At 37.4% G+C, this 109615-nt stretch overlaps 12 protein-coding genes, 1 long non-coding RNA gene and 3 pseudogenes across 19 annotated transcripts; 7 read left to right on the forward strand and 9 right to left on the reverse strand.

Annotated features, from left to right (window-relative positions):
- The first annotated feature begins 872 nt into the window (after positions 1 to 872).
- LOC137728094 (auxin-induced protein 15A-like) lies at positions 873 to 1494 on the forward strand. Its single transcript, XM_088677149.1, has one exon. It carries the CDS (start codon positions 996 to 998, stop codon positions 1299 to 1301), a length of 306 nt encoding a protein of 101 aa, XP_088533275.1. The 5' UTR covers positions 873 to 995; the 3' UTR covers positions 1302 to 1494.
- Positions 1495 to 2926: 1432 nt separating this feature from the next.
- LOC148693410 (uncharacterized) lies at positions 2927 to 4768 on the reverse strand. The gene is made up of 3 exons (XR_015951874.1): positions 4467 to 4768; positions 3822 to 3883; positions 2927 to 3132 (listed from the first exon to the last, which is right to left on the reverse strand). It is a non-coding gene; the product is annotated as an uncharacterized LOC148693410 (long non-coding RNA).
- A 667-nt stretch (positions 4769 to 5435) lies between these two features.
- Positions 5436 to 6083, reverse strand: LOC137728095 (auxin-responsive protein SAUR21). Its single transcript, XM_088677148.1, has one exon. The coding sequence runs from the start codon at positions 5953 to 5955 to the stop codon at positions 5650 to 5652; it is 306 nt and encodes a 101-aa protein (XP_088533274.1). The 5' UTR covers positions 5956 to 6083; the 3' UTR covers positions 5436 to 5649.
- A 1191-nt stretch (positions 6084 to 7274) lies between these two features.
- Positions 7275 to 7999, forward strand: LOC137727932 (auxin-induced protein 15A-like). Its single transcript, XM_088677150.1, has one exon. It carries the CDS (start codon positions 7391 to 7393, stop codon positions 7664 to 7666), a length of 276 nt encoding a protein of 91 aa, XP_088533276.1. The 5' UTR covers positions 7275 to 7390; the 3' UTR covers positions 7667 to 7999.
- Positions 8000 to 9146: 1147 nt separating this feature from the next.
- LOC137729793 (auxin-responsive protein SAUR21-like) lies at positions 9147 to 9759 on the reverse strand. The gene has a single exon (XM_068468814.2). It carries the CDS (start codon positions 9638 to 9640, stop codon positions 9335 to 9337), a length of 306 nt encoding a protein of 101 aa, XP_068324915.2. The 5' UTR covers positions 9641 to 9759; the 3' UTR covers positions 9147 to 9334.
- A 5221-nt stretch (positions 9760 to 14980) lies between these two features.
- On the reverse strand, positions 14981 to 15726 carry LOC137729062 (auxin-induced protein 15A-like). The gene has a single exon (XM_068467883.2). It carries the CDS (start codon positions 15575 to 15577, stop codon positions 15173 to 15175), a length of 405 nt encoding a protein of 134 aa, XP_068323984.2. The 5' UTR covers positions 15578 to 15726; the 3' UTR covers positions 14981 to 15172.
- A 913-nt stretch (positions 15727 to 16639) lies between these two features.
- Positions 16640 to 17332, forward strand: LOC137729064 (auxin-induced protein 15A-like). Its single transcript, XM_068467885.2, has one exon. The coding sequence runs from the start codon at positions 16757 to 16759 to the stop codon at positions 17030 to 17032; it is 276 nt and encodes a 91-aa protein (XP_068323986.2). The 5' UTR covers positions 16640 to 16756; the 3' UTR covers positions 17033 to 17332.
- Positions 17333 to 26510: 9178 nt separating this feature from the next.
- LOC137729063 (auxin-induced protein 15A-like) lies at positions 26511 to 27142 on the reverse strand. Its single transcript, XM_068467884.2, has one exon. It carries the CDS (start codon positions 27125 to 27127, stop codon positions 26726 to 26728), a length of 402 nt encoding a protein of 133 aa, XP_068323985.2. The 5' UTR covers positions 27128 to 27142; the 3' UTR covers positions 26511 to 26725.
- Positions 27143 to 36097: 8955 nt separating this feature from the next.
- On the reverse strand, positions 36098 to 38103 carry LOC137729986 (uncharacterized). 5 transcript variants are annotated; one of them, XM_068469047.2, is made up of 6 exons: positions 37812 to 38103; positions 37442 to 37542; positions 37199 to 37337; positions 36986 to 37111; positions 36792 to 36882; positions 36098 to 36534 (listed from the first exon to the last, which is right to left on the reverse strand). In XM_068469047.2, exons 2-6 carry the CDS (start codon positions 37528 to 37530, stop codon positions 36383 to 36385), a joined length of 597 nt encoding a protein of 198 aa, XP_068325148.2. In that variant the 5' UTR covers positions 37531 to 37542; positions 37812 to 38103; the 3' UTR covers positions 36098 to 36382. The 5 variants fall into 5 exon arrangements, with proteins under 5 accessions (XP_068325148.2, XP_088534883.1, XP_088534885.1 ...); XM_088678757.1 differs by having other exon boundaries at positions 37442 to 37709; XM_088678759.1 differs by having other exon boundaries at positions 37442 to 37576; positions 37812 to 38074.
- LOC137728103 (calcineurin-binding protein 1-like) lies at positions 38089 to 48277 on the forward strand (annotated as a pseudogene). The gene is made up of 19 exons (XR_015952761.1): positions 38089 to 38227; positions 38331 to 38405; positions 38775 to 38894; positions 38988 to 39028; positions 39250 to 39461; positions 39595 to 41452; positions 41646 to 41846; positions 41951 to 42613; positions 42925 to 43159; positions 43283 to 43493; positions 43591 to 43746; positions 44079 to 44236; positions 44337 to 44529; positions 45491 to 45870; positions 46065 to 46245; positions 46401 to 46627; positions 46780 to 47439; positions 47716 to 47794; positions 47963 to 48277. The product of XR_015952761.1 is annotated as a calcineurin-binding protein 1-like (transcript).
- LOC137728104 (uncharacterized) lies at positions 47569 to 51329 on the reverse strand (annotated as a pseudogene). The gene is made up of 9 exons (XR_015952760.1): positions 51198 to 51329; positions 50488 to 50616; positions 50287 to 50363; positions 50007 to 50166; positions 49804 to 49896; positions 49462 to 49570; positions 49013 to 49290; positions 48781 to 48908; positions 47569 to 48600 (listed from the first exon to the last, which is right to left on the reverse strand). The product of XR_015952760.1 is annotated as an uncharacterized LOC137728104 (transcript).
- Positions 51330 to 65071: 13742 nt separating this feature from the next.
- LOC148693411 (indole-3-acetic acid-induced protein ARG7-like) lies at positions 65072 to 65925 on the reverse strand. Its single transcript, XM_088678760.1, has one exon. It carries the CDS (start codon positions 65731 to 65733, stop codon positions 65431 to 65433), a length of 303 nt encoding a protein of 100 aa, XP_088534886.1. The 5' UTR covers positions 65734 to 65925; the 3' UTR covers positions 65072 to 65430.
- Positions 65926 to 67440: 1515 nt separating this feature from the next.
- Positions 67441 to 68547, reverse strand: LOC137729988 (indole-3-acetic acid-induced protein ARG7). Its single transcript, XM_068469050.2, has one exon. The coding sequence runs from the start codon at positions 68150 to 68152 to the stop codon at positions 67853 to 67855; it is 300 nt and encodes a 99-aa protein (XP_068325151.2). The 5' UTR covers positions 68153 to 68547; the 3' UTR covers positions 67441 to 67852.
- A 1368-nt stretch (positions 68548 to 69915) lies between these two features.
- LOC137729990 (transcription initiation factor TFIID subunit 14b-like) lies at positions 69916 to 74808 on the forward strand. The gene is made up of 6 exons (XM_068469051.2): positions 69916 to 70195; positions 70525 to 70613; positions 70709 to 70930; positions 71384 to 71571; positions 71655 to 71776; positions 74388 to 74808. The coding sequence occupies exons 1-6, from the start codon at positions 70076 to 70078 to the stop codon at positions 74472 to 74474; spliced, it is 828 nt and encodes a 275-aa protein (XP_068325152.2). The 5' UTR covers positions 69916 to 70075; the 3' UTR covers positions 74475 to 74808.
- Positions 74809 to 84352: 9544 nt separating this feature from the next.
- LOC137729987 (protein SMALL AUXIN UP-REGULATED RNA 12 pseudogene) lies at positions 84353 to 85164 on the forward strand (annotated as a pseudogene).
- A 6396-nt stretch (positions 85165 to 91560) lies between these two features.
- On the forward strand, positions 91561 to 92214 carry LOC148693412 (uncharacterized). The gene has a single exon (XM_088678008.1). It carries the CDS (start codon positions 91561 to 91563, stop codon positions 92212 to 92214), a length of 654 nt encoding a protein of 217 aa, XP_088534134.1.
- The last annotated feature ends 17401 nt before the right edge of the window (positions 92215 to 109615 follow it).

Raw genomic sequence — 109615 nt, forward strand, 5'->3', positions numbered from 1 at the left:
ATTCATATGGTATATGTAGTTGACAAGCCTTGCAGAATATCCTCTATTGAAGAAAATTTATGGCAAAGACAATCCGGATGGGGTATAGAAGGGAACAAGAGCTCATGTGTGATCACATGGTTTTGTCTTCCCGTCAAGCGTTTGGGCAAAATATGTGGATCAAATTAGCTACTTCTATTTCCATCATTTATTTTGAATTGTTAGGTTGATACAAAGTCTCATTCCCAAGCAAGGAATCATGGTGCTGAATCGAAAGACAGTCATGTGAACTTTGTTCAAATGCTAATGTCTCTAACCAATCCCAACTTAATTGCTTCACGACCACTAACACCAACTACTTGAGATATTGTAGGCTTATATTTATTATAGTTTTAATCTGAATGCCTAACTAGTTATATATAGACAAGTCCATGTGATTTTACTTGAGCTGATGTTCCTTCATTGGGTCCATCCTTATGGCTTAAGACCAATCATTTAGATAACTGATGTTCCTTGATTGGGCCCATCCTAGGGAGACCAAAATTTTAAACCAAATTTGCAAAACAAATGATGTGTCACCAATAGGAAATAAGCACGTTAATCACCGTTTAAGTAATAATCCAATCATCAACAACCACATCATTTGGTTTGTAAATTTTGTTTAAAAAATTTAGTCCCCATAGTATTATCCTAAAATAAATGATGGAAAGATAAATACTTCGATCCACATATTTTGCCTAAATTGCTTGTTAGGAAGACAAAACCATGTGATCCCTCATGAGCTCTTGTTCCCTTCTATGCCCCATCCGGATTGTCTTTGTCGTATATTTTCTTCAACGGAGGTTACTCTACAAGACTTTTCAACTATATATACCAAATGAGTGCGTGAGTTAATGACCACCAAATTAAGTCTACAACATCTCAAGTCTGATTTTCCTTGTTTCCCAAGTTCCTTGAGATCTTGTTCAAGTTTTTATAAACTCGATTACTAGTCTTTCCTATCAAGATTTACAACAATGGGGTTCCGTCTTCCAGCTGTAATTCCTGCCAAGAAACTTCTTGGGCGGTCTTTTTCAAATTCAAGTCAAGGAGCTTCATATAAGTTATCAGATGTCCCAAAAGGTTATTTTCCAGTTTATGTTGGAAAGAGTGAGAAGCAGCGGTTCATTGTTCCTCTTTCATTGCTCAACCATCCTGCATTTCAAGACTTGCTAAGTGAGGCTGAAGAAGAATTTGGATTTGATCACCCAATGGGCGGTCTAACAATTCCCTGCAGACAAGATGCCTTCCTTGATCTCATTTCCTGCTTGAGTGCATTGTGAGATTGGATAATGGAGAACAATTACATTTACTGTGTGATTGTTACAATTTTGTACATCGGACAATTTTTCCACATCTTGTACATTTTTTTTGATTGAGAAAGGAGAATTATTTTTCCTTTGGAATCGGATTTGTGTAAATGGAGACTAGCAATTTTCATAGCTTCTTAATTTACAATATTGAAAAACATCCCTATACCACGCGTTATTGTCTTATGCTAGTGAGCATTAAATTGTTTCTTTCTCAGTCTGATGAAAGGACGGATGTAAAGTTTTTATTGCACTATATCATCAACTAAAGTCGAATGATTGAAGTATGTTTCTGCCAAAAAAAAAGAAAAAGATATGTAATTGTTACTAGAAATAAGGTTAGTTTGGATGTTTTGCCCCATTTTGGTATCTCATTTTGTCCTTGCAGGAATGGATCTTGTACAATCCAAAATCTTCGAGGTTTTAACATTCCAAGTTGAAATATTTTGTTCTAGTTCTAGAGGTAGCAAAATCTTGAATAAGTTTCTTCTTCAGATTTTCATGGTTGAGTTTCCATTAGAATCTCTTTTAATAGATATTGTTATGCTAATGTGTATACCACTAGAAATCTCGACTAAACACACCCTTTTTGAAGCAATTGTGACTCCTACTTGTTAATTACTTGATTTATATTATCAAACTGAGAATTTCCTACAACATTCAGAAACGTAAAATAAGTTAAACCTTTCAAAATTATTTAGTAACATTAAGTGCATGAGCACCAAATTTCACTGTTAGTTCTAATGGACACAAGCTTCCACAAAAGCTCATCATTTCCAGCGCAGTCCTGAATCGCTGCTTGAGTAGTGTGCTGCTAAATATGAACCTGGTGCGACCCCCCTGCTGATGTGCAACCCTGAATTGTTTGTTGACTAAATACTGCGGTTTTGAACAAGGAATTTGGTTGTGAAGAAGTGGTACGCCATAAACCATGACATATAACCAACAAGAAGAATAGGGGAAGCTAACCACAAAATGATGAAATGGGAGGGGGAGGGGGAGGTACTAATTACAATATATGTACCTCTTGATTAATCAGAAAATGGTTCAATGAATGTTTTCCCCGCAGTAAACTAACCCCAAGAAGATTTTGATCCTAGGAGTTTCATAGTTATAGCCAAGTCGAGGGGCATATTTCATCTTTCCAATCACATTGGCCTGAGCAGAAATGGTACAGCCATGTCCGCAGCTAGTGAATCACGCAGCATTTGCTTTTAAAAGCTAGAGACTACGGTAAAGTAGTGTACTTTGTTGTTGAAAGCATAATTTCATGCTCCAACGGGGATATGTTGAATCAACACATTCGGTGCTCCCTTATAGAATTGGCTATCTTACAGGTCTTCTGAGAGGTCTAATTAAAGGGTGGCTTTGTTTGCTTGAAAGATTAGTGCTGCATCAACATCACCCGCTGACACCACTAAATGTGGACTTATGGTGCTCACACACTTAATTTAGCATCAGTCTTATTGAAGGTCAAACGTTTCTCGCATTCTTTTTGACACGCCCCGACCCCGATATTCCCCAAATACCAGGATAGGCACGTGCTGGCCGACACCCGAAGGTGACGAAAGCCATTTATTAAGTGTAAATGCTGAAAATAAGGGATAAATAAGGTTTATAAATATAAAAGAATAATTAATATGCAAATAAGGACCGTGTTCAGAGCACACCTCTAAGCTAGAACACTAAAAGAAAATAGTATAAAATTGAATGAAACAAAGGAATGGGTCCTACACCGAAAGGACTCGAAGATGCCGATGCGGAAGTGCCTGGACGTCGGGATTGTATGCCTCGATTCTAAGTCCTGAAGGGGGCGCAAAACAAACATGAGTGGACCAAGTTGATATATATATATATAATAAAACAGTTATCAACATACTAACCCCCAGGTTTTATGAAAACACATATATAATGATAAACATAGGTTTTTCGAAACCTAGCATGTCGTGCAATGTCTCAAATCATCATTCTCATAAACAATAATAATCACTAGTGAATGTCCAATATAACACTTCAGGCCCCATGCCGGCTCCCCATCTCTGAGCACACAGTCAGAGGAAAATGCACTTCAGGCCCCTTGCCGGCTCCCCGTCTCTGAGCAGACAGTCAGAGGAAAACACACTCCAGGCCCTATGCCAACACCAAACCGTCGCCCGGGACGGACCGGATCTATCCCTACGTCCCGTAGCGGAAAGGACCACTAGGTAAGTACAAAACCAATGAACATACATATATTGAAAATCAACTTCATAGTATAAAGTCATTCATCATCTATACTATAAAGAGGTGTTCTAAACATGTTCTAAATATCATATCGTCATCCATCAAATATGCTATAAGAACATGGGTTATAGGAAAAATAGTAATAATTCAAACTAGCCTTAGTAAGCATGTTATCTCGTAAAACGTTCATAAAACATAATCATCAAATCATGCTTTTCATGTATGCATTTCTACTATCAAAACATGCATTTTTAGAAGGGGTCCACTCACAGTACTTCGCCGTCGAAAAGCCACGCCACTAGCGAAGACGGAAACGCCACAATTAAACGCCCCTAAGCACAAAAAGGGTACATTTAGTCAAACTCTACTCAAACGATTGAATTTGGGAAAACGGACATCGGAAACGGGTTCAGGACGTCGAAATTAGCCTAGGAGGGGTCCCGCACGAAAACCCAAAAAATCAACGGTCAAAGTCAACGTTGACCGTTGACCGGTCAAAGTCAAAGTCAACGCTGACCGTTGACCGGGTCAACGGTCAGACCGGATCCGGGTCAACAGGTCAAACGGGTCAGGGTCACGGGTCAACGGGTCAGGGTCAGGGTCACGGGTCACGGGTCACGGGTTTTGGGTTTTGGGTTTTGGGTTAGGGTAATTGGGTTTTGGGTTTTGGGTTAGGGTAATTGGGTTTTGGGTTTTGGGTTAGGGTTTTGGGCTTTGGGTTAAAACAGAAAATGGGTTTGGGCTTGGCAGGAAAGGCCCAAAGGCCTTGGGTTTGGTGGTCGCCGGATTCCAAGGAGGGGGAAGGCCGGATTTCGGCCGGAGAATTCCCAAGCTCCGATGGAGCTCAAAACTCCACCAAAACATGTCATTCAATATACCAAATTGAAGCCCCGAAGGTAAGGAATCGAAATATACCCTTGGTTCCCGTCATCGTGGTCGGAGTTGGCCGGAAAACAGCCTGGAAGCCACGGGTGTCCGCCGGAACTCGCACGCCGGCCAACTCGCCGTGGTTTGGCCGGAAATTGCCTCGAAAGGGGCGGTGCTCGTCGGAAAACTGGGAAATGCCTCCGAGGTGGTTTTCTTCGTGGTTTGACGTCCAAAGCACAACCACGGGGTTAGAAAAGAGTTATAGGTGTGGGCATGGGTGTGTGTGTGTGTGTGTTCTTGTCGGAGGAAGGAGCACCGAGAGGAGGAGAAAGGAGAGAGAGCACGGGAAGAGAGTGAGGGAGAAGAGAGAGACTTTTCAGTAACAAAAAATAAAGGAAAAGGAAAAAGGGAAGAGACCGGGGAACAAAAACAGGGGTGGGCCCCTTGGGCTCACCAATTAAGGCTAGAAAAACAATTTTAAAAGGAAAGGTATCCCCCAAACTTAGTGAAAATACAAAAATACCTATTTTCCTACGTAAATCCCGGGACGGGTTATTACACTTTTATTTTGTATGGTGACTCTTATACATCTCCTACATCGAGTATCAATAAAAAGTTGGAGTCGCAATTGGACATATGGAGGAGAATTATTCTTATACAGAAATTTTCATATTGGAGTTGTTTGAATGAAAAATTCACAATTTAATCTACAGAATGACATACTAGTCATGCAGAGAAAACTTGGATTATTGTCCAAAACTGTCGGGGGAACTACTTCTTAACATATAAGCATTCTCTTAACTGTAAAAAAGGATCCTAATGGGAAACTCATCACAAGAGAATCTGAAGAAATAAATCCAAGATTGTAGGTTACGTCTTTTTTTCATTCTCATTTTTATGAAAGAAAACAAAATTACTCCTTATGGTTAAATCAGGCGTTTCATCACACGACCAAGAAATGTTTTGTTGGTCATTATCGGAAGATGATAACAAGCAGCAGCAACACAGCTGGTCATATAATTTAAAGGGATGCTTTCTATATTGTAATGTAATAAGCTATGAATATTGCTACAGTCTCCATTTAGGCATTTACGAATCTGGTTCAAGGGGAAAAGTATGTGTCTCCCTCCTCGATCGAAAAAAAAATGTACAAAATCTGGAAATTGTTTGGTTTCCAAAATTGTAACAATCGCACAGTTCGTGTAATTGCTTTCCACAATCTGCTACTCTGTCATACTGCACTCAAGCGAGATAATAGATCAAGGAAAGCATCTTGTCTGCAGGGAATTGTTAGACCGCCCATTGGATGATCAAATCCAAATTCTTCTTCAGCTTCACTTAGCAAGTGTTGAAATGCAGGCTGGCAGAGGAATGATATGGGAACCACAAATCGGTGCTTCTCACTCTCACCAACAAAAACTGCAAAATTACCTTTACGGACATCTGCTAAATTATATGAAGCTCCTTGACTTGAATTTGAAAAAGACCGTCGAAAAAGTTTCTTAGCAGGAATTACAGCAGGCAGCCGGAACCCCATTGCTGTAAATCTTTGGAGGAAAGACTAGCAATAAAGTTTATAAGAACTTGAAGAGGATCTCAATGAACTTGCAAGTGCAAAACAAGAAAGCTCTATACTTGAGAACTTGAAGATTTAATTTGGTGGTCATCATCCCATTCATATGGTATATATAGATGAAAAGTATTGTGTAATATCTTCTACTAAAGAAAAAAAATACATGGTAAAGATAATGACAATCTGGATGGTGTATAGAGTGGAATAAGAGCTCATCAAGGATCACATGGTTCTGTCTTCAAATTAATCAAGCATTTAGGCAAAATATGTGGAGCCTCCATCACTACCAAGGCTTGTGATGAATTGGATGACAGAGCCATGTGAACTTTTAAATGCTGATGTCTATAGCCACTCAATTGCCTGGAGAACACCCACACAGCCTTTCACGCCAACTACTAGAGAATTTTTTTTTTTTTCCCGACACATCCATTGTTTCAGTTTGGATATGGAAATTTTTTGTTATGATATAGTACTGCAACAACAAATCAATTTGTATTGGGTCCACATATATAGTATGTTGAACTAGCAACCTGCAAGAAAATGCCTGTTTTCTGCATGTTTCTGATTTTATACTAGTCATGTATCTATTCTTCCAAAATGATTCAATTATGCAAACATTAATCTGATGGCATCGGTGGTTGTAACTTTGAGACAAGTTCATGTGATTTTCCATGAACTAATCTCTCTCATGGTACCATCATGGTCCCTCAATAATCACCACTCGGAGAAAAGTTGATGAATTTGAAGACAAAGGCATGTGAACTGGCAAATGCTACTGTCTTTAGAATTATTATTTTTTTCAATCCCATTCAATTTCCTGCAGACCACTCCCTCAAACTTTCTTATAACATTATGCTGATTGTTAGGATTACGACTGATCTTGCCGGCGTACCTTCGGAACATGAGTAGGACATTGTGTTTTATTTTAGTTTCAATACTTTTTCAGTTTGTGCAGTTATTAAGAGATGTAGCTGTAGGGTATTGTGATTCTTCATTTCTGCTCATATTTTTTTCTTGATTAGTTGGAAAGACAAGTCCATGTGATTTTCCATGAGAAAATGACTATCACTTGGCTCCGCCACGGTCCTTCACCAATCGTATTTTTTTCCGTAAACGACTCGTGAAATATTGATAATTAACTTGTAGACAAGCCCATGTGATTTTCTATGAGAAAACTCTCTCTCTCACTTGGGTCCATCCCAGTGCTTCATCACCAATCATTTCAGGTAACTGATGGCTTGCAGCATACCGCTTTGGCTATATATGCATACATCATCCAAGGTTCAGAAGCAAACCAACACAACTCTTCTACTCCCAAGCATATCTTATCAAAGCTCTTTCTGTCCCGAAATTCATTTGAACTCTTTATTGTTCCTTTTTACAGAGAAATTTTAAAACCATGGGTTTCCGATTGCCTGGTATTTTACATGCCAAGAAAAGTCAAGTTTCTTCAAAGTCATTGGATGTTCCAAAAGGCTATCTTGCCATCTACGTTGGGGAGAGCCAGAAGAAGCGGTTTATTATTCCGGTGTCCTACTTGAACCAACCTTCATTCCAAGATCTGTTAAGCCTATCTGAAGAAGAATTTGGATATGATCATCCAATGGGTGGTATCACAATCCCCTGCAGTGAAGACACCTTCCTTGGTCTCACCTCAGCTTTGGTGTATAAGTAGAGGCTAGCTACATATACGTCGACACGATTTTGACACCAACAGCTGTAAAAGCACTTGGCAATTTTAATCGCTTTCTGGCTCACTTGAAGGAGGTTCAATTGATTGATCATCCAATGAATCACCATGATGGAAGAGGACATCAACGTCAAACCGCTTATGAGCTGAGAGGAAAATGGCCAGCCTAGCGGACATAAACTCGCTGACACAATTTTTGTAGAATAGTTATTGTCAACTGAATGTACATAGTTGTCCTGCAAGGAAAACTGAGATTAGAATATTTCATTACAATACAACGTTTTTACAGTTTCATAATATACCTTTCATTTTATTTGCTATCTTGTTCAATCAAGTTATGAACAGACGATAAATTTATACACAAGGGACTAATTACTGGAATATTGACAGACGAAGTAATGCAAGTAAACATCATAGGCAGATTTAAAAACATGTTATGAATGGACTATTGTATGGATAAAATTTTAAATATAACAAGCATTGGATGTACCCAGAATAGCACTAATCCCTGCTGAAATTACCATGAAAATACCAATGTGTTTATTGAATATGCCCCAAATTAAATAGCACTAGTCCATGCTTAAATTCTCACAAAAATATCAATGCGAACATTTTAATACATTCTATCTCATAGAAATTTTCGTTTGGTTGACATTAAAAGCCTATTCAGGCAAATCCCCAAAGACATGCGCCAAAGCTTTTAACCATCCTAGGCTCTAAGATATCCAAATCTTGATATGATTATATTACTTACTAGCATGGTCAAAAAGTTTCAACTATACAGATATTAGCAAAGTAAAGATATAGTCTCAAGCAGGTTCTTTACTGCAAGAGATCAGCCTAGCTACTTAATTTTTGCCCGTGTCAAGAACTACAACTCTTACCTTCCCCAAAGTTGATCTGATTACTCAAATAAATGGTACCTGTACATACAAATGTCCTAACTTGATTTTGTGTGTTGACAGTGGAATCCGTACGTATTAAAATATTTCCCTTTATGGGAGCTATAGGTCTTTGGCTAGCTAATTCAGTACTCACTTGTGTTAAATCTCTCATGGACAGTGGAATGACAAGATTGGTGATTAAGCCAAAAGAACTAGGGACCGAAGCCGTTTGGAAGCTCCTGAGTCAATGTCCATCTTATTAAAGAAGCACCGTGTCCACTCTCAGCAGTTGTATAGAAGTAACTAAAACTGACTGACAATATATCCCACCTTTAAGATAATCCCCTAGCTAATTAGATCACAAACAGGCTTATTGAAGGTTGAACGTTTCTTTCATTCTTCTGTTTTGTATGATGACTCATATACATCTACATCAAGTATTAATAAAAAGTTGTAGTTATAATTGGATATATGGAGAACAATATAACTCATACAGAAAATTTCACAGTGGAGTTGTTTGAATGAAAAATTCGCATTTTACTCTACCAAATGACATACTAGTCATGCAGAGAAAACTAAGGTTATTGTAATGTAATAAGCTATGAACATTTCTCCATTTAGGCATTTACATAATCTGATTCCAGGGGAACAATATTTCTCCCTCGATCAAAAAATAAAATAAAATGCACAAAATCTGGAAATTGTTTGATTTACAAAATTGTAACAATCACACAGTTCATGTAATTGCTCTCCACAATCCACCACTCTATCAAACTGCACTTAAGCGAGATAGAAGATCAAGGAAAGCATCTTGTCTGCAGGGAATTGTTAGACCGCCCATTGGATGATCAAATCCAAATTCTTCTTCAGCTTTACTTAGCAAGTGTTGAAATGCAGGCTGGCAGAGGAAAGATATGGGAACCACAAATCGGTGCTTCTCACTCTCACCAACATAAACTGAAGAATAACCTTTAGGGACATCCGCTAAATTATATGAAGCTCCTTGACTTGAATTTGAAAAAGACCGTCGAAAAAGTTTCTTAGCAGGAATTACAGCAGGCAGACGGAACCCCATTATAGTAAATCTTTTGGAGGAAAGACTAACAATAGAGTTAATAAAAACTTGAAGATCTCAAGGAACTAGCAACAGAAAAACAAGAAAGCTATATGCTTGAGAATTTGAATTTAATTTGGTGGTCTTGATCCAATTCATATCGTATATATAGATGAAAAGTCATGTTGATTAATATTTTTGGCTAAAGAAAAAATATATGGTAAAGACAATGACAACTCAATGGGTATAGAAGGGAACAAGAGCTCATTAGGGATCACATGCATGGTTCTGTCTTCAAATTAATCATGCATTTAGGGAAAAAATATGCGGAGCCTCAATCACTACCAAGGCTTTTGAAGAATTGGAAGACAGAGCCATGTGAACTTTGAAATGCTAATATCTATTGCCATTCAATTGCCTGGAGAATACCCACACGGCCCCTCACGCCAACTACCACAGATTTTTTCCCGACACATCCATCATTTTATCAGTTTGGGTATGGAAACTTGTTGCTATGATATAGTAGTTCAACCACAAATCAATTTGTATTGGGTCCGCATATATAGTATGTTGAACTAGCAACCTGCCAGAAAATGCCTGTTTTCAGCATGTCCCTGATTTTATAGTTATGTATCTATTCTTCCAAAAGGATTCAATTATGAAAATTTTAATCTGATCTGATGGCGTCGGTGGTTATAACTTGGAGACAAGTTCAAGTGATTTACATTGAGCTAATCTCTCTCATGATACCATTGTGGTGCCTCAATGATTTGTTGTGTCTTGGCTGATTATCTTCACCAACATACAAACCCACATTTGAATAGTTTAAAATACAAGAAATAAAGACACCGAGAAATTTACGAGGTTCGGCAAAAACCTGCCTACGTCCTCGGAGAGATATTGCTCTTCACTATGAGAAAAAACAGTACAAGTTACACATGAGTTATATCGACATAACCCAATCCCATATCCCTTGTACACCCACTCATAGAATTTTTCCAAGAGCCTCACTCTACCCCAAGAGTTCTTTCACAAGAGACCTTTCACTCTAGCTCTCTTGATTTCTCTCTGCAACTCTCTCTACAACCATAAGGCATAACAAATGCCTTAATATAAAATGTTCAACTTTTCCCATGGGAGAGCCGAATGCTCTCCCCTTGGATGCTTCTTTATGCTTTCTCATCATGATGCTTCCTCATCATGATGTTCCTTCATCATTTTCTTATTTCTTGCTTTCGGCTTCTTTAACAAATGCTGCCAATTAAAACAATAGGAAAACCACCCCGTGGCTTTCACATGGACCAAATAATTATGGCTTTGAAAAAGCCACAAAACAAGGAACAAATCAAGCCACAAAATAAGGAACAAATCAAGCCACAAAACAAGGAAACATAATCCTCATCATGATGTTCCCTCATCAATATTGTTTTGTTTCCTAGCCTAATTTGGCCACTATCCAACAATCTCCACCTTGGCCAAATTCGAAAACATCACAGAGACTCGAATCAACACTCACCATAAGCACCCAAAGTACAAACTAAGGACAACGGTAACTAAATCAAATTCCCCAAACTTTCTGGTACTCATAATGATCTCCACCTCGACTCAAACTGTACCAAAGTCCATTGGCCTTACGTACCAGCATGCACACTCTGAATCAACCTCGTTGGTCCTGTTCCGATTCAGTCACTGCCAATGCATGTGCAGCTGCTGCAAGCAAAAAAAAAAAAAAACATTTAGCTTCAGACAGGATCTCGACACATCCTCGTCTCCTCCAGCAGGTTTTCCTCCTCTTCATTGTCTGCAACTTAGAAACTTGTCAGTGCACCCATTTCCAGCAACACCCGTCGAGCCAGACAAACATTCCTCACAGTTCTCATTCTTCAGGACCATCTCATCACCTGTGAATCCCATAGCTCCACCTGCTGCAAAACCCCTGCAACCCTTGAGACTATACATCACCAGGAGATGTGTTGCTTCGAGTACCTAGAGGGCATACTCGAAGTCTTCCGCCACAAAATTGCTGCTACCTGGACCAAGATCATCCTTTCTTTTTCTCAAAGGACAATTTATCTTTTTATGCCCAAATTCTTTGCAGTCATAGCATTGTGGTCCCTTGCCTTTGGAGCTTGATTTGAACCTGCTGTCTCTCTCAAATCCTCCTCCCAATTTTCTTCCATGATTCCAACCTTGAACAGCTAAAGCAGTCTCGTGCCCACCATCAACAATGGTCTTCCTCTTTTGTGTATCATAAGACACCAAAGAAGCCCGCACCTGCTCCAAACTTACTGTATCTTTTCTATGCAATAAGGTTGTCACAAGATTCTCATACGAATCTGGAAGTGAGGTAAGAAGTAAAAGGGCTTTATCTTCTTCCTCAACCTTAACATCAACTTTCCTCAATTGATCCAAGTATCCATTGAACACATTCATGTGGTCCATGAGATTCCCGCCTTCATCCATCTTCAGCTTGTACAGCTTCCTCTTCAGATGTAACTTGTTCGTCAAACTCTTAGCAATATAGAGTTTTTCCAACTTCTCCCACAGTGCAGGCGCAGAATCTTCATCCATAACATTGTTGATAATGTTATCAGCTATGTAGTGTCGAATCGTGCTAACACAACGCGACTCCAGCTCCTCCCACTGGTCATATGTCATTTCTTTAGGCTTCCCATCTTTTCCCTTCAAAGCTCTAACCAAGCCTTGTTGAGTCAAGACATCCTTTACTCTCATCTGCCAGAGAGTAAAACTGCCCTTCCCATTAAACTTCTCAACTGAAAACGACATGTTTGTAGTCATCATGGTGAATAATAAATCTGAACCTTCAATGAACCAAAGCTTCCAACAAAGCTCTGATACCAATTGTTGTGCCTTGGCTGATTATCTTCACTAACATACAAACCCACAGTTAAATAGTTTAAAATACAAGAAATAATGACACCAAGAAATTTACGAGGTTCGGCAAAAACCTGCCTACGTCCTCAGAGAGATATTGCTCTTCACTATGAGAAAAAAACAGTACAAGTTACACATGAGTTAAATCGACATAACTCAATCCCATATCCCTTGTACACCCACTCACAGAATTTTCCCAAGAGCCTCACTCTACCCCAAGATTTCTTTCACAAGAGACCTTTCACTCTAGCTCTCTTGATTTCTCTCTGCAACTCTCTCTACAACCATAAGGCATAACAAATGCCTTAATATAAAATGTTCAACTTTTCCCATGGGAGAGCCGAATGCTCTCCCCTTGGATGCTTCTTTATGCTTTCTCATCATGATGCTTCCTCATCATGATGTTCCTTCATCATTTTCTTATTTCTTGCTTTCGGCTTCTTTAACAAATGCTGCCAATTAAAACAATAGGAAAACCACCCCGTGGCTTTCACATGGACCAAATAATTATGGCTTTGAAAAAGCCACAAAACAAGGAACAAATCAAGCCACAAAATAAGGAACAAATCAAGCCACAAAACAAGGAAACATAATCCTCATCATGATGTTCCCTCATCAATATTGTTTTGTTTCCTAGCCTAATTTGGCCACTATCCAACATGATTGCCAATCAGTCGTTTCAGATAATGGATGGTTTATGGCTTATATCCATTTATCTATATATTTTATGGTAAGGCTCAGAAGAAAATGTCAAAGCCTTCTCTCATTTTTGGAAGTCAACTGAAATTTTGCATTGTTGCTTAATTTTCTGAATAAGAAATTTTAAACTATGGGTTTCTGGTTGCCGGGCACTGTTCATGCTAAGAAATTCCAAGTTTCTTCAAAGGGCTTGGATATTCCTAATGAGAACTATAATGTATTATTATTTTTTATTCTGCTGGTTATCTTATATATCTTATGTTTGGGTTCTATTGAACTCTTGTGTATTTGTTCCTACGTCTTTCTATCACTTGTCAATTCTAGGTGTATATCAGGATCGAGGCGTGGCACCTCAGTCATGATAGATTGAACATAAAAGGAGAGATTTGTTAGCCTACGACTTTATATGCTCCGCTATTGATTCAGTACTTTGTATTCATACAATCTCTGTTGAGTTATAACCTCCATATAGTAAGGCTTAGTTCAGTTGGCTAGCTAAAGCAGTAAGCTCCTAAACTCTTCGGTATAATTACGAATGAAACCGTGCAATTATACATTGTAAATCCCGATGTAAGATTTTCAACAAAAACATGGTACATCACAATTCTAAGTATTGTAAAATTGAGCTGTTATTTTCACAGCAAATAGTATTTCCCTTACAAAAATGTTGTGATCATTTACTAAAAAATTACTGCAACTTTTATGTACATCATTCAACGATACAGTTTTTACTCCTCACAAAAGTTTTGACAATTACTTCCTACAGCCATTGTTACCAAATCATGTACTTCTTCACGGACCAAGGTTGACAAAAGTTTTCACAATTACTTCCTACACCAAATGTTACCAAATCATGTACTTCTTCACGGACCAAGGTTGACAAAAGTTTTCACAATTACTTCCTACACAAAATCATGTACTTCTTCACGGACCAAGGTTGACCTAGGTGGTAGTAGATAAGAGATACTCGTATTGTAAACAAACTATATAGAAACTGAAATCTTTCTCTGTAAGCTTTCTTTTGTATTGAATAACTCATTACATTGTGATAGTATATATAGCCTTTGGCTATTTACATTCACACCTTTAACAACCTTAACTAATCACAACAATTAAAATAACTAATTACATTTAGTTATAACAAACTATTTATCAATAACTGAAATGGATGACTTGCCATTCTCCCCAATCCCCCTCAAGCTAAAATTGGGATCAGAGATGATACCAAGTGGAAGCTTCGATTGCAAGTGAGCAAACCTGCTTTTAGACAGAGACTTGGTGTGTATGTCAACCAATTGATCTTCACTACAAACAAACTGCACTTTAACCAAATTGGCAAGCACTAATTATTTGATATAGAGTAGTCTCTCTCAACGTGTTTTGTTCTTGCATGAAATAAAAGATTGGAAGCTAAAGAGATAGCTGAGATATTGTCACACCACAAGGTAGGAATTTTAGGCAGAGGAAACTGATGATCATGGAAGGTTTTTCAAATCCAAGTGATCTCTACAGCTATGTGAGCTAAGGATCGATACTCAACTTCTGTGGAAGATCGAGCAACTGTGCATTGTTTCTTGGCACTCCAACTTATGATATTTCATCCAAGTAACACACAATATCCACTTGTTGGTCGTCTGTCAAATGTGCAGCTTACCCAATCAATATCTGAGTATGCCACTTTACCCAAGGTAGAGATATTGGGAATGGTGATTGAGGAGGAAGATGCGGTTGCGGAAGCCATGGAAATAAAAAGGACCAAAGCTCGAATACGATGTGAACTTTCCATATTTCATTGATTATAAAACAGGGCCTAGCAACCTTATCTACAATTATAATCTTCAATTATATCATCCTGCATAGAGTACATTTTGCACTCACAAAAGGGAAAAATATTTGTACAGTATGCAGAAAAATTTTGCTTTACAAAAATGTAACGCAACTCATGTATTTACAATGTATTCAAAATTGAGAAATAATATCAATGAAGGTATCTTGTCTGCAGGGAATTGTTAGACCACCCATTGGATGATTAAATCCAAATTCTTGTTCAGCCACACTTAGCAAGTCTTGGAATGAAGGTTGGTTGAGGTATGATACAGGAATGACAAACCGCTGTCTCTCGTTCTCCCCAACATAAACCGCTAAATAACCTTTTGGGACATCTGCTAAACTATATGAACCACCTTGACTTGGATTTGAAAAAGACCTCTGAAGAACTTTTATTGCATGAGTTGCACTTGGACAACGGAAACCCATGGTTTTATGTCTCTCTAGAGAAATGTCTGGCGTAAGTTTATAGGAGCAAGAAGAAGAGAAGAGTTGAGAAGATGCAGAGACTTGAATGGATGGCAATGAAAGTCTCATGAAATAAATATAGTTAAAGTTTTATGTAGGATGTGCTCCGTTGAAAGAAATATGTGGTGACAATTAAGACCATCTTGATAGGGCATAGAAGGGACACTGATAAAATGATGCTGTTTTCCACCTCAACTTCAATATTTTAGGTGAAATATTGCTGGACAGAATGCAGTAGCTAGTTCAACAGACATATAGTCTCAATCACCACCAATGTATTTTGGCGAGATGTGAATTTGAAGACAGAGGCATGTGAAGTTGTAAATGCTTCTGTCTTTAGAAATTTGTTTTTTTTTTCAATCCCATTCAATTTCCTGCAGAGTGCAGACCACTCACTCAAACTTTCTTATAGCATTATGTTGATTGTTAGGATTACCAGTGATCTTGTCGGAGTATCTTCCAAACATGAGTAGGACATTATGTTTTATTTTAGTTTCAATACGTATTCAGTTTTTGCAGTTATTAAGAGATGTAGCTGTAGGGTATTGTGATTCTTCATTTCTGCTACATTTTTCTTGATTAGCTGGAAAGACAAGTCTATGTGATTTTCCATGAGAAAATGACTCAAACATGGCTCCACCACGGTCCTTCACCAATTGTACATTTTTTCTGGAACCGAAGTCCTTGAAAAATTGGAAGACGTAACCATGTGAACATAATTGCTTGAGCAGCTGGATCTCTGGCCCGTCCGCATTCAATTGCCTCCAGACCACTCACTCCAACTTGTACACAAACGTATCAATTTCCTAACCTATATCCGAACCAAAAAGATTATGTCTTCACATTTTTTATGCTAAAATTGTTGAACTAGCACCATGGGAAAAAAATTCTTGTCTCAAGCATGTCTCTGATTTTTTATAGGCCTTCATATAATAGAGCTGGACACCGGGTTGCTTTCGTTTGGTCATCGACTTGTGAAGTGTTTTTGATAACTTTTAGACAAGTCCATGTGATTTTTCATGAGCAAACTCTCTCTCACTTGGGTCCATCTCAGTGCTTCATCACCAACCATTTTAGGTAACTGACGGCTTGCAGCATACCGCTTTAGCTATATATGCACACATCATCCAAGGTTCAGGAGCAAACCAACACAAGTCTTCTACTCCCAAGCATATCTTATCAAAGCACTTTCTGTCCTGAAATTCATTTCAACTCTTTATTGTTCCTTTTTACAGAAATTTTAAAACCATGGGTTTCCGATTTCCTGGTATTTTACATGCCAAGAAAAATCAAGTTTCTTCAAAGTCATTGGATGTTCCAAAAGGCTATCTTGCCATCTACGTTGGGGAGGGCCAGAAGAAGCGGTTTATTATTCCTGTGTCCTACTTGAACCAACCTTCATTCCAAGATTTGTTAAGCCTAGCTGAAGATGAATTTGGATACGATCATCCAATGGGTGGTATCACAATCCCCTGCAGTGAAGACACCTTCCTTGGTCTCACCTCAGCTTTGCGGTATATGTAGAGGCTACATATACGTCGAAATGATTTAACACCAACGGCAGTAGGAACACTTGGCAATTTTAATCGCTTTCTGGCTCACTTGAAGGAGGTTAAATTGATTGATCGTCCAATGAATCATCGTGATGGAAGACAACATCAACGTCAAACTGCTTCTGAGCTGAGAGGAAAATGGCCAGCCTAGCGGACGTAAACTCACTGACAATTTTTCAAGAATAGTTATTGTCAATTGAATGTACATAGTTGTCCTGCAAGGAAAACAGAGATTAGAATATTTCATTACAATACAACGTTTTTACAGTTTCACGATTTACTTTTCATTTTAGTTGCCATCTTCTTTCAATCAAGTTATGAACAGACAATAAATTTACACACAAGGGACTAATTACTGGAATATTGACAGACGAAGTAATGCAAGTAAACATGGCAGATTTAAAAACATGTTAAGAATGGACTATTGTACGGATAAAATTTTAAATATAACAAGCATTGGATGCACCCAGAATAGCACTAATCCCTGCTGAAAGTACCATTAAAATACCAATATGTGCATTGAATATGCCCCAAATTAAATAGCACTAGTCTATGCTTAAATTCTCACAAAAATATCAATGCAAACATTTTTATACATTATTCTGTTTCATAGAAGTTTTCTTTTGGTTGACATTAAAAACCTATTCGGGCAAATCCCTAAAGACATGCACCAAACGTATTAATTAACCATGCTAGGTTCTCAAGATTTGCAAATCTTTATATGATTATATTACTTACTAGCCTGGTCAAAAAGTTTCAACTATACAGATATTATCAAAGCAAAGATATAGTCTCAAGTAGGTTCTTTACTGCAAGAGATCAACCTAGGTACTTTATTTTTGCCAGTGTCAACAACTACGACTCTTACCTTCCCAGAAATTGATCTGATTACTCGAATACATACGAATGCTCTTACTTGATTTAATGTGCTGACAGTGGAATCTGTACGTATTAAGAAATTCCCCTTTATGGGAGCTACAGGTCTTTGGCTAGCTCATTCAGCACTGACTTGTGTTAAATCTCTCATGGATTAGATCACATGATTGGTGATTAAGCCAAAAGAACTGGGGACCGAAGCCGTTTGGAAGCTCCTGAGTCAATGTCCGTCATATTAAAGAATGTCCACTCTCAGCAGCTGCATAAATGTAACTAAAACTGACAATATATCCATCGTTTTATCAGTTTGAGTATGGAAACTTGTTGCTATGATATAGTAGTTCAACCACAAATCAATTTGTATTGGGTCTGCTTATATAGTATGTTGAACCACTACTAGAAATTTGGCTAAAAGCCACCCTTTTCATTGGTATCCTTTGTCAAGTGTGGATACTCACAATGGTGGCAAACCTCAATTGCCACCAAGCACCCACCAAATTAGAGAACATGTCCTATGTAGAGGACTCTATTGTTACAAACACCACAAATATTGCATTGGTGTGTATGTGAATAGTACAACATTTTTATATTTTATAATTATTTCTAAAATTCAAAATATCTCATTGTCCCTCTTATTAGTGGCTAGATTTGAGTCTAACATTGGTGCCATTCATACTCATACACACACCAATCCTATTTGTCTATTTTAGGATCAGTGGCTTTGAAGATATAGGCACCAAAGTTGGTGTGAATATACAACATTCCAAATGGCTAGTAGGTTTGAATTGTATTACATGCATCCTGGGAAAAGCTCTATACTATATTAAAACTCAGCTTCTTAATATAAAATTCACATGAAATTTAAATTTGCAAAAGGATTCACATTTCCAACCAACCACACTTTATGTCCAATAGATTTATCAATAACAAGGTTTGTGCTACATAAGAAAGCATATTACATTCAACGATATCGTCCAACACAACCAAGTACCCAAGGGTGATGACGTTACATTTTATAACAACTATGTACCTATGCACATCCACCAACAGTAAAATGATAACTAACAAAATCTACCCAATTAGTTCTATGCCTTCCCTATGGCATTTGTACCATATACATCAAGTAAAATTCACAAAAAGGATCATAGTTAACTTTTCACTTACTGATGCCAGTGACATTCACCATGCATGGACGATACCCAATCTTATCATCTGTGCCAATATTCTACACCACAACAAAACCTTCATCTTCAACTTCTCCACTTGCTTGGATCTCCAAACTGGTCGCTGGTTCAATTCTATTGACATAAACTTGAGTCACATCAACTCCATTTGGTTCCACCATGCCTCCATCAGCAGTCATCTTCAGTGCGGACATAATTTCAACCCTCATTTCACGCTTCATGTTATTCAATTCCAAGTCCACCCATATGTTGTGTGCCACCATTGAATCGGTATGGTCTTTCCTCAATTGTGCAACCACATTTGCTGACTCAATCCTTTGCCTTTCCTCTCTTTCACTTGCCTCCATCCTAAGTCTCTCAATTTCAATATTAGCAACTTTTCTTTGCTCTTTATATGATGCTCTAATTGCTTCAACCTCTCTACAAATTCCCATTTTCTCTGTTATAATACCTAGCACATCAAACCACACAACCCCTGTCCCAAACCCTCTGACACAGTTATTTCTCTCAGGCCCTAATACATTAGCGTACATCAGTTATGATCTCATTCCTATCCTTGTACAATTTGAGCTTTGTATTGAAATCATCCTGCAAGTACTTCACAAGATTAATTACTAATGTATATGCACTCTATATACATTTGAAAGCCTTCTAAATCAAAGATATTCTAACCATGTTTCTCAATAATATTAGTACTATGAGTGATTGGTCTGTTCTTCAAGCTATAGTGCATACCAATAAACTAATGCAAGATGCCGTTAGCTTATGCTCTTTGTTTCACTGACATTAAATAGCAAGTAATCTAAAACACTATCATTTTAAATCCACAAGGCAGTGTCTATATCTCTGCTACATATAAATCGTAGCAGCTAGTAATTGATGGCATACTTACAATTATTTTAGCAAACTGAGCATCCATTGGTTCCCCATTCTTCCGAGTATGTGTCAGCGTAAAGAATGTAATGCAATCTGGTTTGCTTCCATTAACTTGTTCCTGTTAACATAAAATGTCAAACAACTAATTTCCACATTATTTCATATCTTGACATCAACAGGCACATTCATTCCATTTGCACTAACATGTATTTACGTTACCATAACACAAAACACCTGGAAGAGCCTTACATGTTCGTGTCTGATTTGCGCAAAAGTCTTGATTCCAGTCGTGTGATTTATTTGTAGTGCCTTCCTGTTCTTTCTAGATGATGTAGCACACTTCTGCATATGTCAAGTTTATCATGCATTAGTAGGGCTATGTTCAAGGAAATTCATCCTAATTTCCAATACATTTATCAAGCATATATGGTGTATAAAAAATGAAGAACATTTGTTGATTGTGTGTGGTACCTGAGCATCTATGGTATCCCATAGCTACACTAACAATTTCCATTGCCCTTGGTTGACACGGCCATCATGACAATGGAACCTCTCTGCTCATGGTGAGTGCAGACATGGAGTATAGTATGCCTTCTTGAGGTTTGCCTTGTAATTCTTCCATCTATCATTCAACTTCATCTCACAAACCCGCCGAATTTTTGGCTCCAATTCTAGAGTTATAGCATCTGCCTAATCAAGAGTCCCCTGCCCATGTACATATATATGATGTTGTTAATTATGCACCATCATTTAATATATGAAATATGAATCTGTACAGTTACTTTGTAATACCCCTCCAGTAGGTTTCAAATATTTTTCTAGTAAAACAAATTAAAATTAAAGGAGACAAAGTTAAAAGAAGCCATCTTGAACATCACCAATCTGCATGGATGTTGCCTTTTAGTGGTGCATAATGTGCTATGGACCATATTCTAACTTTTTATGGAGCCTCTTACTAAGTAATTGGTGCGTCTTATTTCAAATTTTTCACAATGAACCGTAATTTATTCAAGTGCTCATTTCTGCACGACTAACTGCAAAATAATTAACATAACCATTGAAGAGTTAAGCAGTTGAGGTCAAAGTAGGATTGCAACGAATTAATCAATTAAAAACTTACGGTTTCAAATTGCTTGTTGACAAATAAAATAAAAGCCCATGTGAAAGCATTTTGTGGGTTTTTTTTATTGGAGGGTTAAAACTAAAAGATAATGAAATAACTATCTATCTATATATATATATATATAGGAAAACCAACCAACCATTAATGCCTCTTCTATTGATTTACCTTAATCCTCTGCCAAACACAATCCATGTTTGAAGCCCTGTAGAAATTCCTCCAATCAACTATGTTAATTGGAAAATATGATGCTTCTTGAGATAGCATTCTTGAGAACCTAGAAAATCTAGCAACAGTATGAGGAGGCTCTACCGGCTGCCCTTTCTCATCAAATTTCATCAGCTCCTTTGTACCATTGGGTGCCCATCGTGGCCTATTTATTCCCCTAGGAGCCTGTGCTCTATGGATCATACGTTGATGTTCATCCACAACGCCTTCAACATTATTTGGAATCATGAAATGATCTATGCGGTCATGTTCCATTAGGTTGAATGTCGGTGGTTGAGTTTCGATGCCATCGTTAATCGACATTGATGCAAATGAGTTATTGTTGCTGACCTACAGTACCTTTGTAATTACCTTTCATGTAAACACATGACAAGTGTGTTAAATTAACATTTGTAAACAAAAGCATTTCTATTTAATACCTCAATTATTTTTTTGGTAAGAAGAGAAGAGTAGTAGATACCTCCTGAAATGGCTTCAATGAAACCTTTGTGCCCTCAAGATATTTTCTTGTTTGAGTTGATAGCTTGATGCAATTAAACAAGACAAGTGAATAATTGATATACCCTTATGGAGGTAAGCCCCTAGCCGCACAAAATGGCCAGGTGTTGCTATTACCAAATAAAAAAATTGGCAACCCATTAAATATTTGGAATTCATGGTTGATGAGATTGGCATATGCATTGTGTGGTCAAAGTTTGGTGCTTTTGTAAGGAGACTCCCAGGACTATTAATGGTTGACACCCTAATTAAATTATTTTACACTAAGTGGGTCTGAACTTACAAGTTCCCTGCCTTTCATTCTAATGTCAATTATAAATATCAAATGATTCTGTTTTTCCACTTACACCAGTTTCAAAAACTCTCAAAATCACACCTAATCACCAATGGCCTCTTTATTCCCAAACGCTCGCAGATAGTTGTTTCCTAACACAAGTGAATCCCTTGTTCCTGCGGTTGATCATGAAGTTGGTGGTCCCATGATGCAGCCCCAACCATTGACACTACAACCCCGGTTGCCACCCAGGAAAACCTTGTCCCTGTACTCACTACCAATCATGAAGATCCTGATTTTTGGCGTTACCTAGAGGCTAACTTTCACGTCAAAGTCGAGTACGAGGCAAACCCTACACTGCAGTTAGGTGCCAATCAGTTGTTTGAATCCCCTGCAAAGACAACTACTACTTGGGGTGAATGGAACGACTTTTCACATGGCTTTAACATGCCCGTTTACCCTCCTCAATCACCCAATCCCTTGATCAATATTTACTATCCTCGTTATGATGAGGTAGTAAAAATTGTGATCTTGAAAGATGAGCACTTTCCATCTGATCTTCCAGTTTTAGGTGTGAACGTGCTTCTGCCCTAGTCCAACGAAATCAGTTACGTGAAGCATGGTAGCAGTGCAAAGCAACCTCGCCTCAGTGGTGATACTGAGAAATCCATCAATAGTAACACAGTGAAAATAATATCATCTTTTTTTTCCGGGTGATTCATACCGCTTTGATCCTATTGAGATTTGCAATGCTATGCACTTCGATTCTGATTCTGATTGTACCAGTACTGCGAGCACTCATCATCCTCAAAAAAGTTACAAAGCTGTTAAAGAGTGTGCTGCGTTCGAATATGTGGGTGGTTAAGAACACTGTGATTGGATGAATCGTGCTACATGTAAAGCAAGTAGGAAGCCAACCCCATTCAAATTCAGAGTGCAAAATCACATACGATGACGCTTATGGTAAGAATAGTTGAACCTAGCTGGGAATGGATGTTATATTATGGTATTACTATTCATGTATGTCCAGTGCAGGCAAGATATCAACCTTTAAAAAAAAATTTCTAGTTTTTTGCTCTATGTAAACATTCCTTCTTAGTTTGTACCACCGCAAAAGATATGGATGTTTATATTTTGAACCTAGGCAGTTGGTAACTATATAAACTGCTTTTTTATTTTTGTTTATGTATGGATGGTTTATGGAATCAAAATCATGTAAGACTATTATGTGTATTTTCCAATTATAAAAATGTGTACCAGTTTAATTTATATGTATTCAGTTACAGTTGCACTACTTAAATATCATGACAATATATCTGGTTAATTCACAATTCATTTAATACCTAGATTATATTCTTACTGCTCAATGATTGAGTGCGAAATCAAAATGAACAAGCAGCAATGCTATGTCCAGAAGGCTTTCATCATACTGTAGTGATCTGAATTAGGACAAACCCATGCTCCACTGCACCTCCAGTCATCCTTCTTACCTGAAGCTGCCACATAAAGACACCAGTTTAATATATTGCATATAATACCAAATCAAAAAACTAATAGTAAGGGCAATGCTTGGATCAGGATTGAATGTCAAAATATAAAAATATTTCCATATCCTACAACTCTTTCATCGAATCAATACTTCCTATAACTATTACCTTAATCAAATGTGAGATGTTATTACGGGCATTCTTCGAAGTCTTGGGCGTCTACATCGCTTTTAACTCGAACCTCATCATTATCACCAGTTGCATGTTCCACATCCTGTCTATCACACATATCATGATCATGTGTTGAGGATATATCAAGGAAATCATGTGGTCTCGTTTTGATTGCAACGTGCCATTCAATATTTGTTGGGTCTTGTACATAGAACACTTTGTAGTGCTTGTGATGCGAGAATGAAGGGGTCACTCGCAGAAAAAATCTTATTGAAGTTAACCAATCTAAAGCCATATATGTATGTTTTTACACCCTGACCAATATTTTTGGAAGTGTCATCAAACCAGTTGCACTTGGAATAATACCACTGTGCGTTCTATATGGTACTTGATTTAAATACATCAGTCAGAACCCCATAGTAGTCTACCAAACCAATAACAGGGTTCCGGTCACGTGGGCTAGCATAACTTGGAACATCAAACTGCAGGAAAACACCGTAGTTTTGGTATTTCCCATTGAATTGTGTGCCTCTTACTTTGAACATGAACCCATTACATACAAAAATCTTATATCTCTAACACCACTTACTAGGTCCATTAGCAAGCGCCACCAAGTCGACAGTTGCCCTTGGATCACCTGATTGTTGCAATTGATTAACCTACACAATTTACACACAGGTTCATATGCATAGTTAAGAATAGGAAGATAAATAGGAAACCATTATACGTAGAATCAACTTATTCCGTACTAACATGTTTTTCAAACCAATCTGGGAAGGAATTAATAGCTTATTTCTCTACTTGTAGCATGGTTACACGCCTCCCTTGCGTTCTTTGAGCATTCCCCACGTAACTTCTGTATGTGAAAATAATGTCAATGTCACTCTATATAACCACAAGTCAAGATTCAAAATTTGGTGCCATTCAACTACAATCTATAACATTTAAGTTTAATCACTTCCTATATTGTACCAACAAATCATTTGTAATAGGAAAACAAAAATTCAATTGATTTTATGAGTGACATTGTATGTATGAGTCTTGCAACAAATTTTAGGGTGCAGGGGATAGTAACAAGTTCATATAATTCACCAGAAAAAGGAAGAAAAGAGTTCATATACTCAATACTATCTATCGGGCAGTCATTAGTATAACAAAGCTTAAAAACTGGGGAACAGAAAGGGCAAAAAACTAGGAAGCCGATAAAGAAATTCTTTAGTTGAACCCTAAAATGTGAATAATTGGACAATTGAAAGATTAATAAGCATGATAAACAAATTGAAAAGTTTGATCTAAAAAATTTTGAATATTAAATATAAGAAACACAAAATTACTTGTTTTTACTCCCCAAAATCAATTCAATGCCTTGCAGGCCCAAATTGATTGTACGAAACCCAACTGAAAATAAATAATGAACCGAGGAGCTTAATCTGTTGAGAAATTGAAAGACAAGGTTTGAGAAGCAGATAATCAGCATCCTGGGAATGGAGCTTCCGCTGCCCACGCCCATTGCCAACTAAACGAGGCCGCTCATTGTCTTGGCCGCTATGCCCTGTCTGCATCCTGCCAATGCGACTAGTTCACGGAACCGCTCGACTTCAGACAAGATGCAATACTGGCCGAGAGATGCGATTAAGGTCCAAGGCTCTGTCCTTCTATGGGTTTTGGCCTCTGTCTCCCTTTTGTTTTTCACTTGCATCCATAGGTTCTCTTCTCAGGATGAGTCTTCTCCCCTTGCAATATATATCACAGCTTTCAAAACAAAAAATTATGTATCACAACTTTCAAAAAAAAAAAAATTAACCAGCACCACTTCGGTGCCTACAAAATAAATAATAAAATAAAAATGTAGAAGAAAAGTAATTTTAAGAAATAAAGTTATTTAACAGACACCAATCATTGGTGGCTCAATTTTGAAGGCCACTGATATTAGCGGCATCCTACTGTAAAGACACCAAAAAATAGTAAGAGTGACAACTTTATGTCTATGGCCACCAATTGCAAATGGTGTGCAAAAAAATGGTGGCCTAGCATAATTCTAGTAGTGAAATGCCTGTTTTCACATGTCGCTGATTTTGTAATCATGTATCTATTCTTCCAAAAGGATTCATTTCTACAAATTTTAATCTGATCTGATGGCATCGGTGGTTATTACTTGGAGACAAGTTCATGTGAAATTTCCATTGTTGCTTAATTTTCTCATTAAGAAATTTTTAATTATGGATTTCCGGTTGCCAGGCACTGTTCATGCTAAGAAATTCCAAATTTCTTCAAAGGCGTTGGAATTCCTAAATGAGAACTATAATATATTATTATTTTTTATTCTGCTGGTTATCTTATATATCTTATGTTTGGGTTCTAGTGAATTCTTATGTATCCTACATCTTTCTATCACCCGTTAATTTTGGGTGTATCTCAGGATCGGGGCATGACACCTCAACCATGATAAATCGAACGTATAATTAAGGAGAGATTTGTTAGCCTATGACTTTGTATGCCCCGCTATTGATTCAGTACTTTGTATCCATTAATCTCTGTTAAGTAGTTACCTCCATATAGTAAGGCTTAGCTAAGTTGTCTAGCTAAAGCAGTGAGCTCCTAAACGCTTAGATGTAATTAGGAATGAAACCATGTAATTATAAGTTGTAAATCCCGATTTGAGATTTGCAACAAAAACATGGTACAGCACAATTCCAAAAATTGTAAAACTGAGCTGTTATTTTCACAGCAAAATATTATTTCCCTTACAAAAATGCTGTGATCATTTACTGAATTATTACTGCAACTTTTATGTACATCAGAGCCAAACATCCTTATCCACATTTATAAGCTTCATTCACATCATCCTTCAGAGAGTACATTTCGCACTCACAAAAGGGAAAAGTATTTGTACAGTACGAAGAAAAACTTTGGTTACAAAAATGTGACGCAACTCGTAATCACAATGAATTCAAAACTGAGAAATAATATCAATGAAGGTATCTTGTCTGCAGGGAATTGTTAGACCACCCATTGGATGATCAAATCCAAATTCTTGTTCAGCCTCACTTAGCAAGTCTTGGAATGAAGGTTGGTTGAGGTATGATATAGGAATGACAAACCGCTGTCTCTCGTTCTCCCCAACATAAACCGCTAAATAACCTTTTGGGACATCTGCTAAATTATATGAACGACCTTGACTTGAATTTGAAAAAGACCGCCGAAGAATTTTCTTTGCATGAGATACACTTGGACGACGGAATCCCATGATTTTATGTCTCTGGAGAAATTTCCGATGGAAGTTATTGGAGCAAGAAGAAGAGAAGGGTTGAGAATATGCAGAGGCTTGAATGGATAGCAATGCAAATCTCATGAAATATATATAGTTAAAGTTTTATGTAGGATGTCCTCTGTTGAAAGAAATATGTGGTCACAATTAAGACCATATTGATATAGGGCATAGAAGGGACACTGATCACATGGTGCTGTTTTCCACCTCAACGTCAATATTTTAGATGAAATACTGCTGGACAGAATGCACTACTTCAACAGAAATATATTCTCAATCACCACCAATTAATGTATTTTGACAAGATGATGAATTTGAAGACAGAGCCATGTGAACTTGCAAATGCTTCTGTCTTTAGATTTTTTTTTTCAATCCCATTCAATTTCCTGCAGACCACTCACTCAAACTTTCTTATAACATCATGTTGATTGTTAGGATTACCAGTGATCTTGTCGGCGTATCTTCCGAACATGAGTAGGACATTATGTTTTATTTAGTTTCAATACGTTTTCAGTTTGTGCATTTATTAAAAGATGTAGCTGTAGGGTATTATGATTCTTCATTTCTACTCGTACATTTTTCTTGATTAGATGGAAAGACATGTCCATGCGATTTTCCACGAGAAAATGACTATCAACTGGCTCCACCACGGTCCTTCACCAATCATATTTTTTCCGTAACCGATGTCCTTGAGAAATTGGAAGTCATAGCCACGTGAACATTTAAATGCTTGAGCAGCTGGGTCACTTGACAATCCGCATTCAATTGCCACTCTCGGCAGCTGTATAGATGTAACTAAAACTGTTTACATCCCACCTTTAAGATAATTCCCTAGCTAATTAGATCACAGACAGGCTTGTGACAACGTGGAGCCAATGCTAATTATTTGTGGACAAATTTTTTTCGTAGCAATTAATATTTTTCCTCGTCATTCTTTGCAATTTCTAAAGGCTTATGTCTAGAAGGAAAAGAGCCGCAATGCTTCATACATTCTCTCGCCAAATATCATATGTAAATGTTCTGATTATGGAGGCTGAGAAACTTTATATGTAATTATAAGCCCGGGTTTGCTTGCTGCTCTTTCTTAGAGCTTAAATTTATCAGATCATTTGAAATCTTACAGAGAAATTTTAATACCATGGGTTTCCTGATAACATTCATCAAGGTATACACAGATGAATGTTTTGCAGAAAAAGTATAAGAACTGTATGAGAAGAAATGTAGAGAGAGAATCAAGAGAATGCAGACTTTGTTACTTGTTAGAGATAGAAAAGATAATCACACTATGATTCGATACAAGCTTATATAACAACCGAGCGTAGCTTATCAGCTAATCTTTGAAGCCCGTATGGTGTAAATTCTTCGTTTGTAGTTCTTCATCCATTCTTGTCTTATACTTTTCATTTTACTTCTTGGCATTGAACTTGTGATCGGTACTTGTTAAGATTTGTATATAATATTTAGGAGTTCATTTTAATTTTCTCATTGTATCATTCATCTAGAGCAAGTAATGTAACTTTCTTTGTACAGTCTTTTATTGTATCATACACACAAAATTCTCATACATTACCAATTTTACATAGCATTGGAGCAAAGTTCCCTGAGTTTTTGCTTTGTCGCCCTCCACTACAAATCCAAGAAACCTTCCACAAACAATACGGGAGATATTAATTAATAAAAAAACTAATAGTTGAAATATTCTTTTGATAAGATGAGTGATTTTTTTATGGACTTTTAGGAATTTAATTTATGACTTGTAGTTTTGACCTTCTTTCGAGAGCTTAGCATTCGACCATCGTTTTAGATTAAATGCCTATTTGAGACAAGGTTTGGAATATTCCTACTAATGTGAATTTGAGGTTTGCCGATTAATCTTCCGCATTAAGTTACTAAGTAGGATAGGTAGCACTTATTTATGTACGAATTTGAGAGTGTTACACCAACGCTACTGCCGACTACACTCTTTTGTAGGGCTCACTCTACATCGTATTTCAATGATCCAAACCGTCCATCTTTTAGGTGTTTCCTCATTGATCATTTCTACGAAAAATCACCCAAATCCGAAACCATTTGACCACTAGATTAAATGGTAGTTATATTAGTATTTCTTTGAAAAATCATATTTGTCTATTCTCTTCACTACAATTAGATGCCTTAATAGTTTTGAATTTGCCTAATATTTTTTATAAAGATGATCTATGAATGTTGTCAAAATATGTTTATTCCAGCTAATTGCCCTCAAAATTTCATGAAAATTACAAGAAAATAATCAATGTGGATCATAAATACATTTAAATACTGCCTCATATGTTTTGGAGAGGAAAAATGAAGTTTACATATATAGGATAAAAGACAACTTTACTGCCTTAGACCATCTCCAAGGAAGATGTTAAATATTAGATAAAATATGATTTCACTTCATGAAAGGATAATGTAACTATTAAGGAAAAACAAATATAACAAACTAACAGATTCCTTAACCACTAAGTAATATCTCTAGATTTTGTAGTTACAATATTGCCCTTTATATCCCCCCTCAAACGAAACTGAGGTACTCAAAGATGAAGTTTGTCACAGAGGAATATGAATCTTGACTTGGAAAGTGATTTGGTACAAATTTCAGCCACCTGATCTTGAGTACAAACAAAATGCACAAAGATCTGTTTTGCCAATACTTTTTCCCGAATGTAATGGTAGTCTATTTCAACATGCTTTGTTCGAGCATGGAAACTAGGGTTCTTGGCAAGAGATATGGCTGAAATATTATCACATCATAAATGGGGAGAACAAGGCAAGCAATAACCAATGTCAACCAACAGTTTACATATCCGGGTAATCTCAGACGCAGTGTTGGCAATAGATCTGTACTCTGCCTCTATGGAAGATCGTGCTACAGTTGGCTGCTTTTTAGCACTCTAACTAATCAAAGAGTTTCCCATAAAGATACAATAGCCTCCAGTTGATCGTCTATCTAGAGCACAACCAGCCCAGTCAGCATCTGAGAAAGCAGTGAATGAGGGATCAGTTGAACACTTTGAGAACCATAAGCCAACATTAATAAAACCCTTCAAGTACCTTAAGATTGGCTTAACTGCCTGGTGAAGTGAAATTCTAGGATTTTGCATGAATTGACATACAAGGTTGACTACAAAATTGAGATCTGATCTTATCCAAGTAAAATATTGTAAAGCGCTAACTAATGAACGATACTCAAAAGCATTCTCAAGTAATAAAAACTCATGATCAAGTTTAGAGGTGCTGAGTGGTGTACTGCAAGGTTTGGCTCTAGCCATTTTGGCTTTAGATAATAGGTCCACGATATATTTTGTCTGAGATATGAATATGCCTCAAGATGATCTTTTAACTTCTATGCCAAGAAAATAATGCAGAGCTCTAATATCTTTGATTGGAAAGAGTGAGCTGAGTTGTTTAATCATTTATTGACAGGCTGCAAAAGAATAATCAGTAACTAAAATGTCATCCACATAGATTAGGATGAAAACCAAATTTGGAATATTTTTTACAAATAGAGAATGGTCACTTTGAGAACCTACAAAGCCAAGAGAGTGAAGAGCCTCATGAAGCTTCTCATACCAAGCTCTGGGAGCTTGTTTTAAACCGTACAAGGATTTAGGCGAGTGACAGACATGAGATGGCTTGGTTGAATTTTCAAAGCCAGGGGACTATTGCATGAAAACAGATTTAGTAAGAGTACCATGTAAAAAGGCATTGTTTACGTCAAGTTGGTTTAAAAACCAATCATATTGAGCTGCAAGAGTTAGTAGAAGCCTAATGGTGACTGGTTTAGCTATAGGACTGAAGATTTTAGTGTAGTCTAAACCTTCATGTTGATTGAATTCTTTTGCAACTAGTCGGGCTTTGTACCTATCTATAGTTCCATATGGCTCTTGATTCGAAATACCCACTTGTAACCTTCAAGGTTCTGAGATGAAGACTTAAGGACAAGAGATCGTGTGCCAGTATTGTTAAGGGCATTAACTTCTTCTTGCATTACTTGACGCCAATGAAAGTGATTTGAAGCTTGAAGATAAGCATCGGAAGTGCGGCACTAGTCAAATTTTCGTTGTTAGAGCGAAACAAGTTTTGGGAATGTTACAGAGACCTAGCAGCACGTGTTGTAAGGAAGGAAGTAGAATGGTACGTTTTGAGGACGCATATCTTTGGCGTCACTTCTCAAAATTCTGCCAGGGATACCACTGATGATAAAAGTAGATTACACTATCAATCCACTTTCTCGTACTACATCAGTTCCTCCTGCATCTTTTTCACACACTTGCATCATTGAGAAGACTTAGTTACAAAAGCTTACCGAATAGGAATTTACCCAACCAAATGCTTTGTCTTAGAGAATCTCAAACCTAGTTTAGAAGACGAAAGACCAAACCTAGGGTTTGTACCTGGTTTTCTAGCAACTTATTTGGGTGACGATTAAAAACCATTAACTCGTACTTCAAATTGATGATCTCTCTGACGAATTCTAGATTCCGAGTTTTCTTCCTTAGTCTGAAGAATTTGTAGTAGTCGTACTGACGACCTTCTCACCTATTCCGACATCAAGATCAAATTCTCTAAACATTGGCAGTCAGCTTTGTACCAAAGTCCCCAACCGTTAGCTTTGATTAAATTAGTACTTTTTTTGGGAGACGTGATCTTAGTAAAAGATATTCTTTTCTTTTTCCAAAAGGTTCTAGCGGAAGAAAGTTGATATTCTCACAAAGTGTTGTGAGATTCGAGATATACTTGGTCTTGTCGAGTCTATCGACAATTGGTTAGCGATTTTTCGACTATAGTGTTTTTCCTCACTTATCGGCCAAGAAAAGCTAGTTTAGCTTGGGGTGTTGATTATGAATAAAGTTTCTGACAATTGAACTGTTGTCTCATCTCACCTTTGTTTTACGCTTTTAGATGATATTGATCATTTTGGAAATCCATGATGACGTGTTCTTTGGATGTCCCGACTATGCAGAGGCAGCATGACGGAGTATCACTTATATTTTCCAATGGTTAAAAGCGTTCGAAATGAATCATCATATACATGACCTAGAGTCAACAATTATCATCTTCACTTGAAAATTGGATGACACTTCTCTGTGGAGAAACATATAAAAAATCTTCACCAACCTCACAAACTTCCCAACTACACTTTCTCTCGTAAAGAGCTAAATTCATGGCAACAACGATGGAGGAACCAAACCAAATCGTACGATTGCACTATCGTGTATCACCCCGATTATGCAAAAAGACGTATCTACCTTTGAAGTACTTTCAACCTTTACTATTCCATTTTAGTTGGAATTCATGAGTAGTGGTTTGGTGTTACCTACAAATCATCAAGAATCATTCGAATGGTTGTAATCACTTTTTGTATCTGAACGGAGATGGAAAATATCATCATAAGCTCCCGGTACAATGTATTTTGTACATGTGGAGATCATGATGATGTCTCAGTGATCATCGACCGACATGACAAGACAGCTCATTTTTCGTTGGTCCAAAAGGGCCATATCTAGTTCATTTAGTAAAATTTCTCATTCTTGAATTCTTCAAATTTTCTAAAGTTTCGATCGGTGTTTAATTTAACGGTGATTCCATATTCATCTTCTTGTGCTGGAAAGCATTTCAGTTAACCATGAGTACGTGTCTACTCCACTGCTTTCCATTTTATTTCTGAGGTGGACAGACGGTCAAGTATATTTGCTCAGACATTGAAATTTTAGTTGTGACCATTAATTCTTCAATCACCCAACAATTACTCTACTGAGTGAACCTTTATCGTTGGTGATTGAATATTCTGTAAACTACCTTTGTAGTGTGAGGTCATACAGTTAACTTAGATATCTTTAATTCTAGATTTGATGGACTTGTTTTGACCCTCAAATTCTTGATTTAGCCTTGTCAACTTAGATTTTCACTAAAATCGAGAGAAACTCATATTGAATTTGTTCGCTAAGGCATTATGGATTACATTGTTCAATTACATGGTGCACATATCACTACCGTATCTCACTATGATGCGCATATCACTTCTCAATCTTGGGAAGTCTTTGGAGAGCCTTGGGTACTAAGTTGTTATTCAGTGCTACATTTCACCTTCAGACTAACGCCCAGTCTGAACGAATTATCTGGACCTTAATGTACATGTTATGTTTTATCCGTTCTTTAGAATGGTTGTAGCAGACACTTATCTTTTTGAGTTGTATGTAACTACGGTTACAATTTTGGTTCGGCTATGGTACTGTTTGGGCCGTGGTATAGATATTTTACGCATGGAACATGTTTGTTAAACGAGTATTACGAAAAAGGTATTCAAATGATTGAATTTACAACATAGAAATTGTGTAATGTTGATGACGTTACCCAAGAGGGTAGTTCGCTAGCGCAATCGAGGCTTATTCAGACGATTTATGTGTATTTCCCAATGAGGGGCAAGAGGGTAATATTGAACCCTTGGGAATTTGTTACTTACTTATCGGGACAACAGTGAATTGTTGGTATTACGGGCTGCAGACCGTAATATTGAGAACTTATTTGTTGAACTCTTTAAGCAAGTAGACATTAAGGTCCGTCTACATTAGCATTTTATTTATTTATATGTCTAGTTATTTATTCATCATCTGGGCTAGACTCAAAGATACTACACACTTACCTCCGGAGTACGTGACACTACGAATGCGTAGGTAAAATTTTTCTATGCTCAGTTTTGTTTTCAGTACAACTATTTTACTTTATGTTATTATATATGTACTTTGACGTTACGTTGTTATATACCTATTTTTCTATTATATGTTTTTATAAAGGATTTTATATTTTAGTATTGTACTGAAGGAGAATTAAAGTTTGAGTTTGGAGGCATGAAAGAGAAATCATTGCACTCCAATCTCGATGGAATGGCAATCTCTTTTATGCAACCACTCTAACTCGATTTCTTCGATATACATTGTCTTTTTATCCTAAGTATTTTATGCATATCAAGTGTTTTTTAAGGTGGGTAGATTGTGACAATCATTCCCTAAATTTACGTTTTTATTTATTTTAATCGAGGGAATTGACGAAAATGATCCTAGAGGTAAGGACTTTGACTTCCGTTGACCATCGTCTAGAGAAAGATATGACTTGTTCCTTTAGCATATTTGTGTAGTACTCGTTGGTACAAACGCAAAGGTGAAAGCCGTTTGCGAGTCCAGATTATAACGGTATAGTTACGGACGTTTGAAATTGGTTATTTAAAGTTTAGTTAAATAAATTAAACTCCTACCTTATGGGAAGACTGACCAATCCGATTAAGGGGTAAGGACCAATCAAATGAGCGAGAAGCAACCAATCAGAAATTAGGAAGGGAAAAAAAAAAAGAAAAAAAAAAAGGGAAGCTCCATTCCCATCGATCCTTACACCCGTACACCCATCCAACCCAATTCTGGCTAATTTCGCTATTTTTTCCGTCGAATCATCACCATCCAACACCTGCAACTTCTTCCACCACCTCCTCTCTACCATTCCCGCCCAAGATTGAAGGGTTTTAGGTCCCATTTCGTGTAAAACTCCACCAGAGCACCGTAGGTGCTCGACAGTGATTCCTCCATTCCGGCGAGTTTCACCACCCATCACCGCCCTTAATCAACTCCCCTTGGACCCAGGAACAAGACCAACCAGTGATAGGGGCGTTGGAACACCGGAGAAGTCGAATCGACGAACACCCATTCTAAGGTTTCCGGCGGGTTCGTGGCAATTTGAAGCCTTTCCCGGCCATATTGGACTTGGCCATAGGTATGAAACTTACTCAACTCGTTGAGATCTTCATTCTTGTAAAGTTTGAGAATTTTTAGAAATAGTTGAATTTTCCGGCGAGATGGGGTGGCCGACTGCCGCATGCGGCGGCACGTGGGCCGAGACTCCACCTGACCTTCCTAAGCTAATTTGGATGTCCCAATTTCATATTTGACATCCGATTAATGAAATTCCATTATTTGGGTATAATTTCGCTAAGGTCCGCCACTTGGACATTATGTGAATCGACGATCCAACCGTTGGATCATCACCAAAACTTAATACATTATATTACGTAATATTTGAGGATATTAGGAACTTATGGATCAGGAATCTGACGTACGAATCTTCCTGAATTGGATTTGTAAGCTCGTAAAATAAAATGCCGACTGCCACTTAATTTTAGCAATTGGTGGAGATTCGACTATTGGATCGTTCCAAAACTTTAGGATGTTGTTCTAGAAGCTTATTGAAACTCTTGGGAAATTACGTATCAAAAATTTGAGATGTGGATCTTCCGGATTGAGTTACGTAGGGTTGTGGACCCTACCGTCAACCTTTGACCGAGTTAACTTTTGGTCAATGGGTTTCAAATCATTCTAGAACGTTCCTGAGGATGTGTTTTACGTATGTTATGTGTTCTATTGATAATCATTCTGAGACGTGATTTGATCATTGTTCTAGGCGCCAATCGTAGCACGGACCTCCTGACGGCGTCGTTCTTCACCTCACTGTTTCATTTGGCTTCACCCAAGACTTAATGACTCCAAAGTTACAAGGATGGTCTGATTTCATGTTGGGGAGCCTTGCTGTGAACTAGAGGTTTATAGTTTAAACCCTAAAAGGTTGGAAAAGGATTGGTAATTAAAATCTTATGGGTGTTAATGTAATTTCTCAAATGTGAGGAGTTTTGTGAAAACTCACCAAACTTCAGCGGTGTTAACGTAATTAACTCATTGTAGATCTCGATTATGCTTTCCCTACAAAATAATCTCTCGATCCAAGAAGTCTTAATTGACATATTATTCTGGCAAAAGTTCACTTAGAACGGAAATCGGTTATTTGATTATTAATGTATTATTATAAATATTCTGTTTGTTGTAACTTTGTATTTGTTCAATCTAGAGTGAGTTTTTACAAGAATAATCTTTCAATGACTTTAAAAATAATCCATCCAAATTATACCACATTAGTGTATTCATTTGATCCGAGAAGAATGAGATGACTATTTTAAAGTGTTGATAACAACTGTTTGCTTTTGAACAAAAATAAAGAAAAATAAGAATGTAAATTAAAGGACTGAATGTGCTGTAAGTAGCTACAAGTGATTTCATTGTCCGAGTGCATGCCAAATTTGAGATAATGTGCTAAATCTTCCCAACAAGTAACAGAAAATTAAGAAGCACCACCATTCGAATTGTAAGCCAAACAAGAAGTGCTTCCTCCGAAAGTTGCTTCTGAATTCAAATCTCTAATGCGCTGCAAAGTGGAAATGCAGGATGCTACCGAAATACCAAAATTTGACGAAGCCAGATGCTTTTGTGAGTCTGATGTTCAAGAATCTTTAGAAGCATTCTCATCCACCCGCGGCAGCAAAAACGGTGGAAGGAATGATGGTACGGTGAACGCCAAGGCCAAACACACCACTACAAAGCCTACAACCCACCAAGCTTTGTACGGAATCCCCAATACTAGTTCATCACAAACTGCCACCAACATAAAAGAGATGAACTTTGTTACAAAAGCAAATTGTAATAGGAAAATCTACAGTAAAGAAGAGGGAGATTGATAAAGAAAAACATTTACATACGGGAGCTGTTATTGGCAACCCGTGCAACTCAAAGTGCAGTTTGCATATGGTTTTTCGAGTGCCAATAACAGCGCCCTTTTCATACCAACTTCTCGCGCAAAGTTTACTGTAATTAGTGGCATGATGGCAGCAATTGCTTGATATCTGCATTACCTATGTTGAATATGATGTGTTCCTTCTTTTTCACATTTGGTATTGCAACAACCCCCTCAGGCTCCACGCTCACCAACACAGACATTTCACCCTGAGCAGTCATCAGAGTCCAAAAACTTACAGGGCATCTCGGAAAATGCAAGTTATGGTGCAACAATGCATGCAATTCAAAGGGTCAGTGGAAAAAATCGAACCTGATCATCAGAGCCAAGACTCTCAGTCTTGAAAATAAGCTTTTCCGTATTTTGTAATCTTCGGTTCCCAGTCAGTGCCGATTCCAATTCCCCTTTCTTGAGTTGCAAGGAAACGCTAGCTGGTATCTATTAACATGCATCAATAGAAGTTATGGAACCCATAAGATGATTGCTGAACAGCACAAAGCAAATTAAAAGTTGAGAAATACATACGGAAGCAGGATATGATATCTTCACTTCGTACCAAGTATAAGGCTTCAGTCCATGAAGCCGGTAAAGGCATGAACCCGAATGCAGCGGTAGAGTCTCCCTCCACAGCTCTTCACCAACCTTCAAAGCTTTGATGTCTGTCCTGTAAGAGGTGTAGAGCAGTGAATTGGGTTTAACCAATGCTCCTATAGAACGAAATCAACAGCAGAAAAATTACAAATTGGGTTTCATTCGGATAATACTAACCCGTTCGCCTTGCTTGAATTTGAGCAGCTGATGATGATGCAGATAATGCAAAGGCTGATAAAAAGATTATGAATACGTATTCGACGCATAGCTTCCTGAACCTGATCAACCAGAGTAACACACTTCAGTGGTTTTCTTTCTTGGTTGGCGCATTTCATCAAACAGTTGGTGGGAAACAAAAACCGCAGAGTAATCAAGTTGACAACTTCATATCGAACAAGAAATAAAGAACCCCACTGGAGCTCCACTAATCTACGAAGCAAAGATACTGTCATTTTGGTTGAAGAAAGATTAACAATTCCTTCAGCATTTTGATCCTTCCAATTCAAAGAACGACAGTCGTTTTTACATGCAAGCTAGTTTTCCTTACCTTTCTGGGAAACCAAACAGAAGAATGATCGATCGGCGGCTGCAATTAGGGCTTAAAGAATCCCGCAGGGGTAGTTGCGTATTTATTTTCTCGGGAATCGATCAGTGAATATTTTCTCAGGAACCAATCAGTCAGCAGCAACCATCTCTCAACGCAGCGTTTAGAAAGCGGCACTATAGAAGAAGAAGAAAGCACTAAACGCAGCGTTTCGGTTGCCGTTAATCGTCTTCCTACCGAATTCTCCCTCGCTCAATAATAATAACAGCTTCTCAGCCAGCTCTGATCGAATTATATTTTCGGGGTTAATTTTGCAGAGCAAAAACCCTAATCCCCTTCTCAGTAGATAGAATTAGTATTAGCTGAACAGAGTTCCTCTCTGCAACTACTCCATTGCTGCATTCGAATTTTCGACAATGGTTAGTAATTCGAACGCTTCTTTCATTCGATCCAGTTTATTTTATTTTATTTTTTTCCATTTTGTTTTCGGTGTTCGGGTTCTGAATTTCTATGCTTTTTCAGTTCTCGATTGCAGCTATCAATGATACGGAGTCCAAAGGCAAATGGGAACCTTTGGCTCCCACCAAAGAAGCTCAGGCATGCCTCTCCCTCTCTCTCTCTCTCTCTACTTTTTCTGTTACAGTTCAGCTATTTTTGGGTTGAATTAGCTGAATGAGTTGGGATTTTCTGGGGTTGTATATTAATTTCGAGCACTTTTAGCAGAAGTCAAGTTATTGAGGACAAAGGAGAGAAATTTGAATTCTGTGTAGCATTAATATTTGGGAAGTTTATTGTACTTCTTATCATTGTTTCAATAAACTGAGTGAGCCAGAAAATGTGAATTGGACGCAGGTTTTCTGTATGGTAGCCCGATTCAGAAGTGTTTAGATTTTCTCAGCTGAAGATGTTTTCCTTTTCTGATCAGTGATTAGATAGAGTTCATACTGTTTAGTTTGGTCATGGCAGGAATTCCATCTTTCACAAACATATCATGAAGGACTTCACAAATTGCAAGTCAAGGAATACAAAAAGGCTGCTGAGCTGTTAGAATCCGTCCTAAAAGATCCTCTTATAGAAAATGCGCAGGTGAGCATAGGACCTTCAGCGGACATTCTTTAGATGGCTGTCTTATTGTTTGTCTTTGAATAGGTGGTTATTCTTGTTTCTATTGCCGTGCAGGTGGATGGTAGTGTTAGTGATTGCCATCTATTGCAACTCAGGTTTGGATTTCTGCACTACTCCATAATACACTTTGTGCAATTCTCGGAGTTGGTGTACAATTTTCTAATTCACATAGGAGGAATCAGTCTCTTGTAGAATTTTAGTTTTGTAACTTTTCTCTCACTAATGTTTTTGTGAGAATAAAAAGGATAAAAAGAAAAAAAATGAACAAGATGTCCGAAACATCTTTCTCCAATTATATTTTTCATGCCGACTGCAGATTTTTGGCTCTGAAGAACCTTGCCAATGTTTACCTTCAACAAGGTTCAGCATATTAAGAGAATGCTTTACGAAGTTATCTTCAAGCTGTAGAGATTGATACCAAAGATTCTGTTGTCTGGAACCAGCTGGGAACGTTGTCATGCTCAATGGGTTCTCTCAGTATATCCTGTTGGGCATTTGAGCAAGGGCTTATATGTAGCCCTAGTAATTGTGAGCAATTTATGATGTTTGAATTATTTTTCTCTACATCCATACTACAATACATCTCCTATATTCATAGTGATGGGCTCAGCACCATATTTTGACAGAGTCATATTATGTCTTCTCTGAAATTTTTATGCAGGGAACTGCATGGAGAAATTGTTGGAAGTTCTTATTGCTATTGGTGATGAGGTTGCATGCCTTTCTGTGGCTGAGTTAATTTTGAGGCATTGGCCATCACATTCTCGTGCTTTGCATGTCAAGAGAACCATTGAAGAGTCCGAGCCAGTTCCATTTGCTCCTAGAGGTATCGATAAGTTAGAACCTAAACATGTCCGTCTAAAATTCGTTGACAAGAGAAAAGCTACTGATGAAAATCTAGAGGAGGGTGCTGCATCCAAGAAGCTGAAGCAGATCATAGATCTGAACCTTGCAGAAGCTTCTTAGGCTGCTCTTGCTGATGCACTCTTGGATATCTTACTCCCGTTGAATGGGTGTCAGTCTGAGATGGGGGATGCAAAATCGTACCGATCTGGAGATGTCAGATTAATTTTGCATTTACCTCCTAGTTCAGAGAGTACCATAGGATTTGAGGAAAGGAAAGGGTTTAAATTATCCCCAATCAGTGGAAATGCTGTATTTGGTGATTGTAACACTGAACGAACAGGTGTTGTTATAGAAAAAGCAACAAATTTTCTAGACTTCCAACCAGAGGAAAGGCGGAGTACTCGTCTTGAAAGGCTTAGAAGCCGTAAACCAGGGAAAGAAGATATTGAATTTGCTAATAGTAAGGATCAGGCCAAGGCTGTACTTCAATATCTAGAACCTTTTGTTGCTGGTAGATCAGGAAGCAAAGATTCTGGTCATAGTTCTGTTTCATGTCCTGATCAAGCTAATCCATGGGATAGGTGACGTGTCCAGATTTATTAAAAAACATCAAATAACTATGGTGCTTTCCATGTGGCTCATTTGCTTTTAGAGGATGCTGCGAGTAGAGGTCTTTTGTATCAGTATGCATTTGTTAAGTTCTTGGAGTTGGAAAGAATTACAAGGAATTGGGGGAAGGATAGGAGCCCTGAATGTTGTCTTTTTCTTGCTGAACTTTATTATGATCTTGTCGTTGTCTTCCGATGTTTCCAGGTTATCTGAATTCATGTCTGAGGCATCTTATCATCTTTGTAAAATTATTGAATCAGTAGCCGTGGAAGATGAATGTATTTTTGGGCTTAAGAGATTCTTTGGTGCTGATGGAATATCCGTGAACATCTCTGTTTGCCAGGATGTATCATTAGGTGGTTCTTTAACAAGTAACAGTTCTTTCTGGGTTCGTTTTTTCTGGTTAAGTGGACGGTTGTCTGTTTTGGATGGCAACAAGGAAAAAGCCCACCAAGAATTCTGTATTTCATTGTCTCTTTTGGAGAAGAAGGAAAATACGAATGATTCCCAATGTGTGATCCGCCTTCCATATTGCAAGGTTGTTAAAGAGTTAACCATTTATAGAATTCTCCATGAAATTAACATTTTAAAGGTTGATTTCTTGATGGAGAAGACTTTGGGTGAGATGATTGAGAAAGAAATGTACGTGGAGTGCATGTCCTTGCTTGTTCTACTTCTATTTGCAACAAAAAATGCTCCCCCTGATGCATTACCCTTGCGCTTAGCTGATAAAGGGGGAGAGGAAATTACTTCTGTTGAACTATCAGCACTAGACATTTTAATCAAAGCATGTGAGAAGACAGCCTGTGGATGTTGATGTTTATTTGAATTGCCATCAGCGGAAATTGCAAATCCTTATGGCAGCAGCAGGGATTGATGAATGCCTTGATTCCTGTAAATCCTTACTATTGAAATCAGGATCAAACACTCCCTATGCTTCTGACATAGACACCAAAGAAATTGCAAGCAAGCAGTGCTGGAATTTATTGGTTGCTGAGGAAGTGAAGGCTATTTCTCAATGTGTGTGACAAGTGAAGAACTTGATTGATCAATCTGGGGCTTCTGTAAGTCAATCGATATTCATGTATAAATAGCTTTGCTACTCGATCATGCTTACCTCAAACTGTAAAATTCAGTACATTTTTTCCAATTAAACAAAGATTTAGGTTTTCAAAAGTGTATTAACTTTATGGATCAGTCTAGAGATTTTGTAATTTCATGTTTTGTGCAGTATGTAATTATATCTTATGCTTGCAGGACACTATTCCGATGGACAGCGTAGGTGACATGCAATGCTTGCTCTTGTCAGTAATGTACAATGTTGCAAGCATATTCCTCTCTAAGAAGTCCTCTGATCTAGCAAATACTGATCAAATTGAAAGAAGTTGCTTCATTGAAGCTTCCATCGCATTCTGCAAGATTCAGCACCTCAACGCCATGATAAATGTTAAAACTCAAGTGAGTCTTGTGAACTCAAGTTGCTCATACAATGAACTCTTTCAGGCATACTTTTGGTTTCATTCTCTTTACCTCTTTTTAAATTTTTGGATTTTGCATCGTAGGTGGACTTAATTGTGACAATGCATGATTTACTCGCTGAGTATGGGCTTTGCTGTGCCGGGAAGGGTGGTGAAGTGGAGGAAGGAAGTTTTCTTAAGTTCGCAATTAAGCATCTGTTGGCCTTGGATATGAAGTTTAAATCTAACGTTAACTCATCAAACCAGGAAACAACTCAATCTAGTGAGCAGCTTTGCCTAAATTGTCCTGCCAAAATGTCTCTCAAGGAATCAAAATCAGATACTGATCTGGAATTGGTGCACACTGGAACAGATGATACAAGTGCTGTAGGAAAGGATGCTTCTGAAGGGATACCTTCCAAAAGCACTTCACTTGAGAATGCCATAGATAAGGACAGCATGGAATTGGAAGGTGGAAAGCAACATGTAGATGGGTCAGGTGGCAAGTTCAACGGATCCGAAGAAAGTGATCAATTAAATGAAGCTGGAGATGAGCTCATTGAAGATGAAAGGGAGGAACTTGAGTTAAAAATTGATTATGCATTGGATCAGTGTTTCTTCTGCTTATATGGTCTAAATATTAGATCTGATTCATCCTATGAAGATGAGTTAGTTGTGCACAAAAATACTAGCCCCAGTGATTACCAGATAAAGGAACAGTGTGCTGATGTTTTTCAGTACATACTCCCTTATGCAAAGGCTTCTTCTGTGAGCTCCTCCCTTCTCTCTCCTTTTTTTTTTAATTCCATGTGTGTCCGTACATTGCATGTTCCTATCCTCATCACTACAATTTGGGGTGTGCTATCCACACACCCCTTTTTACTTCTCACACACCTTTTGTTGATATCTGTCCCTTGATCTTCTTCAATTAAAAGGGTGTGTGAGAAGTAAAAAGGGGTGTATGAATATCACACCCCTACAATTTATCAGAAGGGTCCTAATGACAAGGCCTTGTAGCACCCACAGCTATTTAGTTTCCCCAACATTTATTTGGCTACTGGTATGCCTGTATGTTGCAGGGGACAGGATTAGTTAAATTTCGACGAGTACTCAGAGCCATACGCAAACATTTTCCACAACCACCACAAGATGTTTTAGCTGGAAATGCAATAGATAAGTTCTTAGATGATCCTCATTTGTGTGAAGATAAGCTCTCAGAAGAGGCTGGGTTTGATGGTTTTCTTGAAACCGTAACAAAGATTATACTCCCGGATGCGAGAAACATAAACAACAGAAGACATCACCAGTTGGGAGGTATACATAAATAGATTTCCTAATTTGTATTTGAAAATAATTGTTCTCTCAGTTGAGGGTTAATTCATAAATCTCATAATTCTTAGAAGTGATCTTTCTAGTTGTGTTATTGAATAATTGCAGCTCGGAGCCGTATCTGGATGTCTATTGCAACTTGTATTATTTCCTTGCCCTGTCTGAGGAAATGAATGCTACTGATAAATGGCCTGGCTTTGTGCTTACCAAGGAAGGGGAAGAATTTGTACAACATAATGCAAAGCTCTTCAAATATGATTTACTTTACAATCCTCTACGTTTTGAAAGTTGGCAGAGACTCGGAAATATCTATGATGAGGTAGTGTTTGTTGTTTATCATTCTGATTTGTGAATTCTGTAGAAACCAAAAGATTTTGGTGTGGAAAAGTTTCATTTTATAATGATCATTTTTACAGGAAGTAGACTTGTTGCTAAATGATGGCAGTAAGCACATCAATGTGGCAGGATGGAGGAAGAATGCTACTTTACCGCAAAGAGTTGAGACAAGTCGAAGGAGGAGCAGACGGTGTCTATTAATGAGTTTGGCTTTGGCAAAGAAACCAGTTCAGCGGGTAAGACCCCTTTCTTTCCTATATATTATTGTACTGGTGGGGAGTGGGGTCTTGTCTTTTCTCTTTCTTGGTCATGTTGGCCATACAGGTCCTTGGAGATTTTCCTTTTTTTTTTTTTTCAATTGGCAGAATATAAGACCAAATAGAAAGTCTAAAATTGTTTTGATGGGGACCATCTTGTGCTGGATCATGAATAGATTTTTTATTTCTTAGCATGCCATTAAGGCAAACAAGAAAAAAAAGCTAGTCCTTTTTGCTTGATTTTGGATATTAGAATACCCTTGGGATGTGTTTGATAAATGTAATGATTTTTTTCTCATTTTGTGGCTCAGTCTGAGATACACGAGTTATTGGCATTGGTGTACTATGATAGCCTTCAAAGTGTGGTGCCATTTTATGATCAGCGAACTGTTCTACCTGTGAAGGATGCAGCATGGACGATGTTTTGTGAGAACTCAATGAGACATTTTAAAAAAGCTTTTGCTCATACGTATGCCCTCTTTACTACATGGTTTCATTTTTCCAGACAAAAACTAACCACTTCATGTGCCATAATCAAATGGTAATCTCTGTGCTTTCTTCTGTATCAGGCAAGATTGGTCACATGCTTACTATATCGGAAAGCTCTGTGAAAAGCTCAAATTCTCTTATGAGACATCGTTGTCATATTATGACAAAGCTATTGCTCTAAATCCATCAGCTGTAGATCCAGTCTACAGGATGCATGCTTCACACTTGAAGATACTTTGTGCATGCGGAAAACAAAATCTAGACACTTTAAAGGTTTTTTATTCTTAGAGATGTCTGCTCGACTGATTTCGTTGAAATAATTTGTGGACTTGGAGACTTTTCATATCCTACTATTGTACATATTTTGAAATTAATCTTTGGCCCTTTCAGGTTCTTTCAACATATATCCTGTCAAAGTTCTTGTCTGGCTTGTGGCTAATGGGAAGCTCAACACTTGTGAACAAATTCAAAGGAGAAGCCCTTTTATTTGCTTCTCCCCCCATTGGTGCAGTTTGTGCAAAGCTAAGGAGGAGAGTGTAAACGACATTTTTCTCCATTGTTCTTACACGATTCAACTGTGGTGGAAATTGTTTCAGGAGGTTAGAGTTAGTTGGGTCATTCCAAAGGGTTGTTTCGAGCTTCTAAGCACCAATTTTGAGGCCCTAGGAATTGGGAGGAAAGCTAAAGCTTTGTGGGGTTGTCTGGTCTCGGCCGTTTTTTGGAACATTTGGCTGGAGCGTAACAAAAGAATTTTTGAGGATTATACTGGTGTGGGGGTATCAGTACTTTGGGGAAGAGTAAGATACTGGGCAGCCCTCTGGGCTTCAGTTTCAAATGATTTAAAAATTACTCTCTTTCTCAGTTACAGTGGGATATGTTAGCAGCAGTAAAGTGATTTAGGTTTAGGTTTTGTTGCTGTAGCCAGATCCTCTTGAGAGATTTTCTTGTTTTTGTTCTTGGTGGATTTCTTATCCACTTCTGTGTATTTCTCTGTTCTTTTATAAAATGTTTGTTTCTTCTCAAAAATCCATCAGCTGTAGTTACAGTCTACAGGATGCATGCTTCGCACTTGAAGATACTTTGTGCATGCAGAAAACAAAATCTAGACGCTTTAAAGGTTTTTTCTTCTTAGAGATGTCTGCTCGACTGATTTCGTTGAAATAATTTGTGGACTTGGAGACTTTTTGTATCCTACTATTGTACATGTTTTGAAATTAATCTTTGGCCCTTTCAGGTTCTTTCAACATATGCCTTTAGTCAATCAAGAAAGGATTCTATCATGACGATTTTAGGTAACATGGATTCTGAAAATTCATATTCGCCTAAGGATAAAAGCACACAAGAAAACACTGGGGAGAAGAATGAAGATTTACAAAAATTAGAGGTGTGGAACATGCTTTACAGCGACTGTCTTTCTGCCCTTGAAACTTGTGTTGAAGGGGAGCTTAAACATTTTCATAAAGCCAGATATATGCTTGCTCAAGGTCTGTTTAGAAAGGGGGAAAGTGGTGCATTGGAGAGGGCAAAGGACGATCTCTCCTTTTGCTTCAAATCATCTCGCTCATCATTTACAATAAATATGTGGGAGATTGATAGCACGGCGAAAAAAGGAAGGTACAACTTTAATTCTGTGCAACAGTTACGTTTTTCGAAAGTCATAGGAAAAACCCCATTTCAATAGTTTAAAACAAAACCATCTAAGGGAAAATCCTTCCTGTTCAGTTCAGTATGTTTGTTGTCCATGTTGTTAGGTAGCTTGAAATTATAATTCATATGAAACTAATGGGATATTCTTCTCTGTTTATCAGGCGGAAAACTCCTGGTGTTTCTGGGAGTAAAAAGTCCCTTGAAGTTAACTTACCTGAAAGTTCTCGAAAATTTATTACTTGCATTCAGAAATATCTGTTGTTCTATTTGGAACTGTTGGAGAAGACTGGAGACATCTGTACTCTTGAACATGCTTATATATCTCTTCGAGCTGTTAAGAGGGTAATAATTTAACCTCTAGTGCATTAGTAGTTCAAATATATGTGTCATAATTACTGCTAAAACGACATTGCCTCATCAGCTGTTCTTATTCTGTTTCTGATGTTTATTTTTTCTCTATTAATTTAAATGGGATCTGACTTGATTCGAAAATTCAGTTTTCACTATGCATTGAAGATCTTGTTCCAGTTGCACTAGGGAGGTACGTTAAGGCCCTGATTTCATCCATACGTCAAGCTAAGACTTTTGGCTCTGGTGCTACAATTAATTCCGAGCACATATTGGAGAAAGTGTTTTGTTTCATGGAGCAGGGGAACTTATGGCCAGAAATATGTGCTTTGCCTGAGATTAAAGTCACAGAGACGTCGGAAAGCAGTTTATATGGGTAAGTTGAATCTCAACTGCTTTCTAAGCCTCAATCCTCAAATTCTAATTAAACTTGAGTGATTAACTTCAGAGTCCTAATCTATTTATGTTATTATTTTAAACAAGATGGTTCTTCTTCCAGATTCTAATGATCTCCTCGTACTTCTGCAGATTTCTTCATGAACATATAACAACATTGGAGAAAAATGGCAAGCTGGTCACTCTTGAAGCCATAAATGAGAAGATACGGAAGAGGTTTAAGAATCCAAAATTGTCAAACAGTAACTGTGCAAAAGTTTGTAGGCATGCTTCCATTGCTTGGTGTCGATCTATTATACTGAGCTTGGCACAGATCACTCCCACACAGTCTGAAATCACCAGTGAGATTCAGGTCCTTAAGCCATCAGATATGCTGGAAAATAGCCAGCTGCTTTGTGTTGATCTACAATCAGATGAATTATGGAGTTCAGCATTCGAGGACCCAGCCCATTTCAAAGTCTCAAAGAAAAACGGAATCCTATTTTCTCTAAAATAAAGAATTTGATAATTAAGAAAGCTTCGGATGAGAATATGGAGGTCGCCAGCTCTCTGCTTCGATCTTCTTATAATTTTTATCATGAGAGCTCCTGTGTGATGCCCTCATCTGGTGTCAACTTGTATTTGGTTCTGTCTTGGTTAGCAAAGGATACACTATTGAGGCCGACCATGGATGGCACTGAAATCCTTGACCTTAGCATTCCAAGAAAGCTTCTCTTGTGGGCTTACACATTACTGCATGGCCGTTACACAAACATCTCCTTTGTTGTAAAGCATTGTGAAGAAAATGCAAAGGTATGGAAACTCAATCGCCAAAAATCTAATTTCTCTGTAGCCAGATCTTTCTCTTTTTGGGTTTAAACTTGACTGCAGCAGTCTGAAAACATTCAGAAGGGCCCAATGACACCATAAAATGTGTTTCTCTTAGTTCTTTTATGTTAAGAAACCCGAACATAATGTCATTTAGAGTATGTCTGCATAAAAGCAGAACAACTTCTATAAAAGTTTGAGGTAATTAAGGAAATAAATTTGAGTAACCAGTGACAAGTTTATTGTGGTTGTGTTTTGCAGTCTAAATTGAAAAAAGGTGCTGGAACCTCATCAGTGTCCCCGAACACAAGCATACCCAACACCGGCATTGTGCATACAGGTGATTCAACTTCTTTCTTCCATATTTCTTGTCAAACACAAAGTACTCACATTAAAAGTGTGCTTCTCAGCTTTCGGGGGTGAAAAAAGCACTGTTATCTTTAGATTGTTGGAGTTTCGTGGATGTAATATTTTCACCCACACAACCACTGAACATTACTGGTTGCAGGTTATGCGAGAGATGGAGCCGACCATACTGGAACCAGTGATGCAGAGGCCACTCCAGTGAAAACCATAGCACCCACCTCATTTCCGGAGGACTCCATTCAATCTGCCAATCCTCCACCTTCCAGTGTACATCAAGCCCTTACTGCAGCATTGCAACAACAGTGTCACAGAGAGGAGCAATACAACAGCGGATGGAGGAGTTCGGACATAAGTTAAATTGCAATCGGCGAATTACATGTAACTAATTGTATCAATATTGTAGATATGTTCTCCTTGTTAATCTCACTAGGCTAATGTGATACCCAACTGAAAGCAACGTACTAAATGGCTGATATCAATGTATACAACACGGCTTTTGGAGAATTAGCAATGTACTTGTATTTTCAAAAGAATGAATTTCAAACTTTAATCCCTTCATATAAAGCACACGAACGGCAAGACCGTAAGCAGGCATGATCATACTCCGATCGAACAAATTCACGCAGATGTTGCAATTTCAATCTTCGGCGGCACTGCTGCCATGACCATGCAAGGGGGTATGCAGGAACAGAAAGAATGATGTACATTGCTCCCTCCCACCATTGATAAGTGGCTATGGAATTAATCTCATCGACAAATGTATTGAATGGCCCCTCATATCTGCCAGAAGGAATGCTATATGTCAAACTATGATCTTTTAGATTTGTTGTAAGTTATAAGTTATAACGCAGACTAAGATCGATAATTAATATGAAGAAAGTCGCCATAACTTTAAAGTCCTTAAAATTCCAAGTGGGATATTGAAATGAAAATATAAATGATATATAAAAGTAAACTCACACAATCTCTTTTATTTGTTCTGGAGGTGTGTGGGGCAAATGCCAGGGATCACCAACAGTATTAGGACCCATAAAATACATCCGGTGCACATGGCTCTGTGACTCCTCAGCCCTGTTTGTTTCTAAAACCTACAATATTAATACCACCTATTAATCTCAAAAGTGGGGGAAGAGAGGAGATATATAGGGAGATATATAGGGAGATAGAGAGGTTCTATTATACACGAACAAACCTCATTCAATGACTCTAGGAAAGGGAAAGAGTGATCTATTTGTGAGCCATGTTGAGTGGGAGCAGGGCCTGGTCATTCATCAACCCCAACCAATACCAATTTCATACGTGCAACACTGAGTACCAAAGCCAACAGGATGAGGAGCCCAATCAGAAGAAGACCGAATAGCCAAGGCCCGCCAAATGTATAAATCAATTCTTCAAGAGCTGTAAAACAGTTTGGCATGTGATATCTGTCTGAAATGCATTTGTAAGGACAAGGAATCTCAGCAACACCACCTGATAAGAGAACAAGAAATGGTTTCATGTTTAGATACCAGAAATGACTAATATGGTAGAGGAGACTAAATACAACAAACTACAAATCAAAGGATGCAATACCACTAAAAACTCAAAGGCAGTAGGCCTGGCTCCTAATAAAGCAATAAATTACTAATGTTAGAGAAGTACCTCGGACAGAAATATAAATCGCACGAGGGGGAACCTGAGTAGCAGGACAGTGGTGACAAAGTGCCCTATCAGACCCAATAGCATTCTTATAACTGCCAGCTGGACATGCCTGAAAAAAAAAATTAAAAAAAAAAGAAGTTCGAGTAGCAATTATTAACGTTCAAAGTGGAATAATATTACTGCCCACAGTATCACTTTTTCTTATAGACCTACAATGAGTGCATGTTCATGAGAGAGGGAGAGAGAGAGAGAGAGAGAGAGAGAGAGAGATCTTAGAAGTTAGAAAATAACTAGATGATTGCACATAGGAATACAAAGTATGTCCAAACAATGAATATGTACCTCACAAAAGGTCCCATAGAGACCTTTTGGGCAATCTGTACCCGTCACTGTTTCATTTTCTCCAGCACCGCCTGGTCTCCACCCACCCCTCCCCTGCAATATAGTTATAAACCAATAAATTATTTGTTCCTTCCTTTTTTTTTTCTCGGAGAATTAATCATAATAATCCTTAAGTACATATGAGCAAATTAGACTACACAAACCCTGCAAGGATGCTTCCGCCCACACTTGCAATGGGCTGATACACATCTCCAGTGGGAATATCTGACCAATGAAAATGAATCCTTCCACCACCACCTCCACCACTGCCGATGGAACTACCATTTCCCCCAACACTTGAAAGAATGGCAGTCTCACCAAGAGCTAGTGTTCGCAAGACCAAAATTGCTAATAAATTTTCAGAATGAACGAATAACAGTTCATGACATATGTGTAAACAGAAGATTAGACATTGAGGCTATGACATCAAAGAAAACCACTCACATGAATACTGTAGAATAGCGATAAAACCAGACGTTGTGCTTGAATCCAATCTCCAGGTCCTGATAAGTTCAATAAACCTTGTCCATGAACTCCCAGATTTGCATTAGAGTGTATCACAGATGATCCCCATTATAAACAAAGATTACTTGTCATAAATGAAGACAAACTCCACATAATGCAAAGAGATAGTAAGTAACTTACCCTGAGAACCACCAAGTTGCTAGCCCCGAGTAAGGATGTCTCAACAGCTTCTTCCCCTCCACCATCAATGAGCATCTTGGAATTCCACATCAAGAACATTGTTACAGTCATGCGTAAGGCCCCATACACCTGAAATTAGAAAAGGAGGGGAGGAAAGGCGACAAGTTCACAAATTAGAATACCATAACATCATATCAAGTTCAAGATCAAAAGAAAAAATAAATAAATGGCTTCGTACAGTGTGAAATTTAATTATCTGAAGGAATTGAAACAAAAAATTGTCAACAAGATTGCATCTTAATATAATAAGGAACTGCAAACAATGAAATCCAAAATTTTCTACTTACTTTGATTATAGAGTCGCTCATCAACAATTCTTCAGCCAATAACTCAAACTCTGATGAAGCATAATGTTGAAGTCCAAAGCTTAACACACCATCACTCAAAAGGCTTATCTGTCCTTGCACCTATACAGTGCATAAACAATGGATGACTGAATCGTTTCCTCAAATTTTAAATTCTTTATGTTATTGATACCTGTATTCTCTTTTCAAACTAGACCAAAATCTATATGAAAGTAAGACAAGGGATATAAACAGAAAACACCTTTTATCCAACAAGAAAGAGTTTTTATATAAACCATACAAAAATCTGAAAATTTACAGAGAAGGAAGAAACACTATAGGTTACACATTTTGAGTTCCACAAACCTGGACACGACTCCAAAGCAATGGGACAGTCGCACTCACCTTATTTTGAATATAAACATCTGTCCAAAGAGGCTGATAAGGAAACTCCATAAGAAGTGATTCTGTATCTGTTGACTTGTTATGATTGCTAACACTAAGGCTTCGAGGAACTGCATCATATAAAGTCCCAGCCCCGCCTGCATTTTCTGGACAAGCATAGCTATTTCCTCCCGATAATGAGATAATTAATGTCACATCCCCTCATTCCACATCAAGAAGTAATTACCACCAAAACAATTTTTTGAACTCCTCCAAGAGGGCTTTCATAAAAGCTGACAGATTTCAATTTTCAGAATTGCATAACTTAAATATATAAAAATAAATAATAATTTATCTTCTGATAGATGACATTTTAAGAATAAAAGCTAAACTGAATTGAGTTACTTGAAGAGAATCAGTCTTTAACAAGTAAAGTAAACAACGAGATCAGTGGAACAATTGTGAACACTAAAATTACTTTTCGAAGAAATTTAATATTGAAATCAGAACAGCAGATTACGAAACAAGAGAAACTACTGAGAGAATATTATAAAATGCTAAAAAACAGGTCAAGAAAATCTCAAACATTGAATTGAACATAAGATTTGTCCAAAATTTTTATAAGAAATCACAATACAATTAGCCATGTCAAGCAAACACATGGTGTCTCATCATGCACAAAAATTTTGGGGTCATCGTGCCTGCTATAGGCATCAACTGACACTCTTCCACCACCACCACCAGCGTAACCATCACCACCACAAGCATTTATCCTGCCATTACCAGTCCTGCACTTCATAACAACAAAATTCTTTGGAAGGCATAAGGTCACCCTGCATAAGATTCACATCCTGCTGATACAACTTGATGCAGATGTAAAGCACAATCGTACCAACAGTCGAATGGACTTGGGAAATGAGAACAATGAGATGAAGCATGGTGGCATAAGAATCACATTTGAATAATAAGTAAAATGACCATGTTTTGATGCACAACTACAGAGTTACCACAGACCCCAGTTGTTACCTTTCTAGCATTTTTGTCACCGGCGTAGAAACAACAATGAAAACACAGATTCAAACATAAAATCAAAATTTAAGATCAAACATCATTCATTCACTTTACTTATCCACAAAAACTTGGATGTAAACTAAACAAGAGTTTTTAGAACACATCTCAAGACTCAAAAGTACAACCAATTGTGACTGAAACAGCGCACCAATATCATCTCTGACATTCTATAAGAAAAATCTGGGTGAACACAACATAGCACTGTAAAATTTTATTCCAATCGATCAAAATATGTCATGTCAGTTCTTTCAGTGTTCCATTCTATTTGACTTGCCTCGACAACTAAAAACTCAACCAAACAAAGGGTTATAATCCAGGGACATCCCTAAGAATTTGAGGTCATGTGCGAAAATCTTAAATGGGGCCCTCCTTAATATAATCTTTTAGGAAAATACTAATATTTTTTTAACATACTAATTTTTGTCTTCAGACATTGTACAAGGAAAATGATAATAAACACACACCCTTTTTAACCTCTCAAACACCTATTTTTAATCTTGTCTGTTGTTTTTGTGTGATTTATTCAATTTAATGGTCAAAAATAAAAGTATCTGAGAAGCTAAAAATGATGTGTGAAAATCACTTGCCAATAAACAAATCTACAATTAAAACTAACACAAACTTTAAAACTAAAACTCATAATCAATTAAGAAACAGTCAAGTCAAATTCATAACATAAAACACCTAAATTTACTATGTCCATTCAATTAACAATCGTATTATAATATACGTTAAATGCCTTACATGAATCAAATTGTTAGCACTTCACTCCAAGTAATTGAACAATCTCATGTATTTGGGGATTTACTTAATAGCAGTATTATGAGTTATGGACGTATGAGAGAGAAATAATCCAATACTATTTTCCCTATCAGGCTATTATATATTTATATACGATTGAGGAAATCATATATTATATTTTATATATGGGGTGCAGAAACATCTGTGATGGAAACATTTCAGTTCCCTAGCATTTCTGTAAAATTCTTACTGAACAAATAAACTCAAACTCGCCATCTTACCGACAGTAAATTTATATCTACTTTCTCCTACATATCATCAACATATGCATCAAAAACACAAAAAAGATCATTTAACAGAAAAACCACTACAGAACATCTAATTATTAAACAAATTAAGAAGAAAAAAAAGGAGAATTGATGATGAACATTACATTTTATGAGCCTTAATGTAGATACTGCCACCAGAACCACCGCCACCTCTATTCCCTCCGCCACCGCCTTCAGCCAAAACACTTCCCTCAACCACCAGCAATTCCTTCACTTGGAGCCTCACCCTCCCTCCCCCTAAACCTCCATAATCCACCTCCTTACTCGTTGAACCGCCTCGGCTCCCAAAACTAGCCGGCCTCTGCAGCGTTCCTCGTCACTAAGTCCTAGGGGGCAAAAAAACTAAGTCCTACAGGCATAAAAACAAAAGGTGAGTAGACCATAGTTTATGAGCCGGTCTTTGCAGCGTTCCTCGTCACTAAGTTCTAGGGGCACAAAAACAAAAGGTGAGTAGACCATAGTTTATGAATAATAATAATAATAATAACAATAATATGTCCTGATCATCCCACTAAACGGAAGTCCTGATCATACCACTAAATGGAAGTACTAGTGAAAGGTAAGACATCAAGTTACAATTATTCATAAAGAAGCCATACACAAGCGGAAGAACGTAAGTTCACTGGTAACAAAATGCCTCGAAGCTCAGGTAGTATTCCCCGCCACTAAGTCCTGATGGGGCACAAAAACAAAAGGTGAGTGGACCATAGTTTATGAATAATAATAATAATAATAATAATAATAATAATAATAATAATAATAAGAAAACCATTTTTCCTTTTGAACATACTAACCTCCTGTTTTGAAAACTCATATAGTAGTACATAGTAGGTTTGTCTAAAAACTCTAATATACCATAAAAACATACGTACAGTAAAATCATCTCTATAAGTGACCGGGAATCACCTGAAGGAAAAACCAACGAGTCTCAGAAATCAACACAACGATGTACCCAATTAGGGGTATCATAGTCGCTCCAAGGCATAACCATCACCTGAATGTGAAGTTGTACGACACTGGTTACGCCAGCGAAGAAACATGGTAGGCCTCATCACCCAAAGGTGAAGCTGTTCGACTCTAGGTTACGCCAGAGGATAAACATATACATAACATAACACACCAACACTAACTTTGGCTAGTGAAGCTGTCCGACACTAGTCTCGCCAGTGAAGCTGGGAGTATGTCATAAATATTCTCAACTATGTCTAATGGCCATAGACATATACATACTTAGGTTTTGTGTATATGTTGTATGATAACCCACTAGATAAGCACATAAAACATATCTCAAAAACCCATGCCAAATTTAGAATTCCAAAATCTCATCATTTGAAATCATAAGCAATTCCATAAACGTGATTTTCATAGACATGGCATTTTATAAACCTTAAATAGATGAATCAACACTAATTCATAAAAGCGAATAAATCATGAATTCTCCAAAATCATAAATATAGAAATACGTAAAGAATATCATAAAACGTATTTAATTCATGAAATTTAGAATCAATGCAAGCCTAATATTTTATGAAAACATGCAATTTGAGAAGGGGTCCACTCACAAATATTCCGCTACCCAAGAGCCGTTCGAACTAGGGAGGATAGGATCACTTCCAACTGATGCACTAAACACAAATAGATACCATTTAATACAACTCTACTAAAATGATCGAATTTGGGAAGATGGACAGTGGATTCAGATTTAGCACGTCGAAAACCCTAAAGAAGGACCTCAAGTTCCCCCACGCACCGTCGTATTGTGGCGGCCCAGGTCACCACGCACTGCCACGCACCAAGATAGGTCGTCGAAAATCTCGCCAGCGCTGCTGTGGTCTCCACTATAGACGGTGGTGAAACACAATGCCTTCGGTGAAGACGCATGCACTTCACACACCTGCCCTTGACAACCCAATGCACTGCGAGTATACTCGCCTTCTTCGAATTTTTGGAATTTTTCCATATTTTTTCTTCCAACTTCAAGAGCTCATTCCAAACTCGATACAAGTCCAAATCGAGTGATTCAAAAGAAAAATTGTGATATCCCGTCCCCAAAATTGTTATTTTATTTTATTCTTGACGTATTTCGAAGATTTGATTGGAACTAGTTCTTTATTTCTCCAAATTTAAGAAAAACGAAGTGAGGGGTAGTTTAGTCATTTCCAATTTTCTCGACCTTTTCTGTCAACTCTTGAATTGGTTAGGTAGAGTTCGATTCCATGAGTGCGTAGACGTAAACAGATCTTATTTCCGAGTCCAAACGGAGAAGTTAGAGTCGTTTGAAGTTGGTGGCATTTTGATAATTTTACCAAAATGCTATAATTGGAGTGAAACCTCCAAAAAAAGGGGGAGGTTTCAGAAAATGAAAAAGGGGAGCTGCCTAACCCATTTTAGGGAGAATTGGACCCATAACCTACCAAACTTGACCCACTTGTATCTTCTTCATCCGAGCTTCATTTTGGGTGATCTTGGTGTCCATGGAAAGCTCTTGACGAGCCCTGCATTTGCGTGATGTTAGATTTTTCCCATTTCTTTTCCATCTTTGCAGTTCAAGGTCGCAAAGCCCACGACTTTTCCGGTGATTCTGGCAACGATTTCCTTTGAGTGAGGTATGAAACTTCATCTACTCTTCATAATCTTCAAGTGGGTATGCTTAGTTTGTGCTTTCGTATTCATTTTAGAGTTGGGTGTTTAGAACCCTAGAAATCAGGTTTTCTCCGGTGAAATTGGATGATTTTCTGTTAGAATTTATCGTCGGCCTAGTTGTGAAAAGTGTTTCCCTTGTTGAGCTCTAGCTACCACATAAATTTGAGCTCATCTAGTTAATGTTGAAAATTCGGGGTTTCTAACCCCTCCATCTTGACTTCCACCGCGTGTGGCGGTGCGTGGGATCGTTCACGAGTGTTGTCTAGGTTTCAAATACCTTCTAGTAACCATGTGAACCTATGTCTAGCTTGGTTTCCAAAGATTCAATTATTTGGTGTGGTGATCAATTTGGACAGCCACTTGTTTGTGTGATTGACGACAATCCAACCATTGGATCATAATGAAACTTTAGTATGTTATTCTCAAAGCATAATATGGACTTTGGGAAGTTATGGATCATAAATCTGATTTGCGGATCGTTGTGGACCCCATCGTTGAACGAGAGTTGAATTATGGTCAACATGTCTCGAAACGTTCTAAATAATAAAATTAGTACTATGGGAGACTTAAGTGAAGTCTAGTGGGCCTACATTGGTTAGTGAGTGACTTGAACACATGTGATATGTTTATTACCTTGATTTCTTATATTGGTATCATCTGTGAAATTGACTTGGTCTTATACTGTCATTCTATTGAAATGTGATTAATTATATATATATATATATATATATATTTAGCCATAGACCTATGTTTATTAAACATGATTTGGCTTGTGTACTGATGATGATCGTGATATGTGATTTGACGTGCATATTCGAAAGGTGGTTGATTTACATAGATGGTATGATATGATGAAATGTGAGTGACTTAATATATGTGAATATGAAATGGTTTTATAATCATTTTTCCTATAAATTGTTAATTTTCATATTTAGCCAATGATATAGTTATATGAAGTGGGATTTGACGTGCATATTGGAAATATTTGTATGATTGGCTTGATTTGATGGAGGTGACGGCTAGTGGTAGACCGTTAACCCATTGTCATGGGGTTTGTTGCTTTGAAACATGTGTCAATGCTCGTTTCATTATTTCATTTCTTGTTTCGTTGAGCCTTTATAACTTGAGTGACTTGATTCCTGCGTTGTTTAATTGATTGGTGGTTATGCAATGTACTCCGCGATTCCGTTGAGTGATGGTTCGGAATCGTATCCTGGTTTGGATTCCGTTGAGTGATGGTCCGGAATCCTTTCTACTCCACTCCGCGATTCCGTTGAGTGATGGTCAGGAATCGTATCTTGGGTTGGGTTTCGTCGAGTGATGGTCCGGAATCCCTCTTACTCTGTGATCCCATTGAGTGATGGTTCGAGATTGTATCCACCTTAGTTCATTGAGTTTAGTTTGAGATGGTTGTAAAGGTGTAGGCTTGGGATGAACTGTGTCGCCCTAATTCTACTTTCATTCTGTGTATGTGAATATGGGTGTGAGATGTTATGGTTGTTTGAAATGAACTTTTGGATGTCTGGGTGACTCCCTCGGAGTTTTCAAAAGTTGGTATTGATTTCTTATGAAAGATTTATATTCAAGGTTTATAAATTATGATTGATGGCTGGTTTTATTATTGTATCACATGCTTATTTTATTGTCCCTCACCCGAGCCTCTCAGCTTATTTAAGTGCCTGATTTGCCAGTGCACCAATTCCATAATATTGGCATTGACTTTACATATAACAGGTCTGGGTAAATTATGAGAAATCGCTTTATATTTTGGTTTCGTTGAGTGGTCCAGAACCCAATGTTGTTGGATTCCGTTGAGTGGTCTGGAATCATTGCTCTTGTTCATTCCGTAAGGTGATCTTAGAATCCTAAATTCGAGTAGATGGGAATTACCCACAATAGATATTGTGAAAGTAAATTAGAATTACCATGTTATTATTCATAACCCAAGTTGGGAATTATGTAGAGTTCTTTAATTAAATTCGTGAAATGATATGTTATCTCACTAGTTGATTAACATAATTAAATATTAATATTGTGCTTCGTGATTCCTTGATATGTTACAAGCTATGTATTGAGATATAATGTTGGAAGTATAGTGATTGGTATGATGAAGTGAAATGTGATTTGACTTGTGTATTGGAAATGATTGTGACATGTGATTGAAATGCATATTGAATTGCTTGGGAGATGTGAGGTCTAGTAATTGACCGATAACCCATTGTGATGTGGATTTGTGCTAGATATTGCTTGGTCTCGTTGAGTTTTCATGAATTGAGTAACTTGAATCATGTCTTGTTCCTTCGAGCCGTTGTTATGCTTCTTGGACTTCCGTTCAATTCTGTTAGGTGGTCTGGAACTGAGTTCTGTTTGGATTCCGTTGAGTGATGGTCCGGAATCCCCCTTTGGTGCCAAGATCCGTTGGGTGGTCCAAAATCCCCTTTTTCAAAGATGTAGTCTTCAACCGAATTGTGTTGCTCTAGCCTTGCGTTTCGACATGTTGTATGTGTTATTGGTGATGTGATGGTTGACATTATTGATTGACGGGATTGTGGAATGACGTTGGATAGGAATGTGGTTATTATGAGTATTTTAGTTGATTAATATTTCTAGAGAGTAATATGTACTTTGTTAATTCTTAAATATGTTACATGCTATGAAATGCGATTTTATGTGGGAAACATGATGATTTATGTGATGGATGAAGTGAAAATGTTAATCGTCATGTGGGATTGTTATGTTGGATATCATGGTTATTGTTATGATTAGACTTGTCACGCCCCAATCCCGACATACGTCCAGAATTGACACGTGACGTCACCAAAAATCCGTATCTATCATATCCCACCTCCGGGATATGGGCAAGCACAACTCAAAAATCGAATCACATAGTTATTCTTCGTATGTTTTATGGCTGCATCTAACCTCCCCGTTAGACTGCCTACATACTCTAAACAGGGATCAAGCCATTTGTAGTTCGTCACGCACAATAATTGACATATAACACAGTCCAATTAAGTCGAAAGGTATAACATTTCTCAATCAATCAATAGAACTTGACAAGCATGAAAATACTAGACTTAGGGTTACATAACAAACCCATCTGAAAAACATGATTTCCCCTCCAACTATATATAAATCATTATATCGCAACATGATACCGCAATTCACAACATATATCACTTCAAAGAACCAACGAAGCACAATACCATTCTCTAGCCACATTTATCAACAAGTCTAATCATAACAATAACCATGATATCCAACATAACAATCCCACATGACGATTAACCTTTCCACTTCATCCATCACGTAACTCATCATGTTTTCCACATAAAATCGCATTTCAAGTGTGTAACATAGTTAAGAATTAATAAAGTGTACATGATTCTCTAGAAATATTAATCAACTAAAATATTCATGATAACCACACTCATATCCAACGTCATTCCATAATCACATCAATCAATAATGTCAACCATCACATCATCAATAACACATACAACAAGTCGAAACGCAAGGCTAGAGCAACACAATTCAGTTGAAGACTACATCTTTGGAAAAAGGGGATTTTGGACCACCCAACGGACCAAGGCTCCAAAGGGGATTCCGGACCAACACTCAACGGAATCCAAACAGAACTCAGTTCCAAACTACCCAACCGAATTGAACGGAAGTCCAAGAAGCATAACAACGGCTCGAAGGAACAAGACATGATTCAAGTTACCCCAATTCACGAAACTCAACGAAACAAAGCAATATTAAGCAAAATCCACATCACAATGGATCATCAGTCATTTACTAGGCCTCCCATCTCCCAAGCAATTCAATATGCGTTTCAATCACATGTCACAACCATTTCCAATACACAAGTCAAATCACATTTCACTTCATCATACTAATCACTATACTTCCAACATTATATCTCAATACATAGCTTGTAACATATCAAGGAATCACGAAGTACTATATTAATATTTAATTACGTTAATCAATCAGTGAGATAACATATCATTTCACAAATTTAATTAAAGAACTCTACATAATTCCCAATTTGGGTTAAGAATAATAACATGGTAATTCTAATTTATTTTCACAATATCTATTGTGGGTAATTCTCATCTACTCGAATTTAGGATTCTAAGATCACCTTACGGAATGAACAAGAGCAAGGATCTCGGACCACTCAACGGAATCCAACAACATTGGGTTCCAGACCACTCAACGGAACCAAAATATCCAGCGGTTTCTCATAATCTACCCAGACCTGTCATATGTAAAGTCAATGCCAATATTATGAAATTGGTGCACTGGCAAATCAGGCACCCAGACAAGCTGAGAGGCTCGGGTGAGGGACAATAAAATAAGCAGGTGATACAATTATAAAACTAGTCATCAATCATAATTTATAAACCTTGAATATAAATCTTTCATAAGAAATCAACTTTTGAAAACTCCGAGGGAGTCACCCAGACATCCAAAAGTTCATTTCAAACAACCATAACATCTCACACCCATATTCACATACACACAATGAAAGTAGAATTAGGGTGACACTGTTCATTCAAAGCCTACACCTTTGCAACCATCTTAAACTAAACTCAATGAACTAATGTGGATACAATCCCGGACCATCACTCAACGGGATCGTGGAGTAAGAGGGATTCTGGACCATCACTCAACGGAACCCAAACCAAGATACGATTCCTGACCATCACTCAACGGAATCGCGGAGTGGAGTAGGAAGGATTCCGGACCATCACTCAACGGAATCCAAACCAGGATACGATTCCGGACCATCACTCAACGGAATCGCGGAGTACATTGCATAACCACCAATCAATGAAACAACACATGAATCAAGTTGCTCAAGTTATAAAGGCTCAACGAAACAAGAAATGAAATAATGAAACGAGCATTGACACATGTTTCAAAGCAACAAACCCCTTGACAATGGGTTAATGGTCCACCACTAGCCCTCACCTCATCAAATCAAGTCAATCAAACAAAACAAACCATATTTCCAATATGCACGTCAAATCCCACTTCATATAACAACATCATTGGCTAAATATGAAAATTAACAATTTATAGGAAAAATGATTATAAAACCATTACATATTCACATATATTAAAGTCACTCACATTTCATCATAACATAGCATCTATGTAAATCAAACACCTTTCGAATATGCGCGTCAATTCACATACCACGATCATCAATACACAAGCCAAATCATGTTTGATAAACATAGGTATATGGCTAAATATATACAAATATATATATAATCACATTTCAATAGAATCACATTATAAGACCAAGTCAAATTCACCGATGATACCAATATAAAAAATCAAGGTAATAACCATATCACATATGTTCAAGTCACTCTCTAACCAATGTAGGCCCATTAGACTTCACTTAAGTCTCCCATAGTACTAATTTTATTATTTAGAACATTCCGAGACATGTTGACCATAAATCAATTCTCGGTCAACGATGGGGTCCATAACAATCCGCAAATCAGATTTACGATCCATAACTTCCCAAAGTCCACATTATGCTTCGAGGATAACATACTAAAGTTTCATTTTGATCCAATGGTCGAATTGTCGACAATCACACAAACAAGTGGCGGTCCAAATTGATCACCACACCAAACAATTGAATCTTTGGAAACCAAGCTAGACATAGGTTCACATGGTCACTAGAAGGTATTTGAAACCTAGATAACACTCGTGAACGATCCCACGCACCGCCACACGTGGTGGAAGTCAAGATGGAGGGTTTACAAACCCCGAATTTCAACATTAACTAGATGAGCTCAAATTTATGTGGTAACTAGAGCTCAATAAGGAAAACACTTTTTACAACTAGGCCGACGCTAAATTCTAACCGGAAACCGTCCAATTTCACCGGAGAAAACCGGATTTCTAGGGTTCTAAACACCCAACTCTAATATGAATACGAAAGCACAAACTAAGCATACCCACTTGAAGATTATGAAGAGTAGATGAAGTTTCATACCTCACTCGAAGAAAATCGTTGCCGGAATCGGCGGAAAAATGATAAAACCGCTGGAAAAGTCATGGACTTTGCGACCTCAAACTGCAAATATGGAAAAGAAATGGGAAAATATAACATCACAGAGATGTAGAGCTCGTCAAGAGCTTTCCATGGACACCAAAATCATCCAAAACGGAGCTCGGATGAAAAAGATACAATCGGGTCAAGTTTGGGTGGGTTTATGGGTCAAATTCTCCCTAAAACGGGTTAGGCAGCTCCCCCCTTTCATTTTCTGAAAACCTTCCCGTTTCTGGAGGTTTCCCTCCCATTTATAGCATTTTGGTAATATTATTAAAATGCCACCAACTTTAAACAACTCTAACTTCTCCGTTCGGACTCGGAAATAAGATCTGTTTACGCCTACACGCTCATGGAATCGAACTCTACCTAACCAATTCAAGAGTTGACCGAAAAGGTCGAGAAAATTGGAAATGACTAAAGTAACCCTCACCTCGTTTTTCTCAAATTTGGAGAAATAAAGAACTAGTCCCAATCAAATCTTCGAAATACGTCAAGAATAAAATAAAATCATAATTTTAGGGACGGGATATCACAAGACTTGTTGATAAATGTGGCTAGAGAATGGTATTGTGCTTCATTGGTTCTTTGAAATGATATATGTTGTGAATTGCAGCATCGTGTTGCGGCATAATGATTTATATATAGATGGAGGGGAAATCATGATTTTCAGGTGTTTGTTATGTAACCCTGAGTCGAGTAATTTCATGCTTATCAAGTTCTATTGATTGATTGAGAAATGTTATGCCTTTCGACTTAATCGGATTGTATTGTATGTCAATTATTGTGCATGACGAACTACGAATGGCTTGATCCCTGTCTAGGGTACGTAGGCAGTCTAACAGGGAGGTTAGATGCAGCCATAATGTATACGAAAAATAACTATACGATTTGATTATTGAGTTGTGCTTGCCCATATCCCGGAGGTGGGGTATGATAAATATGGATTTTTGGTGACGTCACGTGTCAATTCTAGACGTATGTCGGGATTGGAGCATGACAAAAATGTAGGTAGGAATGTGGAAATTAGAAGGTCCAACGGAGATCAGAGTTGGTCGGAAAAATGACTAAAAGATGGACAAACGATCACGGTTTCGAAATTCCAGATTTTGCACAATGACTTCCCCTGTATTTTCTGAGTTCCGACACCACCAAAATCACCCAAAAACTTACTAATCATGAACCTAGACATGATCTACAATGATAGGGACCAATATTGAAGCTTACCTTCGCTGAAAATGGCGAGAATTCGTCGGAGAAGTCCCTTGCATAGTGCAGCTCGGGGAAGGTGTTTTCAAGTGGTTTTTCTCCTATTTCCAGGTTCTAAGGTTCACAAGGATCACAAAGGATGATGGTGTGGGTGCTACCTTGCTATGGTTGCAGGTGTGGAGGTGTGAGTGTATGTATGTGAGTGTGCTTGGCAAGGGAGAGAGAGGAGAGGTGAATGAGAGAGATGAGTGAGGTGAAGAAGAAAGGAAAGAAATAATAGAGAGAATAAGGGGACTCAGGACATAAAAGAACTCCCCAGAAAAATGGGGGAATTTGCCACATGTCGGCCTGGAAATGGTCAAAAGTGGAGAAATATCTTTAATGGTGAAATTACAAAAATGCCCTCGATATTTAGAAATTTGTAGAAGCTTCATTTTAGCTTTGAGTTCGATTCCATTTGTGCTCACGCGTTCGTATTGAAGAATACTATGTGAATAAATTAAAAGAAAAATTCCTACATGTCAACGGACGAGAGTTAACGAAAATCAACGCTTTTGTCGTCAAGGGTATTTTCATAATTTAATTGGTTAAAACGTAAAAATTTAAGACAGGTTGTTACAACAGAAGTATTGAGAGCATGAAAGGATGATGACCAGTTATATCTCTTTGCTAAGAAGCAGACCATGTAGCTCATCAATTGTTATGGATCCAAGTTGAAATTGTATAGCATCAACGAAAGAATCAAACTCAGGAGGGAGGCCATGAAAAGTGACAAAGATCAATTCTGAATATTCAACAGGAGAACCAGCACTAGCAAGGGCATCAGCAATTACCTCAATTTGTTGAAGATATTGAGCAGTAGTGGAATCACCTTTGGTAAGATTACGAATGCGAGATCGAAGCTCATGGATGTGAGATTGAGAAGCTGTGGCAAGTCTTGATTCCAATTTTTCCCAGAGCTTAAGAGCTAAATTCACACCAACTATATGTGGAATTAGGGATTCATAGAGTTGATCTAAATGAGAATATTTATCATTCTCATACCAAGAAACATAGGCAGGATTGATGATGCGATTTCCCAAAGAATCAAGAAGAAATTGAGGAGGAGCCGTCATAGATCATCGATGAGACATGTAAGGTTGTAACGACAAAAAATTTGAGCAAAAAGAGCACTCTAGGTCAAGTAATTGGTTGTGGTGAGCTTGATTGGAATCATGGATCCAATGTTCTGGATCGTGATTGAGGCAGAGATAAAAGAATTAGGGTTTGGAGGTGTAGTCGGAAGAGGATGAACTAGAGAAGTCAATTTCGACAAAGGAGATGCAGAAGTTGCCATTGCCAGAGATTGGTGAGTGAAGATCGAAGAACACGATCACAATCGAAGAAACGATGAAGAAATCAGAAAAGAAAGTTACAGAAAGAAGCGAGAGATTTGGGATCGAGTAAAGAAAAGTCATGAGACCAAAAGGCGTGTGATACCATATTAGATAAAATATGATTTCATTTTATGAAAGAATAATGTTACACTTTGAGTATTTATAAACAAGTATCTTGTAACTATAACTACTAAGGGAAAAAAAATATAACAAACTAATAGATTCCTTAACCACTAAGTAATATATACAGATGTTGTAGTTACAATATTGCTCTTTATAGTCAAAACACATTTTAGATGTTTTATTGTGTAGGACTTGGTAATGCATCATGAAAATTAGTTTTTATTTATTTGTTAAAAAGATTGGGTCCTACAAATATTAATTGCATAAGAAAAAACATATTAATTGGAGCACAAGAAAATTTGAACTGCCACGTAAGTCTTTAAATTTACATTTAACATTTTTTTTTTTTGACATTTCCATTGGAGATGCTATTCGCATTAAAATTGGACCTGTGTTGTATGGGCCAAATGTTCATGATATATATCATCATTTGTCATGTTGATAAATTTTTCTGTCTGCTCAACCCACGATGTGTCATTTCAGTGGATGAAGGATTGTGACCTTTCCTTCATCCAATCTCGATGTTTTCTGTACTGGGGATGCTTTGGATAATGATCATATCAAAAATCTTCTTGGGCTCGACTCTTGAGTGAGTTCTGGAATGAGGCTTTGCCTTTTCTTGATGATCGGTTCGTGTTCACTCATACACTCAAGCGAGAAGTGAGATGAAGGAATGTGTCTTCACTGCAGGGAATTGTGATAGCACCCATTGGATGATCATACCCAAATTCTTCTTCAGCTTGACTCAGCAAATCCAGGAACAAAGGCTCATTCAAATATGATATTGGTATCACAAAGCGCTTCTTCTGGCTCTCCCCGACATAGACTGCAAAACAGCCTTTTGGTATATCCATGGTCTTTGAATCAGCTGTCTGGTTTGAGCTAGTTAGAGAGCGAATGAGAGTTCTCTTGGCGGTAACAATTCGAGGAAAAAGGAAACCCATGACTCTATATTCTCAAGAGGGCAAAAGAAGAAGCAAAAGATTTCAAAGAACTTGGAAAACACAGAGGAAGTTTGAGCTTAGTAGGAAGGTGAAGATTACCTGTGTTGTTCAGGATGAACTCTGACCATATGTATATATAGACGAAAGAGAGTGCAGAAGATCCTTCGGTAGGTGTAGTGATTGGTGAAGAGGCACTGAGACGGGAAACAATGAGGGAGACACTAGCGTGTGAGCAATCACATGGGGTTTGTCATCTTTCTCATGTAACGCAATCCTCTGAAAGAGTTCTCACGAAACTCTTCCCTACCACATATGTATAACAAAGGACCACCAAATGTGATTCCGTCCCAAAGAATCATGTGGGTTAGGTAAGAGGCATATATGATTGAGACCGGCACTTGTCTACGTGACCACCAATTCAAACTGCCGATTAATTGGACTAGTACTAATTAGGTCGACTAATAAATTGCATTTACTCACTCAACGAAGACACCAATGGCACTCCACACTTCATGGCTCTACCCTAAGGGGCCAAACCAAAATCCACCCCTAGCATGTGGGTTTGTTGTTTCATCTAGTATCCCGTCGATCTCAACAAGCTTTGGAGGTGTTTTCTTTTATTTTGGCAATCTAGAAGATTCCATGAGACAGTAACCAACAAATTGTACTGATTTAATGTTCGACCACCATTTGAAGCTAAATATCAGTAGACCTGAAATAGGAAATATGTAATTGCCTACCGGACTCTTGAAAGAGCAATTTACAGGAAAAAGTTGATTAATCAGGTGAGGCAATGTTCCTGGGCTGGCTGAGAGTTTTACGTACGTAAAGTGATTCATATTGGACATGCAATAGGTACATACTGCCCCTAACTTGTCATATTACGTCTGAAATTGTAAGATTGATGCCATCAAAAGAATGCTAATCTGGTTCTGTTAAGTAATCGTAGACAAAAGCGTCTGAAAGTCCTGTATTGAAATGAAGTCTCAAGGGGATTTTCCTATCCACACATCTCTAAAATTTCAAATACGTTTTTGTGGTTTGCAGGTAGTCATAAAATTGGTAGGGCACAAGGTCCACCAACAAATATATACCCAACTGCTACCAAATTTTTTAGACTGCGACGGAAGACGCAGCCATGTGATCCTTCAATGCTTATGTCTCTCGTCAATCCAAACACAATTTGCTGCCATATACAACTTTTCCAGATATATTTTTCCGAGTCTATTAAGACCTGTATGTTAAGTATTACCTACTATAAGGGCTGATACATTTTTCTAATCTTTATCCTTTAATTGGTTTTTCCAGTTTTTATCATTTCCATTTAGTTGTGAACCTTGAAAGACTTTATTTGGAAAATTTCAGAAATTTTTCTACAACAATCCCAGTGTTTTTTATCTGAAAGTTGCACTGACACGGTGAAAACATTTTACCCAGTCATAGGATTTAATTATCAGATAAAAGGCAAATAGTGTAGAAATTCCGCATATTATTTATCTAGCACATATATCTGATCATTTTGAAGCCCAACACTAATACTTGAGGCACCACAGATTTATATGAAGTACGAAGTATAACCAATTGAAAGTCATTTCTTGAGAAAAATCTGTTGTTATTGATAATTTAATTATATAACAGATTACATTGTACAATTATTTTTTGAGGGACCAAAGCTAGAAGTATAATTAAAATATCAAGACAAAAAACTGGATCAAGATATAAATTTATTTCATATTCCAATATATTTTGCTCAAGAGCAGCAGAGCAGTTTACATTTGACTGACTTAGAGCAGCCAACATAAAACCAATTGGGTTAATTTAAATTCCCATGTCTGATACTCTGAACAGCGCCTGTGGAAAAGTTTTGAGTCATCGTTTTTGGAAAGTTGGGTTTTGTTGATTATATCGTCGTTTGTCTGCTTCATTAATTTTCTGACTTTCTTCTCAGATCACAGCCGGCTGCTTCAGTATTACTGATGGCTTCACCTCAACACAGGATGTGAGTTGATTCAGTGGATGATCGACCATAGCCTCTCCTTCGTCGTAGCTCAGTGAGTTCCAAAATGAGGATCCTTTTGGACATGAAAGTGGATCGCATATTCACTTCTTTAGTGTTCACTCATACACTTAAGCGGGAAGTGAGATGAAGGAAAGTGTATTCGCTGCAAGGTATTGTGATACCACCCATGGGATGATCATATCCAAATTCCTCTTCAGCTTGACTCAACAAATCTTGGAACAAAGGATCATTCAAGTACGATATTGGAATCACAAACCGCTTCTTCTGTCTCTCCCCAACATACACAGCAAAATAGCCTTTTGGGATATCTAAGGTCGTTGAAGCCGTCTGTTTTGAATTAGATAGAGACCGGACCAGACTTCTCTTGGCGCTAACAATTCCAGGCAACCAGAAACCCATGGATTTATGTTCTCAAGGGGATAAAAGAACTAGAAAAGGAATTAGGACTTGGAAAAGGAGAATGCTTTGATTCTTAGGAAGGTGGAGACTTGAGTTGCTAATGCCATTGTGAACTTGATCATGTGTATATATAGACGAAAGGGTATGCGAAAAAATCATATGGTACATGAAATTATGGTCAAGAGGCAATGCAAAGAGAAACGATGAGGGAAACTAGCTTATACCAAATCACATGGCCCTGTCTTGCTGCTCACCTAACTCCTAACGTAACTCCTACTCCGATAGATTTTTCTGACAGATCTTGTGTGGAAGCAGCATTTCCCACCTCCTCCGGATAACAGACAACACAAGGTCCACTAGACATGAATTTTGTTCCAGTGGAATTATTTACGTCTGTTAGATAAGAGGCATTTTGCTTCAGACATGCCTGTTAATCACTAATCACGAATTTCTTTTTTGGATTAGGTTCCTAACCGCTGGATAACCCTTTGCTGCATCCACATGTTCTCGAATAATCAATTGCTTGCACACTGGATGTTAAACAAGTGGACCAACAGTAGTGCATACGTTATGCCCTATCAAACAAGAATTTGTGGATAAATTGTGTTTCATTGTAAACAAATTTAGAATAAATGCTACTTGACAAACAAGAACGTGTGGTGCTATGAAAATCTGGCATGGGGCCTGATGTATAAGAAGGGATGTGGCTTTGTCTATTCATCAACGAGTAAACGAAGTTCGATGTCATTTTGTTTTGCCTCTGTGTAGTCTAACCAGAAAACCGTACTATGCACATATCTAAATCCCGTTTGATAACGAAGATTATTGTTGTCCTAAGAGCCCTTATCTGTTCCAGTCAAGAAATTATGGACATATATGTCTGAAGCATGTCCTCTATTGTATTCAAAGGAAGGAAGTCACTCAAATGAAGAAGTAGCCTTTCCTGTCCACACATCTGTCTAAATATTTTCAAGTGGGGTTCCAAGTTTGTACGTTGTCATAAAAATGGTTGGGGCCAAAATGTTCACCAACAAATATACAGACTCAAAAGCTACCAAGTTCTTGAGATTGAGATGGAAGACAACGCCATCTTATCCTTCCTCAAGTGCTTATGTCACTTGCCGAACCCTAACATATTTTCTTCCATACATTTTTTCCACATTCCAGATATTTCCCTAATTCCTAAATACACCCTTTCGAGTTTCTTATATGTATGTATATACATACACACACACTCGCGTAATATCCAAAAACAAATCAAGTCATCACAATTTGTACTAAATTTTTCCTCCTGTTTATTTCTGAAGTAATAACGTACACGATAACATGACTATCAAGTTTGTTGCACTGATGCATTGCTTTGAAATTGCTCTTGTTGATATTATTATTTGTCAAAGAGAACAAAAAAAGATGTACATACTCTAAAAGAAAAAGAATAATACAGAACAAAAGACGGAAAATTTTGTTTTTATTTTATTTTTCAGTTTTTCAATTATTTTTAAGAATGAAATTACTTAATTATCCTTACATGTTGTGTACATGCTTTGATTTAATAAGAATTTATATCAAATATATATAAATTTAAATGATAAAGAGGAAATCGGTCAAAAAATTAGTTTAATACTTAATTTTTTTAGTAGAAAAGTTTAGGAAAAAAAATTGAAAACTAAGTGAAAATTTAAGAGAGAAATCGAGTATTACTCTAAATATTTTTAGCTTTTACACGCACAATTGGGGATGGTATTACTACGCTCCACACGGCCCAGCTTCATTGGGTGAAAGTACGGACTAACTTGAAGCACGTTGTATAGGATAACTCCCTCCTGGAAAACCACGGAGCCTCGAGACCGTACTCTGCAACTTCGCGGGAAGAAACCCTAGTTTCTTGATTGCGCCACAGAAGAAAGTGCTTTTCACAAGGACATGAACAATAGTTCCTCTTCCAAAATGCATGGTCCAGATCAACCTGAAATAAGTGGGCCCGCTCCTGCGCCTAAATCTCTGCGCACGAAAATGGGCAAACCGGAAGACAGTGAAAAGAAGGTAACTTTCTTGTTCAATTTCAAATTTTTACTGTTACCCACTTCCTAATTTACCAAAACAAGGATACCCAGATACCCAGAAGTGCTTTTGGAAATAGTTCTGATCCGCAACTTCAAGACTCTGTTTTGAGATTGATTGGATTTCACATTGTATAATGTGTTTAGTGCCTTGTTATGGATCATGAGACTGGACTTTTTGAAAGAAAAAAAAATCTTTTAATTGTTCTTTTTACAAATTTGAATTTTTGCCCAGCTTTCTAATTACCAGAATTTAAATTTGAATTGTAGTTATTTTTTTCATTGTAGTGCTTTTCATGTAACTTTGTGTAGATTTTTCATAAGAAACTCAAAGATGTTGAGATTAGTGTTCCGATAGTGTATGGCAATATTGCATTCTGGCTCGGTAAGAAGGCGAACGAGTAAGTATTATTTTAATGGCGGTAGATTTATTGGCTTGTTGAATTACTTACATGAGGACTGGAATATCAGAGTTAATTTTGTGATATCTAATTAGGTACCAATCACACAAGTGGACTGTGTACGTTCGTGGGGCAACCAATGAGGATCTTGGAGTGGTGATAAAACGTGCTGTTTTTCAGCTGCATTCCAGTTTCAATAATCCCACAAGGGTGGTTGAGTCACCACCATTTGAATTGTCAGAATGTGGCTGGGGTGAATTTGAAATCGCCATTACGCTTTTCTTCCACAGTGATGTTTGTGATAAGCCATTAAACTTGTGAGTTGCTTTGAATATTAAATTTATGTGATTTACTTGGCATTTGGCTGTCTAGTTTTGTGTTTGATACTGTCTGTGTTCTTTGCATTTGTACCAAGTCCTCAACAATGGAATAGTATATTTAAATGGTTAAACCTAGCTGGTGAGAAGCAACTTTGTCTTTTAATTTCCAACGTCGATATGTTCATTGTCTATCTGAGTAGTTAACAGAAACCGTCCAGCGACACATCCTGCTTTATATGTGGAAACTATATTTTACTTAACCTTCTAGTGTGCTTAATTGGGAGATCAATTTTTCAAACAATGAGTTTGATTATTTGTTACATGCTTTGATATAATTTGATTTTACATTTGATTGGAAACAACCAACAAGCTGTTTTTCATTTTAGCATGCATTTGGTAATATGGGTGCCCATCATTGTGAGGAGAATTTGATCTTGAGCTTTTTCACAGATTTCATCATTTGAAGTTGTACCCAGCGGATGAGTCCGGTCCTATGTCGACTAAAAAGCCTGTTGTTGTGGAATCATATGATGAGATTGTGTTCCCTGAGCCTTCAGAGGCATTCTTAGCTCGTGTGCAGAATCAGCCAGCTGTAGTCATTCCCAGACTACCTGCTGGTGTTGCTTTGCCTCCTCCTGGTATAAATTAGTTATGCTGTGCTGTCTGTAATTTCTCTTTATCATGTTGTGGATGGTAAATTATTCCTTTTCGTTGCATGTAGTGCCAGTTGAGGATCCAAGTAACAGAAAGAGAGGGGACACTAAAGATCATCCCCTATGCCAGTGGTTCACGAACTTTTCAGAAGCAGATGAGCTGTTACGACTTGCAACAGCTCGTCAGCAGGTAAGCATCAGTCTATCTCATATTTTCTGGATATATTTGTGGAACTTCAAATTTTGTGATCGTGAAGAGCTGTCATATGTGCGTATTCGTGGAAAAACCATGTGTGGTTTTTTAGATTATGTACTGACATATTTGTCCAGTTAATTTCTTTGTGGAAAATCCTTTTGCAATTTATTGCATATATTAGTGTCTAGGATTGAATTGGCGCAAACCCGAGCGCAATGGCGGTCTAGGATTCATACAGTCGACCCCCTTAGTAGGTAAGGCACAAACTCCATAAAAAATTTGTTAGAAGTATTTCACCCTTCTCATTTATGTATTGAACGGAATTCTATCCATCTTTTGCAGTCATGTTTTTTTTTTTTTTTTTTTTTTTTTTTTTGGGGGTAAAGTGGGGTGGGGTGAAACACCCCAACAAACAAAACTAAATTAAGTTACAAACTTCCCGATACTTAGTAATCCCCAACAAGTCATCACTTAGGACATTGCCAACCCACACAGGAGGATCTTCAAGGAGGCACAATCCCGGATCAATGTTGTAGCTCCAATTAGCAAGCATCAGCCACTGCATTCTTCTCCCGTAAATATGCATAAGTTTATATTGCTGGAATTGAGACAATATCTCGTGGTAGCTGTCTAAAAGAGAAGCTAGAGGATGAAACCTGTCAACACCATCCTGCTGCATCAAATTCACCAAACCAACTGAATCTGTTTCTACAATATGATGAGAGATGCCCTTTTCCCCTTCTAACCTAAGCCCAAAACCCCAAACTTCAGCCTCCCAACACTTGCCTTTTACCCATTTGCAGTCATGTCTCTACCTCAACTTTAGATGTATATTTGATAAGTATGAAGTTAAAATCGTTACGATATGCTAGTGAAGAAAACATCAAACATGAGCCCAGTATGCTTAGAGAAAATAAATAGGGCTTGTTCATGTTCTAAGAGCTGTAAAGGGATTTCACAGGAAAATTTTCAGTAAGCAATCATTGTGCGTCAATCGAAAACATTTAGCCGATAGACTGTTGCTCTCTATCTGATCGTTGTAGTGTCCAAACTAGTGTAACAATGTCTAATCTAATGGATGTTTAAATATATCCCCAGAGATACAGGGGTACAATGTTTGAATCCTAGGGTGTGCTCTGTAAACCCTAAAGACCACCCAACCATGTTTAGTAGGGCTGTGTTTAAATTGATCAGTATTTGGTACTCAGAAACTATAATCTGGTCTGTGGAACTGTTGTGGGCTAAGATGTAGAAAATAGTGAACCAAAATTGTAATTTAGCGCCAAGGCAGACCTAAAATAACATTCAAAACTAGTTCAGATTTAAGTTGTTTTAATTATCAGGTATTATGTAGAACTGGTCTAAACCAATTCTTTAGTTTCCCAAACACGTCCTAAGTATATGTTGAATGGATTGACTGGGTTCTCAAGTGAGTTAAGAGAGGACTACCTTTTTTCCCCCAATGATTTCTGATGAAGTGTCTCCAAAAAGGACAAATTATATGCAAAGATCTTTAGCCATTCGATCATGCTACCGTCCTATGTCTATGTACACTACTAGGGAGGGTAAAGAAACAGACTGACAATTACGGCAGGGAAATACACTGTTTCTTTTTTGCAACCCTTGGTCTAATCAAAAGATGAATAAGGCCTGGTTTGGTACTGAGGTGATTCTGAAAAATGCTGGTATCAAAAAAAGCTAGGAGTTGTTTTTGTGTTTGGTAAACATTCAGCTTCAGCTTTTTTTTACAGTTTTGGGTGAAAAAAAGCCAAAAACAAGAAGCTGAAAAACCCAGCTTTGAAAAATCAGCTTTTTTTCACATCTGTTTTACATAAAAGTTACCAAACACTGTAATACTGCTTTTTTTTTTTTTCAAAAGCACTTTTACAAAAAAGTTTACCAAACACTGTGCTGCTTATTCTCACAGCACAGCAAAAGTAGCTTTTTTTCAAAGCACAGCAATACCAAACCAGCCCTAAGTCTCATAGGTCACCAAACTTACACAAAAGTTTTTACTTTTTGTAGTTCGACCCTGCCATGTTGAGTTAGAAGGCCTTTGATGAGTCAAGTTTCTATAGGAAAAGTAATTCTCATGACAACTATAGTGGTTGTTTAAGTTATTCTGAAATTCCTGAACCAGTCTAAGCATTTGTGATAAGGGGTGTGATATTCACACACCCATTTTTACTTCTCACACACCCTTCTAACTTTCGGCCATCGGATCAAATGAATTGAAGATGATCAAGGGACAAAAATTAACAAGTGGTGTGTGAGAAGTAAATACCTATTTTGTGATAAATACCTATTTTGTGTCTCCATGTTTATTGACTTATCATGATCAAATTCTGTGATTTCATTGCTATTAACCATTGAAATCTGAAATAAGTTAGAATTGAGTAGGTTATGAATCCTGAATCTTGCAAGGATTTATTGAGATGAATCACATGTTGTGGAGATCTGGAACATATTTGACGTTTTGGCATTAGTCGGCAGTAATGTATACCATAAGTTTGGTTACTCTAGTTGAGATATGAAAATTACTTATCGTGATAGAAAATGCTTAAATAACTATATTAACATCTGGTGTCAAATGTCTTTGTGTTAGGTTCAAACTCACATTGCTAAATTTCGAAGAGAGATAACTCTGCTAGAGGGGCAGCATCAACAAGTGAATTCTGTCTCCGACCAGTGACTGTACATTATCCTGCAGATTTATGAAGATTTCAGTTCCAAATTGGTTCCGTGGTAGATTCGTTCAAATGACTTGCAGCAGACGCACATGGTGGCACACAGCTATGGGGAGTCTTTTTTTTTTTCTTTTTTTTTTGGTTTTACATTCTCTCTCTCTCTCTCTCTCTCTCACGTTAATTTGTTGTCTTCTTCATTGTAACGCGGCATGTATCGGTAATCAATTTAAAGGAAGAACGTAAAAGGTGTATCTTTTACATCTTTCATGTCAAGAAAAGAGAGGATTTTTGTTTACTTTGACAATTAACATTGATTGTTCAACTTCTCAGTGTTAGTTATCTGAAAGTACATATGAAGAGAATAGAGTAGGTATGAAAATTGAGGCGTTTGATTTTAGGTATGGCTTGTGCATTCAGCATTAAGATATCATCTTAATCAATTTTCTTTTCAATTTTAAGTTTTCTGTGGGGATTGGGCATAGGAATTGCAACGCAAAGGGGGACGAGTTCTTGAAAACTGAAAATTGAAAACTAAAGGTCGTTTGCCATTCTTTGTTTTGAACATATCAGGTGAGGAGCCATCCTTACTCTCACCCTCACAAATCCTGTCAAAGTTGCTGAGTTAGGTCCAAAAAAATAATTCTCTTCATACTTGCATATATCCCGCTGAATCTAGGCTTCGTATAGTGTAGGTTATAGCCTAAGTAATTCTCGTTTTCTTAAAGATAGGGAACACTTTATTGATTAGTTATATGTCATATTCAGGGTGCGTTTTTACAAAATAGGATTGTTTAACTAAGAACAACTCTATCCTTAAAAAAATGCGCTGGCACCCAGCCTTTGAAATTTGATTATATTGGTTATATCCTGTTAAGCCTCGGGGGGGGGGGGGGGGGGGGGGGGGGGGGGGCGCCATTTATTTCACATTAATCGCCAAAGATGCTTTTGAAAAAGGAATTAGTGCGTCTTCCCGCGAAACAAGATGGCACGGCTCGAGTCGACAACAAATGGTTACCCACCCACAGGGCTTTACGTTTTGTTCGGATCATGATGTCGTACTGAGCTCCAACCCTTTCTTTCCTTCTTACCACAAAAGATCATGTTTCTTTCACTGCATGTCTTCATCTTGAAATATTTTGGAATAATGTATACAAAGAAATAAAAACTGAAAACAAATCTTGCAATATTGACTCCAATGAACAGTTAATTGGCCAAATCCATCTCCACCCCTACAAAATGTGTTGGCATCCAACCCATTTAAAATATTATTAATTTTTTTTAGAAAATAATAAATAAAAAAATTTAGTTTTAATTTCGGATAGGATTTTTAACCAATCTTGTCACGTCACATGTCATTATCCGAAAGTACTATTTTGTGGATAGATTTCCATTAAGATTTTCAACCAATCCCGATACGCCACGTATCACTATCTATTTACAATAATTTAGTCAAGATTTTGATTAGATTTTCAACCAATCTTGTTACGCCATATCCGAATGTACTATTTTGTGGATAGATTTCCAATAAGATTTTCAACCAATTCCAACATGTCACATGTCATTATATGTTTACAATAATTTAGCCAAGATTTTGATAAAATTTTCAACCAAGCACTTAGTGCCACGTGGCATCGTAAAAATCCTCATCCTTTCTTTTTTTGTCCATATCAACCCTACATCCATCCTCATTCGTACACCAAACTCAATCCTTCTTTTTTAGCTCAGAATCATTCTTCATCGTTTTTAGATCTTAAGTTCTTACAATGTCTTCTTCAAGGAGATTGTATGAAATCAATAAGTAACAGAAAAAATTGTTGGCACAACAGGAAGAATTGTTCAATCTAAAGGAAGGCGAAGATGAGGCTTTCACAATGGAAGAAAATGAGGATGATGAACATAGAAGGCAGAAGGCCACACATTCCCGTCATGTCATGGAAGTTGTGGGTCAGATATCCAAACCCAGACGTGCCACAAACTTGAATAAAAAGAGGGAAAGACGAGGTAAAGGTCTCGTGGAAGATTATTTTATCTCCAACAATTTATTCCCTGATCATATTTTTAGACGCCGTTTTAGAATGCAACGAAGTTTGTTCAACAAAATCATGAGTGCTATCTGCAACCATGATCCATACTTTGTGCAAAAAAAAATGATGTTTTTCATGTTCTAAGTCTTCTTCCTAAGCAAAAAAATTACAGCTGCCTTGCGGATGCTTGCATATGAAGCATCTTCAGATCAAGTGGATAAGATAGCGAGGATGGGAAAATCAACTATTTTAGAGTCCCTAATGCAATTTTGCTCCGCAATCAAAGTCCTGTACACCAATAAGTATCTCCAAAAACCCACGCCAAGGGACCTGCGAAGGCTTCTGAAGAAGGGTGAGATAGAGGCTTTCCTGGCATGATTGGAAGCATTGACTACATGCACTGGACCTAGAAAAACTGTCCAAGTGCGTGGCAAGGAGCTTATGGCAATAGATAATGAGCCAAAAGTATCATTTTGGAATAAGTGGCTTCATGTTATACATGGATTTGGCATACCTTTTTTAGTGTTCCAGGAGCTCAAAATGACCTCAATCTCCTGGCCCAATCTTCAGTATTCTCGCAACTCCATCTCATTACCCGTAAGAAGGTCATAGGTAATTTGAACCCAACATTAACATAACATAACATCTTTGATGAGCTTCCACTTAGCCATTTTTTTCACAAAAAAGTATATGAAAGCTTTGCTTGAAAGTGTTGAAAATATTGAAATGTGGTGTAAGGTGGAAGATGATGGTTATGTATTTATAGAAAAATAATAATAAATTTTTTAAAAACTTTTTCTGTACTTTAAACAATTTTTAATAATTTTTTATTATTTTTTATTAAGTTAATTAATCTGGACCGCTGGATTTGAAAATATTCAAATCCAACAGCCCAAATGTGAACACGTGGCCAACGGTCATAATTTTGACCGTTTGGTTTTTTTGGACAAAATCATGGATTGTTGATCTTGGGATCAGACAGCCCAGAACGAGCCACATCCCTAGCCGTTAGATTTGAATTTCAAATTTTTTTTACAGTTGGAAATCCAACGGTCCAGAAAACTAGCCGTTGGAAATCCAACGGCCCAGAACGAGCCACATGACCACTCACCCGGTACCAATTAATGCACTGCAACGGTGGGCCTCGCCGCCTTTTTTTGGTCAGGAAATTGCGCCCAGTCGCGCATGTTTCCCATGCGCCTAGGCAAAAAATTAAAAATTAAAAAAAAAAAATTCGTAGTGGGCTGTGACGTCACACAGCCCAGCATATTGCTTAGCATGTTTTGGCCCGGCCTATGGACTGGCTTGGGTTGGGTGCCAGCCTATTAAGCTCGGCTGGACCATTTTTTGTGCAGGCTGACCTATTTTTCAGGCTTTGAGTCAGCCTACCCTAATAGGGTGGAGCTCCTCTAAGGGTGCGTTTTTTACGAAATAGTATTGTTTAACTATGACAACTCTCACTCACACAAAGCAACATTTCCACTTGTATTTGGTCCCATCCACCCCTTTGTATTTGTTTTTGGCACCTATAGTGAAGTTTCTGTTTGCCAATTCTAGACAAGATACTTAGCAGAGTTGATTGACTAGAGAAACTTTCACATTCGATGGGATCTTGTGGGGCCGCGTGATGTTTAAATAGAGATCTCATGTTTTTTTTTATGAAAAAATGCTCTACAAATAATGTGATCAGACATCTCTACTTGAGTTTTTCTCCCTCTACTATTCATTTCCCCATACTCTTGTGCACATGGGATGTGAACCCATACCACAATTTACATCTTCATGACATCAGCATCAGGTGCTTAATTTTCTGATCCTATCCATACTTTGAAAATACAGATGGATATGGATATAAACCATATTTCATATGTATTCTTTGACTAATTATGTTTCCATGTGTTTATTTATAGTATGTTTATGATATATTAAGCTTTTTATTGAACAACCCATGAGACCATGTATTCTGACATCATCACCACCATCAAAATGCATCATGCCGTCTCTTCAGACTTCATTGTTAAAGCATTTGCTTACAACCCACATGGGTGTCAATGCCTTTGTTTATTCAATTTTTTCCTTTCAAACAATATTTTAATCTGCTCCAAAACTACTCAAGCAATGATTCAAATATAGGTACAGGTACAGTGGCAGAAATACATTACTCTAACCAACCGGGCAATACCTGATGTCTGCATTTTTTGTTTATTCGTTTAGTTGCTCTTGCTCTATCCATGCCTATAAAAGAATAATAGTTGGGATCTTTTGGTTAATGTTCAACATGACCTCATTTTCTTACCAAGTTTTAACTAAGAGAGCCAATGGAAAAAGACAATACCTCATAACATATATGTTTGTACCATACTTGATCAATCACAAAACTACCAAGCATTGGTCAACTTCATACCTTCAAGGATCCACTGAGGGGTTGATGCTGAGGCACCATTACCGAAGCACAAGAGTTTTCCTCCAACCAGGGGGTTAATCACAGCACGACACATGTCAACGTCAGAATAAAGCTCATAGAGTCCTACATCAACCACAAACAAAAGCTAGAGGCTCTCCTCAACTATAAAAGAAGACCATTCTCCTACAAAGAATCCCTAATATCGTTATTGTACTTAAACTAGTCATTAGAACTCACTAATTAATGATGATTATGCTTGAACCTATATACGTATTTGTGTAAACCCTTCACTATTAATGAGAACTCCTCTACTCCGTGAACTTAGCCAAACTTAGGGTGAACCACGTACATCTTGTATTTGCTTCCCTATCTCTATCTCTTTTCATGTTTATCCTCATTAGTGACCGGAGCAACCGAGCGAAGGTCACAAATTTGACATTTTACGCTGTTCCAAAATCTTCACTGATTTTGTGCATCAACAATATATATTCCAACTTCCAACTATATACAGTTACGGTTGAAGTAATCTTTTTTGGGTAATTGAATTGGCGAGAGAGAGAGAGAGAGAGCCGTTTGAAGCAGTTGGAAATGATGTCATATCAGCGATCATCATCAGGTCCTTACATTGTTGTTTTTACAGGAGAGTTTTGGGGCAAGAGTAACATGGCCTTCATGTGCCAAACCAAGCCGCAGTCAGAGTCGGTGAAAAAAATGAGGGACAGAAAAAATACCACCAAAATTTGAATAGAAATTCCCTGTCTTGTGTTTTTGGGGGGTCTATGGTGGCGGGCCTTTACAGTCCCTCTCTTGTGTTTTCATTTGTTTATTCTGTTTTTTCCCAATCAATCTCATTCATAGAACATGGTAGGTGGGAGGGATTCTTTGGAAGACGGTGACTTGCATGTAGGTAATTTGGTACCTGTGTATGTTTGTATCTGGGGCTTCCTATTGCAACAGATTTACCCTCCAACCTTGGCCCCCATATGTAGTTGCTTTCTTAGCTACCACCCAAATAATCGTGCTCTGATCTTCCTCTTGGTAGGGTTTTGGCGAGGCTCACTTATAAACTTGTAAACGGACCAAAAGATTGGATCACCCTAAGTTATATCTGAATGATAATCAAATTATTGAATTTCAATCGTATTTAAATTAGTTGTTTGCATGTATCTCAATCCATATCTTATTAGTTATGTTGGAAAATCAGACAAAAATCCTACCATTGGCAGTCGACTTACTTATCCACACCGGCCATAGTTCTATTGTTTGAGAACGTTTCTGGCGACGTTCACTTAGCAACACCAAAGCGGTTTCAGCCAAGAGTTTCGGCTAGGTCTCCTAAGAACTAGTTGCTTGTTAGAGAGTGTCATCGTCTTTTGATAACTAAAGGCGCTCTCTTATAGTCTTGGGCTGAAATTATTTTTTATGTTGTTGTGAAATTTAGTGTGAATGACACACATGCGATTGTATGAGGTAGCAAACCAAAATAGACTTTGGTGACAACCGTTGAAAGTCTTAGGGAGATAAAAAATGTCTTCATGCATGTAAAGTTGTGTCGGATCAAAACCTCTATGTATATATGGTTGTAATCTCATTACAACACATAAGATTAAGAGTGAAAGCAATAATATCAATATCCCCCTTTCTTTGCCTGCATTCTTTGTGTGATACAGTTACGAAAATAAACAGTATGATACATAGCACCTGTTCTACTTCTATCTCTAGCAAAGGTTATCTCTCTCTCACTTTTGCCTATTTATAACATATGTGAATTTATGTTGGGGCATATTTCTTTAGAGTTGCCTTAGCCTAGAAAAGCCAAGTACTAGCCCTGCGTTGGTCTAAAGTTACACCGTTTAAACCTAAATTTTTGGTTGTGCTTGAGTGTGCGCTAATTAATTATGATCATAAAGATATATGTACTCGTTTGGGTTTGAGAAAACACAAAAACAAGAGACAGAAATGCAGGACATGGCCGTATTGGGCACTAATCATAGCTTTGTGGACCACTTTATGAATTCGAACATGGAGGGGTTCCTTTGCTAAAATGGATGCAGACTTGGAAGGTATATGGGGTGTACATTTGCCGTAGATTTACGTCTTATTGCAAATCTTCTTTTCTAGTGGTTGTAGTTCCAGTAGGACCACGTAAAGAAAGCTCTATACGCTATTAAGACACTGCACTTCACTGTTATTTTAACCATTAGGTCCATGGCCAATGACTCGTCAGTTAGTGAACCGGTTAGTGAGTCGCGATTTGATGAGTTAGTGAGCCGTAGAACAAGGTTTTAAAAGACACTAGGTGCTAGTCGGACGGCAGGCTGAAGCCTACTGTTTAGATGGCTAGGCGGGGTCCTAGGCGGATTTAAGTTAATATAAATAATTGCATGCTTATTCTTAAAAAATACATAATTGCATTTGAATACATAAATTACAAAATAAAATGACATATAGATTACAAAATATTAGAACATAATGAAAACATGGGAACCAAGCATATAATGTACATGTGTTCATCTTTGTATTCAACAAGTTTATTACAATTTATTGAAAAAAAAAAATGCAAAATGAAAGTTATCTATTTTCTGTCTAAAGAGTCGTGACCTAGGCAGGTCTAGGCGGGCTTCTAGTTGATCTGGGTGAGCGCCTAAGCAAGTTTAGGAGCCATTTCTTAATTTTCGAACTCCTAGGGATTAATCGGGATAGTAGCTAAGCGCCTAGCGCCTAGGCTGGGCCTATGTGGCGCTAGGCGGAGATTTTTAGAACAATGTCATATAACTCCATGTATTGAGTTCATAAGCTAATAATTGGGTGTATAAGCTAATAATAAGCGGGCCAAGAGTGCCACGCAACAAGAAACATGAGTAAACGCCTGTATTGATAGACAAGAGTCTATCTGAGAAGATGTTTTAGAATGAATATTTCACCATAGATAAAATAAGATGGCGTGTACAACTTCATAAGTTTGTTTACATTGGAAACATAATTAAAAAATATATATAATGTTCGATAACTTTAACAAAAAGGAATGCATCTTTCTTTTCAGTTTGAATCAATGTTGATCACCGCTTCCAACCTTGTTTGTTTTCGTCAATACTTTCTTCCTGTTTAGAAGAGGGTGCTGAATTGGGATTTGCGAGAGAGACATCTCTGCTCAGGATGAGTAGGACAGGAAATTATATATACATGCATGGAGTTTACTTGATATCTGTGATAACCAAATACATATAGGTATCCACTTGAATCGTATTAATAGATTCTCATCGTATCAATTTAATGTTAGTGTCAAAATCACCACCACTAAACTTTCATATACGTATCTGGGTTGAGTTTAAGTTAATTAAACAATCGTGCGAAAATGTTACGTACTCGAACTGAGATTATTGCTAAATAAAGTAATCATGAAAGTAAGAAAATGTTTGAGGTATGATTTTGATTGATTTGGTACCAACTCAATCCGGAAGCGTGATCACAAAAGTACGGTGGAAATATGCATAAGTAGCAGTGAAAGACACATAGGTTTCTATAAAAATGTTAGTTTGCTATGTGCTGTGTGTGTGTGTGTGTGTGAGAGAGAGAGAGAGAGAGAGAGAGAGAGTTGTTTTATCTGTGAGGTAGAAGCAGTACACGGAATCACCAGACCAGGTTGCCGAACAATCAGAAAAGGCCAAACCATCCACTTCCACAGGACTGTACTGTATAGTCCCCTAATTATCGGCTACTGTATAGTATCCTAACTATCGGTCCGTGATTGTAGATAAAGAGAGAAGGATGTAAAATTGTAGTAAATTGCTGTGCCAGTAGTGGATTCTTACGTTTACGTATCTCTTTTTAGAGCAATTCCACCCTACTAAGACAAAACCCAAGACTCCACCGTCGACGACGTCGGTGCCAGGCTCAAAGCCCTTCAACTCGAGTACGTCTCTCATTCCTCCTCTTTCGCTACCTCCGCCGCGCAAGGCCTGAACGCCGTCAAACTGTACCACCACGTCGGCGGAAACACATCAAGGCCAAGTGGATCGTCCCCGAGAGGACCGCCCCCTCCCTCGACCATCATCTGATTCTGCACCCTAACCTGCAAATTTTTTTTGTCATGTGACGTCATATCGCCTCAGGCACAGAGGCGGGCGAGAATGTCCCTATTGTTGAGTCTGGGGAGTTGGGCCCACAGAATAGCCCCACTGATTTGGGTGCGCTGGAACTGTTTTTGTTGGGGTAGGGAGAATGAATCACCCAATTACAAGGGCAATAAGAAAGGGTGAAGTTACTGTTAACTCATCTCTTTTACATTTGTCCATTAATTCTTTTTTATTTATCCAATTTAAAGACTATAGAAACAGAAAAAGTATGAGGAAAAAATGAATTACCTTGTAAATTTTCTAGCTTTAAACCTTCCTGGAAAATTTACATGGCATTTGTAAATTCCTATTATTTAGTATTTAGAAAATTTGTCCATGGAACTCTCCAATAGCCGGTGTTTCATTCATTTACCAAAATCTTAGATCTAAAAAAATTCATAGCAGTCTTTCTTTAGCTTTCTTCCTTGCTTTTCTCATGAATTGTTGCAGATTTATTTTTTATTTTAGTACTTTTCGTTTGTAAGTGTTTTATTGGTAAGGCTATTTGTGAGTCTTTCAAAGTGAGTATTTTGATACTGTTAAGCACAAAATTCATGGTGCTATGGACACTAGTTGGTTCCTTGTCAGTTTCTCTTTGGAGTTGACATTGCTCGTTGTCAAAGAGTGTCCTCATGTTCGTTATATTTCAACTTTTGTGCGTAAAATTTTCAGATGTCAAAATCGTGTTTAACATTTCCATTAGAAATTGAGTTACTTTGACTTTAAAATGTCATCCCAGTCTCTTGAGTTTGGGTGTGGATGATTTCAAGATTTGGATGCAATTCCCTTAATTATTTTAAGGGACATCTCACTCTCAAATCCATCAATACAGTGAAAACTAGCTTGGTCATGTTGGTCTTTTATGTTTTGTTGAAATGACCTCTTGCATTTAATCAAGAATGTCCTCTTTAATGTTTGTATCAGTTTTTATTATTAGAGTATTATAACAAAACTGCTTATAACAGAATGAGAATGGCATCTCTTTGTGGAAAGTCATTAACTGAGAAATGATTTGGTCAGTCAATAAAGTATAGAGCTTTCGAAACCAAACTTTCAAATTTAGATACCTTCATCCAAAAAATGAAATTTTTCCATGAAGAAAGAGAGAGAGGGTCCATGTTGTCATATGGAGGGCCGACATGCAAGAGTAAACCCAATGGGTTTGGCTCCCACCATTTCCCTGCACACATACACATAGACATAGACATACACACACCCCAAAACACCCGTGGTATGTCCTACCCTCCCCACACTTCCACATGACCTCTCTCTCTCTCTCTCTCTCTCTCTCTCTCTCTCTCAAACCCTCTCCTCCATAAATACCCCTATCACCCTTCACTCACTTCACCACCAACACCTCTCTTATCCTTCCTTCCCCATTTCCTTTACCCCAAAACAAACACCAGAAACCGAAAACACAAAGCAAAGAAAAAGGATGGGCATCAGAAAACCAAACAAACTGGCTCAAACCGCAGTGCTCAAGCAAATCCTGAAAAGATGCTCGAGCTTGGGAAAGAAATATGGCTACGACGAAGATGGTCTTCCCATTGATGTCCCAAAAGGCCATTTCCCAGTTTACGTTGGCGAGAACAGAACAAGGTACATTGTTCCCATCTCGTTCTTGACACATCCTCAGTTCCAATGCCTCCTCCGCCAAGCCGAAGAGGAATTTGGCTTCGATCACGACATGGGCCTCACCATCCCCTGCGAAGAAGAAGTTTTTCGATCCCTAACGTCGATGCTCAAATGATATCATTGGATATTTTCAAGTTCTAGAGATTTGTGTGTGGGATTTTCATGGAGAAGAGATGACCAAGATGAAGCTTAGCTAGCTAGATAGTCATAGCTTCTCTCTTTTTTTAACATCTTGTTCTTCCTTTTTCATCAATCTTGACCTTAATTTGTTGGGTTTTTTATTTTTTATTTTTTGGGGGTTGGTAGGTTTGTTTTGAACCCTTTTGAGATGTTTGATTATTGACCCTAACTTGAAACCCATTAACATAAAATGGGTTTGGTTACATTGTAAAGTTTGAGATCCATTTTACTCACAGAGGTAGATTGTTATGTTCCCCGTGAGACAATTACTACTGTTTTTAAGGAATTAAGGACAGCTTAAGTGACTGTTTGCCTTAAAAAATAGGCTTATTTTTAACTACGCCTCTTTTAATCTCACTTTGCTTCTTATAACTTAAAAGTCACCACATTACTTTTTAAAACTCAAAGTTCGTTTCACTTTGCCCCTGTAACTCGATTTTGATCCTATGTTGCCTCCTAAAACTTGAAAGTCGTCTCTATAAAACTCAAAATTCGCTCCACATTGCTGAGATCTGTTAAATTTTTTATGTGTGTTTGATTTGAGTGTGTCAGGCTAATCAAAATCTTTTTTATTTTTTTTATCTCTTCAATTTCTTTTAAAATTAGTATTCTCTGATTGTTGAATGTTAACGCATAATGGAAATTTATATTCAAATTTATTGCACATGTGACAGTCTTATTGGGTGTTGGGTTCCACATATGTTTTAGGAGGCGACTTATAAGTTTCCGACAAAAGAAAGAGTCCACAAATCAAAGTGAAACGAATTTCGAGTTTTAGGAAATAAATTGGTGACTTCTGAGTTACAGTATGCAAAGTAAAATTTAAATAAAGTTCCAAAGAACCTAGTTAAAAATAAACCTATATAATATCCCTCATTAGGAAAAAATTGAGATCCATGCATGGCTTGAAGCAGCAGGTAGCGTAGCTATGTGGAATACAAAATCTTGAGTCAAATCACATTCAGGAGCGTCAATTAGCTTAAAAATAAAGTACCCAAAGGACCCTCGCCGAATCTTTTTCTTGAGGATCCTAGCTAGGGATTTCGTAATCATGATCGTATATCATACATCGTACGGTCAGTTTTCGTTAGGTACTATTTATATTTAATTTTAAATTTTAAATTTTGAAATGATTTATGACCCCACGATGTACGATAAACGATCACGATTACAAGATATCTAAGATCCCCATAAAAAGAATCCGGTGAGGATCCTTTTCCTAAAAACATGTTAAAATTGAGTAACTTGTCAGAGAATGTGGGTACATAGGTTTTGTACGGATCAGCGATCAGGTTCTTCACAAGAATAATTATTTAGAGTACCACATCCACCACGTAGTATTAGTTACAACGAGTGTTTTCCAATTAAAATTGCAAGTTGCAAAAAATTAAGAAAGGTAATAACAGGTTATAATTGGATCCTACAAATTCAGATTTTGACAAGAAAAATAGAAAATTATGAGTCTATATTTTATCTTTTTCTTTCCTCACGATCTCTCTAGTCTCATCGTCTGCTTCCCCATTTTCTTGTCATTATCGCTACCAACTTGACTTCCAGCAGGGGGAAGGGAAGTTTAATTAAGTTACGAAATTCTTAGTGGAGTTCGAGTTTAGAGTATTAAAGTTATTTTAAAAACTAATTCAAAAAATGTTAAAGTTGACACATAGACTTGCACCCACAAGTGACGAGAGAATGCACTTATGAAATTAATGAGGCCCACATCCGTTTCACACCAAGTTAACCACTAAGAAGACCTGAGCTGTTAACTACGACTTCTCTAAACTTTTATACTCATAGTGTTTGGGTTAATATTTAACTTTGGGCTTAAAGGGAATGAAGCCTAATAGAGCTCAATAAAGGAGATTTTGCCCGAGGCCCAGAGTCAAGCCTAGATACCTGTCTTAAGACAATATAACGGCTCCCCATTAAATGCAAAGGTTATGTGCTTACAAGGGAAGTGACAACTAATGGAAATCAACCAACTCTCGGCCCAAAAGCACTTTTTCGAATGGCAGAACATGTAAAAATGTTGATGACTCACTATCCTCCAGTTGTTTTCGGGTAAGAGTAGAAGCAGCACAGTCAGGCTAATTCACCTATAAATAGGAGACGAGGGCCCAGAAATAAGGACACTCAACCAATCAAACAAACAAACATACAACTTGCCTCTCAGTCAAGCAAATATCCAGAAAGTTGTGCTTTGTCTAGATTTTGCACCCTTTTAGCTCTAGACTTCCTTTAGAAAGACATCTTTTGTCTATGTAAAAACTCTTTTACCTTTTTCAAATGTTGTAGTATCGATTCTCTTGTGTAAACCCATTTACCTTTCATCCCTCTTTCAGTACCTAGCCCTTTAGAATTGCAAGATGTTCAACCTTGCCCGACAAGGTGAAATCTTGCCCACCTCTCTTTGTTTTGTCCTTCAATTAATAGATCTATTGTTATAATTCCCCAGTACATATTCAAGTGATTTATAGTCTTTTGGTGATCTAAAGCTCCATCAGATCTCAGATCTAGTTCATTTAATGGTTTTATGGTCATAAGAAGATTAAAACTAATTAAAACTGATGACTTGATCATATCTTGATCTCCGCCCTTTAAGCATACAAGATAAAGAACTAAAAGTCCTTGATCTCAAGGCACAGAAAAGAACTTAATGTAGACTTAACCCATCTACGACAATCCTTTGATAACAAGAAGTCAGAATAACTTGGGCTGCAAGTAATCGGCTTAAATACACTTGTTCTACATCTGCCATACAAAGATGGCAATGGCACGCCTTAGTACTTAGTTAGTTTTGATTGCAAGTCTCAAGGCCTACACCTAAGGCCCCGCAAAGGCACCTTTTAGAACTAACTTTATCCTCCTCTTGCAGCATCTCAGCAAGTTGTAGCCCGACAATCAACCAAGGTGCTAACTCCTCGATGAGCTGTGTGTTCGAGCCAAAAACCTCTCTTAGCGAGATTTCCTGCCCGAACATAGTTTTGGCAAGCCCAGTGGGACCACAAATCTTGTATGCCAAGTAGGCGAAAGAAAGAACAAACCTTCAGGAGGATAGGAATGAAGCAAAAATCACCCTAGTGTATCCCAAGATCAAACATGGCAAATCTCCTCGAAGACTTGCAAGGACCTGCCTTGACGAAAAGCCCGACTCCTTTCGAATGATCAGGAGGGAAGGTCACAAATGAAGACCTGCAGGCTACCATAATAGCTGTCTTGAAAAGCATGGAGAGAAATTCTCTAGAGATAAGAGAGGAAGTGAGCAGACTCTGTTCCTTGACAAGAAATCTGCAAAGAATGCTAAATCTAGGATATTCTACCCCAGAAAACAACCATGGTAGAAAGATGATGAGAGAATAAAGAAAAGAGCAAGGATGAACCCAGAGCTGATCAACCACAGTCGAAGAAAATCAAGGAACTAGATTTGCCCGACCCTTCGTTATTTTTATTAGATAGCCGGGGCCAGTGCGGGTTAGAAATAAAGCAATCACTAAAAGAACCACAGGCTAATACAAGGATTGATATTGACCCTTTTCTACAAGCCCCAGTAAACATGATTAACCTAACATAGGCAGAGAAAGGAAAGGGAAAAGCCACTTGGGAGGTAAAAGCGGAAAGAAGGCCGATCAATAAACCAATTGAGAGAGTTATCAAGTTACTCGAAAAGCCTAAAGCCACCATAATCAAAGGGGTAATGTTATGCAGTAGACGTTAGTGTGAATGTGAATTGGAGGTACCAGTAATTGCAGTCGTCATTGATCAAGAATTGATCAAAAGAAAGAAGGAGGAGGAACATGAAAATCACATGAGTATCATACGGGCAGCAGAGAGGGAAACTACTAAGAATGTCTTTCAAAGGTTAGGAGGAAACTTTCAGCCTAAAAACTTGTCAAAAGTGTTTAGAAACTATAAAGCTTCAGAAGAAATGGAAGACATGGAGACCAAGATAGCAAAGTGGGTAGATGTAAGGCTATCTCAACTAGGTTATGCCAGAAGAGATGTTAGAATGAAAGGAAAAATAGTCAATCCGATCACAAAGAAGAATCTTGCCTGACTCGGGCGGAAGTGGTACATAATTGGAAGGGATGAGAGGCTTGTTAAAGAGATGAAGCCTCCATGATCAAGAGGGTCCAAAGGCAACATAAGGCCCACATGAACTCGTTAAAAGTTTCCACTACTTCAAAAACCTCAGAGAATGTGAAGTTCGAAAATGTGCCTCATAAGGGAGAAAATCGACCTTATTAAGGAAGTAAAAAGGAGGTGAAGAAGGCAAATAGCAAGAACGAAGGGGAAAGAAACCATGTGCCCCCGAACCTCTATCCTGGGAAACACAGAATATTGAGAAGAGCTCAAGAAGATATGGTAATGATACCTACTCCAGGATGGAGCCTAGAACCAATTTGTGTTGGAACTATCTCACCCGAGGAAGGGTTGCCTGCACCATTGTTAGTAGATACCATCTGAGAGGTTCTAGAACAGATGCTAGACTTTGGCATAACCTTGGAAGAAAAGTTGCCAGAGTTAATGTTGCCCGAAGAAGCACAGGCTTGGTTAGATGAATCTATGAACCATATCGAGGGCAAGGGGAAAGATTTACCTGGCAACTTCCACGTAAACATGACATATGTTTTATCAGCCATGTTTCGCGCCAAGCATAACCAGCCTCCCATGATGGAAGGTGATTACTTGGCCACAGAACCAATGATGGCGCATGTTAGTGTCGAAGAAAAGGGACAAAGATAACCCAACCAGATAGGCTTGCTTGAGCAATCAGGGAAGAAACCTAAAAGAATATACTCAGACAAGGTGGTCTTTGCTCACCCGAGTTCGGTCCTAGCCAACCATCTCAAGCCCATATATGTAACTGCTCACTTTGAAGGAGTACCTTTCAATAGGGTCTTGGTTGATGAAGGGGCCACAGTCAATGTGTTACCATACAAACAGATGAAGAGAATGTGCAGGAGTGAGAATGACCTTATCCCTATAGATCTTAAAGTTTCTAGTTTCTCGGGAGCTATCACCAGGACTCATAAGATATTGCCATTAGATGTCGATTTGGGCTCAAAACAAATCATGTTGGCCTTTTTTGTTGTAAACAGTACATCCACTTATAGGGCTTTACTAGGCAGATATTGGATTCATTAGAGCCTCTTTGTGCTATCTACGTTACACCAACAAGTGGCCGTTTACCATAAAGAACGGGAAATGAGACCTGGATTCTGGGAGATGGTGGAGGCCGAATCACGGCCGTTCCTCCCTACGGCTAGCATCATAGAAGCCAACTTCTACAATCCTAGTATCGGGATTTTTCAATGTTCAGGAGCTGATAAGAACAGTCGCCCGACTAAGGTGACGGCCCAAAAGCTTCTAGAATAAGGGTTATCTTTCACAAGCGAAGAATGGAACAAACCCTACATCATCTCAACTCCCCAACACCTTTAATGTCAGAACAAAAAAGGAAGGACCAAGTGATTACAGTCAGGTCCTTAATAAAAAGACTGTTGGTGTATAGGAGAGAGAAAAAACAAGAAAGGGAGAAATCAACCAAAGAAGAAAAATCGTGGATTGGAGTGGCTTCAAGCAGTCGAGTGAAAAAAGAAGAATTTTTTGGAGAAGAATTAAAGACAGCCTTCCAAATGGCTGAATGTATATACGACTTGGAGGGACCAGAGAATTTGCTCGAGACTCCTGCACTAGTTAAGTTTTTGTGTGCAGAACCCGACAAACCAGCCCCAGAAGTGCAAGACCCCTTGGAGACCATTGATTTGGGAACTAAGGAGGATCTAAGATCAATACAGATTAGTGGTTTGTTAGAAACCAAGGATTGGGCAAGGATTGTCGACCTTCTGCATGAATTTAAAGATTGTTTTGCTTGGCATTACACCAAGATGTTAGGTTTAGATCCAACCTTGGTGGAACACAAAATGCCTATTAAGGAGGGTTTAAACCTATTAAGCAAGCACCACGGAGGATGTCCAAAGAAATTGAGGAAAAGGTCAAAGAATGCCATTTTTCATGACTTAATCGGTCATAGCATGAAGTGTATATTGATGACATCGTGGTAAAATCCAAAACTGATGAGCAGCATTTGATGGACCTCAGACAAGCCTTAACAAGAATGAGGATCCATAAGCTAAAAATGAATCCAAAGAAGTGTGTTTTTGGAGTAAAATCGGGCAACTTTTTGGGATTCCTCATTCATAAAAAAAGAATGGAGGTTCACAAGAACAAAGCTTGAGCAATAATGGAATCACCTCCCCCTACTAATAAGGTACAACTACAAAGGCCGCTGGGAAAAGTCAACTTTTTGAGGAGGTTCATTGCCAATTTGGCGGGCAAGATTCAGCCACTAACTCCTCTGCTGAGACTAAAAGAGAAAGAAGAGTTTGAATGGGGCTAACAGCACCAAGATGCTTTCGACAACATAAAAGCTTACTTAGCCTATCCACCAGTGCTCATGCCACCTCAGAGAGGAAAGTCGTTGAAGCTTTATATCTCTGCCTCAGAAAAGTCAATTGGAAGCTTGATAGCCCAAAACAATGAAAGTGGAAAGGAGCAAGCTATATATTACCTCAATAGAATCCTTACTGAGGTAAAAACAAGATACACTCTGATGGAAAAATTATGTTTAACTTTATACTTTACTGCTTGCAAGTTAAGGCATTGCATGTTGCCTTGCCACATTCACATCATTGCCAAAACCGACGTAATCAAATATATGTTGTCCAAACCAATGTTGACAGGAAGAATTGGAAAGTGGATCCTCTCATTATCAGAATTCAGTTTTCAGTATGTACCGCAAAGGGCGGTAAAAGGGCAGACAATAGCAGATTTCTTAGCCGAACATCAAGAAACAGATGATGAGCCTATCAACATCCCTAAAACCCTGAAGGTAGCTAACCTTTGGATCCCGCCTAGCAAAGCCCTCTTGGGTAGAGAAGAATGGATTCAACAGGAGGTAAAAAGGGTATCGAGCCTTTGGGTTACTCTATGGAAGGTGTATTTTGATGGGTCTTGTACCCAAAATGCTGCTGGAGCTGGGATTGCCATCATCAATCCTAAAGGTACTCATCATTGTTATTCCTTCCTCATAGATTATCAAGAAACTACCAACAATCGGGCAGAATATGAAGCCTTAATAATTGGCCTGGAGATCTTGATAAAGTTGGGGGCAACCGAAGTTGAGGTATTCGGTGATTCAAAGTTGGTGATCAATCAGTTGAATGGAAAGTACAAGTGTAGACACATCACCATGGCTGGCTATTACTTAGCGGCCACTCAATTGTTAAGCTATTGGGGCACTGAAATATCAGCCAGCTACATTCCTAGAGAAGCAAATGCAATGGCCAACGAAATGGCACAATTGGTTTCTGGAGTACAAATTTAGGAGAGAAAGTTTGAAGAGGATATAAAAGTCCAAAGAAGAAATCTCCCTTCTATCATAGAAAGAGCATTCAGCCTAGATGTAATGACTGAAGAGATGGAGAAGGAAGATCGGAGGACACCTGTTCTTCGATATTTAAGAGATTCACCATTCCCCACAAGTAAGAAGAATAGACAGCAAGCAACTAAGTACGTCTTATGGGAAGAAAATTCACTAAGGAAGACTCCAGATGGATTAATGCTAAAGTGCCTAGACCAAGAAGAATCGATAAGAGTAATGGCCGAAGTACATGAAGGGATATGTCGAGCACATCAGGTGGGAACCAAGATGAGGTGGCTACTTAGGAGATACGGTTATTTCTGGCCCGAGATAGAGAAGGATTGCAAAGCTTATGCCCGAGGGTGTGAGGAATGCCAGAGACATGGACCACTCCAACATATGCCCTTAATACCCTTAAACCCCTTGGTTAAGCCTTGGCCCTTCAGAGGATGGGCAATGGACTTCATCGGGAAAATTCACCCAGCTTCTAGCAAAGGACATACGTTCATAATTGTGGCAACAGATTACTTCACCAAATGGGTAGAAGCTTCAGCAGTAAAAACTATCACTTCAATTGCAGTTAGGAAATTCATTGAAACCAAGATCTTACATAGATTTGGGGTGCTCGAGACAATTGTCACAAACCGGGGACCATCTTTTATTTCAAAAGAAGTAGAAGAGTTTGCCAGTAAGTTCAAAATAAAGATGGTCTAGTCTAGTACTTACTACACCCAGTCAAACGGGCAGGCTAAATCTAGCAATAAGATCTTGGTAAAATTATTAAAAGAATGGTGGCCAGGAATCCAAAGAAATGGCATGAGGAGTTGGGAGATACTTTGTGGGCATATAGGATTTCCAAAAGAGCAGCAACTGGAACTACTCCTTATGCTCTGACTTCGGTCAAGATGCTATGATTCCTATGGAAATTAATGTAAGTTCAGTTAGGATTCAAAATCAATTCAGGCTACACAGTGAAGAGTACATTAAGGCTATGTGTCAAGGAATTGAAGACCTTAATATAGCCTGAATCAAAGCTCTAAATAAAATTCAAGAAAGAAAGAAGGCTGTTGCCCTAGCCTATAATAAAAAGGTCAAGTTGAAGAACTTCAAGGAATGAGAGTTGGTATGGAAGGGGATTCTTCCTTTGGGAGCTCAGACCAAAGGCTTTGGAAAATGGAGCCCGACCTGGGAAGGTCTCTTCATTGTTAACCAAGTATTGGGTAAAGGTGGATATTACTTAACAAATTTGGAAGGAGACTTACAAAAGCATCCAATCAATGTTAAATTTTTGAAGAAGTATCACCTAACTTTATGGGATGTTAAGGATTGCTATATAATAGAAGAAGTGCAAGCGTTGTATGAAATCTAAAGCCAGTTTTGCACTCGTCATGAATCTCGAGGAAAATGCAAGGCAAAGCAATTTAAAGAAATCTTGTTCATTTAAGCAAAAAGTTATATCAGATTTAGCTTAATAGTTTTACATCCCTAACTAGGACAGTTGCCTTAAAATGGTGAGTCTACTTTTTGTCCAACTCTACCTAAACATTGTTACTATTGGCTAAATAGATTTCAGCATATCCAACTTCCATTTGCTGTCTCAATTTTTTTGGATCTTCTATGCCTTCGCCCGAGAGCCCAACCAATGAAGTCATGCTAGTTGATCCTAAAGCATACACCTATGATGATGAAGTGATTAAGAAAGCAAAAGCTATGGGGAAGTATGGGCTTGTGATTATCAACAAGAATGGAATCTACCGGTGTGATTAAGGCTACTCGGTTACTCCTCAATGCCATAGAAGTCATGAAATGGAAGCAGGGAGTAGTGCACATTTCTGATGATTTTATAAGAACTGATTTCTTCTTAGGCATGTTATCTCCAACAGCAATTGAGACCTGAAAGGCTCATGCAGGTTCCAAGTGATGCATTCCTCCATCTTTGAAGGAGAACCTAATGTAAGGACCTACCCGAGGACGATGAAGGCCGTTGAGAAAATAATGCATGGTGGAAATTCTTTCACCAGTTGCAGGAGAAAATTGGATTCATGCAGCTTTGAGTACCTTTGAGAAGATAGGAAGAAAGTTGAAATTAAAGGGGTCTGAAAGCGTATATGAATTCTAGGTGATCCTGGAAAATTTTGAAGACTCGAGTTGGTTGAAATCTTTGGCCAAGGAATGAAATTGAAAGGAGTTTTATAGTGAAAGATCGGGTGACGGTTGGAATTCATGGGTTAGTGCAAAAGAGGCTCGGTGAACTAACGGTTGCTTTTGAAAACAGTGCAAGTTCCGAGGGAAAGTGTGCAACGGTGGTTAATGAAAGGCGGCTATTCAATCATTAGTAACGCATCAGTTTGCAGGCTTAACAACGATTGAATGGGGCACTGTTTGGGTTAATATTTAACTTTGGCCTTAAAGGGAATGAAGCCCAAAAGAGCTCAATAGAGGAGATTTTGCCCGAGGCCCAGAATCAAGCCTAGATACCTGTCTCAAGACAATATGACGGCTCCCCATTAAATACAAAGGTTACATGCTTACAAGGGAAGTGACAATTGATGGAAATCAACCAACTCGTGGCCCAAAAGCACTTTTCTGAATGGTAGAACATGTAAACATGATGATGACTCACTATCTTCCAGTTGTTTTCAAGCAAGAGCAGAAGCAGCACAGTCAGGCTAATTCGCCTATAAATAGGAGAAGAGGGCCCATAAATAAGGACACTCAACCAATCAAACAAACAAACATACAACTTGCCTCTCAGTCAAGCAAATATCCAAAAAGCTGTGCTTTGTCCAGATTATGCACCATTTTGGCTCTATACTTCCTTTAGAAAGACATCTTTTGTCTATGTAAAAGCTCTGCTACCTTTGTCAAATGATGTAGTATTGATTCTCTTGTGTAAACTCATTTACCTTTCATCCCTCTTTCAGTACCTAACCCTTTAGAATTACAACAAAGAAATTGCAAGACATTCAACCTTGCCCAACAAGGTGAAATTTTGCCCGCCTCTCTTTGTTTTGTCTTTCAATCAATAGATCTATTGTTATATTGTATTCCCTAGTACATATTCAAGTCATTTCTAGTCTTTGGTGATCCAAAGCTCCATCAGTTCTCAGATCTGGTTCATCTAGTGGTTCTATGGTCATAAGAAAATTAAAAGTGATTAAGACTGATGACTTGATCAGATCTTGATCTCCACCCTTTAAGCATACAAAATAAGAACTAAAAATCCTTGATCTCAAGGCACAAAAAAGACTTAATGGAGACTTAACCCATCTACGACAATCCTTTGATAACAAGAAGTCAGAATAACTTGGGGCACAAGTGATCGTCTTAAATACACTTGTTCTACATCTGTCATACAAAGATGGCAGTGGCACGCCTTAGCACTTAGTTAGTTTTGATTGCGAGCCTCAAGGCCTACACCTAAGGCCCCGCAAAGGCACTTTTCAGAGCTAACTTTGTCCTCCTCTTGCAACATCTCAGCAAGTCGAAGCCCGACAATCAACCAAAGTGCCAACTCCTCGGGGAGATGTGTGCTCGAGCCAGGGACCCCTCCCCGCGAGATTTCCTGCCCGAACACATAGTAAAAAGATAAGGCAAGAAAATTAAAGGTAAAATTAATAACTAATTTCTATCTTTAAGCTTTCCTTATTGAAGACAACTTCCTTCAAGCAAGGAACAACAATCCAATCCAATCAAATCAAGGACTCTACAAGATAATTCTAAGATATTATTAATTTAATAATATCTTTTGGATAATTCTTTAGTGCATCTGACGAATGATACTCTTTAGCCAACTAGATGTCAACACATGACATGACAATCTCCTACCCCTCATTGTACACATCTTAAGTAAGTGAATGCTACACAATTCAACCGTAAATCTCTCTGTCACTCGACTTAGACATCAAAAATTGATCGTCCAACCCCCTCCCTCCCCTCCCCACTTGTTTAATAATTTTGTGGTACAATTTCGTCAAAACAAAAGACGGAGAATTTTTACTATTACGTCTCCACATATACAACGGCAATTACTTGTTGAAAATTTTCATCAATTACATTTTTTTCTGTTCCAGAGATACTAATTAGAAATGGAAGTCTAGCTTTGAGTTCATAATATAAATGATTATCCAAATTATATATATGCCAGCTCGAGGTTCATATCCACCCAGTGATTCATACGCTATTCGAAGCCTCCAATACTTTGGACGCAGAAAATACGCATCATACATGAATTATGTGACAATGAAATATCATTTTTATCTTATCCTTTACTTATGGCATACGGTTTAAGACCATATCTTGTTTGGAATTGGAATATATATGTACACTCTAATCACCAGTCCTTCAACTCCCATTAACCTTGAGTACTGCATGCACTAGGGCTCTTGTATATTAAGCAAGGAGTTGCTACTAACATTTTCCAAAAATCAAGATGAATTGTGTAACATCCCACATCGTCTAGGGGAGTGATCCTTATATGTATATTCTCATCCTTACCTAGCATGAGGCTTTTTGGGAGCTCATTGGCATCGGGTTTCATGAGAACTCCAAAGTTAAGTGAGTAGCGCGCAAGAGCATTCCCAGGATGGGTGACCGACTGGGAAGTTCTCGTGTGAGTTCCTATAAACAAAACCGTGAGGGCATGGTCGGGGCCCAAAGCGGACAATATCATGCTATGGTGGTGGAGTAGATCTGGGAAGTGATCCGTCCCGGACCGGAATGTGACAAATTGCATGTAAGAAAATTTGAGTTCGAAAGGAAAAAGAAATTTGCAAAACAAAAGCACCATCATGTATCTCATCTTCTATAAAGTTATCAGTGAAAGTTTCACTTTAAGAAATGCATGATGATTTTTTAAGGTGGCATTTATTAGTTAATTTTACATAAGTTTCACTTTAAGAAATGCATGATGATTTTTTAAGGTGGCATTTATTAGTTAATTTTACATCGAGCATCTCTCGATATTGAAAGTATTCACACAATTTGAACAAACTCATATCCACTCGAAGTATTGATATATTAGGCTAACAAATTTTTTATGCTTTTATGATAGAAGTTCTTAATTAAGATCTCATTTCAATGTTGATTGGGCAGAAAAAAACTCACTATAATTCTGTGTTGATGGAATAAATGATGTGGACTTAACTTCTAAATGTCTAAGTTGAAGGTAGAAGATGAATAGGCCACAAAGGAACTCTATTCATCATAGTCCTACCCTTTTTGTGGCGAGTAGTACAAATTTCTTTTATGACCAATTCAACTTCAACCTTCAATTTAAAAGATTTTAAGTTGACATTCATTTTCTTGAAGACGTAATAGTTTAGTTGTTGAAGAAAAGTCACCAGTAACTCATAAATTTTACCCACTATATATGCCCTCACAGCATGTAAAAATTTCGGAGTTTGCCCAGTCAATCCAACTCACCATCTTATTGAACATTTTAGGAATAAAACCGCAAAACATTCAACCACATCAGTATATATCGTACATAAAATGGAAAAAAGTTAGAAAAATCACCTCTTTGGACCACATTTTTAAAATGGCTCTTTTTCATATCAGACCAAATGAACTGTTACAAAGAGCATGGTTAAAAAACTCCGGGGAATGACAAAGAGCCACCCACATGCTAGAAACAAACCAATCACATTACAGTAATCATCAGACAATTAATCCATTAATTATGAGGGAGCGACATCGTCCCACAATGATCCATCTTGATGAGTAAGACTATAGCGAGCCACCCAAAGCCTTAAAACTAATACACTTTCAGGTTTTCAAGACAAGGCTCATTTGGTATGTAGGATTGAATTAAAATGGATAACTTAATATTTTAAGGTCTATTGATGTGAGAAATGGAAAAATTAGATCAACTACAGGGTAGAAGATGAATTACTCATGAAGAAAACTTATCCATATTTGAATACTCTCTAAAATGATAGGATTAGAATGAATGAGTTTTTAATGTCAAATGCTTTTTTAATCTCCTCCAAATGAAAAATTATTCACATTTATCATCAATATGCCGTAAAATAAAAAATAAAAATAAATAAAAAACCCAGTTGAGTCTTCCATTGCATGCATGCATGTTCTCTCTCGGAGTATGACTCTCTCCACTAACTTGCAACTGGCAATTTGGGTAACAAGTGCCCTAATCATTCAAACCCATTGAACAGATTATTCACCAAAAATCTAGTTGCTCTTAGTAATTTCATCTTTGAAAAAAAGGACCCGAGAATCAAGAAGCAGAGAAAAGTAGGACCGGAAAGGAAGCAAATAAGGCTGCATATGGATAGCATATGGTCCTCTCCTTTATTAATGCGTCTTTTGTATGTTTCTCTTGCAGCCACACAGTTTTCCGACACTCGCATCTCTACCTTAAACTGGCTCTACAACTGCCTTTTGCAAGTTTGCAACCTAAAAGAATATCCTTCATTTGCAGCCCCAAATCCATATTAAAATCTCCTCCTCAGAAAATATAAATATCGTCTCATTGTGGTCCTCTTCTTGTTCTTCATGTCCATTACCACACACACCACCACCACCCCCCCCCCCCTCCTCCTCCTCCTCCTCCTCCTCCTCCTCTCCTCTAATGGTCCTAATATGATATTACCAATAAACAAATAATTTTTCCAAAAATCCAACCATTGAATTTGTTTGTTTTATATTTGGACAATACTTCATTTACTGGAATGATGCACCAACTTTTCCACTAAGTCATGGTTCATGTAGTTTCATCGTATGCATGTATGTGTTAGAGCATCATATTAACTTACTAACCAATTATAATGCTTAAACGCTTATGTCATCGCAAAATTAGCCATGAAACAACAATTTGAGACAGGAAAAGTTAGTGTGTAAGGAGTGGAAAGAGAAAGCATTAACATTTACTTGTCCGAATTTATTTGCCATAGCTCTATCAAGTTCTTAATCAAAATCACATATAGACATGACGATTTCACTATTTGATCTTCAAAGATAAATACGAGTAATAATAATCAAACAACATAACATTTTAGACGTTCGGTCCATGTAATTTGTCCTTAGGATAATACAAAATTAAGTAGCTATACACGTTTAAAATTGTCTGGCACCTTATGTGAACTCAAAGTCATTAAACCCTAAACATGCATGGACGAATTATGAGACGTAGGCGGTTGCATGGTGATAAGGTATCATCCACCTCCACAGATGTACGTGTTTCATATCTCTCTCTAGCCCAGCTAGCTTGCATTGCAAGCATGTATTTCGTTTTGATTAATTGATATTAATAATTTGTTTCCTAATTATATATATAATGAATTTTAATGTTAATTTTGTATTTAATAATGTATACAACTGGTGCTTGATGCATATTTTTCTAAAAGAGGTGAACTAGCTAGACAAAGAGGACACAGTTAGGGTGAGGTGGGCTAGCATATTATATATGGATGCTGTGGGAAAGACACGTTGAGTTCGATATATATTTGGAAAATGATGAAGGGATTAGTGGGTATTGTCGGGGAGTACGAATCCCCTTTTCCTCATTCATATTTTTGATGAATATTTACATGCATGCTCAGCTCCTCTTTGCCAAACCTATGTAGTATCTAAAAGAAATTATGTCTTGTCTAAACTATATATGTGCACACTATGACTTTTCGACTGTCATATATAATAGGGCCTCAAAGGACCAAAAGCACGAATGACATAAATAAATAAATATATATACATATACATATATATATATAGGAATAGTTGTAACCAAATACGTAAGAGTTCCTACTCAAAACTTTTGATGGCTAATTCACAGAATTTCATGTTTACGATGGAACCAACCAATATTATAAACCTCTTTATAAATATTATATCTACAAGAAATCAATTAAAAATAAAGTTATTTAATCAATCAACTATAAAAAATTGATAGACGGTTCATAACATTATAATTAATTGTCTAAACCATACAACATAGTTTTATTTTTTTTATTTTTAGAGATAATCTTTATAGAATAACTTCCTTATAATATAATCAGTTTCGATGATAAATAAGTAAAGTATTATTCAATATGGGTACTAATAAATAGTTCATATATAGTTTCTACCCAAAAGTAAATCATGAGTTGGCAATGTCTTTGATTAAGTGGATGGCACAATGGCGAATAGACAATGCTCAGGCCAACATAATTGTACTTGTCCTCTTGCTAATTGCAAAACAACCAAAATATGAATATGAAGTGACTCTTTTCCTTTTATGATAAAGGGATTTTTATGGTCATTTCAACCTCACCTTACTAACAGCCAATTTAGGATTGTTGTGATTTAAAAAATATATATATAACCAACAAGCTCAATGAATAGCGGGTTTTGGTGTCACAAACTTCACCAAAAAAGAAAAAATGGATAGCAATGCCCCTCAAAAAAAAAACTTAAAACAAAATCCAAAATAATGCATCAAATGTGATAGGAGTATTTTCGTCATTTTAACAGTACTTTTTTAATAATTAATTTTTTAATACAGTTTTTTTTTTTAATTAGTACCTCACAATAGGCTAGCAATAATATGATTTTATCAATTGTTCATTAAATATTATTTTCTCTATTTTTAAACATTTTCAAAACATCTTGATAGGCGTGTAATGTCGGTTATAAAAAAGGTCTTTCGCACGTGCATAATAATGTGATTAAATTAGTTGTCAAATTATTGTTTTTTTTTTTAACAAACGATATTGTCTATACTAAGGGGTTTCTTCTAACATGATCTAAGATTTTTCATTTACTTCCAGTATTTGACTTTCCTTTTGTCAATTCACGCATATAAATACATTTAAAATGTGCAAGTCACGTGTAGCACGCCATGATTAAACAAATTCCTTATGCACGCATGTGAGCGCATGCATGAAGGCTAGTATATAGTTATGTTTTAAGAAAAATTAGTTGTCAAAAAATCAGTTTATTTATGAAAGAAGTTGATGTTTTACTATAAAACCAATTGGCAATATATGGGGAGTAAGCAATGCAATGTCCCTTCTCCTATCAATGTGAGATTTGATTCTCAATGTGCCCCCTCACATGTGGTGAACTTTCAAACCAAACACGTGAACAAATCAAATAAAGGTGACGTGGAGTGCGTGTGTCCACTAGGCTTCACATGTAAGACAACTTGCTCTGATACCATGAAGAAAGTTGAGGTTCCACCATTAAACCAATTGGAAAAACGGAGTAGCTTAACTACTTATAAGCTCATGCAAGGTCCCTTCTCCTATCAATGTGAGATTGTTGTAGGGCTAATGGCATCGGCGGTGATGGTGGCTGCAGTAGAGGTGTCGGTGGTGTGAGGCTGGTGATTGCAGTGGTTAGTGGTGACGATCGCCATGTTCCCTAATTGAGTAAATATATGCGCACAAGGATAAACGTTGTCATTTTATAAAACCAATAAGGGTATCACAAGATAAACAATATATTTTTTATGAAAGCACGTTCAAAGCAGCCTACAAGCTACCTAGAGGTCATTATTTTTTCAAATAAATTATTTTTATTTTATTTTTAATAAATATTTTTTATTGCTTAACATTAAAGTTAAACGCTTGATAATGCATCTATCAACATAAAAAACAACGTAAACAAAATTAATGCCTTGGTAGAAAGAACAATAAAAACAAAAATATGATGTACGTCTTGGATGGGTGATAGATGGATTGGTATCTTGGTTCCCATACCAAGTTGGCATGGCAATGTGAATATGTCATTTTCAAAATTAGATATTCTAGCTTTTGCCATGAGTGTCCCCAACTATTTTCTGTGGCCACCAAGGGGCCGAGGCGAGAGCTATAGACAAGGGACAAATTTGTCTAACGCCCAAGGTACGTACGAACCCTGTAATTGATGGTTTCACTCCTTTTTGATGAAGCAATGATGACATTAATTTTATACCACAGTTATACTATTGTGTGATGTTATTTGTCAATAAAATAAAGGTATGTGTATAATACAACTTACATAAATTATTTTTTTTTTACATAAAACACCACTGTAATAGTAAATTCCTATCACACAGTCTTTCTTACTTATTGTTTGGCACAGTGTTCGCTTAGAACTTGAAGGGTAAATTGTGAAAGAATGAAAGCGTTGAGAGAGGAAAATGTTGTAAATTGTAGGGTCAGGCACAGTCTGATTTGGTGCGGTTTTGATTGAAACCGCAACCAAAACCGAAAGTTTTTGTTGTTTGGTTCGGTGTGGTTTTGAGATTAAAACCAAAATGAAACCAAATCATTTGGTTCGGTTCGATTCGGCTTGAAACGGTTTCGGTTCGATTTTAAACCGTTTACAAACAAAATGAAAAAATAGCTTCAAATCTCTTTTCTTAATTTAATTTGCCAACTCCCTATACTCTTTCAATGTCGTTTCATAACAATATTACCAAACCATGAAAATAGATTGCTAAATGATTAATTAGCAATGTAAGTTCCAAATTCGTGTTGGAAAATATAGTTTCTTGCTAGACTTGTTGAATTCAAAAGGAGCAAAAGGGATTTCTCATCTACGGGCAAATTAGAAGGAGGAAATACCTTCTCTTTCAAATCAAAACAATGTTGTTGACTCTGGAGTTGCGAAAGAGAACTTACAGGCTTACAGTGGTTCATTGTTTGGGGGTGGGGGGTTTAGCTGCTAGGTGTTTATACCACCTGCAAAGGTAGGGATAAAAACACTTAAAAATACTGGCAAGAGTACAAGGTTATCGTAGTATAGCAGCTCAAGCAATGTCGTTTTCCACAGAGATTGAATGAATAATTTATGTTTAAAACCAACTCTTAATTAATTATTGAAAACAAAGTTTGAAAAATGTTGATTTTAGAATTTAATATAATAAAAACGAATTTTAAAACAAAACAATTAAAGAAATTAACTAGAGAACAATTTAAAGAAAGTCAATTTGTAAAGCCTAGGGTTCCGCCGTCTCCTTAACAATCCTACGCAATTTTATCAATTACTTATGAATTTCTACGTACATGCTTGGAAGGTTAGGTTTTCCTAATACATATTTTCCTTGTGATGTTCAAGCGAAATGTATATCTAACACGCAACTCGTCTGTGATGTTCAAATCAAATATAAACATGTAAGACTCATTAAGTTTTATGAAAACCCTTTGAAAAACCATGCAACCCTTAAGAGCGTGATGTTCGCCTTAAGTGAACTTACAATTACTAATCACAAGAAACCCTCCTCAATTTTAGGGTGATGTTCCAATAGAAATTGCATCAAATTACTTGTCTAAAAACCCTAATGGTCATGAATCATTAAGACAATTAGATAATTCAATCACAGTGATTAATAATTCAAAGCAAGCATGGCATCGCCCTAGCAAAAGAACTAGTTACGAACAACCATAAAATAAATTATTATCAAGAACAAGGATAGAAAATACCTAGAAAATAAACTTGGACTGTCAAAGGCTTGTGCGTGCGTTTCCACCTCTCCTTCCCCTATTTCTTGCATTCCAACCCTAACAGCTAAAAAGTCTTATTTATACTACTACAAAATAAAACCCTAAAATGTCTTAGAATAAAACTAGGAAACATAATAAAATAATAAAACAGAAAATAAAAGGTTTCTTATTTAAACTGAAATTCGGGCTTCTCAGAAAATCAGACTTTTGAAAGAACAAATCAACTCCGATTTGGTCCCAAAGTGTCTCTTTTGAAAGCTAGAGACGTCCCCTACAAATCCTTAGAAGGAATCTTCCTCAAAATATGCCATCTTGACCTCCAAAATACCCAAAATATCCAAAAACATCAATCTAGGAAAGCTACGCACTGGGCCTTTATTTCATCGCCACGGTCAAATGGCTTGGTAGAAAAATCTGAAATTTTGATATTATCATCTTGAAAGAATCAGAAACATCCTTCAATTAGAATCACTCCAAAATTCATCCGTTTGATCACTTTTTGCTCCAAATGAAGTCGCATGTCCTACATTGAAAATATATAACAAAGTATCAAAATTCTACCAAAAATAACCAATAAACTATAACTAAGAATAGGGTAAAATATATGGTATAATATGGACTCATCATTAGCCTCCAAGAATCAAAGTTGTTGCGCGGTGAGCGTGAGACAAATTGATTTGCAGATTTTGTTTGTGTAAGGTGTGAAGAACGTATGAGAGTTGGGAGAGAAAGAATGATTAGATGAGTGATCGAGAGTCGAAGACTAAGAGAGAGATGAATTTCTATGGTCGAGTCCATACTAAATGTATGGACTTTAATAAACAATCAATTATAACACAACACCTAATATGGGTATTTAATTAAATATTTTATTTTTTGCGGTACAGTTCAATTTCGGTTGAGTTTCAAAATGCCGAAACCAAAACCAAACCATTTTCCTTCACTGCGGTTCGGTTTCAAACCAACCATTTCAAAACCGCAAAATCAAACCGTTCGATTTGGTTCATGTTTCGACTTCAGCTTTCGGTTTCAAGTGCCCACCCCTAGTAAATTGTAGGTTGGTGTTGGGTCTAGCCGGAGGGGGGTGTAATGATAGGATATCTCTTGTAAGTCCAGTGTATATCTCTAGAGGATGGTGAGTAGCACGTGACTGAGGCCCTGTACGTGGCCCACTTACCGTCAAAAAGTGGTACGCCGAACTTACCATGTGGCCTGACAGTCATTTGGCAGTGTACATGTTATTTGCATTATGTGATAGACCGCAGAATGCCAGTGTCAATTGTTCTTTCGATCAGCTTGCTACAATGGACAATTTGCAATATATTAAACTAGCTAATGATTATTATTTCACTCAGTGATACTTAGTTTTTACTTTATTATACAGGAGATGTTACCGGCATTCTAGTAAAGTCATCACCCAATCTCCAAGTACATTTTCCCTCTTATATTTTTACAAGTTTGAAGAGCAAGAGGATTTTTTAAGTGCCAATAATAATTATTATTTGACAAAGACACAATGAATTTGATTTACTTTTCATAGTATGAGTGATTTATTCGCCCGTTATAATTCTAACTAGAACTAAGAAAACAAGCATTGATTCACACACACAACGATATATGTACATTCAGATATTGGAGAATAAATTGATTTTGAACTCTCCATCCACGAGATTCTAACTTAAGACTTCTCATTTACAAATGAAGAAGAATATCACTACACAGTAGTACTGAATGGTCAAAACAAGCAGTCATTTTTTCCCAATTTTGAAATGGTTATGGAATTCAAAGTGTCTCACAGAGCCAATCATGGAAAACAAAACAAACCATACAACTAGGGGATAGTTAGAAATGGAAGAGCCCAATCTGCAAGACCACAATTGCCATTTATGTCGATTAGGAGCAAACAGTTTTAAATTCATAATATACTAAGCTAGTTTTGGGCCTAATTGATAGGGCCATTATACAAAAACAGATTCAATATGTTGCCCACAAATTTTTTTTTTTGGGCTTATTTCTTTGTACGCCCTCCGCTGAATTTCCAAGTTTCTTTGGACACGTAACTACAATTTATAATTTTCTTAAATTATCCCTATACAACAAATGATTTATTTAAAATAAAAAGGTATAATAAAAAACGCCACTTAGTACTGTAGTCCAGTAGACTTCACTTGTAAGTGAGAGGTCTTAGGTTCGAACACCCACCTCCTCCTCTTTTTATTCATAACTATTATTTTTAATGGTAAATTACAAAAAACTACCTCAACCATTGGGTTATTAACAATTTCATACCTCGTCTTTAAAAAGTTTCAATGCCATACTTTATTTTCGAATTTGTTGCAATGTCATACATTATCTTCGAATTTGTTGCAATGTCATACCTTCCGTCAGTTCCTCTGTTAAATGCTGACGTGGCATGAGGCGGGTCCACTTTTTATGAAAAAATTAATAAAAACTAAAAAAAATCATTTAATATTTTTTAAATATTAAAATAATAAAGAAAAGTATTAAAAAAAAAAAAAAAAAAAAAAAAACCCTCAGTTCGTCCCTTCCCCCCCCCCCCAAAAACCCCCTCTCTCTTCTCCCCCCATCTTCATCTTCTTCTCCCGACCACTGCAACCCAAAAAAAAGGAAAAAAAAAAAAAAAAAAAAAAAAAAAAACCTCAGTTCGTGTGAAACTTTTTAAAGATGAGGTATAAAACTGTTAATGACCCAATAGTTAAGGTAGTTTTTTTGTAATTTACCCTATTTTTAAAATATTAAGACATTTTAGTCCCAATTCAACTAGGTATGTTAGTCATTTTACAGGGGGATACAATCCTCATTAATGAAATTATGGGTATTTTGGTTCTAATTCCCTAATTTTTTAAATGAGCTTGTTGATAACGATAGACCTATTGTTAACGCAGGGTCCTTTCCGACCCCGATAGGCCCAAAGAAACACCGGTCTAAAGGAAGGTCAAGGCCCAACGAAGCTGGGAGAACGATCCCAAGTGATATAGTAGCACTTGGCATCCAGGTTGACTATAAATCAACTAGGCCAAGGGCTTTCCTATAAAGCATTTTCCGACCACCAATGTGCAAGTTGGTGCACTGACGTATTTATGGCACAAGGTCCCAAGAACAGAGGGACATGCCTATTCAAACCATTAACTCTAGGTGCGTTGTGGCTATCGAAGTGAACAAAAGCCTATAAAGGAGCATAAAGGTTGACAAATAGGGTGCTCAGGTGTTTTTGACTACCAACTCTAGAGCTAAGCAATATGCTCAATATACATCGTCCCAAGTAAGTATGCAAGTGGACATGTACAAATATCACTTCGTTGCCGCGTCTCAGCCAAAGAATGGAGAGACAACTAGCAAGTCAAATCTATGTATTATGCGCATTAAATGCGAAGGCAGTGGGAGACTTGAGCCATTGGACTTGGGGTTCATTGGGGGCCTGTATAAAGAGAACGAGTACTCCTTAGAAGAGGTTGGAGGAATTGTGAGAGAAAATATACTGCGTTGAGCCAAGTGTTATTTATAACTATGTATTCAATATATTCAAGAGACTTAGTGAACATTTTTAAAAGATAAACCACTTAAATTTTGTTATCTATTTTTTCTTATCCGCAAACCCCAAACCCACTAAAGGGCAACACACAACTATTTTGGTCTTTACTGAGCTCACTAATTTTAAGCGCTAATACGTACGTTTATCTAAACAAATAAAATTAATGAAAAAGACATAACAAAGTCTAATTTTAATCAAAGGGATCGAACAACCTTTATCCAATGATAAGGATAAACAAAAGACAATTTCTTACAAGAAGTCTCGCTTTGGGCCCATGAGAATTCCCATCTATCGAACAGTCTGTCATCAACGCTCCATCTGACTCGCATCCTATCCACGTGCGGGTCCCATGACAAATACTCCTACCAGAAAACAACAAAAATTGTAATTTTACTATTTTGCCTTAATTTTAAAGTGTCTTCTTTTCTTAAAAAAAAAAAAATGTCTTCCTTTAATATTTTTATTAATCAAGAACATTTTATGATATTTGAAAGCTTCATTATTGTTGCTTTCTCACTTTCTATATAAAGATAGATATATGCATATGAATTGTCGAAGTATATAAATACAAAAGATTTTATATTAGAGTCAATTGCCATGCACAAGTAATTAACACAAATTTTATGGATGTATTAAATGAAAGTCGTGGTTATGTCATGTTTAGATATTTTCATTCTCTCTTTCGATTTGTTTTCACTCTTTCATTTACTTTCCAATATAAAATTAAAAAAAACAACCATAAAGAATACAGATAGAAAAATTCTGTCACTTTACAGTTGAATTGGGGATCAAATAATCAACGCGATAATTAGTCATATAGCACACTTGGTTTATTCATGCACATGAAACTTGATGAAGACTATTTGGTTCATGATTTGCTAAGAATCCACAATAATACATGTTTGATTAGTAATTGTTGTTGTTTTCCATGTCATTTCTTAATTTTGAATTTTGATCACCAATTCATAAATGGTGTACCTATGTAAAAGCTCTTTTTGTATACTGAAAGGAATTACTTTGGATGTATCTTAATCGTAACTAATACACTATTCTTTTTTGCTAAATAAGCTCGTATAGAAAAATAATGACGTCATAGTATCATACGAGACGTCCGGTTTAAGGACTCTAGTCGTACTTGATTCTCAACTAAATGAAGGATTTTTATGTTGTCAATTCTTAGATTAAGATTAGATAAAAAGATAAGGTTACTGTTGATGACTTTGCTAGCAATTATTGGTAAGAGCACATGATGGTAGGACCTTTACCGACCTTTCTTTTGGATTTGGATCCTCTTCTGAGCTAATGAAGAGGATCATCATGATCAATCATCGTGGCCCGTTAGATTTTTATCCAACGGCTACAAACAGGGGGTCCCTTTAAAGTTATAATGATTGTAACCGTTGAATAAAAATCCAACGGTCCATAATGATTGGTCAGGATGATCCTCTCCATTAGCTCAGGAGAGGATCCAAATCCCTTTTTTATCCTTCATTTTTCCTGCCTTATTTTTTCACTCACTTTTAGCCCTAAACGTTATCTTGATTCCTGAAAACCACGACCTTTCTTAGGTAAAAAACATACGAACTCCAAACTCTATAACAGAATAATAAAGAAAAAACAAACCAAACCAATTAATTCATTATGAAATTATGTTTTATTAATAATTGGTTTTTACTTCTGTTAGTGATATTTTTCTTCATTCATTAGCAGGATGGTTATAAGTTTGATTCACATAAATAACGAGTTCAATACAATTTTATTAAAACGAACTTATTTTGTATTTTATCCCAATTTTATAAGGAGTGTTATAGCTCCATCCTCACTTAGAGTTTCCAAGAGGCAAAGAGAGAAAACACAAGCTCTCTCTAGGAGGCCAGCCATATGGGATGGAAGATACTAGCGTCTTCTTCTAGGGATTGGTTATGTTCCAATCGTTTCGGTTTTTGCTGAACCGAAACTGAAATGAAATTACGGTTCGGTTTTTTCCGGTGCAATTCGGTTTTTTTTTTTAATAAAAATCTGAAAATTGTTTAAAAAAAAAATAAATATGAGGTTTTATTTTTCTCTGTATTACTTCTCTCTTGATCCCCACGTCAAAATTAGGGTTTACCCTTTGAACCCCTTTAGCCTCTAGATCTTAGCTTATAATTCATAATCCCACAATGTCTACAAAACCATATCATTCTAGAAGAGTAAAACACCAACAACTAAAACATCTTAATTCATAAGGTCCTTTATATGATTAAAGTGTATCATACACTCTTTATATTGCGGTCCCTCATTTTGCTCATCTTACCCATCCTTTAGTCATATCTTCCTTTTTTTATAATTACTCTAACGGAGTAACAAAAATATATTTAATTTAAAAGCCTTGTGATGACGATCATGA

Source organism: Pyrus communis, chromosome 10 (genome assembly GCF_041283825.1).
Source record: "Pyrus communis isolate YQ-2024b chromosome 10, ASM4128382v1, whole genome shotgun sequence".
Taxonomy (NCBI): Eukaryota; Viridiplantae; Streptophyta; class Magnoliopsida; order Rosales; family Rosaceae; genus Pyrus; species Pyrus communis.

Bases quoted from the DNA above. Each gene is read 5' to 3' on its own strand.
- LOC137729988 (XM_068469050.2), bottom strand. From the start codon at position 68,152: ATGGGTTTCTGGTTGCCTGGAATTGTTAGCGCCAAGAGAAGTCTGGTC.
- LOC137729064 (XM_068467885.2), top strand. From the start codon at position 16,757: ATGGGTTTCCGATTTCCTGGTATTTTACATGCCAAGAAAAATCAAGTT.
- LOC137729990 (XM_068469051.2), top strand. From the start codon at position 70,076: ATGAACAATAGTTCCTCTTCCAAAATGCATGGTCCAGATCAACCTGAA. The intron at 70,196-70,524 runs GTAACTTTCTTG...AACTTTGTGTAG, and splicing joins CGGAAGACAGTGAAAAGAAG to ATTTTTCATAAGAAACTCAA. The intron at 70,614-70,708 runs GTAAGTATTATT...ATATCTAATTAG, and splicing joins CTCGGTAAGAAGGCGAACGA to GTACCAATCACACAAGTGGA.
- LOC137729986 (XM_088678757.1), bottom strand. From the start codon at position 37,599: ATGAAATGCGCCAACCAAGAAAGAAAACCACTGAAGTGTGTTACTCTG. The intron at 37,338-37,441 runs GTTAGTATTATC...CACCTCTTACAG, and splicing joins AATTCAAGCAAGGCGAACGG to GACAGACATCAAAGCTTTGA. The intron at 36,535-36,791 runs GTAATGCAGATA...TGTTGGTGGCAG, and splicing joins ACACATCATATTCAACATAG to TTTGTGATGAACTAGTATTG.
- LOC137729062 (XM_068467883.2), bottom strand. From the start codon at position 15,577: ATGAGACTTTCATTGCCATCCATTCAAGTCTCTGCATCTTCTCAACTC.
- LOC148693412 (XM_088678008.1), top strand. From the start codon at position 91,561: ATGTTGACAGGAAGAATTGGAAAGTGGATCCTCTCATTATCAGAATTC.
- LOC137729793 (XM_068468814.2), bottom strand. From the start codon at position 9,640: ATGGGGTTCCGTCTGCCTGCTGTAATTCCTGCTAAGAAACTTTTTCGA.
- LOC148693411 (XM_088678760.1), bottom strand. From the start codon at position 65,733: ATGGGTTTCCTTTTTCCTCGAATTGTTACCGCCAAGAGAACTCTCATT.
- LOC137727932 (XM_088677150.1), top strand. From the start codon at position 7,391: ATGGGTTTCCGATTGCCTGGTATTTTACATGCCAAGAAAAGTCAAGTT.
- LOC137728095 (XM_088677148.1), bottom strand. From the start codon at position 5,955: ATGGGGTTCCGGCTGCCTGCTGTAATTCCTGCTAAGAAACTTTTTCGA.
- LOC137729063 (XM_068467884.2), bottom strand. From the start codon at position 27,127: ATGAGATTTGCATTGCTATCCATTCAAGCCTCTGCATATTCTCAACCC.
- LOC137728094 (XM_088677149.1), top strand. From the start codon at position 996: ATGGGGTTCCGTCTTCCAGCTGTAATTCCTGCCAAGAAACTTCTTGGG.